This window comes from Mustelus asterias, chromosome 1, assembly GCF_964213995.1.
Source record: "Mustelus asterias chromosome 1, sMusAst1.hap1.1, whole genome shotgun sequence".
Taxonomy (NCBI): Eukaryota; Metazoa; Chordata; class Chondrichthyes; order Carcharhiniformes; family Triakidae; genus Mustelus; species Mustelus asterias.
Genome location: NC_135801.1, coordinates 130,628,861 through 130,773,039, shown reverse-complemented (window position 1 = coordinate 130,773,039; position 144,179 = coordinate 130,628,861). Strand labels below are relative to the sequence as shown.

The 144,179-nt window shown below is 41.0% G+C and overlaps 1 protein-coding gene and 1 pseudogene across 1 annotated transcript; both read left to right on the top strand.

The window, feature by feature from the left end:
• Positions 1–25,074: 25,074 nt before the first annotated feature.
• On the top strand, positions 25,075–135,997 carry map3k1 (mitogen-activated protein kinase kinase kinase 1, E3 ubiquitin protein ligase). Its single transcript, XM_078218874.1, has 20 exons — positions 25,075–25,773; positions 83,297–83,447; positions 84,581–84,802; positions 89,525–89,725; positions 92,061–92,177; positions 92,982–93,130; positions 97,143–97,264; positions 98,111–98,192; positions 101,057–101,207; positions 101,516–101,809; positions 111,444–111,565; positions 113,218–113,309; positions 114,293–114,491; positions 118,363–119,677; positions 125,834–125,986; positions 128,802–128,964; positions 130,060–130,191; positions 130,537–130,679; positions 131,804–131,935; positions 132,234–135,997. Exons 1-20 carry the CDS (start codon positions 25,421–25,423, stop codon positions 132,378–132,380), a joined length of 4,440 nt encoding a protein of 1,479 aa, XP_078075000.1. The 5' UTR covers positions 25,075–25,420; the 3' UTR covers positions 132,381–135,997.
• On the top strand, positions 63,352–67,711 carry LOC144497537 (NADH dehydrogenase [ubiquinone] 1 alpha subcomplex subunit 5-like; annotated as a pseudogene).
• Positions 135,998–144,179: the final 8,182 nt, after the last annotated feature.

Here is a 144,179-nt window from a genome sequence, read left to right as displayed (position 1 = left end):
AATGCTCTTTCTGTACATAATGCCCCTTTAAATAATGGTTCACTTATTCTTCTTGGAAAAGTCCTGTGATTAGATGGCCTACATTTCTGCAGACAGGGTTCTGCTTCATGTTTTAATAACAGATCCTGACTAGCTTCAGGCAGCAAAAGTGTCCAGCCTTGTTGATGTATGCACACAGATTCAGGAAGCTGATTGAACATAGTTAAGTACACAGTGACTAGAAGCTATTGTGAAACATGGCACATGGTATAATTTCAACCATTTTAAAGGTTTTTTTGGATAAAGTTATTTGAATAAAGATCTACAATCAAAATTCAGATTTTCTTTGTGGTGCATAAGTTGCTTGGTTCTGACATAGGAGTTGAAATTTATAGCGTGCAAATTAGATATGCCAGAATTACATTTGTTTGAAAATCCATGCTAAATTCCAGTATCGCCTGCTGACAGAAGATATATCTGCCCAGTGTCACATTAATGCAAATCACAGGATAATGAGGACAACTGATTTTGTGCCATTTATACCAGGACTGCGTCAGTCTCCAGTACCTTAAGCCAATTAGTTTATCAAAACAGGAAGTGGAGTTTACAGGCTTTAAATGTCTACAAACTTAGTCTGAAACATCAGCTTTGACTGAACTAATTCAAGAAAAAAAATATTTTCTCAGCTCAGCCCTGAAACTACAAAAATAATTAACACGCTGCATTTCAGCAATTCCAGGGAGGGTAATCTCTTGCTTCTAACTGTTTTGGCATGGAGTCCCACCAGGTCTCTGCTCCTCAACCTCAATTCTCCGGCTGTTCACACCTTGCCACCGCTACCAGCGAGAATGGAGAATTTGGCTCTCAACCAAATCTCCGTTCACTGCAGCGGAACCGGAGAATTCCAGCTGCAGGCAAGATTCGAGAATCTGGCCCACATATCTCCTTTTTATCCCTATTACAAAGTGGTTTACAGGTTCGGCTTTTCTCTTTGATAATGGCTGTTACCTTTGTCATCCAGGTACCTGCTTCCTCCAGTGCCCTTTAAGACAGTAGATTTTATATCCTGCTGCTAGACCAAGGGCATCAACGGCCGGAGAATAAGGCCTGAGTCTCCATTCTCCTCTAGTTCCCACTTGAACTCCAGCCCTCCCACTCTCTCCACCTATAATTGCCAACTGCTCTTGCCTCCCCCTATCTTTTAAGATATTTTCTGGCACTTCCAGCCTCCACCCTGCTAACGTCCCTGTTATTTATAACCCATTTTCTACCTAATTAGAACCCCATCCTTATTTTCTGTCTAAATATCAAACTGTTTGACTGAGGAAAGGGAAGAGTATCTCAGATAAGCCAATCCCATTCTCAACCAATGTCCAGACAGGTCATTTTCTGCACCAAACAATCATCAAGTGTAAGAATCATAGTTCAATTTTCCCCTTCCCCAGCAAAGGAGATCAGAGACTAATTATAACACAACTACCACCACTCTGACTGGAATCAGATAACTAAGTATAGCCAATAGATCAAACCTGCAACCTTCATGCCTCTTGTGGTTCAATAAACAAACTGGGGTGAAATATTAATGAAGCAAGCTACCATCTAAATATGCTATTGTATCCAGTAACTGACCTCTTTTGAAATAAGAGATGGATGAAAGGTGAATCATTAGTCTTGCAGTTACAGTACTTGACCCCACCCCCACACACATCACCCCAATATCCTAAACCCAAACCTGGTGCCAGGCCAACTGTAAACATGTGCTTGCCTGTCAATATGAAATTTAATGTCAATGTTTCTCACAAATGGTAAGTTTTGCACAAGCGTGGACAACTCATAAAATAATAGATAAGAAGTTGCGATCATCTATGTGGAAATAGTTAAACAGCAGTAAGCAAAAGTGCTGTTTTATATTCTCTAGGTGAACTTGCTGTTAATGCCAGCCACCAATATAGATTTTGGTTTTTTTTAAGGTTTTGTTATGTTTGCTGACAGTTTAGACCAGGTACACTTAATACACGGAGCCTTATCAAAAGGCTGTACTCCTTTATAGTACAGCTATATCTTGACTGATGTAAAGGAAGCCGACAGCTAGTGATACTACATTTATCAACTTCAACTTGCTTTGCAGGCATTTGATATCTATACCTACCCCCACCCCCCCTCACCCCAACCCAAGCTATCGATAAGGTACCAGATTGGTTTACTGTCTATATATGTTTCATACAAATATTTATAGGCATTTCCACCACATAACAAAATACTTTAGTTATATATTGTAAAACAATATTCCTTATAACCAGGTTCTCCAAGTTATGATGGTAAGTTCACTTAGTTTTAAAAGAAATCTCTTTCTGTAATATAATTCAACCTTTGCTTCATTCAGTGAAGCTGTAATCAGTTCCAGTACTACAAGCTGTTCTGCCAGGCTCTGTACAAGGCAGTGAAAAACACAACTGTCAGAGCTAACAGATGGCCTTCTTGCATCGACTGAAGGACACTGACTGCTGCAATTTATGATGTGCAATATTTTTAGGATCTTAGCAACCTTCTTTGATTTCAGAAACATTAAAATGCTTGTCTTTCTTCTTGTCAAACAAATTGCAAAATATTTGAGTTCCCACCGTGAGAAATCTCCAGACACAAATGCAGGGAGTGAAAATGGCTTTTAATGAAATACAGTCAATAAGCTCAATGTAAAATCAGAACTCCCTCAAGTTCCTCTTGCAAAATCTTTTATCGGTGGCCAAAATGCAATTCCACCATGTTCCTCATATTTCAAAGAGGATAAAGGAGCTTCACCGGGGAATGAGAACCTCTGCATCATGGGTACATGAAATGGATGGACAACATTTTATATTTGTCAGCGAAGCATTCTCAATTGTAAGAGCGACAAAATCCATTCTTTTATTTCCATGCCCTAAATAAATTCCTCTTGACTAACAAAAATGAATTTCACATTTGAGACTCTTTGAGAAGATAATTAGTTAATCGGTTTCAAGCACTAATGTTTGGTTATTTACTTTTCAGATGAAGTCAAATTATCTTCATCTGAACTTTGCCTTCACAGCAACTGTGAACCTACATTTTTGGTGGGATTTTCCGGCACACTTGCCCCAAAACTGGAAAATCCTGCCTGAGGTTAACGGACCTTTCCATGATCCGCCCTCCGCCCGATACAATTCTCGAGGTAGACAGGCAGGGAAAATTCCCCTTTTTGTTACTGCACTACCTTAATTTCTTTCAAGCTAAAGAACTCCAAATACTTATCTTCCATTCCCTGTTCATTTTTTGATACTGTTTTGTAATGTAGACCATTGCTTGCTTGTAATATTAAGTAAAATAATTGCTTGTTTTACAGCTGTGTCACAAAGCATGATAGAATTGAAGTATTTATGCTTCAATTTGATTTCCAGATGTTTGCTGCTGGTACCTTATCGAAAATAATATCAGAATTATTTTCCTTCCCTATTCTCCTGAAGGCACTGATTCCTACTGGGACAACTTTTTATGGGCACCAGCTGCCTGCTGGTACATGGTCCAAGCAATTATTCTTGATATGTGAGCCTGAACAGTGAATGTCCATAAGCTCCTCAGTCATTCGGGGGAGGGACAACTAAACTTGATCCTGTCTTTACTTGGCATCAATACACATGCACTTTCCAGAAGAAGTTGCTGAAGAGCAATACAAAATATGAGCCCTGTATGATTTCTCACCCCGCTCCATTGCCCAAAAATGTTCAAGCCAATTGTGGTGCCACCCCAGTTGATTTCAGCCAATATCTGCACAGCCCAGTGATCATTTGGGTGTTTATAAAAGGCACCACTAAGGAACTAACCTCTGTTTTTAAAATTACAAAGTACACAAGAATGTATTTCTGATGGAAGCACATCTCAAATTTCTGATTGTGCGAATAAATCAGTTAACCTTTATTTGCATAGTACGTTATGCTATTTGAACTCTTCAATCTGTTCCAATTTCGAGATTTATTTCCAGTTATATGATATATTCTAGATTTCAGACAAAATTATTATTTCCTAGGAGATATTTTGGGTCCATTTCAATTGTTGAATGACTGTATAGAGTGCTGGTTGGTTGCTCACTCCTATGTGATTTTGAGGCCACTACCTCATTTAAATAGGGCAGATAAGTGTCCTGGTACAGCTCACTGCATTGGAGCCCAAGACTGGCAAGGCAGCTTGGATCAAGGTCGATTGTGGGCTGGAAGATGGGGTTTGATCACAATTGTGAAGGATGAGCACATGGGAGCAGCAACAGCTCGGATTATTCTCGTAAACCATAGACGAGCATTCCTACTACCCTGAAGTAAAATAAAACACAATTTGACACTTACCATTCGCAAGTTTTTTCAGTTCCACCTCAAATGGCAATTAAGTTCCTATTTATGTCATAGATCCTTGCTTCCCACGTTGAATGGGACCCATCGTCTGAAACAAGCAAGTGCTTTGGTCACCCAGCAGTACCTTCCAAAATGAAACTAACCACACTGACAGTCTTAATGGGGCACTAAGGCTACTGACTCCACACTGGGGCTGTGACCGCCCTCTCGTTGCCAGCTGAAGATGGTCAAAATTGACACTGTTGATCATTAGAAAGGCAATTCAAATACGTGTACACAAATAATTATTGTAGCTGAATGGCAGTTAATTTCTAGGATCATGTAGCTTCTCTGAAAATCTGAGGCATATAGAAAACAAGCCAGTTAATACAGAGACTCTGCTATGTATGGCTTAAGCAAGCTCAAGATAATTATGGTTGAAGAAGTCCATTCCACCCATTTCAATTCATCCTTCCAGAAAAATCCTAAATTCCCCCATTTCGGCACAGTAAATAGTGGCAAACATCATCATAGGTTCCAAATCGAATCAGAGTTCAAAATTACTGTAGGGATGAAGTTAAAGTTAAAGTTTATGTTTTAGTCACAAGTAAGGCTTACATTAACACTGCAATGAAGTTACTGCGAAATTCCCCTAGTTGCCTGTTCAAGTCAATGTATCTAACCAGCACGTTTTTCAGACTGTGGGAGAAAACCGGAGCACGCAGAGGAAACCCACGCAGACACAGGGAGAACGTGCAAACTCCACACAGACAGTGACCCAAGCTGGGAATCGAACCCTGGCGCTGTGAGGCAGCAGTGCTAACCACTGTGCCACCGTGTCATCCGCAAGTCTTAATTTTGACAAAATAGTATAATGTTAACAGAAGATAATAGCAGTGAAACACAGTAAAAGTGCTGATTTTCATGATCTTTTCAGATACCCCAAATATATTTTTAAAGTTGAGCAGTAAGAAGTTATTCTTGACTGATGCATTTAGAAAAATGGGCATAATGTGCATATTCCCTGAAACTGAATTCAAATTATTGTAACAACAAGATTTACTTTTAACCTAGGGTGACTTTGAAGGATCAGCTTCAATTACATAGTGTACGTGAAACACTGGGCAACGAAAATCACACATAAGCCCTTACAGGGTTGATTACAATGATACATACACTTAAAGGGATGCAGCCACTTAACTTGTTTATTGGGGTTACAACGTTAGTGACCTTTACAAAGCAATTCTGCAATTTTTAATGAATAAGTTTATTTGGTAAAAGTGTATGGCAAAAACCAAATGATTGCCACAATAAACAGAGATGCAAGAAACCAAGTCTGTGGCCAAATAATGCGTTGATATAGTATGTTTGGTGGTTTTTGCAGAATTAAGTGCAAGTAAGAAATGTCATCCTGCTCCCCACTCTAGGTTACTTATCCCATGTGACAGCACTGATGGAGGAAGCAGAGGGGAGAAGTTGAGGGTAAAGTTGTAAAGTGTTGCCAATGGCCAGGCTTCCCCCATTGTTTATTTGTTCACGGGATCTGGGCATCGCTGGGTGGGTCAGCATTTATTGCCCATCCCTAATTGCCCTTGAAATGGTGGTGGTAAGTTACTTTCTTTAACCACTGCAATCCCTGTTGTGTACACATGGAACATGCTATCTACAGGGATCTTCTTTATCTCATTTGTTCTCTAACCTCAAAACTATATAACCAGCTCGCAATGGTCATTATCAGGTACTATTACCTGTAGATTTGGGTGAGAAGGTACCAGCAGGTGGATACTGTCTATTACTAATGCAATTTGGTCTGTTTGGCTCTTCTTCCTCCAAATGTATAATCTAAAAACAAAATCCAATTGAAAAAGCTTTTTGTTCTAATATCATGATGTGCCAAAACTGGTCTTCTGGCTAAGTTTAAGTTGACAAATATAAAAAAAGTTTAGAAAAAGTCTCCAAATATTTCTACAAGATTTACTGTAGGATTATTTAATTGCAATCAGGCAAACATCAGCCCTGGTAACCATGATAACCAGCTTACAAGGGGGAATATATGAATAATAAAACAATATACAGCGTAGACACTAGAAATTCAGCAGTGTAACTCTAATTGGTGTCAGTGAAGCCTATTTATATTGAAGTTCACACAAAATTGTAGGAGGTTCTTGAGTCAGTACACATCATATCTAGAAAAGTGGATGGATAAAAATATAGTGCAGCATTTGTACATTTTTCACTTTCCATTGTTTAAACCCATTAATCGAATGTTCCCTATTGTGTTGCTGATATTGTTGAGGTCCCAGAACACAAAATCATATCCTGCAACATCTTAAAGAAAAAAGTGTATTCTTCAGTTACGTGGCCTTTACATGACCTCACACAAGCAGCAGCGAACATCCTATACCCTCTTACCCTCCTAGCTGTTAAAACCAGGTTAGTCTGCGATGCTATTTTTACTGTAACTATAACACAGGTCATACCCTCGCAAGAGGCTAAAATTAGATTAAAGAACAAATTTAAAGGAGACTGTTTGTAGCCTGTTCAGCAAATACAGCTGCATTACCCTATATAGGCAAAATGATTCACCCTGCAGCATTTAGTGCACACTGTGTGACCTGGGATTTTAACAGTGTACTTTTATGTATATTCACCATCTGGGAATATAAACCAAAATATGCAAATACGGGAAAGAGATTAAGTTATATTTAACAAGCAAGCAGAAATGAACAGTTAACAGTACATAATCATTGAATGCACATGATTATCAATGACAGTTAAAAAATATATATATATATAGATAGTTGTATGTTGTTAATAAGTATTGAGTAACATTCTTGCTCGTCACCAATTTCAAAGATGAGCTACCTCAGTGCTTTCTATATTTTTCCAAAACCATTTTATTTATATGTGTTATACTGAACTCAATGAAACATCTGGGCATTAAGCTTATTCATTATAAGACTTTTAGAATTTCTTGTGACTTTGTCTATTGATATCAATATTTTCATTACCAGGGTATAAACTGCACACCCAAATTCCTAGTTGGACATTTATACTTAGCCTTCTTTTATTCACAATAGCAAAATTAAATTACTGAAACAATTTATGTTTTAAGTTAATTCAACACAAGAGAAGAATTTTGGTTTTAAGGAGTTATATCTCTTTAACACTTAAAACACTCTTTCTTGGCATAAGCATTTAATAAGAACTATTTCTTTTGAATTTCATATTTTTTAATCCATGGATTGTGAAAGTATTATCCCAGCTTGGTAGAGACGCTCTCTGTATCTAACAACGTGAGGAAGCTCTATTAATATGCAGTTTAAATGATAAGATCAGTGAAGTACTATTTGTTAATGACTATTGATGTAATTCACCCAATTCATAGTCACGCTCAGTAACTCCACCCAGATAATTCCCTCAATTAGTCATAAGCATCCACTGTATAAAACAAAAACAAAACAGAGGAAAACCAGACGAGGATTAAAGTTTAAGATACTTATGTTTTAAAAGTATTACATGTGTTTAATCTTCTTTGGACTTGATTAAAAGCCTAATGATGAAAAATTGTTTAAATTTGACTAAAAATGAAAAAGACCTTTTACACATTAGGCAACTGTTTCGCAAGTGATTTGTTTAAACGTAAAGAAAGGAAAGAAAGCAAACTTTATATGTTTTACAAGATGTTCATCTTTAAAGTGCTGACATTGCTATTGTTATATAGCATTCAGGGGTACGCTCTGCCATTGTTAGGCACAGTAGCTGATAATTAACTTCAATTCCAATTTACCTGGTCTTCAAACCCTTACTTTCAAGTATCTATCTCTCTTTAAAGACTTGGTGATAGGGTTTCTGTGAGGGTTTTGCAATGTTGCATTGTGACTTCAGTGCAGAAATCCCAGAAAAAGACAGAAATCTCCCTGGGTTTTGGATTGATCTTTTACCCATGTTCGAGTAGGAGATTGAAAGAACCCCTTTAGAAACTCTATTCATTCAAATTACCCTGCGTGTGCAGTCTTTTGGAGCAGTACATTCCACATTCTCATTTCCTGCTCTACTCTGATTTGTTTTTAACTGGCTTAATTCGAATCACATAATCCTACCTGTAAACAATCTTAGTATAATAAACTCTGAATATTGAAAATTAATTGAGAAGTTTGAGTTCTACAATCAAATTAAAAGAAAAAAGTGGCTTTAAAAAAATTGATTAAAGCTTAAGGTTATCCAGACACACAGTTGTAGTACTACGTTTTACTTCAACACATTAAGTAGCTAATTATTATTCAAATGAGCGGTAATACTGAAAGCTGGCTCTCAGGTAATTATGAGGAGCAACACAGAATCATGGAATTATAGAATGGTTACAAGACAGGTTAAGGCCATTCAGTCCATTGTGTTCATGCCAGCTCTCTGCAAAAGTAACTCAGCTTGTCTCACTGCCCCCCACCCACGCCTGCCCCCTCTCCACCATTCCCCCTTTTCCTGTAGCCCTACATTTCTTTCTCCTCAGATAAATATTCAATTCCCTTTTGAAAGCCAAGATTGAAATTTCCTCCACCACTGTCCAGGGCAGTGCATTCCAGTTCCAAATCACCCACTGTGTAAATGTTTCCTTCCTTCATTTCACTTTTGATTCTTTTGTCATTTCACCTTTATATTGGTGTTCTCTGGTACTGGATCCTTCTGCTAATGGAAACAGTTCCTCTCTCTCCTCTCTATCCTGATCCCTCATGACTTTGAATGCCTCTATCAAATCTATCTCAGCCTGCTCTTCTCGAAGGAGAACAGCCCTAGTTTCTCCAATCCATCCATGTATAGAAGTCCCTTATTCATCAAACTATTCTGGTAAATCTTTTCTGTAACCTCTCTCGGCCTTCATATCCATCCATTGCCAGATTTGGACACCATACTTCATGTCAGGGTAGTGCAGAACAGTTTCATTGAAAATTTGGGCAACACATATCAACAGACATGTGTTGATTTGCCAATCCTTCTGTTCTACTAGTAGTTTCAGCTCCAAGTAGGTTTATTATTTAGGCTTTCATAATGCTCTTGAACAGTTCAAAATCAAAGCTGGCCAGATTCTGAATATGAGTAAATATAGCAATTAAACCAACATTTGGATTTGCTTGAAGATCATCTCATAAAGGCCATGAATCATACAGCTACTTTGGGTGGAGAATTAGAAAACACTGTCCCATAAGCCATTCCACTATCATCAAGATTGTCCAACAACTCAGAGGCCCAAGTCTAAACTCTCTGAAGAAGCAAAATATGGGAACATAGGAATTAGGAGCAGAAGTAGGCAAATTCAACCTTTCGAGCCTGCTCCGCCATTCAATCAGATTATGGTTGATCTCTCCCTGGTCTTAAATCCACCCCCCCCCCCCCCCTCCACCCCCACATGTTCCTCTTATCCCTTTCTTTATTAGAAATAGATCCATCTCCTTCTTGAAACCATTCAATGATTCAGACTTTACTGCGCTCTGGGGCAGCAAGTTCCACAAATTAACCACCCCCTGCGAGAAGTAGTTCTGCCTCATCTCAGTTTTAAATCTACTGCCTCTCAACCTCTACCTGTGAACTCTTGTTTGAGATTTCCCCATAGGAAACATTTGATTTACATTTACTTTATCAATTCCTTTAAAAATTTTATATATCTCAGTCAGATCCCCTCTCATCTTTCTAAACTCCAGCAAGTATAAGCCCAAATTGTTTAATCCCTCCACATACGTCAACCCTTTCATCCCTGAAATCAATCTGGTGAACCTCCTCTGAACTGCCTCCATTGCCACCACATCCTTCCGCAAATAAGGAGACCAAAACTGGACACAATACTCCAAATGTGGTCTCACCAAAACCCTATACAGTTGCAACAATATTTCTCTACTTTTATAATCCAGTCCCTTTGCAATAAAAGCCAACATCACATCCCATTTGCCTTTTTTATTACATGCTGCACCTGCAATTTATGAACATAGACACCCAGAAACCTCTGCCCAGACACAGTTTGAATCTGCTTTCCACTTAAGTAATAATTTGCCTTTCTATTTTTTCTGCCAAAATGGATAACCTCACACTTATCCACATTAAATTCCATCTGCCAAATTTTGGCCCATTTTTCTAGCCGATCTATATCTGTCTGTAAAATCTTTATATCCTCTTCACTACCTGCTTTCCCGCCTATTTTAGCATCATCCACAAATTTTGCTATGTTACACTCTGTCCCTGCTTGCAATATAGATTGTAAATAGTTGAGGTCCGAGGTCTGACCCCTGTGACACCCCACTAGTTACATTTCACCAGCCAGAGAAGGACCCATTTATCCCGAACCTCTGTTTTCTGTCAATCAGCCTAAACTTAATCCAATCCAGTACTCTACCCCTAATCCCCTGCGATCTCACCTTTTGGATTAGTCTTTTATGCGGCATATGAACCTCTCAGAACCTCAGCTGTGGTATATGGAAACGTTCACATTTAGATCACACATCTCTCTCCCTAACCCACCATAGTATTTTCTGAGTGTAGCAACACAGAACTCTGAAAGAGAACTATTTGTTTTTATTGCAAAACTCTGTAAAGATTAGCATACTGTAACTATTGTTCTGTATGTCTTACAATGATTGTAAATTAAGTCTCAACATTTAACTGGAAATTCAGTTTCAATGTCACCAAGTTCTTTCTATATGTGTTTTATACTACTCACCAGACAACAGGAGGAGGCATTATATTCTGTGAAGGACAAGGATCAGTATCCTCTGCACCTGTGCTTTGGCAAGGCATACGGGAGCAATTAGGGGAGCGTACAGACAAGAGCCTATTGTAGAAACTGTTGAATGCACTCCTCATTTATATTATCAGTTCTCACATTCAGCCCTTGTTGGAGAAGGGACAGAAAGTTCCAGAGTCAGCTATGCCTATAAGCATCCAGTGTCTCCTCAGAAAGATCTACCAGACATCCTTGGCGAATAGCAAGATTATGAAGCACACTAAGAACTGATAGACTTACTGGGGAATATATTGTTGCATTTCCCCTAAATGATTCTAAGCTTTAAAACACAAGTTGAGCATTTCAAACAGTTTGATGTGCCCAACTATTGACAAGTGAACTGGAATTTAGAAGGATTGGTCATTACTAAGGTTTCAAAGCATAAACAATATCATTTAGTCCCTTTAGTTTGGGTGGATGAAGCTAGTCTAAATTATGACAATAGATTTATCCTCCTCCTGCACCCAACTTCATGTATTTTGACACAAAGGTTTATTTGTCCCAAGCCCAAAGTATGACTGATTGACATCCAATTTGGTATTTCAAGAAATAAGACTGCCCTGAATGGAACATGATAATTGCTCCAGATTTTCCTTTGTGATGAAGCTACGACTGAAAAATTACTGAAAATATGTAGGTCTTTAGGTGGCACCCAGGGTGGGCTGGGCAGGGTTGGGTGGGCGGGGGGTGGTTGGATTTTGATCCTAATCAGAAGATGGGCTACTGGGCATCTAAAATTGCTGAGTTTCCTTACCTACAGGAAAACCGCCAGGATTCCACGCTCATGATTATAATTTGCTGTCTTGAGGGTTATGTTTGAGAGAAAGAAAGGAATACCATGGTAGTGGGGGCCCAATGATTTCTTGCAGAGAAGCACTCCTGATCCTCTTAGCCCATGAACCATAATAAATAAAATCAAATTGCAACTTTCCTAGACCTCTTCTGGCCGCGCTGCTTGCTGTAAAGTTCAGTTAGGTCTGGTACAGTGCATGACTTGTGCAGTGCAGTTTTAAAATTGTTTCAGGATCCTAATTGTATTACATGATCTCAACTTTTAAATATTAATGAGCTCACACCTACCTGATACCAAAATCAGCACTGTTAAAATAGCAGTGACAGACTTCTATTTTAAAAACTAAACCACCAGTGTCCACCAGGTGCCAGTTGGGCACTGCCAGTGTGCCAGGGGCAGTGCCAAGGTGTGGGGCCTGAGTGGGGGTGGGGCCTGAGCAGGGGTTATGAAGCCGGGGCTATGCAGGGGATGCTATGCAGGGGAGGTCATGCAGGGGAGGGCATGCAGAGATAGTGAATGAAGGGGATCAGGAAGAGAGGAATGTTGGGGGGGGGTCATGATGGGGGCATATCAGTGGTCATGATAGGGCGACATGTTTGTGGGAAAGAAAGGTAGTGGGGGCTCAATGTTTCACTTGGGGGGGATATGGAGGGGAACCCATTGGGAGGGCCCCAATACCAACAATCTGTGACAGGGAGGGGGGGGAGATGAAGAAACATGTTGCCGATGAACAAGGGAGGTATCCTGATCCCCAGGGCCAGATGGCATCTATCCTAGACTCCTCAGGGAGGCAAGAGATGAAATTGCTGGGCCTCTAACAGAAATCTTTCTCTCTTCACTGGACACAGGTGAGGTCCCAGAGAATTGGAGGATAGCAAATGTGGTCCCGTTATTTAAGAAGGGTAGCAAGAATAACCCGGGTAATTATAGGCCGGTGAGCTTGACGTCCATGGTAGGGAAATTGTTGAAGATTCTTAGAGATAGGATATATGCGCATTTAGAACTGAATAATCTCATTAGCGATAGACAGCATGGTTTTGTACAAGGGAGGTCATGCCTCACAAATTTGGTTGAGTTTTTTGAGGAGGTGACAAAAACGATTGACGAGGGAAGGGCCGTGGATGTCGTCTATATGGATTTTAGTAAATTGTTTGACAAGGTCCCTCATGGCAGGTTGCTGCAAAAGGTTAAATCTCACGGGTTAAAAGGTGAGCTAGCTAGATAGGTGGAGAACTGGCTTAGCCATAGAAGACAGAGGGTAACAGTGGAGGGGTCTTTTTCCGGTTGGAGGTCTGTGACTAGTGGTATTCCGCAGGGCTCTGTACTGGGACCTCTGCTGTTTGTGATATATATAAATGATTTGGAGGAAGATGTAGCTGGTGTGATCAGTAAGTTTGTGGATGACACAAAGATTGCTGGAGTTGCGGATAGTGATGAACATTGTCAGAGAATACAGCAGGATATAGATAGGCTGGAACATTGGGCGGAGAAATGGCAGATGGAATTTAATCCAGATAAATGTGAAGTGATGCATTTCGGTAGATCTAATGTAAGGGGGAACTATACAATAAATGGCAGAACCATCAGGAGTATAGACACACAGAGGAACCTCGGTGTACAAGTCCACAGATCCTTAAAGGTGGCAGCACAGGTGGAGAGGGTGGTCAAGAAGGCATATGGCATGCTTGCCTTTATTGGATGGGGCATAGAATATAAAAGTTGGCATATGATGTTGCAGCTGTATAGAACGTTGGTTAGGCCACATTTGGAATATTGCATCCAGTTCTGATCGCCACACTACCAGAAGGACGTGGAGGCTTTGGAGAGAGTACAGAAAAGGTTTACCAGGATGTTAGCTATGAGGAGAGATTGGGTAAACTGGGGTTGTTCTCCCTGGAAAGCCGGAGGATGAGGGGCGACCTAATAGATGTGTATAAAATTATGAAGGGCATAGATAGGGTGAATAGTGGGAAGCTTTTTCCCAGGTCGGAGGTGACGAACACAAGGGGTCACGGGTTCAAGGTGAGGGGGGCAAGGTTCAGCACAGATGTCAGGGGGACATATTTTACACAGAGGGTGGTGGGGGCCTGGAATGCACTGCCAAGCAAGGTGACTGAAGCGGACACGCTGGGATCGTTTAAGACTTATCTAGATAGCCACATGAACAGACTGGGAATAAAGGGATACAAACGAATGGTCTAGTTGGGCACATGAGCGGCGCAGGCTTGGAGGGCCGAAGGGCCTGTTCTTGTGCTGTATTGTTCTTTGTTCTTTGTTCTTTGATGTTCGCGGGGGGAAGGAAGGGTATCCAGATTTAAGGAAGGATATACTTGCATTGGGGGCTGTACAACAAGGTTCACTAGTTTGGTCCCCAAGAGGAGAGCATTTATCAATGATGAGAGTTTGAGTATATTTTAAGTATAATGGGTGTATATTCCCTGGAATTTAGAAGAAAAAGAGGTGGCCTTATTTAAATATTCAAGATTATGGAGGTTTGTTTTTATTCTTTCATGGGATGTCAGCATCATTGGCAAGGCCAGCATTTATTGCCCATCCCTAATTGCCCTTGAACTGAGTGGCTTGCTAGGCCATTTTAGAGGGCAGTTAAGGATAAACCACATTGCAGTGGGTTTGGAGTCACATGTAGCAGGTGAATTCAGGTAAGAATGGCAAATTTCCTTCCCTATAGGGCAATAATGGATTAAATGGGTTTTTACAACAATTGAGGATAGTTTCTTCATTACCATTACTGAGACTAGCTTTAAGTTCCAGGTTTATTCTTGAATTTAAATTCCACCAGCTGTCATTGTGCGATTTGAACCCATGTCCCCAGAGCTTTTTAGCGTTGACAAAGGGTCATCTGGACTCGAAACGTCAGCTCTTTTCTCTCCTTACAGATGCTGCCAGATCTGCTGAGATTTTCCAGCATTTTCTCTTTTGGTTCCCCAGAGCATTTGCCTGACCTTCTGGACTATAGTCTAGTGACCTTACTACGACACCACCATCTCCCCTTAAACAGGGTAGACTCATAGGGTTGTGTATGTATTGGGTACATTAGTTAGTTGGATATTTGGTCTCCCAGGGAATTAAGGGATATGGGGAATGGGTGGAAAAGTAGAGTCGAAGTCCGAGATCAGCCACAATCATGGTGAATGCCAGAGTAGGCTTGATGAGCAGTATGTTCTTTTCCTGCTCCTGTTTCTTATGTTCTCAGGTTTGCAGCTCTCTATTCCTTTATCCTAGTCATCAGTATAAATGATGAAAAGCTAAGGTCCCAATAGCAATCCTTGGGCATATAACTTGGCACAAACTACTGATCAGACTAGATTCCCTTTATCCCTACCTCGTAACTAATTGCCGCCTCGTAGATTACCACCAATCTGTAAGGTCCCATTTTTGGTAACTATCTTTTATGTGACTTTCTTAACTATTTTCCATCCATAATCACTCTCCCACAAGATGTTAATCCAAGACTATCGGGTGACAGAAGATACCATTATGCTAATCTACTAATTTGAAGAACAGGGAGTTCTCCAGGAGTGACCTGGACAATATTTATTTCTCAACCAACATGCTAAAAAGCAAATAATCTGGTCGGTAACACATTGTACATTGCACAAATCCCATAAACAACAAAGTGGCTGCAGTGCTTGCTAACTGCAACTTTGAATACACTTCAAAAGTATTCCATACTTGCTCAAAAAATTCAATGAAATTAATCAGACATGGCGTGTCAAAACTCCATGCTGACTCCATTTAATGAACTGGTACTTGTCCAAGTGCTCAGTCATTCTTGGTGATAGTTTAACATGAAACTTATGGACTGCTGGAATTTAACAGTTCTGTAATTACCAGAGTTTTCCCTGCTTTCCTTCATTGGTAGTGAAGTAAATTCCCAATCCAATCTTAATATGATGTGCATGCAAAACTTCTGCATTTGGGAAAAGGACTTGGGCAACATTAGGGGCTTCGTGGTCATTTCCTTGCTAGAATCATAAGGTTCAAAACTCACTCCATGATCACAAAATCTAGGACGACATTCCAGTGCAGTACTGAGGGAGGGAATGATGTACCATTAAGAGGCTAACAACAAGATGTTAAAAGCAAGGCCGTCAAGTGGTAAAATACCCTGGGACATAATTTGAAGCGCAGAGGAATTCTTCCTGGTGGCCTGGCCAATATTTATTCCTGAACCAAAATGACTAAAAAGTTGATTCTCTGGTTAGTATCACATTGTGGGATTATTATTGTGCTTCCTAATGGCAGCAGCAAATACATCCCAAAAGTATTCTATTGGCTGCAAATACGTTGAGAGGAGCCAAGGACGTGAAAGGTTCTATATGAATGCAATTCGTCATTTTCATTAACAAAATCTTACCTTAGCTGACCTAATCATTTGCAACCCTCCCCCCCCCCCCCCCCCCCTCGCCTCCTTGGGCACGCAAACAAGCGCTTGACCTTTGTTAGTTATTCTTGAGCTCCGTACGTGTGTGAAAGCAGTGTGGAGTGATTCATCCATTAACTATTGCCTCCTCCTGTCTGGAGAATGGTGTAGGTTGTACTTAATGCCTCTTCCTGATAAATTTAAAGTGCAGGCACAAATCCAAGTTCTACTAATCTTTAGTGTAATAATAAAGTAACATTAATCTAAGTGAACCCCAACAAGGTGAAAATAAGTTATAAAACTGAACTCCATAATGGGTACTCAGAATCCTCCAGGCTGCAGTGCAAATGAGTGTGTGTGCGAGGTTCTCAACTTTGGCTGGATATGCAGGATTGATCACCCGAGACTGATTCGCTGCAATTTGTAAATGTTATTACTTACTATATAAAATTTGAGCTTCCAGTGCTGTCTCGCGCCCAAGCCAACTTTTGGGTTGTGGGGCCATTTCAACATATAATGAATGGCTGAATAGAAACAAAATTGGGCAGGGCTTTGAATACCTGTCAGAACTGACTGGAGTCGCAGGCACCAGTCGTATATTTCAAAGTACATTACTGTTGTCTTGTCAGTGTTCGGGATCAACTATCCTGGGAGGGTGAGCAACTCTAGAATATTACAATGGCAGAGAACGATTCACCCGTTATAATTCCTTACACGCATTCTCTTTTTAATTCGAAATTGCTACTCAAGATCATCAGAATGAAATTGCAAAAAGCAGAGGGCTTTTTTTTACCCCCTGAACTGCAAGTTATATATTAAAGGTGATTTCCCCTTGCCTTTCATGTACTCCTGACTCAGATTTTTGCAACATATTTGAAAGCAAATTATTGCAGATGCTGGAATCTGAAACAAAAACAGAAAATGCTGGAGTCTGATTTCTGCAGTCATCCGGCTTCCCAATTTACAGCAGCTTCTCCACCGCCGTACTGAAAGAGTGGGGGAACATACAACAAAGCGGGGAGGAACAAACTAGTTAAGTAATCGAGTGTGTGTGCTCATCTCTGGCAGTGCCTGCATGCAGATAGCCCTGAGAAAGGTGCGTCCACTGCTACTGATCAAGCCTTCATGTGTAGGCAACATGGCAAACCGTATTATTTAATGTTTCTTTTGGCGCTTATTATTTGTACATTGAAAAGAAACACTTTGCTTTGTTGTATTGGAGCGACACAGTATCGTATGATTGTTCAATTCAAAGCGATTGGATGAGTGAGGAGGTGAGCGGAGGGTAGAAAACTGTTCAGCAGTTGCGTGAGGTGGAAAATGGGGGGGTGGGATCATTGCAATTTTCTGCAACAGGAAAGTATCTGGAGGCTAAAATTGAGGCAGAAAAAGGTACACCTTTTTACACCAAATATAGGTGCCCAGTTTAAAAGAACAGGAAAAAGTCTCACAACACCAGGTTGAAGTCCAACAGGTTTATTTGGAATCACAAGCTTTCGGAGCACTGCTCCTTCATCAGGTGAGCACTCCAGTCCAAGGCCGGCATGTGGACATCACAGTATAAAAGAATCTTGTGATACAACGCTAACTATCTGCAGATGAGGACAACCAGGATAGTGGGGCATGAGTGAACCGCTCATTTCAGGAATTATTCCCTCTGGTCTCCACCATTCTAACTGCAGTTCTGAAGAGTCATGTTGGAAAATCTCAGCAGGTCTGACAGCATCTGTGGAGAGAGAATAGAGCCAACGTTTCGAGTCTGGTTGACGCTTCATCATATTGGATTCAAAAGATTCTTCTTTCTCTTCCCATAGATGCTGCCAGACCTGCTGAGTATTTCTGGCATTTTCTCTTTTAATTCTAACTGAGCGTGATCCTAGAACTTTTTTCCCTCCCAATTATCTAGAATTAGAAATAAGATTGTTGATGGACAAAATTGTTCTTGTTTATAATTGTTCTTGTTTGTTCCTTGTGCAGGAATCTCAAGGAGTTGGTTTGCAGGTGCAGCAGGTAATTAAGAAGGCAAATGGAATTTTGTCCTTCATCGCTAGAGGGATGGAGTTTAAAAACAGCGAGAATATGTTGCAGCTTTATAAGGTGCTGGTGAGGTCACACCTGGAGTACTGTGTACAGTTTTGGTCTCCTTACTTGAGAAAGGATATACTGGCACTGGAGTGGGTGCAGAGGAGATTCACTAGGTTGATTCCGGAGTTGAGAGGGTTGGCTTATGAGGAGAGACTGAGTAGACTGGGGCTATACTCATTGAAATTCAGAAGAATGAGGGGAGATCTTATAGAAACATCTAAGATTATAAAGGGAATAGATAAGAAAGAAGCAGGGAAGTTGTTTCCACTGGTGGGTGAAACTAGAACTAGGGGGCATAGCCTCAAAATAAGGGGAGGCAGATTTAAGACTGAATTGAGGAGGAACTTCTTCACACAAAAGGTTGTGAATCTGTCCTGTGAAGCAGTTGAGGCTACCTCATTGAATGTTTTTAAGGCAAGGATAAATTTTTAACAGTAAAGGAATTAAGGGTTATGGTGAGTGGGCGGGTAAGTGGAGCTGAGTGCACAAAAAGATCAGCCATGATCTTATTGAATGGCGGAGAGGCCTCGAGGGGCCGGATGGCCTCCTCCTGCTCCTAGTTCTTATGTTCTTATGTTCTTATACCCAACTTTGTATCAGCTGTGGCTGAGTTGGGAGCACCCTCAGCTCCGAACCAGAAGGTCCGGTTTCCATGCAGTTCCACAACTGGGCTTGAGGACAAAAACCAAGGCTGATGCTCCACTGAGGAAGAGCTGCACTGTTGGAGGTGCTTCTTTCAGATGAGATATTAAACCGAGGCCCTATCTATCTACTCAGGTGGATGCAAATGATCCCCTGACACTATTTTGAAGAAGAGCAGGGGAGTTATCCCGGGTCTCCTGGCCAATGTTCATCCCTCAATCAACATCACAAAAGCAGATTGATCAATATCACTTTGCTGTGTTCAAATTGGCTGCTGCATTCCTGACATCACAACAGTGACTAGGCCTCAAATGTCCTATAAAGTAAAGCGCTTTGAGATGTCTGGTGGCCTTGAAATGCGCCATATAAATGTAAGTATTTCAATTTTGCCTTTCTATCCTAGAAGATCTAACTCAAGCAGATACAAAATTCTACCAGCACTGATCCCATTTAACTACTTTGTCCAGTTTCCACATTTGAATATTTGTTGGCTTACTACCAAATTATTTCTGTTGTTGTATATTACTAGAAATATTTCCATTGGCTAGCTAATGCATTTTCAGGGCTCTCACACACAAATGCAAGATGTTAGAACTGTGGTTTTCATTTTTTTGGGGAGGCACCCCTGCAAATATTGATACACTAGCTGCCAGCAATGGGGAAGAAAGAACCAAGCAATTGTTACAGGCTGAGTCTCTGACATTCATTTGACTTAATGAGGCTTCAGAAGAAATGTAGGTTTGGTTCAGTTGGTAGCACTCTGAGTAAGAGAGTTATGGGTTAAATTTCAATCCAGGACCTGAACACACAATTTAGGCTAACAGAGTACTGAGGAAGTGCTGGATTTCAGAAATGGGGACTGGTGTTAAACTGAAGCCTTATCTAGCTATTCCAGTCGTTCAAGTGGAAGCAAAACAAGCTCCATTGCATTCTGCAAAGCAGAGTAGTAGTTCTCTCACTGTTCTGCCAACATTTCACCCACGAACAGCACACCAAAGTGAACTAGTTATTCATCTCACTTGCCGTGTACAAGTTGACTGCTGCACATTAAATGATATAAGTGAGCACATTTCAAAAAGTAATATGTCCTGAGAAACATAATACAGTATTATATAAACATAGGTTTTCCTAAAATAGATTAATCCAATTTTAAATCAGTTTTGTGTTCAGTGGAGAACCAGTGAAGGCTGCTGCACTACAACAGGAAGCAGCAGCAATTCGTGACTCGCACAACACAACAGGGTCTGTCATTTTCAGTGCATTGATCCACGCACACATTGTTAGTTACATTTAGCTTCGCTCCCTCAGTAGCTGCAGCCATAACTGGAGTGGTGGGAGTCATAGGTAGAGGAATTGCTGAAACATTTAAAAAGAAACTTGTAGAATAGACATGGGCATATATGGCTATTAGTAGCAAAGTCTCTTCCAAGGGTTCCCTTAAAAGTAGACAATAACAAAATTCAACTTATACTCTTGTTTTTGACTGGCATCCATAGTCAATACTATGGGGATTACAACTTAAGGCCTTGCATCTATAACTTGCATTTCTTTCCCGAATGTATTGATCCTAGAAACCATCAGAGGGGGTTACCCTCCAATTTATAGACTGCCCCTAAGAATCTGTGGGATGACCTGATCAAATCATCTATAGGACTAATATGAAGATGAAATAGTCAAACTACCGCATTAATGTCACCTTGCTCAGGTGGAATGATTGGTAATTTGGATTAATTGTAACACCAACAACAATAATTGATAAATATATCACATCTTTAATGGAACATCCCTAGGCACTTCACGGGAGCATTATAAAACAAAATTTGACACTGAGCCACATACAGTGATATTAGATCAGGTGACCAAAGGCTTTGTCTAAAAGGAGGAAAGAGAAGCAGAGAGGGGTAGGGAGGGTATTCCAGAGCTTGGGGCCTAGACAACTGGAGGCACAGTCACCATGGTGGAACAATTAAGAATGAACAAGAGGCCAAGATTAGAGGAGTGCTGATATTTCAGTTGATTATGGGGCTGGAGGAGATTACAGAGCAGTGAGGGACAATGTAGGGATTTGAAAACAAGGATGAGAATTTTAAAATCAAATTGTTGTCTGACCGGGAGTCACTGTAGGTCAGCAAGCACAGGGGTGATAGGGAACAGACTTGCTGTGAGTTAAGACATGGGCAGCAGAGTTTTGGATGACTTCAAGTCCACGGAGGGTGGAATGTGTGAGAACAGCTGGGAGTCCATTGGAATAGTCGAGTCTAGAGATAATAAAGACATGAAAGAGAGTTTCAGCAACAGATGAGCTGAGAGATGGGCGAAGTAGGACGATATTACTGAGGTAGAAATAGGCAGTCTTAGTGATGACACGAGTAGGGTGTTGAAAGCTCATCTCAGGACCAAACCTGACTCCAAGGTTGTGAACAGACTGACTTAATCTCAGAGACAATTGCAAGGGAGAGGGATAAAGTTGTTAGCCAAAGAACAGAGTTTAGAGCAAGCACTGAAAACAATGGCTTCAATCTTTCCGATTGAAGAAAATATTTGTTTATCAAATACTAGAGGTCAGATAATTTAGCAAACGTGGAGGAGTCAAAAGAGGTAATGGTGAGGTAGAGCTGGATGTTTTCAGCATACATGTGAAAACTAACTTTCGATGATGTCACTGAGAGGCAGCATGTAGATGATAAATAGAAGGGGACAAGGATAGATCACTGCGAGATTCTAGGGTTAATGGTGCGGGAGTCAGAAGACAACTTATAACTTAAGGGGAAAAGGCAGGAGAATGTGGATGAGAAAAATATCAGCCATGATTGATTGGCAGAGCAGACTCGATGGGCTGAGTCTAATTCTGCTCCTATGTCTTATGGTCTTATAGAAGTGATTAAATTAATAAGAATGGAACCAGCTGTATGACAGTGGAGAGGTGTTGGCAGAGGATACTGTGGTCAGCTGTGTTAGCGGCTGCAGGAAGGTCAAGAAAGATGAGGAGAGAAAGTTTACTGTTGTCAGTCACATAGGAAATCACTAAAAGCTGTTTCAGTACTGTGACAAGGGTAGATATCTAATTGAAAAAACTCAAACATGGAGTTCCAAGAAAAGTGGGAATGGATTTTGGAGGCAAAAACACCTTCAAAAACTTATGAGAGGAAAGCAAGATTGGAGATTGGATAGTATTTTGCAAGGACAATGGGGTCAAGGGTTATTTTTGGAGGAGAGGGGTGACGATAGAGTTTAAAGGCGAGAGGGACAACATGTAAAGCGAGGAACCATTTAAAACATCACCTAAATTGGGGACAAGAGAGGAAATTGCCTGATCAGCACCTTAGTGGGAATAGGATCAAAACAACAGGAATAGGGTCTTATGGACAAGGTGAGCTCAGAGAGGACATAAGGGGAGATAGGAGAGAAACTAGAGAAAGGTCCTGATTATTATAAACTTTGTGGTGATATTCAAGGAAGCATAGCTAGTATCCTGGAATTAACAATGGATATTAAACCGAGATCCCATCTCCTTTGTTGGCTCAGCTACACGTGGCAACCAATATTCCTCTCTCAAACATGACCACCAAACATAGTTTAACTCATTGCTTATAATTTTCTTGCAATATCTGGAATTTTGCTCTGTGCAAATTAATTCATTTTCTAACACAACATAAATCCTTTCAAAATAATTGTGAATTGCTTTGTGATGTTTTTGAAATCCAATAGGTATATAAAAATGTAAGTGTTTCCTTAAATTAAGTTCCTTCCATTATTTTGATGTTTCCTGCTAGATAATAGTGTCACTGCAATGTGTGTGGAAGATTGATGGAAGAGGAAGAATGGTGAGATACATTTCACCTTGTGCAGTTTGCTTAAGTATTTAGTAGTGAACACTAAGCAGTTGTTATGATCGGAAAACAAGTCTCCAAATATATGCTTCTAATGACATTTCTGAAATTAATAAATTAAACGTGGTTAATTTTATTGATGCACAGAAGTTATAACATAGAATCAGGCCGTTTCCCCCAACTATTCCAAATCAATATTTATCCTCCATGCAAGCAAATAGCCCTATTCAGCTTTCCCTACCTGTTCCTACATCCCTTCTCTTACATCTACCTGTCCAGTCTAATCTTAAATGTTGGCATAGTTTTTGCCTCATTCAGTAACCCTGGAAGTGCGTTCTTTTCTGCTCTGTAAAAAGAAGCTTCTCTTGTTCTCTGTTGATCTCTTATATTTAATCATATGCCCCTGCATTTTAAACTTCTCAACAACTGAAAACAGTCTATTTCTGTATACCTGTCCCATCCTTTCCAATTTTAACAAACTTCTATCATATTGCCTTGTAATCTGTGTCATTCGAATGAAAAAGCACACAATTTTTCAAGTTTTCCTTTGCACTTGTATTTCCTCATGCCAAGTTGCATTCTGGTAATATAACTGGTACCTTCCCTTAAGCCCTTGTTGGTTCAATAGTGTGGAACTTAATATTGCGCATAGTACTCTAACTAGGGTCTTAATGTTTCATATTGGGTCGTGATTACCTTGAGGTCTTATATTCAATACCTCTTATGATTTAAAACCTAAAATTCCATTGATTTACTTTACATCTTTTGCAACCCAAGATGCCACTTTTAATGACCAATAAACTTGTGTCCCCAATTCTTCTGATTTTCCACACACCATGCTTAATTCCACTCAGAACATAATCACTGTTATTTCTTAACCCAAATGTATCACCTCACATTCAACTGACATTTAATTCCACCTGTCATTTTTACTCCATCCTCTTATCAGTATCTAATTACAGCTTCTTTTGGTCTACTAAAAAGGTAGCTATACCTCTTATTTTTGTATTGTCTGCAAACTTCAAAATCACTCCCTCTAGGCTTATATCCAAATCATTCATATACACAGTGAACAAAAGTGACTTCACAACTAAATCCTATCCAATAACTACTTCCAATTACTCTGAAAAACTGCCCTTCAACTCTTAGAGTTAATCCTAGAGGAATTTTCACTTACTCTGCCTGGGTGGCAAGGTATCAGAAAGGATGAGTTCCACAACTTTGATTTAATTTGATTTATTATTGTCACGTTTATTAATATACAGTAAAAAGTATTGTTTCTTGCACGCTATACAGACAGGCAGGTCACTAGCAGGTCACTATAGCAATGGAGGTGAATTTTATCTAAACTGACATGGAGGTCTTATGGCTTAATAGGTAGTGCCCTTGTCTGAGTCAGAAGCTCTGGGTTCAAGTCCCACCCTGGGACTTGCTAGCTATGGAAGGAGGTTCATCAGTCTAGTAATCCTTCAAACTATTCCCCAAGGGGGAAATGTATGTGAAGATCAAAACAAATAAAGCGAGCATCAGTGAAGTAGACAGTACAGAAGGACTCCATTATGACTTTCTGATAGAGCTGTCCATTTCGCCTATTACTGACCTTTTCCTATCCCCTTTAATTTTTTTTATCCTTTAGCCCTTTTCGAAAGCTAAAATAAAAAAATATGCTCGAAATATTTTGTATTTGTGTTAACGTCTCAAGTTGATGGCAATTCGTTGGAATTGACAAAAAGTATAGATGTACCATGTTTTACGTAAATTCAGAAGTATGGAAAGGGTGAGAGAAAAAATAAAAGGAGTTTGCTTGAGGCCTTTTAAAAGCTAATATGGATTGTGCTTCCACTATTTTGTTGGGGTAGAATCATATCCAACTAACTTCTGCAAATTTATGACATGACATTTTTAATGGCCACACATCTCACCCCAAAAGTGGCTTTATTAACTCAATAACACTCTCACGCAGGTTTCTTCATTGACAATATGAGTGATTTTATGTTGGAAAGCTCAGCGCAATAGTTAAGGCCAATTCGCCTGAATGAATGAACGAATGAATGAATGAAATGACTGAGCCTTTCCACGGTTGCCCGGCCATCTCGGGGCTGTGAAGGTTGGTTGTTGGAAGGAGAGGAGCTGGGGCGAACGCAAGGAAGGGAAGTTTGTCCATATAAGGAAGGGATGGGGCCGGGCCGACAACACGCAGCAGGCTCGGGCGCTCCTCCTCCTGTTGCTGCACTTTTTGCGAGAGAAAAAGGAAAAGGCAAAGTTTGTGTCAATAAGAGTGAAGCCGGCTCGGTGGGTCAGTCAGGCAGCCAGCGGAGTTAGCACGGCCTCCCGCCCGGAGAGAGAGATGATCTTCACCGCGGCGTTGATGCTGAGCAGAGCCGCGGGCGGTGAGGAGAGGGCGGAGCGGGGCTGAGCTGAGGAGGATGTGAGTTGGGTGAGTGCGGCCCCGGGGCTGGTGCTTATTCACTGAGCGAGTGACCGGCCCGCTGTGAAGAGGAGCTCGGCCCGGCTGTTTGCTGCTGGGAGCGAGGGGGGAAAGGAAGAGGCTGATCATCTTTCCACTACACCGCGGGGCCCCATGAACTGAAACTGGACAAAATGGCGGCGGCGGCAGCAGCGGCGGGGGGGACCGGCAGCCGGGCGGCGTTTACCGGGGACACCGGCACCGGGAGCCGCGGCGGCAGCAGCAGCAGCAAGAGCTCGGAGCCGAGTGAAGAGCCGGGCTCAGCCCAGCGGCAGCTCGCCTTGTACAGGAAGCACCTCCGGAAAGTCAAGAGCGTCGACTTCGACGCCTCGGTGGAGAAGGAGCCGAGTCTGGAGCCCTATCTGCCCGCGGCCGGAGCCGAGCAGCCCGCGCAATGCGGCGGCAGCGGCGGCATTGCCGGGGCAGCGGGCTATGGGTACAGCGGCTCGGCCGGAGCCATCCTCATGGATATAGGCCCCCCCTTCAGGTAAGGAGCTGACATCCTTCACCCCCCTCCCGGGCACAGGGCCGCTGTGTGAGGCAACTCCATTGGTAACGTCGGCCGGGAGGGTTTTAACAGCGGCTAGAAAGTGAGTGAGGTTGGGGGAGAGAGAGCTGGGGCTGGGTGAGGGGGGTCTGGGTCAGGGAGGGGATGTTGGGGTTGCCATGGGTGTTGGGGGAATGGGGAGGGTCAGTGAGGGGATGTTGGGGTGATTTGGGACGGTCGGGGAGGATGTGGGGGAGTTGAGGAGGGACGAGAGTGGGGAGAGGGTTGAAGTTGATGGGGGTGATTGGGGAGGGGGAGGTTCAGACCGACCTCCTCAGTCAATGTAAACAGTGGCTGCTGTGTGGGGCTTTTACATCTAACTCCCCCGTTCAAACGGCCTGATGTGTTTTTTTTGGAGATGTGTCTGCTCTGGTCGGGGCCGCTTCCTGGACAGATTTGAAATGTGTTGTCGGTTGTGGGATCGTCATATGACCCTGTTTGATCTTTTGAAGAACCAACCGTTCCCATGTTTATTTGGGAAAGTTGGCAGAAATTGTATTACTGTGGCTGACTCGAGAAGTTCCTACGGTGTAGGTGCAATGCAGGACTTAGTAACATTGGACTGTAGTGAAGCCTGGGCCATTGCGAATGCTGGAGGGACAAATGGATCGAGAAGTTACTATAAGCTATAGTTTTTTTGAATTTTGATAAAGGGACGATCCCCGATCTCCCCCCCCGGACAAATTTGTCCATGTCTGTCAGTCTCTTCACATTTTACTTTTCGCCTGTGGGCTTAAGCAGCCCAGTAAACTGCTTGTAGCACGTGAACTGAGGCACGCGTTTTAGTTTTAGTTCTGATATTTTGGGGTTTGGACACTAGGCGTCTTCACATTTGTCCCTCCGAGCGCAGAGTGTGCAAAGACATGCCAGACACCTGGAGCCTCTTTAGAATTTGAAATTAGATCCTTTTTTTTAGGTGAAAGCTTTATATGCGAGCGAGGTAATAGGTCTGTATTTCACGTATGAGTTTAAACTCTAATTGCCTAATCCTAATTTCGGTGATGGTTAATGTTAGATCAGTAGCGGGCTGTGCCGTCTTAATTTGTAAAATGTTTCGTTTCAAACTGCAGCTTGCAAACTTCCGTTTTTATATGATTTTTAACTGAGTAAAAAAAGTATCGAGATGCTTCAGAAGCATATCAAAAGTGTGTATGGGTAGAGGATAGGCAATGCTCTTCCCAACAGTGGGTTCCAAAGAGGGGGAGGTGGAGAGATTGAGGGAATTGTAGTACGGTACACAGGGGGTGTCACATTAAATTAAACACAACATTTGGAAATTGAATGTGAAATCTAGCCAACCTCGAGTGCTGCACATGAATTTGTAGAACTGCAGTGTAGTCGGAATAGTGGGTTTTGGTTTTCTAATATCAAAATTGAACATTTACTACTGGCAACTTTCTATCAGCGTCCTATAGTAGCAATTATTATAAAATCTTTTAATAATGCAAGTATAGTGTCTTAACACTTGATTCATGGACTAGTAAATTAGAAAGGAATTTGCTTTGACCGTTTTGTTAGTGTTGGTTTCATAAAACTTTGCCTGTTCCTAGCTTCTGATCGTCACTGCAGTTTTTAAGTTTACGCCTTTTTGTACTCTTGTAATGTATTTTGAATTTTGGTAATGTTCTTGTTTGGATTGGAAAGATGGTGAGAGAGAAAATTCTGGATGTGAATTGAGATGGCCTGTGAATAAATATTGACCATGTGTACTCTTCAGTCTTAAACTTTCTTGCGGCAATTTAAGCAAATAAGCAAGTTTTCCTTGTTAGATATTGTAAATAGGAGGTAGGGGGCAGTATTTTAGAAATTTGGGTTAAATCCTAATAGAAAAAATGATATGGCTGTATGCATATTTTTGATATTCTGGGACCATAATCCTACAGAGCTAGTATGTTTTGACAAATATTAGTCTAATCCAATTTTTTTCTTGAGGACATTAGTTTCATTACAAACAAATGTTGTTTTGAGACGATTTCCAGTTGCTAGACAATGCAAATACATCTATATTTTCTGCCCTCCTTTTCTTTTCTCGATTTGGACTGAGGTATGGCTTCATGACCGGCAGCCGCCCAAGCATCAGGCCTAAGCAGGCATTCTTCATGTGACCTCCAGAGAGAGTATCTATTTGACTGGAGATTCTCATTGACTGATGCTAAGCTGACCAACTGTCTGAGGCCCTCGGGCGTATTCAAAGAAACTGCCAAACTTGGGGTGAAATAACTGGTCCAAAACATTGACAGCCTCTTGTCAGCTGCTTGTCTACAAATCAGAAATAATTTGAATTTTCTGTTGAGCAGTTCATCAACATTGGTTTGCAATTGACATTACTGCCAAATTGATTTTTGGCACATTCATAATTGGCCCCCCAACAGCACTCCCCAAAAGAACACCAGTGAATAGTACAATGAATAACTTCTATGCAAAGTGTCGAAGCTTTTTTTAACATTGTTATGCTACTGATTGTGCCGAAACACTTGTTTCTGGTTAGAATCTAACTGACTTGCAAGGCAAATAGTGTCTACTCTGAATTGACTAGCACCATTACATCACATCACATGTCACCGTCACCATCAATCAAAGGGCTAACATTAATCCATTTCAGTATGCTACTTGACAAACTTCGAAGCTGGTGGTTACCCAGATTTTCTCAGCCAGCCATGTGACTATCAAATTGAGACTGCATGGTTGATCTGCTCAATGGAGGATCAACAAAATGAAAACTGTACAGCATTAATTAATAGTTGAATGTGGTGAAAGTGGAAGCTTCCTCTGTCATTATTGAATTCCAAAATTATTTTAAAGATTTCAGTTGCACCTCAGTAATCTGTACTCAATGGAATATAAACCATGTCTATGGAACCTGTCCCCCTAACCTTTTAAATCTGTTTATCATTATAGTGGAATCTGTGCTGTACCCCTTCCAAATCCATGGTTCAGTGTCCAAAACTGAACATGGCACTCCAAATAAACGCAAAGTACTGCAGATGCTGGAAATCTGAAATAAAAACAGAAAATGCTAGCTAAACGCTGGTCTGGCAGCATCTGTGGAGAGCGAAACAGTTAACTTTTTGAGTCCATATGACCCTTCTACACTTCTGCAGAAGGGTCATATGGACTCAAATAGGCATGATGCACTCTAGCAACTTGCCAACGCTCCTTCAACAGCACCTTCCAAATTTACAATATCTACTTAGAAGGACAAAGACAACAGAAGCAGGTGAGCACTACCACCTGCATGTTCCCCTCCAAGCCATGCACCATCCTGACTTGGAACTATATTGCCATCCTTGAATGTCACTAAATCAAAATCCTGGAACTCCCTACAGCATTATGGGTGTACCTGAAATAGTTCAAGAAGATTATTTGCCACCACCTTCGAGGGTAATTGGGGATGGGCAACAAGCCATGAAATAATTTGAAAGCCGATCCATTCAGATTTGTGAAGCAGAGGTTGCAGGTGTCTTCTGCTTTGCAACTGGCTCAATGCTAGATGTTCAGCTACATTGTCCTTGACTTAATATTGTTGACAGTTATCAAGTATAATCAAGCAGTTCGTATTATACTGTGGTCTGGGTTTTAGCACAAATGTAACTGGTAGGAACTTATGTCACTTACAATCTCATTTAACATAAGAGCAGGAGTAAGCCATTTGTTCCCTTGAGCCTGTTCCACCATTAAATTAGATCATGGCTGATCATCTACGTCCATGCCATTTCCCTTTATCTCCATATTTCTTCTCTTTATTATTTAGAAATTGATCTCAATCTTGAATATACTCAATGGCTGAGCCTCCAAAGCCCATGGCATTAGTTCGAGAGAGAAAAGGAAATTAGTGCTATTTTATTCCTCCTCCATATTAAGAGGTAAAGAAATATTTGGGGGGAAATCTCAATTGCAGTTTGCATTTAAATTATAACTTCTAAAATGTTGAGCTTTTTAGTAGTCTTTGATCTCCTCTAGGGATTTATTGAATATTAATATTTGCAGAGTCAGTTTGACCTCGTGTAGAAGTGACTGGGAGTTGAGTATTGTTGGATATATTTCATTATTGATTTGACCGTATTGAAACCACACACAATTGCTTTTAACACGTCATGTTACCAGTGGGAGATAATTACGCAAATGTGCTGTGCTCTCAATGTAATCATGTGATAGGGTGCATTTTAATAACTTGCTTTTAGCAAGAAAAGTCCAGTTGAAGACTGGACATTTTCATGTTGCTGCTATAACATGTCTGATGTACTTGTAAGCTGCAACTACATGTTTCAAGAAGGAAAACATTCCCAGTTCTTGGAATTTTCAGCAAGAGCTGTTCTCGTCGTGGAATTTCAGAATTTGTAATTCTCTGAACTCTCATCTTTGGCATGGCCTTTTTTTGACTTGACTATTTAATAGAATAAATACCTCATTATTCCTTGAAAACTAGAGGGGAGAAAAACAATTAGTTTGTTGATCTTTCCTGAGTCTTGTATTAGTAATATGGGGGTGGGGGCGATGTGGAGGAAGGTGCTACCCTGAAAGTCCTAGTTTTTATCAAGAGGATTCCGTGTCCTTATTGCTTCCTTATAAATTGAGAAATGATTTCCATAATTTCAGCAAAAGGATATAGACAGTCTAACTGAGTGGGCGAGGGTCTGGCAGATGTTGGTAAATGTGAGGTCATCCATTTTGGTAGGAATAACAGCAAAATGGACTATTGTTTAAATGGTAAAAGATTGCAGCATGTTGCTGTGCAGAGGGACCTGGGTGTCCTTGTGCATGAATCATAAAATGTTGGTTTGCAGGTGCAGCAGGTAATTAAGAAGGCAAATAGAATTTGGTCCTTCATTGCTAGAGGAATGGAGTTTAAAAACAGTGAGGTTATGTTGCAGCTATATAAGGTGCTGGTGAGACCACACCTAGTCTCCTTATTTGAGAAAGGATATACTGGCACTGGAGGGGGTGCAGAGGAGATTCACTGGGTTGATTCCAGAGTTGAGAGGGTTGGCTTATGAGGAGAGACTGAGTAGACTGGGACTCATTGGAATTCAGCAAAATGAGGAGAATTCTTATGGAAACACAAGATTATGAAGGGAATAGATAAGATAGAAGCAGGGAAGCTGTTTCCACTGGCAGGTGAAACTACAACTAGGGGGCATGGCCTCAAAATAAGGGGGAGCAGATTTAGGACTGAGTTGAGGAGAAACTTCTTCACACACGGTTGTGAATCTTGAATTCTCTGCCCAGTGAAGCAGTTGAGGCTACCTTGTTGAATGTTTTTAAGGCAAGGATCTACATTTTTGAACAGTGAAAGAATTCCGGGTTATGGTGAGCGGGCGGGTAAGTGGAGCTGAGTCCACAAAAAGATCAGCCATGATCTTATTGAGTGGCGGAGCAGGCTCCAAGGGCCAGATGGCCTACTCCTGCTCCTAGTTCTTATGTTCTTAGCTATCTGGTTTTCTGAAGCATTATTGCATTTTAACTTTATTTTCCTCCTGCACCTTTCCTGCTTTCCCAAATTTAATTGTTTTTCTCATTTGCCTATTTTCTTGATTTGGTCTTGCTTAGTAGTCTGTCCTGGGACTCCCACCATTTAATAAGTTATCAGCCTGTGCTGATTACATATGATTCTTGGGTTTATTACAAAACTGCAGTTACATGTGAGTCACTTATAGCAGTGGAAAGATGAGGATGCAGGAGGAAAAGGGATACTTGTGTATTGCTCCACAGTTGAGACACATGCAGAGCCAAGTGTGTTTTTTTGTCTCTTGCCAATATATACTAAAAGTTAATTTGTTTTATCGTGTATGCTTGGTATGAGCATACTGACAGTTTAAAAAAATCTTGTTCTTATGACTAACTGCAGCACAAAATTAATTTTGAAATGCTTGATTTCAAATAACACTTAGTTTTTCACACCTGTTAAACCAGTGTGACTTGTGGAGAAAATCATTCAGTACAATCTCTTTATTTAATAGACTGATTGTGTTTTCCCATTTTTGTCTTCTCCCACATTTTTTAAAGTGATTTTTGCTCAGGGATAATTCCACAGGTGCTGATTGCCATTTTATTCAAATAGTATTGCTCAAAATGAGAGGCATATTAGTTTATTCTCCCATGGCATCATACCAATCCAAAGTTGCTTTTAAACATCTGATCTTTATGGCTGAAAGTGTGAGCAAGCATTCACTGGACTTAAATAATATTTGAAGTTGAATATAAGAGGAAATTTGACAGCAGCTTAAGCTTGACAGTACAAAATATCATAAATAAGCACTTCCAAGTTCCAGAACCTTTAGAGCAGGTTTTCACAGCCTCGCTCAACCGAAAACTGTAAAATCCTGCCCGAGGTCAAAGGACCTTCCCATTGCCTGCTCCAATTCCCATGGCGGATGGGATGGTAAAATTCTGGCCTTAATGTTTGAGCCTTGGTTGTTTTCTTGTAATTGGCATAAATGGGTAATGTAGTACCAGCAAGTCAATACCTCCTTAGACCCAGGAAGAAAAAAAGACAATATAAAATCCAATTCAGCAAAACCTTTTTTTTTCAAGAACTATACAGGTCGGTTAAGTACAACAAAAAAATTCTAAACAAATCTTGTAACACCTCGAGATAGATATCTTACAACTTAAGGTGCATCATTCGGAACTAAAAACATGTTGTACAGTTAAGATCAGAGGATTTTGCCTCGATCGCTACATTCTATCCTTCTGCACAATTCGAGTGTCATTTATCCAAAATGCTCAGTCGATTGCATTCTGGATAATTTTTGTTTTCGGATACCACATATAAACTTGCATTGCAATAACTTAATTCTAGGCTAGCTATGGTCTAAAGTAAATAAAATGGCTAGAAAAGTAAGATATATGAATAATAAATACAGGGTCCCTGTAATTTTCTAACGTTTTACCTTGCAATTTTTTCTGGTGAACAGTGCAGACAAATAAATAGACCTCCTGTGCTAAAAGTGCAGCTTTTGGATGTGTTTGGTTTTCAGATCTATGGATGAAGGATACTTGACCTGTACTAATTTATACACTTGTTTCACCGGAACAAGAGGCCTTCAGCCCTTGAATATTAAAACCTATATCCTGTTTTTAACCCTTTGACTGAATTTGGTAAACAAAATTTACCTTGTTACCTTCAAAAGTGTAGGATCATGTACCAACCGACTCAAAAACAGCCTCTTCCCGGCTGCCATCAGACTTTTGAATGGATTTGCCTTGCATTAAGTTGATCTTTCTCTACACCCTAGCTATGACTGCAACACTATATTCTGCACTGTCTCCTTTCCTCCCCTGTGAGGGACAGCTCGGTGGATAGGATATTGGTATGTAGATAGGCTGGAAAATTGGGCGGGGATCCTGGATTCAGGATTCAATCCTGGACCGGGGAGCGGCGCGGGCTTGGAGGGCCGAAGGGCCTGTTCCTGTGCTGTATTGTTCTTTGTTCTTTTTTTTTTTATGTACGGTATGCTTTGTCTCTATAGCGCGCAAGAAACAATACTTTTCACTGTATGCTAATACAAGTGAAAATTAAATCAAATTGTGTAAGTCAGTCCTGTATCTCCAGCAATTATAATAAAGTTTTAATCCAGTTCCTTTAGAAAGGGATCCATGGAATGAAGAAACTGAACTATGGCCAATGTACGAAAACCATTTTATGTTCTGAACACCATATATGGTTTAGTAGTTCTGCTATTGAGCTTAATTCTTCATGATTAGCTTTCTTAGAAGTTCCTCTGGGGTTTTCCTCCATTAAGAATTGTATCTTTCCTCCCATCACTGCACATGACTATAAACCAAAAAAGTAGTAATTTTCAGACCTTTTACATCTGTGTAGTGATGGAAGGGAAGATACCATTTTCGCTAGAGGAAAACCCTGAGGAATTCATCCGATTGAAACTTCTAACAAATCTAATTCTGTGAAGAATTAAATTCAATAGCAGCTTTGCTAAACCATATATGGTGTTCAGTACCTAAAATGTTGTTCTTACATTGACTGTAGTTCTTAATGAATTTCCTTCATTTTTGTGGATCATCTGTTTTTCCTTTCAAGAATGGTAAACTTTTTGTGTAAAATCGGTGCCGTATCTCAATTACAATGAAGGAGAACTTTGTTTACCAAATATGGTCAATAGATTAAAAGTGGGTTATAGAATATAAAATTTATTCCTCCAGCTTTTTGTGAACAGTTGTTTCCGTGAAGCAAATGTATTCCAAAACTAGTACTAAATTTTGTAGAAGGTAGAATGTAGGGACATGGCAGATATACAATTCTTAGTTAATAAATGTGCCGAGAACTTTTAGTTCTATGTTGTACTTAATTGACTAGTGAAGTCTTTGAAAAGAGATCTACTGATCTGAATTGAATTTTATGTTGCCTTTTAACTCCGATTCTAACAGACTGACTTCTGGCTGTTTGCAATAAAGGAACTGGATTTAGTTGCATGAACAACAGGAGTTGGCTTGTGACACACATTAATACAAAGTGGCCTAAAATTTGTGGCGCAAGCATCAGCACAATGGCTGCCTTTGACTTAATTTTGGTGTTTACTTTTTAAAATAGGTTTAACAGCCTGTGTATATTTTGATGTTCCTAGCTCTGGTTGGTCTTCTTGCAAATTTGTTTCCTGCTGTCCACACTTTTTGGAGTCTATTGGTGTGGGCACCAGTGATTTTGGAAATACCCAGTTCAAACAAGCAGGTGTACTTTGTATTCATTTGGGGTCAGAGGCATCCTGCACAATATCCTGCTGACATTCTGAAATGCAGGACATAATTTGTAAAAGGCAGCCATGAAATTTGAATTGGAATCCACGGTGATAGTTGATCTTAAAGAGCCCTAGTAAATAAAAGGACCCTTGCAGATGGGGATGGCCAGACCTTTGGGAGATATTTAATGCTTGTGAGAGGCTCCCAATCCCAGAGGAATGGCAGACTCTGTGGCACCAGAAAGACATCTGAATGCCTGGCTGGTTATAATATTACCAGTAGATGCTTCTGTTACTGTTGTGCTTTTGGGTGGCTCCGTCTGAAAGAAGATATGCTAGGCTGATCAGCTTGGCTTGATAGAATGTATGGTCAAACATGCCTGCAAGCATGACACCGAAGCACAAAGTAATCGCAGTCAAAGTTTTCAACAGATGCACTAGCAGTGGAAACTTCAACACCTGTACCAAAGAGCAACCAGCAAGCAAATAGTCAGCTGTAACTAGCCTCCAAAGATCCCTGTACCACATTACTAAGAACAGATCAAGAGCTAGCCACAACTCAGGCCGTACTCTGGTAAATAGTGATGACATTATAGAAGGGGGCATAGACTATGAGCATGGATCCAATCCTGTGCTTCATGCCATACATTCAGCTCGTGCTGCAAGAAGTTTGGCTAGCCCTGTTGATTTCAAAACAAGGTCTATCACATGAGAGATTCTACACAAAAGCTGTATTATTCTTGTGTCTGAATGACATGTAAAGTTTCAATGGTGTTTCCAAAGCCTGAGATTCACCTCCGATGTTCAGAGTGATGCAGTTGACTTCAACAGGGCTAAAGTGCAGCCTATTAGATAGGTTGCTTTATAAAACTTCTCAGATTTCACTTGGTTGAGTGGGGTTGGTCAGTTAAACATCTGTAGCTGAGCATCAGAACAAACCAGTGCTGAAATTCTGATGCAGAACAGAGCTCTTAACTCTTGACCTGGAATGGTGACAGAAACCTTTCTGAGTATTGTTTGACTCTTCTCAGATATTCCGGTAAATTATATTATTGTAGATGGGAGTTCAGTTTAGTGTGGAATAAAGAATATTAAATGGCTTGGGAAACAAGTGGAAGAGTGACATTAGATTGGGTGGTTTGTACAAACTTGATGGACCGAATGGCATTCTATCATTGTGAACTGTTCCTGAACCACTTTTGTATAAAGCGCAGTACAGTAAGCTTTTGCTGCAAGAAAATATGCTGCCTAGTAGCCATAGGCTAGAACTTTAAGAATGGGGTCTATCTACTGGTTGTTATTTTTTTCAACATTGCCTCTAATTTGGTTCCATCTCTTTGAGATGCTTCGATCAATAGGGTAAATAGGACCCCCTTCCTCCTAAGTGCCTCATGTACTGCCACCTCTACACTAGTAGTGCTGGGATTTTCTGTCATGTTCCTGTGCTTGGGTGAAAGCATTAAGGGAGAACCTTATTTTAACACTCTCTTCAACTATCAATGGACCAAAATGCCTATAGAGCTGTTTCAAAGGCTGTTTTTGATGCCCAATTGCAACATTTCCTCCTCACTTGGCTCCTTCCTTAATTTTAATTTGCATGTATTCTTAATACCAGTGTGTCCTGAACCCATCCACTGTTGCACCTGAAGCTATGCTAATAAATTGTCCTCAGAAAATTGAATGCAAAGGACACCATTTACATTTAAGTCTGTCTGCAGCAGAGTTGTGCAATATGTTGGCCCAAGACTATTTGGAATCCAGTTGTGGCTATTTTAATTGTTAGCAAATAAAAATGTCTAACAGACACCATTTGCGTATAGATCTCAATAATAAAATGATCAGCTGTCCAGCAGTGTGCATGTGTTTCTGATCATTGTGTGCTTTACTTTGAGTCATAGTACTCAAAAACAACTTCTTCGCTGCTGCCATCAGATTTTTGAATGAAACCTCGCATTAAGCTGACCTTTCTCTACACCCTAGCTATGACTATAACATTACATTCTGCACTCTCTCCTTTTCTTCTCTATGTACGGTATGCTTTGTCTGTATAGTGTGCAAGAAACAATACTTTCCACTGTATACATGTGACAATAAATTTAATCATAGACCTTTATTAAGTAAATGCATACAAGTGAAGTACATTTACTTGCACCATTTGAGTGCAGGCAAGACATTTTCTGTTCAGACATGCACTACTGTCGCTATGGCTGGTCAGTAATTTTTTATCGGCAAAACCGATCACTAGCCACTTTTATGGCCAAATTCCACTAACCATTATGCCCAACAGTTATGTTATGAATTCCAGATGTATAATCACCACATAGTTTCTGTCCCTCTTCATATCACAAGTATCTGCTTTGTCCCCCCCCCACCCCCAATTTCCTCAACATTATGGTAGGAAGTCATTGCTTTGGTTGTAATTTTAACTGCACTGAAAAGGTTCTAAAATCCATTAAGGATAGGCTTGAGATTCTACCACAGTCATTTGTAGCATATTTTTGTATCTGGTAAAAGCCAAACAACAATTTATGCATTTGAACTCACTTTTTTAAGGAGGATTAAAAAACAGCTGTCCTATGTTAGAAAATGCTTGACTGTAAACATAATACTGCATTTTTCATCTTTGAATAGAAAGGCAAGATTAAACTGCACATTGCTCAGTCTAGAATGCATGGTTTTGGTCGATGAGGCATAAGATAGATTTTGAAGCACTGAAAGTAGCACAGAGATGAGAAACAAGGCTGAGAGTTATGTGGAAAGAAACTATATATAATGGAGATGGTAAAAAGGCAACCAAAGACAGGAGGTGATTGAATAGTTTAAAATTATGAAAAAGGTTAGGCAGCTGGGAGTTTATAAGAGTTTTTTTTCTAAGGTCATGAAAGGAAATAATATGACACTGTTCAACATGATGGGAGTAGAGCCGCAATGGGAAGATCATGGAGTAGACATGAATATGTTTGGATAGTTTTTATGAGGGAAGAGATATATTTAGGGAGGGCAGGACAAGAATGCAAGGGTAGCTGGAAGATTGAAATCCAAGGTGGAGAGAGGATATCTCTTGAGGTGGGGAGATTCGGTGAGATGATAAAATGGTGAGGATTAAAATAAGGCAGAAGGCATAAAAGACTTGAGGAGGACATATCAAAGAGACCAAGGTGGAACCTTGCCTTTTGTAGCCATGATACACTGGTAGTTTGTTTCTAGCTGATTGATTGTGACAAACATAGGCAGACAAAGGCTTTGATAAAGGGCAAGGCATCTCCACCCCTAAGACAAGCTTTGGTTAAAAACCAGGATGTCAATATAATTGTCCACAGGCCTTGCAATGGGCATGTTCACAAAAAAACTGGCATTATTGGTTAGCAGTGCAGAGGTAATGGTAATTCTTCTGACAGTGGGATGGGAAAGAAGGGTGGGAAGGTTACCACCATGCAGCTGTGCTTGCTGAGAGAGTGGCCTCTTTGAGGTTACTGTTCATAATAGAAGCTTCAAGCTTGGGGTTGTGGGAAGGAAGGCTGATGAGTAATTATGAATTAGTGGCACAATATCTTGGAGGGGAGAAATGAAAAGGAATGACTACGTGACAGGTAGAGTTTTTAGGGAGATGAACATTGCAGTTCAGTCTAATTTTTAAAAAAAATTGATAAGAGCATAGTACAAGGAACAATCTGTACATGGAGTGAATCGGGTACAGTGCTGTATAGGGAACTTGGGGTCATTCTGGATAAATGAGTAAAAATGGGTGAAGTGGTATGCCTCATCATTATCTTGAGCTCATTTGAACTGCATTTAATACATCTAAGTATTAACCATTATGTTTACGCAGACAAGATGCGACTATTATCTGCGGATCTGGTAAAGCTGATAAAAGTATTTGATGTGGTTAGCCTTGCTGAAATGTTCTCTGCTGTTTCTCTCAATGCTGCACAATGGTGTCATTCTTTGGTTTTTATAAAAAAGGTCAGATTTAACATTTTTAACAAAACAAAGAATGCTGTATTGACTATTTAAATTCAACCAATAGAAACTGTCTGAAGTTTCACAGATGGTTTCAGTAGGTTGAACAATGTCTAGTTGTCTGCACTGTAAGTGCAGAAGTTGTTTGTTTGCCAGTAATGTGAATCCTGGGTGGAGTTAAGGTGGTGTGACAGATTTTAAAAGATATAGATCGGTTTGCCCTGCAGGGAAACAGATGGACCTCTTTCTGATACTGTGCTGCATAATTGTAACAAACAGCGCACTTTTTCAAAGGTGAGAGTTATCTACCTAAACAGAATGGATTACTTCCCACCAAAGCGAAATGTCTGTGTGCACACCTTAACTGAATTAAGTGACAATGGATAATTTTGTGAACTACAGGTTTTCTTGGATTATCAAGATATGAATACAGAATTCCCCCATTTGTAGTCTTTATCAGTCATTAAACTACCTTTTGAGCCTCTTTAACGATTGCTTGCGTAGGGCATCTCTGAATCTGAAAGAATCCCACCATTCTGGTATCAGTGAATTAAGTAACCTGGTTTGTGAAGTTTAAGTATATTTATCATATTTGTGCTGATGCAAGGCAATTTGAGTGATTGTGGACCAAAAAAGATTTGTAGCATAACCTGGGAGTTGGCCCCAATCCTGTATGCATCGAAGTTCTACATGGTGTGTGGGGACCTCTCCACAGGCCAAATTGCACTATTTTCTCCAGAAATAGTACATCTGCAATTTTGTTTCAGTGATGGTGGGCTTGTTTAACACTTAGTGTCTGGGGGAGGGGAGTGGTAGCTCTGCACATGTATAATCTCACACTCCAACAGAACTGTGTTAAGTGCTGACTCCACTATCCAAAATTCTTTTGGAAAATGTAACTTTAGTGGATTTGAGGGGAAGTTCAGTTTTGAATGCTGATATGTGAGTAAAGTGTAAGTGGTTAACTAAAATTGACATCCTATCTGTTCCTCTAAAATGCTATTTGGAAGTTTTGTAGCTTTCATGTATTTTAACTGTGAAATTGTATTATTGATTTTGTTTCTAAATGGAACTCATTTTGAAGTTGACAGTGCGCATATAGTGCTTTAGCCCAATTGTATTTTGGCAATTTGTTATATCATTTTTAGGAAAAATTGCTTAAATAAGTTAGTTGTGTGCTTATTTTCTGTGCCTTTTTAACATTCTCAATATTTGGTTTTAGACTAGATCCATGGTTACATTTTGTTTGTGAAATTTTAGTTTGTTGATTTGATGCAGAGTATACAAAATTCCAGTACATAACAAAAGCTGGCTGTCTATAATCTTCCATGGAAGAGATGATTTAAGCCAGTGTTGACTTTTTCATTTGTCATCATCCCTTTCACCTTGGTCATTTTAATTGGCACTGACATATAGAGCATTACTGAGGGAATGATGCTGTTGATCAGATGAACCCAGAACCAAGGTCTTGTCAGTTGCCGAGGATGGACACAAATCCCATGAGATTACTTAAAGAAGAGCTGGGGCTTTCTCCCATTGTTTTGGCCAACATTTATCCATCAACTGATATCGCACACAACAGATTGTGGGCGTTTATTTATTTAATTGCTGTTTGTGGGATCTTGCTATTGCACAAGTTGGCTTTTCTAAAATTAGAGCATAGACTATTGCTAACTTTTTCCTTTTCTTTCATCTTGTAAAATCTGAGGGAGTGTGTCTATAGACAACTTTAAGATATTGAGATACGACTATTAATTTCTGGAAACATTTAAACATTCTTGTGTATGCAACTTGAATGAAGTGCATGTGTTTACTTTGTGAAATCGAGCTGCAGCATCTCATTCTTGGTTTTGATACATGTTGGTGTGAAACATTTCGTGACTTCCAATTGGCATGAGGATCTGCAAGAGCTATTAAACTCTTGTTTTTCACTTAAGTACAGCTTCGACTTTTTCCCACTCCCCGCAAAGAATTAGCAATCTTTGCCTCCAGAGTTGTCGAAACAAGGGAAACACCCAGTGACTTTTTCTGTTTTAATGAAGTTCAGTTTCATCTTTGCTTGGACGACTTTCCCAAACATGTGGCTGACTTACTATTCCTCTGGAACCGTTTACTTTCTTTCATTCCGATATGTCTACGGTTTTAAAATTCAATCTCTGCTATTTCTAAATCTCTCCTGCCCCTTCTGTCTCCAACAAACTCTGCAGCAACTCTGGAATTGATGGCCGAGTGGTAATGTCACTTGACTAGTAACCCAGAGGCCCAGACTAAAGTGCTAGGGATATAAGGTTTGATCCCACCATTGCAACTGGTGGGATTGAATTCGATTAATAAAATTAGTAATGGTGACCATTGTTGTAAAAACCCATCTGCTTCATTAATAAGGAAACCTCCCATCCTTGCCTGGCCCACATGTGACTCCAGACACACAGCAATGTGGTTGATTCTTAACAATCTTCTGCAATGGCCTAGCAAGCCACTTGGTTCAAGGGCAGTTGGGAATGGACAACAAATACTGACCTTGCCAGTGTTGCCCACGTTCAGCTGAAATAAAAATCTCATAGGAATCTCAAAACTGGGGAAAGAATTGAGGTCTTTGTGGCTGTTTTCACTAGTTGGAGTGTCCGATCAGAGCTTTTGTTTCTTTGACAATTTTAACTTGATTTATATTTCTCTTGCCCCATAGCAAATTGAGACCTCTATCCTCCTCTTTTAAATCAGTCTGCTTCACTCATACCAGTGGTCACCCCATCAAGTTTGCCCTCATCACCTCCTGAACTTTCGACCACAGATTTCACTGCCTATAATTCCAGTAACTTTGCATACCGGAACCCCAACTGTAAACTACTCCTTGCCCCACCACTTTTATTGATCTTTTAAAAGCCTCTTGAAAGCTCATGCCTTTGACCAAAAGGTTGGTTGTTTCTTCAGGCTGTCATACTAAAGCTGTTCTGAAGAGGGTGTAGTGGTATTGTCACTGGATTAGCAATCCAGAGACAGTTTGTAATGACCTGGGTTTGAATCCTACAATGGCAGATGGTGAAATTTGAATTGAATAAAATTCTGGATTAAAAGTCTAGTGATGCATAAAAACCATCTGACTCACTAATGTCCCTTTAGGGAAGGAAATCTGCCACCCTTAGCTGGTCTGGTCTATTTGTGACTCCAAATCCACAGCAGTGACCGAGAAAGCCATTCAGTTGTATCAAATTGCTAAAAGGAAGTTAAGGATTGAAGCCGGACAGGCTGGAACTGACAACGGAGATGGAGATGGCACAATGGTAAATAGGCAAGAGGGAATTTCCCTTTGCCCTGGAGTCCTCAACATTGCCCCTGGACTCCATGAAGTCTCATGGCATCAGGTCAAATACGGGCTGGGAACCCTCCTGCATCTTACCCAGGAATCCCCCACCTGCCCCAAGGCTGGCGAGGGCACAGGATGTATTCTGGATTTGGGTGTGGGGGAGGGGGCTTCAATGTTGGGTAGTATACAGGCTATACCCATTTAACATGGGTGGGGGAAGAGGAGGAAAGAGACCTAGACTATTTATTCTTAGTTTAGCTTTAAGGAGGTTGTGCATCCCAAGACTGTACTTCTAAAATTGAAAGCAGGAATTCATAAAATAGTTCAGTAATCTGTTTACTGTCGCTGATTTCCTCTGGGGTATTTGGTCTAAATTTTACATTTACTCCTTTTGGAGTATAAAAGAGTCAAACTGCAAACAAATGTGTTGGATAGGAAATGGAGCATGTTGCATTATTGCAGGGGCTTGTGTTTATTGAAACAAATGAGGACATTGCATATCTGGTTGAATTGATGCATTTCTTTGCCCTGCAGCTGTAGAGGAAGGACAAATGGATAGATTTGTTCTTAAAAACACAGCAGCTTGTTTTTATTCACAACTGGAGCCACTGCTCACTGACAAATTTGTTTTGGCTAATGTTTTGAAAGCATTGCATAGAATTTCAAAGAACCGTTTATTAAAGAGCTGAATTGTAATCTCCGATTAAGCAAATTCAGGGTGTAGTTCTTTATTGGATGATTGCTATTTAACTGCATATTCCTGTGCAGTTTTACATTTCTTATTAGCATGGTAACCGTTTTGTTAACTTAGAACCACATCTCTTTATATCATGAACTGTATCGCCTCTGTTAAAATACATTGCAAATATTAAATGAGGCAGATTAGATGTGAAATTTATTGTAGCATTTGTATGCTATTTGTAAGATGAATGTATGATTTTAGCGATAAATATTTTGGAACAGAAGCATGATTTTAAAGTAACATGTATTCTGTACTTGCAAGTTTTCGATTTTTTTTCTCTAATACTTTTTTCCCATTTATCTTTTCCTTCTGCTTGTGTGTGGTCAAGCTAGCTTGTAACAAACAAATTGCCGATACTTTCAGAAGTACACAAAGAGAAAGATGTGACCTCGACTTCCAATCTAGATTATTTGTTTTGGGTGACTTGAATTAGAAAGTATCCTACAGAAATCACTGACCAGCTGCATGCACTAATTTTGATCAATGATGGCTTGCACAGTATAGGTAAATTTACTTATCATATGATAAAATTAAACTTTGCAGTTTTTCTTTCTCAAAGGTGATGGGGTCCAAGGTGTCACAGTTTGAGAATAAGGGATAAACATTTTAGGACTGAGGCGAGGAGAAATTTCTTCACCCAGAGTGTAGTGAATCTGTGAAATTTATTACCACAAAGTGGTTGAGGCCAAAACATTGTGTGATTTCAAGAGGAATTAGAAATAGTTCCTGTAGCTATAGGGATATGGGCGAGATGGTGGGATCAGCGTCTTGAATTTGATCAGCCATGATCATAATGGCAGAACAGGCTCAAAGGACCATGGGGCACAGATCAGCGAGATAGTCAACATCTGTTCCCAAAGGTAGGGGAGTCTAAAACTAGAGGGCATAGGCTTAAGGTGAGAGGGGAGAGATACCAAAGGGTCCAGAGGGGCAATTTGTTTCACACAGAAGGTGGTGAGTGTCTGGAACAAGCTGCCAGAGGTGGTAGTAGAGGCGGGTACAATTTTGTCTTTTAAAAAGCATTTAGTTATATGGGTAAGATGGTTATAGAGGGATATGGGCCAAATGTGGGCAATTGGGACTAGCTTAGGGGTTTAAAAAAAAAAGGGCGGCATGGACAAGTTGGACCAAAGGGCCTGTTTCCATGCTGTAAACCTCTGACTCTTGTGACCAAATAGCCTCTTCCTGCTTCTATTTTCTATGCATGTTTCTAACCTGCAGTTAACTAGTTCACAAGTAACCGCTTTGTTGAACTTATCAGACTGTCATTTAAACGTATGTTTGTTGTGGCTGCAACCATTTAGCTGATGGAATATTGAAAGTTAATGCAGATGTTAAAGTGAGTGACAGTGATCTTGCTATTAGTAAACATTGCCTTGGCAAGCAGCCTAAATTAGTGCCCTAAATGCTGAGCTCATCAAAGCCCATCAGTGTGTTAACTATTATTGCAGTACTGTCCTTGCTCCATGTTTAAGTGGGAATGAAAGACTGAATTCGTTTTTTTATGACCAAGACGATCATCTCACAACTGTACCTAAGCTGATCTAGATCCTCTTTGGAGGGTGGAAAAGAATGTGTGCAGCCTTTGATTATTTCCCTCAGTAAATTGGAGTCCTGAAATAAATGTATATAACATTCATGAATTCCGTATAGCACACAGCATGCATGCTGATATGTGATTGGCATGCATCTTCTGATCTGATGTTCAGTTTCAGAAAAAGGAAAATTTGGGGATTCTTGCCTCATTTGTAAGGATTTTGTTTAGAATCATCAAATTTGATCTGAGTGGGCATTAAAATATGGAATAATTATTTTTGAGGTTTGTTACAGTCTTTTTTTATTCATTCGTGGGACATGGGCATCACTGGCTGGCCAGCATTTATTGCCCATTCCTAGTTGCCCAAAGGCAGTTGAGAGTCAACCACATTGCTGTGGCTCTGGAGACACATGTAGACAAAACCAGGTAAAGACAGCAGATTTGTGAATCAGATGGATTTTTCTGACAGTCGGCAATGGTTTCGTGGTCATCAGTCACTGATTCTTAATTCCAGATATTTTTTATTGAATTCAAATTCAACCAATTGCTGTGGTGGGATTCAAACCGGGTTCCCAGAACATTCGCTGAGTTTCTGGATTAATAGCCTAGCAATAATGCCACTCGGCCATTGCTTCCCACAGTCTGCATGAATGCCAAGTTTTTTGTGAGGTTTGTGACTAGCAGCGCTCCTCAGCTTTGCTTCTCAGTTTTTGGGATTTTCTTTGATTGTCATTTTTATTTCCTCAATGATCCATTCTTTCAAATTTAAATAAAAACATTTTTCATACCTTCTTCATCCTTCAATTGTGGCAACCGTGGAGTTTACTCACTTAGTGATAATCTGTTATGTTTATTGGTAATTCACTAAGTACGAATAGCATTGAAGGATTGTGGGAGATGTACAAACTAAATTAAATGGGCTTCATTAGGAATTCGTATGATTAATTTATTAAACAAAATAATTAACCTCCCATTTTTCATAACTTTGAAGTTCAATGTGATTTTCAAGTGCTGCTGCCAAGGATGCTATCTACTGTTTTGTGGCAGTTCTTTGATGTAAAAGGACACAAGAAATTTCCCAGTTTGGGTAATTTGGAAATACTTAATCGTAAAGAGTAAAGTCAACTTTGGAATCAATATCTATTATAGTGTGGGGTCTGGGAGAATCTCTAAAAGGCTTTCAAGATGCAAATTAAATTACCTTCATAGAATTTACACCACAGAAACCGGGTATTCAACCCACCTGTTTATACTCCACGAGCTTTTTTTTACTCTAAATGCCTCTTCCCACACTGGCTCTTTATTCCTCTTTCTTCCTCTTGCCACCCCATATATTGCGTTTATGAAGCGACTTTAATAAATATTGGTCAGGACACTGAATACTCATTAGCTCTTCGGAATATTGCTACTTTCAACTTGTTGCTACTATTTTGTAATTTTATGTATGTTTTCCCAGTTTTTCTGCTGTTTTTAGCCCATTTTGTTTCTTTTCTCACGAGGAATGAGCGGTCTTGTTGTTCCTATTACCTAAATAAGCCACCGTACACCAGGTTTAAGTCCTATTTCCAATAAAAATTGGTAAACTTTGACAAAGGGTCATCTGGACTCGAAACGTCAGCTCTTTTCTCTCCTTACAGATGCTGTCAGACCTGCTGAGATTTTCCAGCGTTTTCTCTTTTGGTTTCAGATTCCAGCATCGGCAGTAATTTGCTTTTATTCAGAATTGTTCATACATAGGCCTGTGAAATTCAAATACTTTACTGTGAGAAAGATCATATTGCATTGCTTACAGGTGAAATAATGGGTCCAGTGGACCTTAAGAATGGGGGTTATTGTTTACTAAAAGGCTGTTTCTGAAATATTTCTCTTGTTTATAATGGAATAGACAGTTGCAAGCTCAGCAGTTTTGTGCCTTTTCTCTGAACAATTTACCGAACATCTGTAAAATTGGGCTTACTAAGGTACAGCATTAAGCATAGTTAATTCAGCATGGAAACAGATTTGCAGTACAGTGAACTCTTATTTAAAGGATATGCTGTGCTGGGACAGTACTTTCACTTGGATTGCAGTAAAATGATATAAATTGTACGCATATTTCATATATCTATTCCTATTGTGGAACTGCAATCATAGATTTTGGTTTTCTTATGTTAGGTATGATACCTTGGGTGTTAGTGGCTGCATTACATCTCGCTTTAGTGCCTGTACTTCGTGCGTGCCTGAAGAGGAAACATTTGTGGACAGAAGTGGAAGTTCTCAATACGTATCGACCTCTATTCTACCTCCAGTTTCAGAAAGGGGTTGAGGAACCTTTTTATTCCTTCCCCAATATCTAGTGGCTTTTTACTAGCTTTTCTTGGATGAATTAACAAATATTTCCTTGGAACCTAGCCATCGAGTTTGCTATTTGGAAGATATGAAGGAAAATCATAACTATCCTGCAAAAAAATTGTTTCAATTGGTCTAATAGATTCTTGTAGTTTAAAACTTGTTTTGGGAATTCTCGTAATAACTACAGAATGCTTGGATGGTGGAATAAAGAAAGTGAACCACCTCTAGAACAAACACATCAGATTTTCTGCTTCAGCCATTGTCCAGGTCTGAGCAGCCTGTGTAAAATTGATTTAAAATACAAGAATTCTAACTGGCGAAGTGGAAATGGAGACCTTTGGCCCAGTTGCAGATAAAGTGATTTTTATCTTGGAGCATCTCTTGCTAGAGGTTACAGGAAGATCCGTTTACTGACTTCTAGTACAACTTGTATGAATTGTTTGAGGAAAATTTAAATGTTAATCTGATCCCTGTTGTATAGTTAGTGGTTCACCATTTTGGTACACCAGAGTGATTTGGCCATTACTGGGTAATGCTACTAAAGTTTTAAAAATAACTTCCTTGCAAGTTTTTGCTTCTCTTTAACAAAAAAAACAGTTTAGAGTAGATCTTTCATCTCTGGGTCTGAATCTAGCACAGAATGATTGATTGCAGAATGTGTTTTTTTTTCCAGCCTAAATATAATAGTTCCAAATAAAATAATTTTGCATAGTTTCAACTAACTGTGCAACCACAGTACAAAAGTACACGATTTGGTAGCCACAGGTAGGGTATACCATTTTCAATGTGTGCCCACTATACCTATTTGGTATCAACTGGGAAGAGATTTAATTTCCTATCCTCCAGATACTCTCTCAACTCCTCTCTCCCCCACCCCACCCCACCCCAAAGGTCATACAATTATTGAAGAATATACCACGCAGTGGAAAGGTTCCGGATTGCCCAGAAATGGTTTTCTAACTCTTCTAAATTCTCTGCCACTGTAGTTACTACCACTGTTATGTTGTCCAGGAATTTGCAGAAGGTCTTGGAGACATGGCAAAGAATGAGTATTTTATCGTGTTGGTACGAGATTTCAGCAACGGTGGGTAGAAAAGTGATTTATTTCAGAATAATAAAAATCAGGTTAAATAATATGCTATTAAATATTTGTCTGTTACGATCTCTGGAGTGCTTGCACTCATTTGGAACATTAGTTCACATTTAGATAAAAGATATTAGATTATGCTTGGCTCCAAATCATTTCGTAATGTAGGTGGGAGAAACATAAAAGATGCAAGGTCGAGAAGAGGAACTTTGGATCGTGTGCATATCGTATTTCAAACTCTCCTGCAGACTTCCTTAGTATTCTTATCAGTAATCTTGTGACTAGCTTTTCTTGTCCTTGTATTTAAGTGTTATAGGTAGCTTCATTTGCATTTTGTGCTCTTGGATCTTGTGACTACAACCTAAATTAGGCTATATATTCAAATGGAAAAGTTAATGGATTAAAACAAGATCTGAATAAAAAATCATTTGCTGATGTTTTGCACATGTTTTATCCTGCATCTATTGTTTCTGTCATGATCAGCCTGTTGTCTAGACGAGTTGAAACAGTTTGTTCTGTTTTTTGTTTCTAGCTTGCCAACTGTTTTAATCTTTATGGTATTGCACAACTTGTTATCACCTTTATAGCTCTACTCCACTACAAAATCAGAGAAACATGAGCCTATGTTTACTACTTTTAAGCTCTTGGTGAAACTTGGATTTTAATATTAATGCTTCACTGGTGTGCGGGGTTCTGTACTATTGTCAGTTTTGATACCCCTTATGGGTGTTTGATCTTAAATTGAATTGTGTAAATGAAACCATGTTTTAAACTGACAATTTGTGCGCACATTTATTTTTAGAATATTGCCTACAATATTTTTTCAATATAACTTACAATGAGGGAAATACTTGAACTGTTGAACATTTGAGAATTGAAATATTTTCTTGATCGCCTGGTTTTCAAATACACCCTAAATATTAAATATCTCCAATTTTGCAATTCAAACTTGTGATTAAAATAATAGCTCATAGTTTTATCACCATTTTCAAACTCTAGCCTTATTTTAAAGCCACTATATCAGGAAGTTTTCTAAAATTTGCATTTGTAGGCCTAACTCTATGAATTGCAAATCCTTATTTTCTTAGGAGGCAGACAGATAGGAATGAACATAGAAAGGAGAAGACTTGTTCTGAGAGTAGGTTATATTAAAAGGAAGAAATTTAGCTGAGCCTTCACTGAGATGAGAGCAAGAATTTAAATGGTAGCCTGAAAATTAAGCCCTGATTAAATAGTGTTTGAATGTGCAACTTAATTCTATTAAGAGCTTATAGATTAATTGATTCTTGACCATTCCTTGCAATATTGCTTTTGATGAAATGTAAAGTATCACTTTTTGGTACCTATTGTGAGTTCAACTTGGTCTTTATCAACTTTTCTCTTTCTCAAGTTCCAAAAACACACCTTTTTTGTGTGCCACTTTATGCAACCTACAAGTGCATGATATTGATCTCAATATGCCTGTTCTTGAGAGTTTATAAAGCAACTCCACTTGCAGTAACCAACCAGTGACAACGGGAGTATAACCACTGTCAGATGTGTGACTATATTCCAGAGTTAATGTGCTAACTACACTATTCCAACTTGCTGGATGCTTTGTGTGTATAATTGATGCACTTGTTTTAGATTGTGTTGTCAGGTTTTGCTGGTCCTTTGCAATGCTTTTACGTTCAATTTCAGTTTTTTCTCTATTCATTCAAAGGGTGTGGTGGTCACTGGCTTGGTCAGCATTCATTGCCCATCCCTAATTACCCTTGAAGCTTGTGATGAACTGCCTTCTTTAACTGTTGCAGCCCATATGGTGCACGTACCCACACTGCTGTTAGGTGTTCCTGCATCACGTGAACCATGATGGTTTGAAATTTTAGTTCTTCATTCTATTGATTATTACTGGCCAAGAATAACAAAATTCACATCAGATGTTGGAAATTGCATTTTCTCAAAAAATTCTTATGTACAGGTATAGTAACATTTGTTTCTTGGCACCTTGCCAAAGGTGGTGCTCTGTCTGAATTTAGCTGAATACTTTGCTGATACCTGCTGGCTGTGATGGGGAGTCCTTCCCCAATTGTCTGCCACTACACAGTTGAAGTAAGTTTCACTGAATAGTAATCAAAATAGAATATCTGGGCTCGGATTTTGCTGTGGTAATGACAGTGAAACTCAATTTCTGCTATCAGTACTCTCCTGAAACTGGCAGCAATTTCTTCTGTTGCATGTCGCTGTCAGTGATGCTACGCTTCTTCACAGGATGCGTTGTTGAGACCTCTGGAATGCAATTAACAGAGAATCTTTGTAATGACCAGGACTTCAATACTTGCACTATCAGTTTCACTGTAAAAAGCCTTGGAAAAAGTTACACACTTGAGTGAAATTTAACCGGGTTTTTATGGAATACTAACTTAATTGCAGCTGAACACCCTCACTGACCCTGAAACATTAATCTGGGGAATGCCAGATTTCTCCATAATAAAGTTTGCCTGAGCTCCTTTATTAATCCAGTTGATTACTTCCGTAGCTGAAAATTTTGAAGGAAATTCAGTATTTTAACTTCCTGGTTTGGTGTATGTGTGAATGTTGCTCACCTGCTACAACATGCAAGGAGGTTCCCTTGCCTTGGCACCAGATCTACAACTGCCATTGAGAAAAGAGCAGTTCTCCTACAGAATTTTCTTGATCGTTTGCGGCTAACTCTCCACAAGGCCATTGGCAAGCTGACTTCAAAAATCTAGCCTTCAATTTTGTTTTCTATTGCTGTTTCTGGGATCGCTGATGTATGATGTTGACTGTGGTAGTGCTATAACCACCCCAGCTGAAATCATCTAATGTGGAATGACCATGATCCTGTTGTTCAATACGCTCAGTTATATGCTACCAAACCTTTGTTGGAGTCCCCTTAGTTGCTTATAGGTTGTGTACTGTATGTACTTCATGCAAAAATATACTTTATTCATATCTGGAAGACACATTACAAAACATTTCAAATTCTTCACACGTGCAGTGGTATTCACATTTTGTCCATAGATCAAGATGCACTTGGGCGCTTCAGTTCAATAATAAAATTACAAACATTTCTATATTTTCATGACCGGGAGTACCATTTATTTTCAAACTACATACATGGTCATGTTGCATGGGTGCTTCAATAGATTTGTATTGCATTGGGATTGAGCACACAGTCCAAAGGGTTTTACCCAGTTACCAGCCTCTTGGTGTACATTTGCTGAAAACCCTTACACAGAGGTCTTTCGCCATTAAGCCATGGCGGTGGCTGCTTTGTATATACTGTGTTTTAAAAATGTTCTAATCCACCCTTAAAGTTACAAAGCTGCTCAGAATGGACCAGGCAAATCCAAATCCATTCCTTGCTTCAAAAAATAAATTCAAATTCCAATTCATGGTCCCCACAAGAGACAAATAAGATGCAAGCTGACATGATAAGACATTACACTTCATCTTGTGATGCTTGATCTACTCTAAGCTTAAAGTTATAAAGTCAATGCTCAGAATGGACCAGGCAAACCCGAATCCATTCCTTGCTTGCTGCACAAACCAAATTCGAAGGACGAGAATGTACTATGTTGACATCACAGAAGCCAAATCGTGGATTTGGCTTCTGTGTTGGTGTTGTGACCTTCAAACATCTGTTTGCACAACTAGCACAGCAAAAACTTTCTTGTTGCTAACTAGTTTGAAATCTGATATATTGTGTGAAAAGGACTGCATTTCCCTTTCCCTTAGGAAGGAAGTGGTGGCTACAGGGAGGAAATAAATGAGAATTACTGAGGCTGGATTTGAATCACTTGATTCCTATACCAAATTCATGTGGTACTGTTTTAAAATTGATCTGTCAATGCAAAGGAATTTTTACTTGAAGCATTTGGGAACAGAAAAAGGATGGTGAAAGAAAGATCAGTGCAGAGACCTTTGCTGTTTGTAATATATATAAATGATTTGGAGGAAAATGTAACTGGTTTGATTAGCAAGTTTGCAGACGACACACAGGTTGTTGGATTTGCAGATAGCGATGAGGCCCATCGGAGGATACAGCAGGATATATATCGCTTGTAGACTTGGGTGGAGAGATGGCAGATGGAGTTTAATCTGGACAAATGTGAGGTACTGCATTTTGGAAGGTCTAATACAGATAGGAAATATACAGTAAATGGCAGAACCCTTAGGAGTATTGATAGGCAAAGGGATCTGGGTGTACAGGTACACAGCTCACAAAGTGGCAACGCAGATGGAGAAGGTAGTCAAGAAGGCATACGGCATGCTTACCTTCGTCGGCTGGGGCATTGAGTTTAAAAATTGGCAAGTCATGTTGCCGCTTTATAGAACCTTAGTTAGGCCGCACTTGAAATATAGTGTTCAGTTCTGTCGCCACACTACCAGAAGGATGTGGAGGCTTTGGAGAGGGTACAGAAAAGATTTACCAAGATTTTGCCTGGCATGGAGGGCATTAGCTATGAGGAGAGGTTGGGGAAACGTGGTTTGTTCTCACTGGAACTACGGTTGAGGGGCGACCTGTTAGTCTACAAGATTGAGAGGCGTGGACGGAGTGGATAGTCAGAAGCTTTTTCCCAGGGTGGAAGAGTCAATTAATAGGGGGCACAGGTTTAAGATGCAAGGTTTACAGAGGGTGATGGGTGCCTGGAACTGCCAGGGGTGGTAATGGAAGGTGATACAGTAGTGACTTTTAAGGGGCGTCTTGACAAATACATGAATAGGATGGGAATAGAGGGTATCGTCCCCAGAAGGGTCGGGGTTTTAATTCAGTCGGGCAGCATGGTCGGTGCAGGCTTGGAGGGCCGAAGGGCCTATTCCTGTGTTGTAATTTTCTTTGTTCTTTGAAAACAAATCCTAGTAAGGACCATATGATTTACCTAACAGTCACTAACATTTTTCCTCCATGCTTGTATAGATCAAAGACAAGTTTAATGCTGCAGATCAGGTACATGGATATATGTAGCATTCCTGTACACTACACTGGCATAGACACAGGATAAAGTGAAAAAAGGCAGTTCCTGACTGTTCAAAAACTGACCCAACCCGACCATGACATTTAATGCTCCCCCTGAGCCAGTTTCCATCTTTCTTTGTTTAAATCTAGCATTGTGATTTTCTATATCTTTCTCCCTCTGCTTGTCTATTCACCCTTTTTTAAATGCATCTAAATGTTTGCTGTCAATACACCTGCGGTATTGAGCTTCATATTCTTACCACTCTTCTTGGGGAAAGAAGTTTTGTCTGAATTCCCTATTGCAGTGCTTCCCAAAATATTTTCCAATGCAACCTCATTTTAACACATGAAAATTAACATGAACCATATGCCAACCAAAACAAAGCAGCATTGTAATATTCAGTATATAATTGTGTATTCACACATCACAAATATGAAAATCTGTTTCAATACATGAAAACTTCTTCCATGTGGTTATTAGTCTAGCTCTCCTTTACCGGAATCTCTGAAAACCCTCTTCATTCTGGTCCAGGATGGACTACACGTGCTCCCTGCTGCACATTGGCTCCAATAAAGAAGGTGCCTTTAATCTGGTCCTATCACTGGGAACAGCCCCACCGCAGCCACCCTGTTCAGTTCAAATGTAGAACCAATAGCTTCGCTCTTCAGGGTTTGCAGGCTACATGATATTTACAAAGCCTCCCAACCACCCACTACGTACATTGCTCTCCCTCCTTTAAGCCTCAGGCTGAGAGGGGAGTGGGGCAGGGCAGGATACCCAAGCTTCAGGTACTTGGCACAGTTTTGGAGGAAGGGGAGCTTGTGATCCCATTCACTCTTTCTGCGATGTTGCCCCCAGTGGGGAGCAGTGTTATTAACTAAGGCAGTAATTCTTTTTATTCATAGAATGAAGAGGTTAAGTCTCTTTTGGCAGTTTCAGCTGATGGTGTGAAATGGCTGTGGTGCAACTAGGAAAGGATCTCTCTCTCTTTTAGATGCTCACTGACAATCTATAGCTTACTTTGTAAAATGGAGACTATGAATTAACAATGCCAAGACTGTCATTTCAGCTTTCCATCTGAACAATGCAAAGGCCAAGAAACAAGATGTCCAGTTGCCGCCACCACTTACCCACAACCCAATGCCAAAAATATCTTTTGAATCCCTCTTGCCTGCACAACGAGCTATTGGAAACACTTCCGTTCATTAAATGAGCATTGCTCTGACTTGTTCCACTTGTAGCGCAAGTGATCATCTCTTCCTTGGCCCAACCTCATGTGGAAAACCTGAGACTTAGCCACTCTGAAGATTATGGTTGGTGTTTGCAGTCAACCCAGGGGGTGTACCATGGAGAGGTGGGGAGTATTCCATTAAGGACTACAGGATTTTGGATGTGGTTGTGATTTTTCCTTTGGGTCCTTTGTCAATGGGAAGGCTTCTTTAGCTGTCAGTTGGTCTTTGAGAAATATATTTTCCCTGAGGACTAAGGAGATTCAGTAGCACAGGACGCCACTTAAGATGTTTTGTTCTCAACATTCCAGAAATAATTCTTCAGGTTTCCTGGAGTGGATGTTTAGTATGTTCTATGTGGTGGCTCCTGAGCCAGGTTGAGCAGCATACTCTGGGTAGATTGGGGCGATTGAAGCACTGCATAGTTGACTCTGCTGATCCAGGTGGTACCTGCCAGATTCAGCATAAGATTTATGCTCATCTTGACCCTGGCTCCAGTGCTCTGGAAGTGTTTCCAATAGCTCGTTGTGCAGGCAAGAGGGATTCAAAAGATATTTTTGGCATTGGGTTGTGGGTAAGTGGTGGCGGCAACTGGACATCTTGTTTCTTGGCCTTTGCATTGTTCAGATGGAAAGCTGAAATGACAGTCTTGGCATTGTTAATTCATAGTCTCCATTTTACAAAGTAAGCTATAGATTGTCAGTGAGCATTTTCTCAATTTCCTGAAATTCTTTAGACTGCAAAAACCGGGGCCAAGTCATCAGCATATATGTGAAGAGGCATGATTTTGTGGGATGGAGGTCACTGGTTACACAAGTTGGAGCTGGTGTAAGGCCTGATCCTTGTGGGGGCCAATCAGTGTACACCAGAAACTGGTTGCTGATCATGGAGTTGATTAGTAGTTGGGTTTTCAGAGATGATTTTGAAGAGTTTTAGTAGCATGCCTGTGCACCACACTGTGTATTAGGCACAGGATAAAGTCAACAAAGGCACTTCCTGACTGCAGGCCTTTCTGCGATCCATATTTGGTAAATTGTAGAATATCACATCCACAGTGGTACAGCTTTGCTGCAGGCTTGCAGGAAGTGGTCAGGATAGTAGAAAATTCTTGTGCTGAAGCCACAAATTGCCTTTAACTTTTTCCTGTAATGCAAGTTCTGATCTATTGCAATTGACCACTAATGGTAGTTCATTGTTGCATTATATATTTCTCATCAAACGGTATTGATTTTCACTTGAATGAGTAATTGCATTGTGATTTTTAATTGTTCAGCTGCCAAAGTTGATGCATGCTGGAAATTGCTAACTTGTGTAAAAGAAAATATGCTTTCTCTACTCTGCGTCTACCACACACAATACAAGTGGAGCCCAGTTTGCTGGGTTCTGGGGAAACAGTCTGCATGAAAAGATTTAAGCAGATAGGTGGTGCCACACGATCTCCTACATCAGTATCACGTTAAGCCCTGGGACCTTTGCCAGTTCACTTCCACAACGAAAGGCCCTTTTGTTTCTCACATCAGACCTATTGGCACCAAAGCTTGAGAAAGAGCCTCTGCAGGAATAGGTTAGATTGAACAAACAATCTGTTGTGTAATTGTACTAGTCAAGATTTGTGTCTCTTTCCTATTTTCCTGGAGCCAAGGCATTCTTTCCAAACAACAGGGCCACGTGATCCACTTTTCCAGGTAAGTTTACAAATGAAAGACTGGGGTTGAAATCTGACCTCTTTGCTAGCTTTCCCTACAACCCAGTTTAGGTGTCAAACCTTTACAAACTTTGACTATTTTTTCCAAATTCTGCAGTGGCCTAATCTGCTGCCCTTAAATGTTCCTTAACTTTTTTTGAACTTCCCTTAATGTGAAACCATGAGGAACACGGTGTTGGAACAGTTTTGTGCTGGCCAATGCCAGCTTAGTGACAAACTTCTTCTCTGCTGAAATCTTTGGGTTATGTGGTATCTGTGCTCCCTAGATGGGCATTTGTTTTGAACAAAAGGGTGGAAACCCAAGAACATTAGTGTAAGTAAGGATTCATCATTATATTCTGCGACCAAGTGTGACTCAACATTAACTTGTGCAAACATTTTGGTTTGTTGCTGTACAAACACTGGATGTGGCATTGTGTCTGAATCAATTTGGCAAAAACAGTTGGCTGCTAACTTGGCTGGCGGAGTTTGTCTGCTTATAGTGATGCACTTCAAAAGTAATCTGTTGGTATTGAAAGGTGGAACATGGCATTTCTAAAATGTATTGAGCTTATTTCTGAAGTCTATTTCTGAAGATTCTGTCTTGGTGGGAAAAGTATACACAAGTTGCTGCTCTACCAGAAGTAGCGATTGAAGCCCGTGGGCTTTGCAGATCTGCAGATTGATATGGCGGCAATTGTTGTGTTGCATTGGAAAGGTGCCTGGGAACTCGTGACCTGACTTGCCTTGGCTAACCTCAATCATTAAACTGTTGACAATATTTCAACATTTGTTGGGTGCTCGAAGTCTTGCTGACAGCCAGTGCCACCTCTTTTAGGCCTCATTATTGCCCTTGATTGTATCTCTGCTTGGAGAGAGGATCTTGGGGCTTTAGCCACAGCTGTTTCTTGAGTCATTGTAAACTTTGGCCTTTTTTATCTATCTTTTTTTACCACCACTCCTCCTAGTCTCCATTCCCAACGCTGAGTAATCCCTTGAGGGTCAGCTGGCAAGAAATCCAGCCATTGAGGAAGAAGTCAAGATATTGGCAAAGGAAGAACAAATAATTCCATTTTTAGAAATGGATCATTCCTTTTAATTTTGAGATGTGATTTTGGCTGTTGGCTTTCTCCATTTGTGGCTCCATTGCTTGTGCACATACAAAACTAAATCCATTGATCACAAAAGGACTTGGATATGTTGGTGGAGTTTGTTCTTGCATGTAGTTTGGTATGCCTGTCACAAACTATCCTGTCACAAGCCACCATCCACTGGAGATGCTGAGCTGTTGAAAGTGCACCTAGCTGATCTAGTGTATGCATTTGCGGGGTTCCGAACAGATTTTCATTTTGCAATCCAAATGTGTTGGAGTGTTGCGGGGTCTTAAGACCAACCCAGACATGCACAGTGGCAAACCTGACAGAGACAGGAACAACCATCCTTAACAAGCATGACTATCAACAAAATGTGCGTCATCCTTCATGATCGGTCCAAATTCGTATCCATTGGATCTGCTGCTCAAAATGGCCTTGATTGAAAGTAAGCCTAAAAAATGCTTGTTGGACTTGCGTAAGAGTGAGCTGCTGCGTGATCGACATGACAGTTCATTCTTGCGGCTTGCTACATCCACATGCATATGGACTTTCCAAGGCACAAGTGATATCCCTTTATGCTCTTGCCTATGACTGGTTCTGCACAACATGAATTTGCCAAATGGCTGGGTGAATTGTTACAATCTGTCTTGAGCAGGTTTCCCATGCACACAGTTCACATTTGCAAAGACCATACAGGACTTGCATATCAATAGTAATGCTTGTCCATATGCTCGCTTGACATTGCTAACCTATTCACCAATGTTTCACTGAAGGAAGCCCATAGGTATTTGCACTTCCATACTTTATCTTGACAATCTGGACCCACTACCATTGCACAAATCTGTATTCATCAAACCACACCAAATAGGTGGTTTTGCCATGGGATCCCCTCTAGGCCCAGATCTCTCAACTTTCGGTTCCATAACAAAAGTGTCTGCAGTATTTCCGAGTTGTTTTTAAATCCGCAGCTGCATGTAATAATTTGCTTGCACGTCTTAATGGGCTCTATCCTGTGCTCATCACTGAGCCATCAAATAAACTCCCTTTCCTTGACTTATTAGTTGAAAAATCTGTCAATGGGTTCTCTACCACCATCTACCAAAGCCAACTTCTCTGGTCAATGCACGTGTTGAGATTCTTGATTTGGCCTTATTGGCAACCTTGTACATAGGGCCCAAGCCATTTGCTCGCCATGTCGGCTTAATGCTGAAATAAGGCACATCAAAGGCATTCTGTGAGATAATGACTACACTGAGCAGATAATTTTGTGCTGTACAACAGGCAAACTCATGAACAGACCTAAGCCTGTTTCATCATTGGAGATAGACTGGACACTTTCAATCACCCGGGGGTTGGGGGGGGAGGTGGGGCGGCAAGGTATTTCAAATTTGAGTAACTGGTGAAACTTGCTGTTTCATACTGCTGCTTTGCAGTAGCAACACAAGTGGTATTCATTACGAACAGGATGCTGTCGTCAAGCCAACAATGCATTCTACCTATCACGCAAATGAGGAATGTAATACATAAATTCAGTGTCTGTGATGCTAGGTATGTAGGCCATATGTTCCAAAGACTGGAGGATTGTATCAAACAGCAGTTCCCTTCCACTGTTTGCTACAGGCAAAGTACAGACTAACCCAACCAACCTGTGCTCGCAAAAGTCTCTAATATTAGTTACGATTCTACGATTGGACAACATGCATGCTAGGTCTTGTACTGACAACCATTGGGCTTGCAGTGTCACATTTGCACGTGCTGGAAGCTACATGTGTTAATGCACAAGGCCCTGTTCTTTGCAGATAGAACATGAACATGTTCCCAGTCTCTGCAGTATTTTGTATACAATTAGTGCCTGTTTCAGCTAAGCAACATGAGTGACAACTGTTCAGTGGTTCATTCCTCTGGTAGTGCCTTGATGAATTGGAGTTGAGCTGCCTGGTTTAAGTTAATGCCTGGCAGTTAACTGCACTTGCCAACCAATCAGCATTCACACTCTTATACAGCATAAATTTGTTGATTTTCCTTGCATTGTATTCTTGTGAATATCTTAAGAGTGCAAGACGAAAAGCTTCAACAAAACAAAATGTTCAGCAATACTAAAATGAGATGCATTCAATCAAATATATTTTTTAAAACAGGACTGATAGATGTTTGGTCAAGGCAAGAGTGTTTTGGTCAATAATTCATGTTTCTTGATGTCAGTGGTTGAATGTAATCTCTCTTTGACTTCATATTATTTTGGCTACTCCAAAGGCCAACAACAGCAATTTGTTCCTCTAGCATCTAAACACAACTCTTTCCATTTAGCATCTAGCTGTTTTGAAAACTCTTGGAAGTCTATATATCTTCAACCATGTCTGGCAATTATTCAAATTACATCTTCTGTGTAGAAAAACGTACTTGTGGTACACGCGTGAATATTGGCCTGTAAATTCTTGGCTCCTCCGTGTTGGATTTGGGGGGCCCAAAGATGCGTTGGAGAATCCCTCTCTGAAGTTTCCAGATAAAGGTTTATACCCAATTGTCCAGAAGTGCTAACTTTGTACTGTGCTGAGAGTCACCAACCTGTGGGCCCAACCCCAAGTCTCCTCCAACCCATCCACTTTACCATCTTCCTGGCCTGAACCTATCTACTTTCCAGCAGCCAGTGCAATACAAGAGGCTTTGCCTCAGAGTTCACCTGTGTTGGACTCTGCTAGGGTCTGCGAGGGCTCTTGCTGCAGGCTCCAAGCAGCTCCAGCCAGCAGACATTTCAACCAAGTTTTGCAGAGCATGAGTGCGCTTTAACCGTGTGTAATTCCAGCGGGCCATCACTTGCCAATGCTGGCCCGTTGTGTATTTTTCAAACAAATGTGGAATGCAGCAAATGCTGCGGTGCTAAAGAATGTTTGTCAAGATTTATTTGAAGAGAACTAACCCCTTTACTGGTGCCTTCTGGTTAAAAGCATTGGCAGTCTTTTTCCAGTAGGTTGCAAAGCAACATGTGTTCTCTTTCTCCAACCCTGCCCTTGCCCCTTGTTGGAGGCACGTCAAAATTGGCAGTTGCCACCCTATACCGACTTGATGTTTGGTTGTAGGACTGTCTCAACTAACCACTGTGACTTCAGGAAATTATTAGTAAACGTGGAGAATGTGAGAACGGCAGAAATGTTTCAAAACAAATCACAACTAACTTGCATTATCAGCACAGCAACATGAAACTAATCTGTCACATCAGCCCAAAGTACTTCCGGTTTATCAAAAAAAAACAGTTGAGACGTTGAGCTAATACATCTGTTGGATCAAAAATGCTTTTCTGGTGAAGGCAGTGTCAGTGGACAGTAAGTGTTTTAGCTCTGAATAGTGGTTATTTAATTTGACATTGTTCTATATTAAATATCATAACATAATCGTTCCAGTGAACTGTTGTTGCAAAACAAAATCAGTTGTTTTTGTCCCCAATCATTAATCATTAGACTAGAGATCCTGGAAAATTGCAGAAACAATAAACAAATGTTTTCTGTTCCTCTTGGCCTATAACAGTGCAAGATAAATGAATCCAAGGCTTTTATGTGTTTGATCATTGTTTTTTTTCTTTTTGGCTTTATGTTTTCTAAATAGATTTAGTCCCTTCCCTTTACTAGATGCATGGTTGGTTATACTTGGTTATGGGCGATATTAATCCCTCATTCTAGCAGAACTGGATTTGAGCTCTTATTTTGTCCTTTAAGCAGTCAGACAAAGGCGGTCTGTATAAATTATTTCAAGCTCAATTCAAAGTGACTGTGCCATCTCATGCACTGTTAAAATATGATTTAAATGATTTTTAAGTGAAGCAAATAATTTATTTTGCTATGTTAACTTGGACTTTGTGTATATGTTCACTTTTTGACAATTTGCCATTATTGTGAATAGTTTGTATTAAAATTAGTACTGTAGAGTTGAAAACAGGATTTAGCTTGTTGCTGTCAGCAGACTACTGGAAAATAAATACTGGACGAGTGCCCCTTACAGTGTGCCTGGAAGTCGTGTAAGCAAATAAGTGTAAAGATTCTAGATATTTCTAATGGTGACTAGAATGTGCTTCAGTTACAATTTGTTAACCAACTGCATGTAGTCGTCTTGTTCTGTTTCTTTCTCGACATGAAATCTCCCCATTTTAAGTTTTTTAAAATTTATTTATATTAGCGTTGCATGTAGGCTTACATTAACACTGCAATGAAAGGTGACACAGGCTAGTCTCTGTAGTTGGCAGTCTTGCCAGGCCAGAGCATTTATTTTGCAGGGTTGTTTCCAAAGCCACATCAAAATTAATCAACTCGGACTTTGCTGCCCAAGTAACAATGAATTCACTTGCACTCTGTTATGAATGTGTAACTTGCCTACCAATTTGTGACAAGGGCCCTGTTTGCCCTCAACTTTGTTTCATGAAATTCCTGCATTTGTCCTTAAATTAATCCTTAAATTTCGAATCAAACTGATGAGGGACTTGAATTTAACTTTGATTCCTTTTTTAAAATGCATTCCAGCTTTGCCATGCGACTGTTTTCACTCAACTATTCCAGCCTGTAATTATTCACTCGGTGAACAATTTTGGAGTCTCGTTCCTAAAGGAGTAAATTGTTAGATTTTAAGTTTTAACATTTTTATATTTAATTTTTTTCCTTTGTCTCAGTCCATTCTTCTTTACTTTCGCTACCTGAATTGACTAACTCGCTCTTCTCAGTGTGTTCCATTATCAGCTTGGACTTTCAGTAACTTAGAGAATCTCAGAATTGTTGTCAGCGAAGGACATTCAGCCCATCATGTCTGCACTGGCTCTCCAAATGAGCAATTTACCAAGTGCCATTGCTCTGCCTTCTCCTAGTAATCCTTTCAGAAAGCAGTTTTTGAATGCCTTGATTGAACCTGCCTCTGCCACATTCTCAAGCAATGTATACCAGACCCTCGCCACTATGCATGAAATCCTTTTAAGCCTTGTTGCTTTTGCTGCTTTTTCCATTTACTTTAGATCTGTATCCTCTCATTCTTGATCATTTCATGAGCGAACAGGGACCCAGGTTCTATTTCCCCTTGGGTCGCTATCTGTGTGGCGTTCGCACATTCTCCCCATGTCTGTGTGGGTTTCCTCCCACAGTACGAAAGATGTGCTGGTTAGGCGCATTGACCATGCTAAATTCTCCCTCTGTGTACCTGAACAGGCGCCGGAGTGTGGCGACTGGGGGATTTTCACAGTAACTTCATTGCGGTGTTAATGTAAGCCTACTTGTGACAGTAATAAACTTTAAATGTTTTTCCTTACCTACTTTGCCCAGACCCTTTAAGATTATGAATCCGCAATCAAATCTCTCCTCCGTCATCTCCAAGAACTTGTAGGGCAAAAGAACCTTCACTAAAAGGTGAGGGACGAGTTGTCTAACTGGCCAGGGCACAAATCCCTGCACTAGCAAAATCTGGCGGGTTGTCTTTGAAATGCTTTTCAGTACATTTTCTGCAGTCCGCATTATTACCTTATTTAACTTAGTGCTAGCACTGTTTCAACTGCTAGCAGCGATACCAAAGCAAATGGAACTCGTGGTCACTTTAGCTAGGAATTTTGTGCTGATGTATTTATAATTACAAAAAAATTGTTCAATTTTCAACCTCTTGTCAAGTTTCCTGATTTGGAGCTATATTTCCTTCTCTGTCACTAAAACGCCCTACACCACATGGACTGCAACAGTTCACCACTACTATGTTGAGGGTAATTAGGAATGGGCAATATTGGATGCTCATGTCCCATGAATAAATAAAATAGTATAGGGTGTGAAATCACACTGTAGGGAAGCCTGTATAAGAAGGGCAGATCAGGAAATCCTTTGTGCAAGCTCCCTCTTATTTTACGCTCAATTTGGATGATCAGGCAGCATGCCTGCTTTGAGGAATTCCTCAACCAACTAAAATTGTACTGATGTGTATGTATATATTTTTTAAAAATTGCACTGATGTATTTGTACTATTCTGGCATATGCTGTTTATCTAGGCTGGGTCATCATAATCCCACACAGCACCTGCAACAGTGAGGATGACTCACCCAATTTTACTGAAGTATTTCTGTAAACAATTCTTGTGGGTGTACACATTGACATCTTGAAAGATATCAATGTGCCAAGTATCTAGCAATAGTTTGTGACCATTTTTAGACTTTGAAAGTCCATCCTCGTTCCTGAAGAATTGAACATTCTGCCCAGAGTTATTGTATTTGATCTTTATGTAATTTCTGAATCAGTATCAGAAAAGCCTAAGGACTCACTTTCAGTTTTGGTTTTAGAATGAGGAGCTAGGTGGAAAGCAGTGTTTCTCTCTCTCGCTCGCTCTGGTATTATAAATTCTGCTGGCTAACTGGAAGCAAAGCTGTTTGCCTTCCTGGAGTGAACATTTCTGCTGTGGTGGTTTATTAGATAGTACCTAGAGCTTGCTCGCGCTCTCTCTCTCTACCTGGTATTTTGGGAAGCTGTTCTGACTTCAAGCTCATGGGTGTGTGTCTCAAGTGAACTGCAGCATTTAACCAAAGGACTGAGTTCCCGCATCACGTGAACATTTGTATTTGCTGTGATAAACCTGTGGCATAGGGGAGGTGATGGCCTAGTGGTATTATCATTAGATTATTAATCCAGAAACTCAGCTAATGTTCTGGGGACCTGGGTTCAAATCCCACCACAAATAAAATCTGGAATTAAGAATCTACTGAAGACCATGAAACCATTGTACATTGTCGAAAAAACCCATCTGGTTCACTAATGTCCTTGAGGGAAGGAAATCTGCCGTCTTTACCCAGTCTGGCCTACATGTGACTCCAGAGCCACAGCAATGTGGTTGACTCTCAACTGCCCTTGGGCAACGAGGGATGGGCACTAAACGCTGGCCAGCCAGCAATGCCCTATGTCTCATGAATGAAGAGGGGGGAAAAAAGGGTTTTGTTTATGGAATTTGTTTGGTTGGAACGGTATGTAGCTGTGAAGTTTGTACAATATCATGGTTGTTTTTATTCTTGTTTGTAATTGGTAAAAGTTATTGCTAATTTTCTTTTGATACATGTTAACTGTATTCCGAAGTAAACTTTGATAAAAACACTCTAGTGGGCCATTTGAATCATACCTGAAATGAAGCATCTCATTGTCAGAAATGTGCTGAGTGCTATAAAAAATTAAGGTGTGTTGCATGTTGTAACAAAACAGATTTTTGGATTTCTTTTGTGAATATTTGATGAGTGATATCAAGTGGCTTTGTCCCTTTTGAAATTTTCACTTTCTCTCTCCACACACTACATCAATTGCTCATAGTGATCTCAGATTGAGTTAATCATTTTATGCTACTGTATAGATTTGATTTATTATTGTCACATTAACATAGTGAAAAGTATTGTTTCTTGCGTGCTATACAGACAATGCATACCGTTCATAGATAAGCAAAGGAGAGTGCAGAATGTAGTGTTACAGTCATAGCTAGGGTGTAGAGAAAGATCAACTTAATGCAAGGTAAGTCCATTCAAAAGTCTGACAGCAGCAGGGAAGAAGCTGTTCTTGAGTTGGTTGGTACGTGACCTCAGACTTTTGTATCTTTTTCCCAAAGGAAGCAGGTGAGAGAGAGAATGTCCGGGATGCGTGGGGTCTTTAATGATGCTGGCTGCTTTGTTGAGGCAGCAGGAAGTGTAGACAGTCAGTGGATGGGAGACTGGTTTGCGTGATGGATTGGGCTACATTCACGACCTTTTGTAGTTCCTTGCAGTCTTGGGCAGAGCAGAAGCCATACCAAGCTGTGATACAACCAGAAAGAATGTTTTCTATGTTGCATCTCTAAAAGTTGGTGAGAGTCGTAGCTGACATGCCAAATTTCCTTAGGTTACTAACTCAGGATTGTGTGGGAGTTCTATTCATTTGATTATAGAAATATTTTGCTAACCTACCTCTGACAGCATTTCTCAGTGTTTGCAAGAAGTGCAGCTGAAGCTTTATTTTAGTGGTTAGATAAAGGTTTTTAATTTGTTCGCATTTTAGAAACACATGCCTTGTTCATAATTAAATGTCACTGCTTTCCCTGCAGTGCATTATCAGTGGTAGTACAAGTGATGTGGTATTGTTTAAAAATGCTTCACTTTGACTTTTGCATATATTCTATTGTACAAAATAACTTTATTTGCTTTTAGGGTTTATCTGAGTACAATGTATTCTAACTAGTGGACTTCTCCTGTGGAGAAGTAAATACCTACTAATAAAGTAGTTTGTGATATGTACCGACCGTTCACATTGTAGGGCCTAACGTGTGTTGTCGCACCTTGACTATAGAATAAAAAGAGCTCTTGGTGGGTTGGAATGGAGTTTGATATTGAGATACAAAGAACAATACAACACAGGAACAGGCCCTTCGGCCCTCCAAGCCTGTGCTGCTCCCTGGTCCAAACTAGACCATTCTTTTGTATCCCTCCATTCCCACTCCGTTCATATGGCTATCTAGATAAATCTTAAACGTTCCCAGTGTGTCCGCCTCCACCACATTGCCTGGCAGCGCATTCCAGGCCCCCACCACCCTCTGTGTAAAATATGTCCTTCTGATATCTGTGTTAAACCTCCCCCCCCCATCGCCCCCTTCACCTTGAACCTATGACTCCTCGTGAACGTCACCACCGACCTGGGGAAAAGCTTCCCACCGTTCACCCTATCTATGCCTTTCATAATTTTATACACCTGTATTAAGTCTACCCTCCTCCTCCGTCTTTCCAGGGAGAACAACCCCAGTTTACCCAATCTCTCCTCATAACTAAGCCCCTCCATACCAGGCAACATCCTGGTAAACCTCCTCTGTACTCTCTCCAAAGCCTCCACGTCCTTCTGGTAGTGTGGCGACCAGAACTGGGCGCAGTATTCCAAATGCGGCCGAACCAACGTTCTATACACCTGCAACATCAGACCCCAACTTTTATACTCTATACCCCGTCCTATAAAGGCAAGCATGCCATATGCCTTCTTCACCACCTTCTCCACCTGTGACGTCACCTTCAAGGATCTGTGGACTCGCACACCCAGGTCCCTCTGCGTATCTACACCCTTTATGGTTCTGCCATTTATCGTATAGTTCCCCCCTACATTATTTCTACCAAAATGCATCACTTCGCATTCATCAGGATTGAACTCCATCTGCCATTTCTTTGCCCAAATTTCCAGCCTATCTATATCCTTCTGTAGCTTCTGACAATGTTCCTCACTATCTGCAAGTCCTCACTATCTGCAGGTTACTGTTGCTTCCTCAGCATTCTCTTATCCTAGGCTGCACCATGTAAGCCATAGAATTTATTTTCTGGCAGCTTAAATAACAAATAATGTTAATCCTCCACATTAATCTCTAGTGAACTAGATGAAGGAACATATTCTGTAACTTTTAAGAAGCAATAGTTTACAGAAAGTAGAACACAGAATTGACAACATGGTGTGTGTTCTAAGCACATGTATTGCAAGTGCACACTAAATACTTAAATGTAATGAGGGTCTCTGCCTCCACCACTCTTTCAGGCAGTGAGTTTCAGACTTCTACCATCCTTTGGGTGAAAAGGTTTTTCCTCACTTCCCATCTAAATCTCCTGCCCCTTATCTTAAATCAATGCCCCATGGATCATTGATCCTTCCACCAAAGGGAAAAGTTTCTTCCTGTCTATCCATGCCCCTCATAATTTTATACATTTCAATCATGTCCCCCTCCGTCTCATATCACATATCTTGTATCCTTTGATCCCTTTAGCCCAAAAGGCTATATCTAACTTCTTGAAAATATACAACATTTTGGCATCAACTACCATCTGTGGTAGCGAATTCCATAGGTTCACCATTCCCTGGGTGAAGAAACGTCTCCCCTTAGTCCTAAAAGGTTTACCCTTAATCTTAGACTATTATCCCTGGACACCCCCACCATCAGGAACATCCTTCCTGCATCTATCCTGCCTAAACCTGTTAGAATTTTATAGGTTTTTGAGATTCCCCTCATTCTTCTGAACTCCAGCAAATACAATCCAACTCAATCTCTCCTTGTACGTCAGTCAGATCTAGCAATAGCTTGTCACCATTTTTAGACTTTGAAAGTCCATCCTTGTTCCTGAAGTATTGAACATTCTGCACAGTTATTGTATTTGATCTTTATGTACTGTCAGATAAGAAATTTCTCCTCATCTGTCTTAAATGGGTAACCCCTTATACTCTGAGATTATGCCTTCTGGACTAGATTCTCCTACAAGGGGAAATAAGCTCTCTGCATTACCCTGTAAAGCCCCCTGAGAATCCTATTCTTCTAAACTCCAGTCAGTACAGGCCCAACCTACTGAACCTCTCTTCAGGAGAAAATCCCTCCAAACGCAGGATCAGCTTAGTGAACAATTGGACTGCCTCCAATGCCAATATATCTTTACATAGGGAGCCAATACTGTTCTCTACCTAAACAGGAGAATTATTGGCATTTAACGAATGTGTCTTTGCATTGAAAGGATCATTGCAGGAAAGAATAATCTTAAACACCATATTCTGATCCAGTAAACTTAAATGTTAGTGATGTGAAGGGTAATATTGTGTAAGCAGGAATAAATGGCAGTGTCTCAATATGTAAAGCTACTGAAACTTTATTTCTTTAACATTTATCTTGAAAGATGTTCATGGCTGTAGAACTACAGGTATGTGCCCACTCATTAATAGTCTAATTCTGATTTCAGATTTTTAATACTTTATTTCCGAAGTAACTTTTTTGAGAGCTCTATGAATTAGGAGGATTTGATGAGAACATCATTCAACACATTTGAATAAGTTTTTTTTTAGTTTCACTTATGGCATGTTTCATTCTGTTGGATGTGGTTTGTTTCATTCATTAGTAGAAATTTAGGTTATAAGTTATGGGGAAGGGGAGAGATTTCTACCATGGCCGGATCCTGAAGAAAACGACTGGGTTGGTGGGTCTTGCTGTGGCCCAGAATCTTGACGAGACGTTGAGTACTCCAGAAATCTTGCTGATCTGCAATCCATGCCTCAGGATTCAACCTATAGGAAGTACACTGAGTAGACCATCAATGAATGGTTTAATTTGGTAAAGTCGGAGCGTGATATTCAAAAACTAGAAGACAAAATCAACTGCGGACAGATAGAGGAAGTCATTTCACAGGCTGAGAATGAACTTTCTCTGGCACATAAAATGGCCAAGTGGAAAGCTTGGGAGCCATTAATAGAAGAAGCCCCTCACAATTGATGGAAATGGCCACTTTAAACTTTATGTAAATTACACTGCTTTATTTGGCAAAACATATTGTCCGTTCTGTCAATTATAAGCTGTACTGTTGTCAAAAAATCATGTGGTTAAATTTTGCAGCAATGGGCCATCCCAATTTTAGCAAACACAATTGAACCAGCACTTCACGTGCAAGCAGCTGTTCACGATTGCTTGGAGACATGACCTTGACTGAAATTGACACAGTCTTTCAATCTGGTGATGTAATACAAGGGATTGAGCAGGTTATAAATCAGCCAAGCTCTTTAAATGAAAGCACATTAAATGTGGATAATGGAAGTTAGAAAATGATGGAAACACAACAGATTAGCTGAGGGGTTTAAAAAAAAAGGTAGCATGGACAAGTTGGGCCGAAGGGCCTGTTTCCATGCTGTAAACCTCTGACTCTATGACAGCAGATCAGTCAGTATCCGAAATGGCGTAGGCAGTTACCTAGTTGTTTCAAACTGCTATAACGTCTCAAAGGAATGATACAGAACACACCTCCAACATCCACCTAGGCACAGGAAACAATAGTGGCACACGGAGTCCTGTTGACCCTGAAAAGTCACCCTTGCTAACATCTGGGGACTTGTATCAAAATTGGGAGAGATGTCCAGCAGATTGAGCAACAGCCTGATAATCATAAGACAGAGATGAGGAGACATCTTTTCACCCAAAGAGTGGTGAGCCTGTGGAATTCATTACCACAGGAAGTAGTTGATGCCAAAACATTGAATGTATTAAAGAGGCGGCTAGATATAGCACTTGGGGTGAATGGGATCAAAGTTTATGGGGAGAAAGCAGGATTAGGCTATTGAGTTGGGCAATCAGCCATCATCATAATGAATGGTGGAGCTGGCTCAAAGGGCCACGTGGCCGCCTCCTATCGTCTATGTTTCTATACTTAACGAATCATAACCTACAGATAACATGGTATATCCTGTCCCACCAGCAGACAGACCCACTGGTTGGAATCATACCTAGAATAAAGGAAAGGTGGTTGTTGGAGGTAAATCATCTCCATCTCAGGACATTGCTGGTGTAGTGTTGTAGGCCCAACTGTCTTCAGTTGTTTCATGAATTACCTTCCTTCCATCATAAGGTTGGAAGTGGGGATTTTCATTGACTCTACAATGTTCAGCACCACGTGCAACTACCCAGATACCGAAGCAGTCTATATCCAAATCCAGCTAGACCTGGGCAACATCCAGGCTTGGGCTGACAATGGCAAGGATGTTTCACACCACAAGTGCCAGGCAATGACCATCTCCAACAAGAGACAATCCAACCATTTTCCCACGACACATTTATGGCATTACCATCGCTGAATGCCCCACTATCAACCTGGGAGTTACCACTGACTAAACTGGACCAGCTTCTTGGTGAGTTACTCCCCTCTCTCCTGTCCACCATATGAAGGGGGGAAGTCAGGAATGTGATGGAATACTGTCGTCTTGCCTGGGTGAGTGCAGCCCCAACAACATGGATCTGGTGCTGGGAAATGAGCCAGACCAGGTGCTAGACTTGGAAGTTGGTGTGCATTTTGGTGATAGTGACCACAATTCGGTTACGTTCACCTTAGTGATGGAAAGGGATAGGCATGAACCTCGGGCCAGTGGTTTTAGCTGGGGGAAGGGTAATTATGAGGCTATTAGGAGAGAATTAGGAAACATAGGTTGGACTAGGAGATTACAGGGACTGGGAACGTCCGACATGTGGAGTTTTTTCAAGGAGCAGCTACTGCGAGTCTGTGATAGGTATGTCCCTGTCAGGCAAGGAGGAATTGGTAGGGCTAGGGAACCGTGGTGCACCAAAAAAGTTTCTTTGTTGGTTAAAAAGAAAAAGGAGGCTTATGTTCGGATGAGACGTGAGCACTCGGGTAGTGCACTAGAAAGCTTTAGATTGGCTAAGAGGGAGTTGAAGAGCGAGCTTAGAAGGGCTAAAAGGGGACATGAGAAGACTTTGGCGGATAGGGTTAAAGAGAATCCTAAGGCGTTCTATAGGTATGTCAAGAACAGAAGGTTGGTTAGGGCAAGTTTAGGGCCAGTTATAGATGGCAGAGGGAAGTTATGTGTGGAACCGGAGGAGATTGGTGAAGCATTGAACCAATATTTCTCTTCGGTGTTCACGCAAGGGGACATGAATATAGCTGAGGAGGACACTGGGTTGCAAGGGAGTAGAATAGACAGTATTACAGTTGATAAGGAGGATGTGCAGGATATTCTGGAGGGTCTGAAAATAGATAAATCCCCTGGTCCGGATGGGATTTATCCAAGGATTCTCTGGGAGGCAAGAGAAGTGATTGCAGAGCCTCTGGCTCTGATCTTCAGGTCGTCGTTGGCCTCTGGTATAGTACCAGAAGATTGGAGGTTAGCGAATGTTGTCCCATTGTTTAAGAAGGGGAACAGAGACTTCCCCGGGAATTATAGACCGGTGAGTCTCACTTCTGTTGTCGGCAAGATGTTGGAAAAAATTATAAGGGATAGGATTTATAGTTATTTGGAGAGTAATGAATTGATAGGTGATAGTCAGCATGGTTTTGTGGCAGGTAGGTCGTGCCTTACTAACCTTATTGAGTTTTTTGAGAAAGTGACCAAGGAGGTGGATGGGGGCAAGGCAGTGGACGTGGTATATATGGATTTTAGTAAGGCGTTTGATAAGGTTCACCATGGTAGGCTTCTGCAGAAAATGCAGATGTATGGGATTGGGGGTGATCTAGGAAATTGGATCAGGAATTGGCTAGCGGATAGGAAACAGAGGGTGGTGGTTGATAGTAAATATTCATCATGGAGTGCGGTTACAAGTGGTGTACCTCAGGGATCTGTTTTGGGGCCACTGCTGTTTGTAATATTTATTAATGATCTGGATGAGGGTATAGTTGGGTGGATTAGCAAATTTGCTGATGACACCAAAGTCGGTGGTGTGGTAGACAGTGAGGAAGGGTGTCGTAGTTTGCAGGAAGACTTAGACAGGTTGCAAAGTTGGGCCGAGAGGTGGCGGATGGAGTTTAATGCGGAGAAGTGTGAGGTAATTCACTTTGGTAGGAATAACAGATGTGTTGAGTATAGGGCTAACGGGAGGACTTTGAATAGTGTGGAGGAGCAGAGGGATCTAGGTGTATGTGTGCATAGATCCCTGAAAGTTGGGAATCAAGTAGATAAGGTTGTTAAGAAGGCATATGGTGTCTTGGCGTTTATTGGTAGGGGGATTGAATTTAGGAGTCGTAGCGTTATGTTGCAACTGTACACAACTCTGGTGCGGCCGCACTTGGAGTACTGTGTGCAGTTCTGGTCCCCACATTACAGGAAGGATGTGGAGGCTTTGGAGAGGGTGCAGAGGAGGTTTACCAGGATGTTGCCTGGTATGGAGGGGAGATCCTATGAGGAGAGGCTGAGGGATTTGGGATTGTTTTCGCTGGAAAGGCGGCGGCTAAGAGGGGATCTTATTGAAACATATAAGATGATTAGAGGTTTAGATAGGGTGGATAGTGATAGCCTTTTTCCTCTGATGGAGAAATCCAGCACAAGGGGGCATGGCTTTAAATTGAGGGGGGGTAGTTATAGAACCGATGTCAGGGGTAGGTTCTTTACCCAGAGGGTGGTGAGGGATTGGAATGCCCTGCCAGCATCAGTAGTAAATGCGCCTAGTTTGGGGGCGTTTAAGAGATCCGTAGATAGGTTCATGGACGAAAAGAAATTGGTTTAGGTTGGAGGGTCACAGTTTTTTTTTTTAACTGGTCGGTGCAACATTGTGGGCCGAAGGGCCTGTTCTGCGCTGTAATGTTCTATGTTCTAACACAAAATTGACACCATCCAGGTCAAAACAACCTGCTTGATTGGCAGCCCATCAGTTAGCTTCAGCACTCGCTCCCATCACCACTGATGCATAAGAACATAGGAGCATAAGAAATAGGAGCAGGAGTAGGCCATCTAGCCCCTTGAGCTTGCCCCGCCATTCAATAAGATCATGGCTGATCTGATAGTGGTTTAGTTTCACTTACCCGCCTGCTCCCCATAACCCTTAATTCCTTTATTGATCAGAAATCTATCTACCTGTGACTTAAACATATTTAACGAGGTAGCCTCCACTGCTTCAATGGGCAGAGAATTCCAGAGATTCACTACCCTCTGAGAGAAGAAGTTCCTCCAACTCTGTCCTAAACTGACTCCCCCTTATTTTGAGGCTGTGTCCTCTAGTTCTTGTTTCCTTTCTAAGTGGAAAGAATCTCTCTACCCTGTCTAGCCCCTTCATTATCTTGTATGTCTCTATAAGATCTCCCCTCAGCCTTTGAAACAGTGGCAGCAGTGTACACCATGTACAAATTCTATGCAGTACAGCAACTCGCCAAGACTCCTTCAACAGCACCTTCCAAATATTCAATCTAGAAAGATGCCTGGGGACATCACTACCTGGAAGTTCCCCTCCAAGCCACGTGCTGTCCTGACTTGGAACTATATCACCATTCGTTTACTGGCTAGGTCAAAATCCTGGAACTCCCTTCCTGTCAGCACTGTGGGTGTTTCTACCACATGGCTTGCAGTGATTCAAGCAGGCAGCTCACCACCACCTTCTCGAGGGCAATTGGAGATGGGCGATAAATGTTGGCTAAGCCAGCAATGCCACAAATGAATTTTTTAAAAATGTGCAAGGATATGGCATAATGGATGAACCACAAAAATGCTAGTTCAGAGCTGCAGCATTGGGAACGTTAAGATTTTGGGTCTGGTAGGCTAGGAAATGGAGGGGAGACGCCAAGCAGGTTGATGGAATGTTCTTTATCTTTGTGACAAAGAAATCTAGGCTCCTGTCATTCAGAGATGAGGGTGGAGGTGAGAGGGGTTTAGGAAGACAGTTAGCAACAGAGAAAAGAAGCTGCGGGTTATCTGCGTTTCAGGATGATTCTGGAACTGTAGCCTCCAATTTTGATGCTTCTTTGTGATTCTTTGTTTCTCACCATTGAGTGACTAAATTGTGAAATGCTGTGTTTACATATAATTGATCGAGGATTCCTGCATGATGAGCCTAAAATTAAAATGTTTTAAATACATTTATCTATTGGTATTAAGTACTAGGCTCTAAACAGATGTGAAATACATGAAGATTTATTTTTATAACTGTTTATTTTTTCATTTATTTGCAGTGGGTAAAGAAAACAACTTGTTTCCAAGAAACAATCCAAAAAACTTATTTACTTCAAAGTCACTGGGGGGGAGATCTGCAACTTTATTTCCAAATTATTTCACTGTAGATATGCTTGCCTCTCTTTTTGACCACCCACTCTCCACCTCTCTGCCTCCAGCTTTGCAACAGTGTAACCTCTGCTTTATTGTAAGCGTATCGTGGGAGATTTTCTGAAGTTTTCCTAGTTGGAAAGTTTTGTGGATGCAGTTGGTTTCAATGAACTTTAATAACCAAAGAGCTATTGAATGAGGCAATTAAGTAATTGTTGCTATGTTGTATTGGAAACCATGTACACACTTCTGTATGAATACAAAATGTTATTTTGATAATGGTTAAAAATGTGTGGGTACACAGAGCTTTTGTCACGCTAGGGGATTATAGCTAGGTTCTGACTAGTTTTTTAAAAAACTACATTTTCATTCCAGTTAGCCCGTGAAGCCTAAAGGTGCTGGAGGTTGGTCATTGCCAGGAGAAAATTCTTTGACCTGGTGGGGTAAATATTAAAAATGGCAAGGGAAAATATGGATGTAAAATTTTAAAAATGGAAATAGAGAATGATTATTTGAAAGCTGAACATTTGCCCTGAAGCTCCTTAATCTAATCAATGCTCTGCATCCACCCCATGGCTTATCACTGGTCATGTGCCAGTGTAGGCTGGGAGTGCTTTTTTTCCAAATTCCTTAGCTGCACAAAAGGTCCTGCTTTTTAAGTAACCAGCTGTGCAATTAACTAATGTGCCCTTGTTTACTTATTGCAAATCTAACATTTTAGCTTTCCTGACTTGATGGATAAGATTCTGACTGATTGAATTACATATGAGGTGCATCGCTTTTTTCCAAATTATCAGATGCAGAATTCAGCTAGGGCTGATTTTAAATTGACTCCAGGACAGTTTTCCGGTGATCTGAGATCTTGGGCTTTGAATGTGTTTGAACAAGTACTTGCAAATCCCAGCACAATAGAAATGTGTTTCAGTTTACAAACTGCAGTGAAAATTATTCAAAGGTTTTTCTCCATTTAGAGTGTTAAATTTTGGGCGCCCCCACTATTGAAGAGATTGAGGCCATAAAAATGACTGCGTGGATTCATTAGAATGATAACTGCATGGATTATACAACACAGGCACAAACGCGTACAGTCCAGCTGGTGTTAAACCATTATTTATACATCGTCTGATTCTGCTCCCAATCCAATTCACCACATCCCATCCTGTTACAAAATGGGAGCACCTTTTAGTTCAAGTTTTTGTCAGTATTTTTAACCATGTTGGCCATTTCTCCTCACTTCTGATAAGGGTGGTATCAGAGTAAGAAGTCTCTCAACACCAGGTTAAAGTCCAACAGGTTTATTTGGTAGCAAGTTTTCGGAGCGCTGCCCCTTCATTAGATGAGTGGAAAGTTGGGTTCACAAACGGGGCATGTATAGACATAAACTCAATTACAAGATAATGGTTGGAATGCGAGTCTTAACAGGTAATCAAGTTTTTACAGGTACAGACAATGCGAGTGGAGAGAAGGTTAAGCACAGGCTAAAGAGGTGTGAATTGTCTCAAGCCAGGACAGTTGGTAAGATTTTGCAAGCCCAGGCAAGTCGTGGGGGTTACAGATAGTGTGGCATGAACCCAAGATCCTGGTTGAGGCCATCCTCATGCGTACGGAACTTGGCTATCAGTTTCTGCTCGGTGATTCTGCGTTGTCATGTGTCTTGAAGGCCGCCTTGGAGAATGCTTACCCGAAGATCAGAGGCTGAATGCCCTTGACTGCTGAAGTGTTCCCCAACAGGAAGGGAGCACTCCTGCCTGGTGATCGTCGAGCGGTATCCATTGTCATAGCGTCTCGCCAATGTATCATGCCTCAGGACATCCTTTCCTGCAGCGTATCAGGTAAACAATGATGGCCGAGTCGCAAGAGTGTGTATCTGGTGGATGGTGTTCTCACATGAGATGATGGCAACCGTGTTGATGATCCGGTGTGTCTTGCAGAGGTTGCTGTGGCAGGGCTGTGTGGTGTTGTGGTCACCGTTCTGAAGGCTGGGTAGTTTGCTGCAAACAATGGTCTGTTTGAGGTTGCGCAGTTGTTTGAAAGCAAGTAGTGGGGATGGCCTTGGCGAGATGTTCGTCTTCATCGATGATGTGTTGAAGGCTCTGAAGAAGATGTCGTAGTTTCTCCGCTCTGGGGAAGTACTGGGCGGCGAAGGTACTCTGTCCGCCGTGTCCTGTGTTTGCCTTCTAAGGAAGTCTATGCGGTTTTTCGCTATGACGCGTTGGAACTGTCGATTGATGAGTCAAGTGCCATATCCTGTTCTTATGAGGGTGTCTTACAGCGTCTGTAGGTGTCTGTTGCGATCCTCCTCATCTGAGCAGATCCTGTGTTTTTGGAGGGCTTGTCCATAGGGGATGGCTCCTTTAACGTGTTTAGGATGGAAGCTGGAGAAGTGGAGCATCATGAGGCTATCCTTGGGCTTGTGGTACAGTGAAGTGCTGAGGTGACTGTCCTTGATGGAGATGCATGTGTCCAAAAATGCAACCGATTCCGGAGAGTAGTCCATGGTGAATCTGATGGTGGGATGGAACTTATTGATGTCATCATGTAGTTGTTTCAGTGATTGTTCACCGTGAGTCCAAAGGAAGAAAATGTCATTGATGTATCTAGTGTATAGCATCGGTTGAAGGTCCTGTGCGGTGAAGAAGTCTTGTTTGAACCTGTGCATGAAGATGTTGGCCATTGTGGTGCGAATTTGGTCCCCATGGCTGTTCATGTATCTGGATGCAGAACTGGTTGTTGAAGGTGAAGACATTGTGGTCCAGGGTGAAGCGGATGAGTTGTAGAATTGTTTGGCGATTTGCAGTTGTCAGCATTGAATACTAAGGCTGTTACAGCAATGCTGTTGTCGTGGGGGATGCTAGTATAGAGTGCTGAGACGTCCGTTGTGATGAGACATGTTCCTGGTTCAACTGCTCCATGGGTGCTGAGTTTCTGTAAGAAGTCCGTAGTGTCGCGACAGAAACTGGGGGTTCCTTGTATGATGGGTTTCAGGATGCCCTCGACGTAGCCGGAGAGGTTCTCTCACAGGGTCCCATTGCCTGATATGATGGGACGGCCGGGTGTGTTGGCCTTGTGTATCTTCGGGAGGCAGCAGAGATCTCCAACATGGGGAGTATGTGGGATGAGAGCACAGAGGGTGCTCTGAAAGTCTGGATCAAAGATCTTGATCAGTCTGTTGAGTTGATGGGAGTGTTCTTTGGTTGGACCTGCGGGCAACCGTCTGTAGTGTTCCTCATTGTTCAGTTGTCGGTACACTTCTTTGCAGTAATCCGTTCTGTTCAGTATGACAGTAGCCCCTCCTTTGCTGGTTTGATAATGTTGCGGTTGGTCTTGAGAGTGCGGATGGCGTTGAGTTGTGCTTGGGTGAAGTTTAGGGCTGTCTTGAGTGCGGCTGATGAATCTGGCATTGACGCACCTCCTGACAGCTTGTGCATACATGTCGAGGGCAGTGGCCTTCTGGAGGGGTCCAATTCAACTCTTTCCTCTTCGGTTGCTGCACTGTGGATCTCTGTCAGCTGTTCCAGTTGATTGGCTGTCTCATTGGGTTCGCTGTTGGCTTCTTGGGGGTTTGTGGAAGAACTCCTGGAGCCTCATTCACCTGATGAATTCCTCTGTGTCCGCTGCGAGACTGATGGCGTCCATTTTGGTGGTGGGGCTTGGCTGAGAACTTTGATTTTGTCTGGTTGAAGGGTGTAATCCGACAAGTTGGCAATGGACTTCCTTGCAGTGGTACTGTTTTCTACTGTGGTACCGGAGGTAAGCGTTCAACAAGGTGGCCTTCAAGACACACAACAAAGCAGAATCGCTGAGCAGAAACTGATAGCCAAGTTCCGCACGCATGAGGACGGCCTCAACCAGGATCTTGGGTTCATGTCACACTATCTGTAACCTCCATGATTTGCCCGAAGTTGCAAAATTTTGCTAACTGTCTTGGCTTGAGACAATTCACACCTCCTTTAGCCTGTGCTTAACCCTCTCTCCACTCGCATTGTCTGCACCTGTAAAGACTTGATTACCTTTTTAAGACTCTCATTCCAACCATTGTCTTGTAATTGAGTCTGTGTCTATATATGCCCTGTTTGTGAACCCAACTCTCCACTCACCTGATGAAGGGGCAGCACTCAAAGCTCATGCTACCAAATAAACCTGTTGGACTTTAACCTGGTGTTGAGACTTCTTACTGTGCCTACCCCAGTTCAACGCCGGCATCTTCACATCATGATATTAGAGTTGAGAGAATATAGTTATGATGAAAGATTTGGAAAAATGGGAGCAATGTTCCCTGCAGGAGAAAAGGGAAACCTGGTAGAAGTATTCAAAATTATGAAAAGTTATGAGATGGTTGTTTAATGCTAATAATTATTAGATTATGGTGTGTAGGGATATTGTCACTGGACTAGTGATCCAGAGACACCATCAAAGGCAAAAGTGCAGCATTACCATCAACATCTGGGAATCTCTGGCCCAAGACCATCCAAAGTGGAGGAAAAACACCTGGCAAAGAGCTGAACATCTAGTGTTTTATCACCAAGTGTAACAGTGAAAGATGCACGTGGCAACCTGGGCACCCCACCCACCCTCTCTTCCAACCACGGTCTGCCCCATCTGTGACTGACTGGAGGTCGTGCATTGGTCACCTGAGAACTTGATGTGGAACCAAGTCATCCTCAACTCCATTCTAATGCCTAAGAAGATGATTTTGAACAGATGGAGCAATTCTAGACTGGGCATCTGAGTCGTGAGCAGCAGCAGATTTGTACTCAACCACAATCTGTAACCTCATGGCCCATCATATATCCCCATCTCTATACCATTACCACCAAACCAGGTGGTGATCACTGGTTCAATGAAGAATGCAGGAGGGCATGTCAGGAGCAGCACCAGACATACTTAAAAATGAGGTATCAACTTGGTGATGCATGCTGTTTGGCAGGCAAGTAGTCCCAAGCAGCAAGCAATAGACAGAGCACAGTGATTCCACATCCAATGCATCAGATCCAAGTTCTGTAGTTCTGCAACATCCAGTCATAAATAATGGTAGACAGCTAAACTCACTGGGAAGGAGCCTCTGAAATACCCCCATCCTCAATGATGGGGGAGCACAACACATGGAAAAGTTATAGCTGAAGATTGTTGCAAATACTTCAGCCGTAATGCAAGGTGTTTGACACTATCCAGGACACTGACATCCCATACACATTCACTCCCTTCACCATCAACGTACAGTGGCAGCAATGTTGCACTTCAGGAACTCACCAAGTCTCCTGAGAGAGCACCTTTTGAAACCCAATACCACTATCACCTAGAAGAACAAGGGCAGCCAGATTGTCATCTTCCCTGTTAATGGGTACAAACATTTATATTCCTCCCCAGGCCACTGAAGCATACTGTACAGATTTAGTTTCCTGCCCTCCACCAGGACAGCCATTTCCGATCTATACTAATTCCATTTAAGCTCTTGCTAGTAAGGTATAAGACTAAACGTTAACCATTCACAGCATTGCGCTAGCATTAGAGTTGTGTTAATTTGAATAGCTGTTCCAAGTGCAAAAATAATATGCAAGGAACATGATCAAAAGGCAAATGTTGGAAAATTCTTGACTACAGGAAGCTCAATAACTCCTGAGTGACCTGAAGTGGAGGCGATAAACTGAATCAGCAATGTCCTAATAGCTGCTCAACATAATCCCTATCAGGCTGCATATCCACATCCATCAGTATGCTACAGGTGAACACACATTCTGTCCCCACTTCAACCACTTACCCCTCCACCGTGGTTAGCACTGCTGCCTCACAGCGCCAAGGACCCGGGTTCGATTCCCGGCTTAGGTTGCTGTCTGTGTGGAGTTTGCACGTTCTCCCCATGTCTGCGTGGGTTTCCTCTAGGTGCTCTGGTTTCCTCCCACAGTCTGAAAGGTGTGCTGGTTAGGTGCATTGACCCGAACAGGCGCCTGAGTGTGGTGATTAGGGGAATTTCACAGTAACTTCGTTGCAGTGTTACTGTAAGCCTTACTTGTGACTAATAAATTCACTTTAACTTTTCTTCCCTTGCTGGATGTCTGCTGCCCTTTCCCAAAGCAAGTATTCAAATTGTTGGAAGTTGATGAGATGCAATAGCTGGTGATGGGCATAGTTGGAGAAACGTGTGGCAAAGAGAACAAAAGGTTTCCTGTCCTAAGCAAGTAGCCCAACCCCAATGGGCAGAATTCAATGGTTGCACTCCCTCGCCATTTCTCATCGAATCCACTGCGGTCTGCGCCATCTGGCAGTTGGCGTTCCAAGCCCTCATGGATTTCGAAGACTGAGGTGCAATTACTGTGCTCTTCCTCATGTATGTCTCATCCCCTTAGTTTTCCTCCACTTATCTATCAGTCCCTCCATTTATTCCTCCATCCTCTTCTCTGATCCTGTTCTTCACCATCTTTTTCTTCCCTGTTGTGTCTCCTGCTCCAGAACTATCCCACACATGAGGCTACAGATGCTTCTCGCTTTGCATCAGCTGTACTCGAGTGGCTTTTTTTACTGTCATAGCATGACCACCTCTTTTCCATGGCCGATAACTTCCAGCCCAAAGGGCCCGGCTTACTGGGATTGTGCGCCACACGTGCACCAGGACAATGGGGAAGTCCCAATGCACAGACACGCGCACCGAAAGCATGCCAACTTTAAACCTCCAATTCTGCTTTTCAAAGCTGCCGATATGGAGTAGTAGTCTCTCCCTAACTTTGCTTCCTTGTCCCGATGATGGGTGAATGTTTACACTTATTTATTTTAACTTTTTTTTTCTGCTCCAGCTGCAGCAAGTAGACCTATTCTTTGGGTGGATTGATTTTTTGTAAATGTATTCAAAAGATGTTTAAGATATATGTAATGCACAGAAAGCGAAAGGTTAAAAAAATTTTTTTTTTTTTTACAGCTTTGTCATGACATACTGTTAATTCCAGTAAACAAAGTGGATTTGCAATGTCAGTAATCAGTTTCAGCTAAAGTCCATTTGGATTTTGCTATGTATTTTAAGCAGTGTTTATCCCAAGATCCTTAAAAGCCTCTTAAGATATAGGGTGAAATGAGTTCTGCATTTACAGTGGGAAGTGCAAATGCTTTAAGAAAGTGTATTCCTTAAGATGACATATACAAGTTTCCTGTAAACTGATGTGAATTATAGGTATTGCAGGATCCAGTGCAGATTGAAGAGATGGAGTCACGTACCACCTCTGCTGGTACATCATGCTTTTAGCTTGGCTTCCTGAAATCGCTGAAGCTCTTTTGAGGGTTCAACATAGGCACAGAGATCATGAGAGAAGAGTCAGACTACATGTAAAATGAACAATTAATATGTCCAAACCTTACCCCTCCCCCTCACAATGGTCCCTTATGCCCCCTTCCCTACTTGTTTTCAGAGACAACAGAACTGTTGTTAAAGTTTTTTTTAAAAAATGTTTTATTGATTGTTAGAGAAAAAATATATTATTGCAAGAAATTTGAGAAGATGAGGCAATTAAACAAAATGTGATAGTGCAGCTGCTAAAGTAAAATGTTTAGTTGAACGTTGATATGGTATCAAAATTTTGTATTTATAACATTAACAAAAAATGTTTTCCATTAAACTTTACAAAATCTGACTTGTGCTTCATTGAAACAATTAAACGGAACTTTTAAATATGAAGTTATACAAACGCTTTATTGACCCATCAGAAAACAACAGTTAAATATGAGATAATAAATGAAGTAAACAAGGCAGAAGAATACTCATAAACACATGGTGGTTTAAATTTTCCAAGGTCCAAAATGTGAACTCTCCTTTGCTCAACCTCAGGTAATAAGGTATCCAAATCATGGTCCGAGAAATTATGGCCTCCCTTCTCCCCAATTACATTCAGTTTCTGTATTCTAAATTAAAACATACAGACATTTATAAGCATGTTACACGTAAAGTTATATAATAATGCAAATTTAAATAGCTTTACCGATTTAAAACAAATAATAAAACCTATGTTACATAACACTCATCTTCAATCATAAAAATAAACTTACAAAATATGCTTTAAATGAGCCAATAACAATAGGATTAACTGTTTTAAAGAAATGGCAAAAAAACCCTAAAAGTACAACATATCTTTACAATAGCAGGGAATCCTTTTCATCTCTGTCTTCACTTTAAAACTGCTGTTTCAAAGCGAGACCTCAATGGACGTTCCCAATCTGACCATGTCAAAAGGAGGCGTGACTAGAGTCCTCCTGCTTTAGTTGGGGCCTGCGGCAATTGTATCGCTGATAGGCTGCTACTCCCATCAGAAGCTGGATTACAATTTTTCAACTGCGCAAAAATCAGCTATTTTTGGCAGCCCAAGGTTTCCTGCTGCTGGAGAGTAGGAAGTATGTGCATACAAATTAGGAGCAGGAGTAGGCCACTTTGCTCCTCAATCCTGCTCTGCCATTCTGATTGCAACCTCGCCTCTACATCCCTGCCTACCCCCAATAACCTTTTGCCCCCTTGCTTATCATGAATCTATCTATCTCTGCCTTACAAATATTTAAAGTTTCTGCTGCAGTCATTTGAGGAAGAGTTTCAATGACTCAACCCCTGGAAGAAAAGTACATTCCTCATCTGCCTTAAATAAGTGACCCAGTGACCATGAAATTTGTGTCATATACAAGTGTCTGTCCAAAGAACTACCACAAAATATTGTGATCTTTTTACTACAAGTAGATGAGGAGGCAGGCCCTGAATCTACCTTGGTCAGAAAAGCGATCCAAGTCTTTGCTGTCAGTGTAAGCAAGATTATTGATATGTGATATACTTAAGATCTGGTTTAAGGATTTTGTAAATAGCACTTCAGTGTTTGGCAAGAAATGAAACTGTGCGAATCTTGGCATGGATAAAATTTGTAAACTCACCGTTTTTATTTCAGCAATGTTGCAATACTAAAAATTTGGGTGGTTTATTATTCATTTTTCTGACAAACTTATAAAAAGTTAGCTGGTTTAGTATAACTGGTGGATGACGTGCCCTTCTTGCCTTTACCCTGAGCATAAGATGCTGCAGTAGGTGTGTACGTTCCCAATGAAGATTGGCTTCTGTGTCCCTGAGCTTTTGAGATAAATGAACGATTCTGCTGTTCTGTATCTGATGCATATCTGTGGTTTTTTGTGACTGAAAGGTTCCATGCTCCGTTCAGCATGTTGTATAAATTGTTCAAACACGCCACCAAAGCTAGCTTTACTGTAAGAAATTAAGTGCAGAAGTAAGCCTTTTAGCCTCTGAAGTTTGTTCCGCCATTTGATTAAGTTGTAGCTGATCTGATTGTGACTGGAAGTCTGCTTTCCTATCTGCCCCCATAACTCTTGATTCCCATGCTGATCAGAAATCAAACTCTGCCTTGTTTTGATATATGTTAGCTTATTTGTATGTGCATTTATTTTTATTACATTTTCTGGGGCTTCTAATTTTTTCATGGAATTAGGCAGTGTTGACAATGCTAGCATTTGTTGCCCACCCTTCAGTTGACTTGATCCAAATAGCTTGCTAGACCATTTCAGAATCAACCGCATTGCTGTTGTCCTGGCCTACAGGTAATGACAGCAGATTTCCTTCTCTAAAGGAAATTCATGGGTTTTTACAATAATCAATTTATTAATTAAATTTAAATTCTACCAGCTGCCATGGTGGGATTTGAACTCTCATATCCCCAGTACATTAGTCTAGACCTCTGAATTACTCGTCCAGTGGCTTTACCACCACACTATATCTCCACCCTCCCAAACAAATGGTCAAACGTGTTTACAGCATGACAACATTGGATTGTTGTCTGAACATTCTGTAACTGGTGTTTGGTCTGCGTTCCCTCAATTGGGTGTTGATCTCCCTTCGCGAGGCAACAGAAGTGACTAAGAGGGTACATGTAAGCAAGTATAATTTTGTAGTTTGAAGAATTTGATGCGCAGGTCGTTTTTTGTTTATACGGCAGTTTTTTTTTCTTGGTACTACTTTCCCGTACATATTCAACTGGTTTATTTGCATTTAAAATGGTTATGGAATTAATTTGTACAGCTGCAGTTGAAATTTTGCATTCAGGCACTTTTATTCAAATATTCCAATGATTGTGGCTTCTGGCAACCACAGACTTTAGTCTGTTTGCATTTGAAATGTTTTTCGATCGTAGAACCGTGCAGGCTAGTTTACAGTCCTAATCCTTAGATTTGCTATGATTTGTTATTGTGAAAGTTGGATCACGATACGATAGAAACTGCAGCTATGTGAAGGAAAACAGAACTAATGAAGCAGCATGACTGTCATTTTTAAAAACCGAGAATAGATTTTGTTTATTTTTCCATATCTTTTTTTATTTTTCTTCAGTCGTGACATTGAAAATAAGGAGACCCTCAGGGGGTTACCAAAAATGGATGACCGCCCAGAGGAGCGCATGATCAGGGAAAAGCTCAAGGTGACATGCATGCCAGCCTGGAAACATGAGTGGCTAGAAAGAAGAAACCGGCGAGGACCTGTAGTAAGTATAAGTAGGAATTATATAAAAGTAACACATTTTGGAGCACGGGTTCAGGCAGGATTCATTTCTGAAGTTTGTACCTTTTTCATTCAATGACAAATATATGCTTATGTCTTGTGTTTTATTTACTGTAAAGATGCACTTTCACAGATTTTGTTAATGATTAGAAAAAGGATTTATTAAGAATTGTTCAGCAGCCAATGGCTGCAGCATGTTCCCTACATTTCTCTTGCCTAAGAGGGCTCCACTCCCAAGGTGATTCCCCATAAATCCCAATTGGTTCCCCCAAGGCCAGGTGACCATTAATTTGCTGTGTTGCCCTTAAAGGGAGAGTCACCACCTAGTTTGTGCTTAAAGGTACTAAGTGATAATTTAAAGCTGAATGTACCTCTGCTTTGACAAGACAGTGAGATTTAACTTGGACAGATTTGTGGTCTGGTATCAATGGGGTCAATCCTAGGATTTAGTATCACCGTGAGCTAGTCTGATTTGGCAAAAATAAATGATGCTCATGGAGTTTGCCAGTACTATAGTAGTGTTGGCTTTGATCTGGGATAACTCGGAAGAGTAGGGAAATGAGCTTTGGTCAGACAGAGTTGAACATAAAACCTGGGTCACAATGTTTGGGAGAAAATCCCATGTGTAACAGTAAAACAGCAACTCATTACTGTGATAAGATTGTAAAATGCTGATGATGATACACTTGGGAACCTTATGGAAATATTAAAGTTCCTTTTGTGAAATGAATGGTCAAAATGTCACATTAATTTTGAATATTTGAATGTTGTGCTTATGGAATGTGGATGGCTCTGGCTAGGCCAGATTTTATTCCCCATCTCTAATTGCCCTTAAGTAGGTGGTAGTGAGCTGTGTTCTTGAACAACTGCAGTCCTTGTGGTATATACACCTAAATCTGTACACACCTACTCTGTGAAGAAATTGTGTGACTTGGAAAGACTTGCAGGTAATGTTACCATGTGCCTATTAATCTTGTTTTTTCGAGGTGGTAGAGGTTGTGAGATTGCCTATATATGTTTGATAGAAACAGCAAGATTTAATTAAATTATTTTGAAATCCCAATAGCAATAATTTGAAATGCATTAACAATGATTCCTTCTCCATCTGCCTTGCAGGTTGTGAAACCAATGCCAGTGAAAGCAGATGGGGCTGAGTTAGGCAAGCAAGCATCTGACTGTCAAACTGATGTAAATGCCTCACCACAAATGCAACGAGGAAGACGTAGTCCTTCCCCTGGCAGTTCATCTTCATCGGCCACATCATCTTCGTCTTCGTCAAAAACTACTACAAAGTCTGAATCTCCTGGTGTAAGAAGGAAAAGAGTATCACCAGTTCCTGTAAGTGCAAGAAGTAAGAATTTCTATCCTTTCCAATTACTTTGGAAGAATCTACATTTGTATATTAAATGCTAAAATCAATTGCCACAAATTGATTGAGTTTCCAAAAATAATGGTACATCAGAATTGGTCTTTTCATTTGTCATTTAACACATTGATATCTCTCCAGGGATAGCATGTAGGCCCGATTCCAAACACCTCTAACGCCAAGGACTCAAAACCTCCCAATACAAAGTTTGAGCTCACCTTTTGCTTGCTGAATAGGCCACCTTTTGATCGTTGTTCAAATAATTCATCAATGATGTTTGAAGTTAACTCAGGACTTAATAAAATTATCATCTTTTCTGGACTATGGCATACTAACTCCTTTATCCCAAAGTTTGGTTAAAATGACAGTTAAACTCCTAGTTGGAAGATGGAATATTGTTAGGTTGCAACTCCCCAGCTGTGGTGGAAAATAATAATAGAACAAGAACAAGAACAATACAGCACAGGAACAGGCCCTTCGGCCCACCAAGCCCGTGTCACTCCCTGGTCCAAACTAGACCATTCTTTTGTATCCCTCCATTCCCACTCCGTTCATATGGCTATCTAGATAAATCTTAAACGTTCCCAGTGTGTCCGCCTCCACCACCTTGCCCGGCAGCGTATTCCAGGCCCCCACCAGCCTCTGTGTAAAATATGTCCTCTGATATCTGTGTTAAACCTCCCCCCCTTCACCTTGAACCTATGACCCCTCGTGAACGTCACCACCGACCCGGGGAAAAGCTTCCCACCGTTCACCCTATCTATGCCTTTCATAATTTTATACACCTCTATTAAGTCTCCCCTCATCCTCTGTCTTTCCAGGGAGAACAACCCCAGTTTACCCAATCTCTCCTCATAACTAAGCCCTTCCATACCAGGCAACATCCTGGTAAACCTCCTCTGTACTCTCTCCAAAGCCTCCACGTCCTTCTGGTAGTGTGGCGACCAGAACTGGACGCAGTATTCCAAATGCGGCCGAACCAACGTTCTATACATCTGCAACATCAGACCCCAACTTTTATACTCTATGCCCCGTCCTATAAAGGCAAGCATGCCATATGCCTTCTTCATGCCATATGCCTTCTTCTATAGCCCCTGGCTTATTAATGAAATTTTCCAGAGCTGTTCAATACATTTGATTTGATTTATTATTGTCTCATGTATTAGTATACATTGAAAAATATTGTTTCTTGCGCACTATATAGACAAAGCATACCGTTCATAGATAAGGAAAGGAGAGTGCAGAATGTAGTGTTACAGTCATAGCTAGGGTGTAGAGAAAGATCAACTTAATGAGAGGTAGGTCCATTCAAAAGACTGATGGCAGCAAACAAGAAGCTGTTTTTGAGTCTGTTGGTAAGTGTCCTCAGAGTTGTCTTTTTCCCAGTGGAAGAGAGTATGTCCAGAGTGCATGGAGTCCTTTATTATGCTGGCTGCTTTTCCGAGGCAGTGAGAAGTGTCAATGGATGGGAGGCTGGTTTGAATGATGGACTGGGCTTTGTTCACTTTCTAGTTTATTGCGATCTTGGACAGAGCAGGAGCCATACCAAGCTGTGATACAACCAGAAAGAATGCTCTCTCTGGTGTATCTGTAGAAGTTGGTGAGAGTTATAGCGGACATGCCAAATTTCCTTAGTTTTCTGAGAAAGTAGAGGCATTGGTGGGGCTTTCTTAACTATAGCGTCTGCATGGAGGGACCAGGACAGGTTGATGGTGATCTGGATATTTAAAACTTGAAGCTCTCGACCATTTCTACTTTGTCCCCATTGATGTAGACAAGGGCATGTTCCCCTTTACACTTCCTGAAATTGATGACTATCTCCTTCATTTTGTTGACCATTGAGGGAGAGATTATTGTCGTCGCACCAGTTCACCAGATTCTTCTTCTCTTTCCTTACATGTGCTGGTGTTGTGATTATAATGCTAACACTGCCACCTTGTAAAACTGAAATTATAGTTATAACTGTACAAGTTGTATAGAATATGCAGCCACTTGGCCCAACTGATCTTTGCAGCTGTTTAGGCTCTAAGGGCTGCCTACTGCCCTACTTCCCTTCACTCTCTCTGTGAGCATTCCGCAGAGACCGTTCCCTCCGGGATAACTCAGTCCACTCCTCCACTATACCCAACACCTCTCCTGTCATTCATGGCACCTTCCCATGCAATCGCAGAAGGTGTAACACCTGACCGTTACCTCTTCTATGCTTACTATCCAAAGTCCAAGACATACATTCCAGGTTAAGCAGCGTTTTACTTGCACCTCTTTCAATTTGATGTATTGCATTCACTGCTCCCAATGTGGTCGTCTCTATATTGGAGAGACCAAGCGTAGACTGGGTAATCGCTTTGCTGAGCACCTTCGGTCTGTGCGCAATCAGGACCCTGACTTTCCGGTTGCTTGCCATTTTAACACGACCCTGCTCCCATGCCCACATGTCTGTCCTTGGCCAGCTGCAATGCAAACTGGAGGAACAGCATCTCATCTTCTGGCTGGCACTTTACAGCCTTCCGGTCTCAACATCAAATTCAACAACTTCAGATGATTAGCTCAACCCCTCTGTTTTCACTTTATTTAATTTTTTTACTGTTCTCTACCTTTAATTTCTTTATTGTCTTTCATTTTTCTTCCCTCCCCCGCTCTTCCCCCTTTTCTCCCCCTTTGCTTCCCCTTTTCTAAATTTTAGCTCTCCCCCCAACATCGTCATCTGTCACAGCTTATCCTCTGATTTTAGCTTCTCTGCTGTTTGGTCATTCACACCCTTTATTCTCTCTGTGGAGGCAGCCATTAGCAGCCTTTTCCCCTGGTTTCTGTAGCTATGACTCATCTTTCATTCCCTCACCCTGTCATATAAATATCTCCCACTTTCTATGCCTTTTAGCTTTGACAAAGAGTCATCTGGACTCAACGTCATCGCTTTTCTCTCCTTACAGATGCTGCCAGACCTGCTGAGATTTTCCAGCATTTTCTCTTTTGGTTTCAGATTCCAGCATCTGCAGTAATTTGCTTTTATCTACTGCCCTAATTCATTTAACTCATATCAAAATACTTATCTATTCCTTTCTCCCTCATGCACTTAGCATTGAGGCATTTAAGAAGAAGCTAATTGCCTCAATTATTCCATGTGGTAGCAGCAGCAAGCACCATTCTATAACCAATCGGTTTCGCCTGAATTCCTCCTTGGATTTATTCATGATTATAGATTTTTGACCCCTAGTTTTGGACTCCCTTCATTAGCTTGCCCTTTAGCTTTCTCTCTTCTTGAGAACAGTGCTAACCTGTTCAGTCTTTTCTAATTAGAACCTCTCAGTTCTATCACAATATACAAACACAAGACATTGTGTAACATTGCCTTTAAACTGATAACTGGAAATTTAAGAATCCAGTTTATTCATGTAAGCATATTGCAACTAAAGAATGTATAAGTTGGGATGGTACTCTATATCTCTTCCTGGAATGAAGAGGGTTAATTCAAATGGAGTAAGTTATTTTGAGTAGTTTCCATGGTAAAACCTAATGCATTAAGAATTACCCAGTATGAAGCAATTTTGTGAAGTGGCAGCTATTGGTGGAATACATGCAAAATAATTGAAAATAGCTTAACTAGATGATTCGTGTTGAATGCATTTTAACCAGCACTGGTTTGTCCATTACATAAGCAACGTTTTAGTTTAAATTTCCATGATTTCTGGTCCACTTGGGATTAAAGGATTTCAGACCTCTGCTAATGCTCTTGGGGCAGCCCTATGCATGAATAGCCCAGTGACCACTCTGTCCCCATGTGGTTAAAATCGGGGATCGAAGGGTGGGAAACTGAGACTGGATCTATATTTTTGCCCTATCGCATGCATGGATTTTATACTTAGTTTTCCATTAAGGTCCCGTGGACAAAATTTGAAAATGTGGGCAAGTCTGGAATTGTGACCAACGTTTTAAGCATCATTCACCTTTTTTAAAAAAGACTAGTCACTGATTTGATTTTGGGTCTTATTTTTGCAAATAGGCAGCTATGCTTGCCTATTCAACAATAACTTTGCTTCAGAAGGAATTGGCTATGAAGTGCTTTGAGATGTCCTCTGGATATAAAATGCACTATGTAAAGATGAGTTGCTTTCCTTTGTTAGAGAACTATATTTGTAGAAAATTGATAGAATTCATGCTTATGCTATAAAAGATTGTAGTCATTTGAGTTTAGAACAAGTAATAGAACTCTTTCCAGCATCTGGCCATATTTGCCTGATGTTGGACTACTGAAAGCCAGCTGTCCAAAAATGGTTCACTTCTGGCTCACATCAGTGCCAAATATTTTCAGTGTCTATTTTTAACAACACTCTATTTATAAATAGTGCTGCTGGAAAGTTATCCTCTAACATTAATTTTCATAGATGTAACTGTCATCTTTCACTCCCCATGCCAAAAAAAGTTAAAATTTACTATTAAATTGTGTACTGTCTAGTTGTGGGTAAAGATCTTGTTCTGTCTTCAAGCTCATTAGTTGAATGTGATTCAAGCCGTGTTATATTGGAATGCTAAACATGCTGTGTATAACTGATTTGTTGGGTCTGTGCAGTCAGAGCATTTGCTGTTGTTGAGTTTATGAACGGAAGGGAGTCTATTTTTTAGAAATAAAGTGGAAATCCAATTTAGCTCGGTTGATGAATCTGTGCAAGAAGATTGATAATGTCATTATTTTGTAGTTTCAGAGTGGACGTGTGACTCCTCCAAGGAGAGCTCCTTCACCAGATGGCTTCTCACCTTACAGTCCCGAGGAAACTAACCGCAGAGTCAACAAAGTAATGCGAGCCCGACTGTACTTGCTACAACAAATAGGTCCAAACTCCTTCCTTATTGGAGGAGATGTTCCTGATAACAAGTACAGGGTGTTTATTGGTCCTCAGGTGAGTTGCATGATAATGTCTAATGTTCTATGTTAATACCATCTTGGTTTTCTTTTAAGGGAAGTAATGTGTAAGACAAAACGCAGGATGTTAACTTTGTTAATTTTATTATAGAAACTTTGTAGTTTTGATGTCTTGTGCAAAGATTTTTTTTATCCAGCAAAGATTCTAGCAGATAACTGGATGGCAAAAGCAATACATCATGAATGGTAATTGACAAATGTATCGGCGTACAAAGAGAAAATTGTACTGCAAGGATTCTAGCAAGTGATGCAGTTCTTGTGCACATAGTATGGGCTGTTCTTTTACTGCAAATATCATGTTCATTTTATTTACCTTTTTGAAACATTTTACGGAATTATTTTATCCTATAATTGGACTTCCCTTTCTCCACCCTCAAAGTTTTCCTCTTGGCAGTCTTTAACCTAATGACAGCAAAATGTACGTTTTGTTTGGTCAAATAGGGGAATTTCTATTCGGCCAAGTTTATCTAGCCTAATAAATATGGCTCTTTAAAAATGCTGCTATTTTCTCCTCGCATGCTAATTACGTATGTAATGAGGTAAAACTCAAAATGGTGGATTTGGGGCTGGTGCCTAATATGGTGCCATAGGAAGGATATCACTGCTCTTAAATTGGTTGTTGAGCAGCAAACACACATTATAGACTCAGGTATCCATATGAGTGCAAAGGAAGGTTGTACACACACAAAAGCTGGGCTTCAGTAACAAACCTGTCATTCTAAATTCATGGATATTGTCATTTTGATTCCTAGTGTCTATATTTTTCTTTCCAAATGCTTGCTAACAAAACTGTAGTAGTGAGAGAACAAGAAGTGTATGCAGGCTAATGAGTGGTGAGGATTCATTTGCCTGAATACCCTGCTGTTTCCTGGCATGTTTCAAGTTAAAATGGAGCACAGAATCCCAATTATGTCTCTGCTTCAAGACCTGTGCATTTAATACAGACAAAATACAATCTATCCAGAAGCTGTTGTATTTACATTTATCATATACAGTTAAGTGTTACTGCTAAATAGAGAAACGATGTTTGCACAGTGCTGTCTCCTATTCCATTTCTTTCTCTCAAACTCCTGAAATCCATATAATATTCGGTAACCATTTGCATCATCTACGCCAAAGGGTTTCAACCTTCTTGCTTCTGAAAGTCCCTCTCGTGTTATCAAAGTTCCACAAACTACCCAGTAGCACAAGTATTTTTCTCTGTATAAATATTGGTCTTTGTTAAACCTGTATTTATTTTTGTTTTATTTGTTCCTGGTGTTGGTACCAGATTGAGGGTTGTGTGTGGTATGCAGTGACCTGTTGCACTCGAGCCACCTTGTGCCTCTTAGCGGTGAAGCTCAGTTACTGGTTGATAGTTAAACCAAATAGTTAGAAGCTAAAGTGCAATGTACAAATTAATTAGAGGGACAGATGTACCAAACCCTGCATGGTCTCTGGTTCTTTTTGGCTCACTACTTAACCTTCTTTCAGACCTCCAGTTGAGAACCCCTGATCCATACAAAACTTGTTTTTCAAAATATGTGAAATGCCTCTGGCTCCTGCATTATGATTTCTTGATTTTGCCAAAAAATAAAGAATTCTGAGTCTATACTGTGTGTTAATGCAATGGCCAAGAGTGAATTGAAAACATGATTGCCCTGTTAGAGGATTAGGATTAACCCTCTCTGAGATCATTGCCCTGTTGGTTAAATGTGGAGTTTAAATCAGGCAGCACAGTTTGGTTGTTTTTAATTGAACCAAATGAACAGATGCCTCTGTTTTGAGGAGAACTACCTGTTCAAAAAATTGAAATATGTGGCTCCAATTTCAACCTGACAAAGAATGAAACTTGTAAAACTGAATCATCGTGTTGTCTCGTTTATTAGATGCTCTCTTTCCTGTGATGCGCATCAGTCATGGAATGCCTTTGGTGTATTGGCATCCTTCCTTTCCAGGACCAACCTGACATGACAGAGAGAGGCAGGCAGCCAGAATGACGACCACCCTCTTCCCATGTCCATTGCTGGACCCTATGAATATCCACTACAATCGGGCTCCGGAATCAACCCATAAAATTCTTGCTTACCCCTCCCACTGAGTGTAGGCTGAAGTGCAACTAAACATTTGAAAGCCCTACCTGCTACCCTTGTCCCCAAAACATACAATCTTACAAACATTGTATTATTGTAACAATATAGATAGGTTGCTACTATCACTGGTAACCTTTACTACTGTTTTCAAATATATTCAAAATCTATTTACTGGAAAAATTGTGTTCTGCTATTAGGCAACTTTGATTTATATAAGGTTATAATGACAATCTTTTATAGACCTGCAGTTGTGGACGTGGAACATTCTGCATTCATGTTCTGTTTGTTATGCTACGAGTCTTCCAGTTAGAGCCTTCTGATTCATTGCTGTGGCGAAAGACATTGAAAAACTTTGAGGTAAGACAAATAAGAAAACTGATTACTAACCCTTTGGAGGGGTTGTTGTGAATTTGTAACCTTTAAAATGTGCTTAAATGAAAGAAAAGAACTTGCATTTTTATGGCACTTTCCATGTCCCAAAGTAATTTACATTCAGTGAAGTACCTTCCATTCAGTTTGGTACTTATGAAGGGTAATAACTTGTATTGTAGGGAGCATAGCAACAAACTTGCTATTTCAAGACCTTATTGTGTGTAATGAAGTAAATGATTGGATAATCTGTTTTTAGTAATGATGGTTGAGGGATAAATTTTGACCAGGGCACGGGGAAAACAAAATAGTGTTCTGGGATCTTTTGCATTCACCTGAGAGAGTAGACTAAACTAACTGCATCACTGTCCTCGAGTTGGTTGCACCATAAGCAGAAATAAATGCAAGTGTCAAATAAAAGTAGTTTTTGGACCTAAAGAGAAGTGAATTAGCGATAGGAATGATACTAAAGTGCAGACAATATCCTGGAGAAGAAGATGCATTTTCTCTTGGGTTCATGTTGATTTGGTGGAATGTGCTATGGTGAATAGAGACTTGTGGGGTGGGAGATAAAGGCAAATGATTCTGAGTGGAGGCAGGAGGAATGAGAACAGAAGTAAATGGGCTGGATCTGGTGAAGAGTCCTATTGACTGACTGTGGGTGCAACCTCTGCTCATGATGCAGGGAAGCTTTTTCAGATGCTCTTGCAGAGGAGTTAGAGCAAATGCGGCAGTTGATGGGTTACATGCTTTTGGAAATTAGGAATTAATTTTGATTTTTTTCTTCAAAAGGTGGAGAGTCTCTTTCAGAAATACCATAGCAGACGCAGTTCACGTATCAAAGCTCCATCACGCAACACCATCCAAAAATTTGTTTCCCGCATGTCTAACTCGCACACATCTGCTTCATCCAGTACCTCTACATCCAGTACAGAACATAGGTAGGTATTTTATAATTATTAGCCATGCTTAAAAAGAGAACTGTGAATTGGTGAAGTGGCAGACAGATCCAGGAAACTCGAAACGAATTAGTCTTTCAGAAAGAAAGAAGTTGCATTTATAGCATCTTTCACAATCTCAGGATATTCCAAAGCAGTTTAGTCAATTAAGTACTCTTGAATGAACAATTTTTATGGTAATGTAGGAATCATGGCAGGGTTTATTTAGTGGCAAATAGAGTTGCACACATTACTTTGTATTGGCACCTGTATCCTTCAGTGAATCTGTGATGTGGTAGAAGGTTAATTACTGGGAGGGGTGGGGGGTATTTGACACAGGCAAGTATCATCTGATTAATGTGAGATACTGAATAAATTTGGGAGGTACAATGGATAGATTTTGCCAGAATTGAAGCCAATGCTGGTTGCTCTTTGGATGTTGGATTGCATGAAAAGTGGAACAAGATTCCAGAGCACCTCATCTTGCCATTAGTTGATTTTCAAATAAAAACAGAAACACTCAATCCCTGAGAAACACTCCAAATATGCCCCATCATCTGAGGAGAAAGAGAATGAAGTTTAGCTCATGAAATCTAATCCCTGTGCACATGCTATGCCTCTTCAGTCTCTTTGTCTTTGCTTCCATCATCCCTATTCTTAATCAATCTGATGGAGGCTTTTAAAACTCTGAAGAGCTTTGGTTTGGTAAGAATTTGGGAGAAGTTTCTTTACTCCAGAATTGTGGGCATATCATAGAAATCATAGAAACCCTACAGTGCAGAAGGAGGCCATTCGGCCCATCGAGTCTGCACCGACCACAATCCCACCCAGGCCCTACCCCCACATATTTACCTGCCAATCCCTCTAATCTACGCATCCCAGTACTCTAAGGGGCAATTTTTAACCTGGCCAATCAACCTAACCCGCACATCTTTGGACTGTGGGAGGAAACCGGAGCACCCGGAGGAAACCCACGCAGACACGAGGAGAATGTACAAACTCCACACAGACAGTGACCCGAGCCAGGAATCGAACCCGGGACCCTGGAGCTGTGAAGCAGCAGTGCTAACCACTGTGCTACCGTGAAATATGTTGTTGTATGAGGAATTGAGACAAGTAGCATGGATGCAATTAAGGGGAAGCTAGATAAGTACATGAGGGAGTAAGGATAAAAATATACCAGGGTAAGAGGCAACACATTTTGGAGGATAAATACTAGCATAGATCTGTTGGACTGATTTGCTTGTGTCTATGCTGCAAATTTTACTTGTGATCTGATCACAAGGGAACCTTTGGGTGGGGAGGAGGAGAGACCAACCTCTTTTAACCAGATTCTCATTTAGCCTGTCCCCTGAACTTGTCTGTTGATTTTGTTCCTGGAAGACCATGTCTTGAAGATCATGGTTTTTGGCATCTATAAAATCTACATTATTAATGAGGCATTTGTTTCAGTAGGTTAGAAGTTTCCTTCGACTGATGTCTTGAATGGGGGCAGCTACCTTGAGGAAAGGTTGGACAGGCTGGGCTTATATCCATTGGAGTTTAGAAGGTTGGAAGGTGATCTTATTGAGGGGAGACAGGGTGGATGCTGAAAGGATGTTTCCCCTTGTGGGAGCGACTGGAAATATAAAACACAGTTTAAAAAAATAAAAGGTCTCCAGTTTAAGACCAAAATGAGAAGAAACATTTTCTGAGTGTTAAAAATCTTTGGAACTCACTTCCCAGAGAGAAGTGAAGACAGGGCATTTTAAACATTTTTACAGCAGAAGTAAGTAGATTCTTGACAAACAAGGGAGTTGAAGGTTATCGGGTAGGTGGGAAAGTGGGGTTGAGGCCACAGAGATCACCCATTGAGTGGTGGAGCAGGCTCAAGGGGCTGAACGGTCTACTCCTGCTCCTAATTTGTATGTTCCTATATAACATGTAAGTTGGATGAATATAAAGGGAGGAAAGACAAATTGGGAAGGTGCATGGGCTTTTGTGTGGAAGAGAATTTGATCATCATAGGAATGAAAAATAACCTGAGTGAAAATTTTATGAACGGGGATGAGGCATGAGGGGAAGAAAATTAACTATGCATGTCTGCTGCCGACCCTAGATCGAGGAGGAGTTGAATATCTGGATCAAAGTGATATCTTAAGAGGAAATTGGTTTGTATTTATTGAAGAGGTGTCTTGTCTCGAGGAAAACTGACTTTGTTGATTGGAAATTCTGTAGATGTGATGGATTTCAGCAAAGCTTTTGACTGTGTGTCATATAAGCGATTAGTCCAAAGTTCAGTGATAAAATAGGTATTGATTAAACTATAGGAAACAAGTGGTTGTGGATATATCTGTATTTCAGTTCACCAGTAGTGTGACACATATCAGTGCCATTGATGATGTTGTAATGCAGATAAATAATTTGTAGCTGAGATTGACAAACTTGGGACAGTTTTGTTCCATGCTGCCAAATTTATCATAGAATCCCTACAGTACAGAAGAAGGCCATCCGGCCATCAAGCCTGCACCAACAATAATCCCACCCAGACCCTATCCCCCCTAACCCATTTACCTTGCTAATCACCCTGACAAGGGGAAATTTAACATGGCCAATCAACCTAACCTGCACATCTTTGCAGTATGGGAGGAAACCTACGCAGACATGGGGAGAGCGTGCAAGCTCCACACAAAGTCAACTGAAGCTGGAATTGAACCCGGGTCTCTGGCACGGTGAGGCAGCAATGCTTTAAGGAGGGAAAATTGCACATTGGGGAACCAGCGTACTAAATGTAAAGGGATCTAGATGGGTTGGGAGAGTGAGCTGGCAATTGGCGAATAGCGTTAAATGTGGGGAAAAACAATGTAATGATTTGAGTGATTGAGGGATATTAGTATTTGTGACTGGTTGGCTGCACTCTTCGGGTCCTTGTTCCTAATGTGGCAATTTTGTAATGGTAAAACATTTTGGGAGAAACATGGATTAGTCAGCAAAAAAACTGAGCCATAATAAAACTGCCAAAAGTCTTGAAAATCAAAGCAAAGTACAGAAGTCAAACATTTTGTGGTAATAAGATACTTTTATTTCTCGCTCTCCTCCCTACACATCAGCTCAATACTGATCATATTTTATTTTAGAAAAAAGAGTAAAGAACTGTAACGTTCATTGGCACCTGTGGAAGGTGATAGGGACCTCGCGCTCTGTTGTGCAATATTGTATCTCAACTCCACTCCAGTCCTATCTCCTTATACATTGGTGTCCAAAAATCTTAACTATCTCCATTCAAGATTGAGTCAGATTGAGCATTAGTTACCTCTCGGGTTGAGAATCCCAAGACTTTCAGTGAAGAAATCTCGCCACATCCCAGTCCTAAATGACTGATTCTCTTGTCCTGAGATTGACCTCAGTTTGACTTACCAGCCAAAGGGGACAGTCTCTCTCTGCATCTATCCTGTGGAACCAAAAATTGTTTCAACAATGTGCCCCCTCATTCTTCAAAACTTCAGAGAATATTTGTCTATTCTACTCTCCTCTTGTAGGTCAATCCTTTCATCCCAGGAATCAACACTTCCTCAAAGTCAATAAAAAAAACTCCTTTGGGAAGGGCCCAATTTGGACAACTTGCAGTAATGACTCAAGTCAAAGATATTTCATGCAAATTAATAGTATTTGATTAGATTGCTGGTGTAATTTTTGTTTTTGCATAACCAGTGTTCAACTCATGAGCTACGTATGGCCATCAAGTCCTGACAACGAAGCTCTTGAAGCCAAACCAACTCCTTTCCGTACTTATTAACATGTTTGCATTTGATGGTATCCTTGATTGCTTCATTATTGAATAACTCCTAAAATGGAATTCCAAGATCTTAATATGTGCAGATTGAGAACTGTGCCTGTTAATGGAACATTGTTTTAGACTTTTTATATTTGCCCCATGAGATTCTGTGCTATGCATCTAAATTACCCACATGGAAACTCTTGCGACATTTCTGAACTGCACAAAGTTATAAACACAAAATTGCTTTTGTTTTTCTAGCTTGAAAGATGAAGAAGAACAAATGTGTCCTATTTGTCTACTGGATATGCTTGACGAGGAAAGCTTGACTGTGTGTGAAGAAGGCTGTCGGAATAAACTTCACCATCACTGCATGTCAATCTGTAAGTTTGTTCACTTTTACGTTGATTGTAATCACAAGATGTAATGTTTCATGTTCTTTTTGTCCAATGCTGAACTACTTTGGTTTACTAGTAAATAAGTAACACAGTCATTTGTTTTTTGAACTGGTACTATTTTATCTGTGGAGCAATGGTTGGTAAGGTTATCTGGAACTTTTTATTTCACTTGCTCGATATGCTCAATTTTTCGTTGTGTAAAATAAATTCAAATCTCCATACATTTGAAATAAACTTGATTACTTCCTTTATTTTTGTCATTAGTTGCTTGTTTTTAGTCTACATCTTTTGGTCTTTGACCTGCCACCGGTCTAAAGATAGTAACTGATTTAGAAGATCCTTGCACATTGCAAACTGTTTATTGACAAACAGTTTAAAATTCTATTCAGCTGAAATCTAAGCTCCTGAAGTGAAAATCATGCAAGAATCATCTAAACCAGTTTTTGTTTGTGTGGGATCTGTGCTTATCCCAAGTATGACGCATGATGATCATGGCCACTTCCCAAATAGCAACTGGATTAGTAAAGACCAGGCTTGCCAATCTACGTACCTGGAGCAAAGTCGAGCAGAGATCCAAGTAACTGTGTTGCTTTCATAGTTTAACAGTCTCTGTACGGATCTACAAATTTCATGTGCTTGCTATATACCTCATTATGTTGTTTGCATCAGGAGTCATCACCTAGATATCACCTGAGCAGTGCCTTAAAAATTGATACGGTGGTGGTCCAGAAATTAAAGACAAAATAAAATGAGTTTGTTGCAACTTAAAATGAAGCTTGATGTTTCAGTTATTTTCAGTAATGTATTTAGTCATGTTGGACTTTATTCCAGGGGCTGAGGAATGCAGAAGAAACCGAGAGACACTCATCTGTCCTCTTTGTAGAGCCAAATGGAAGTCCCGTGAACTGCACAGGTAAGAAAACTAACCAACGCCCTCCTCCACCTACCTCCCCCAGACCATGATCCCACCACTGAAAATCATGCCATTGTTTCTAGGACTGTCACTGACCTCATCTCTTGTGGAGATCTTCCCTCCACAGCTTCCAACCTCATAGTTTCCTAACCCTGATCACCCGCTTCTACCTTCTTCCCAAAATCCACAAACAGGACTGTCCTGGTAGGCCCATCGTGTCAGCCTGTTTCTGCCTCACTGAACTCATTTCTTCCTAATCTTGACTCCATCCTCTCTCCTCTTGTCCAGTCCCTTCCCACCCACATCCACGATTCTTCTGATTCCCCATGTCATATCAACAACTTCCAGTTCCCTGGCCCAAACTTCCGCCTCTTTACCATGGATGTCCCAGCCCTCTATACCTCCATTCCCCACCACGGTGGCTCTTCGCTTCTTCCTTGAATAGAGGCTGAACAATTCCCATCCAGCACCACTCTCCTCCGTCTGGCTGAACTTATTTTCTCACTGAACAATTTCACTCTTAACTTGTCTCACTTCCTCCTAATGAAAGATATGGCACTGGGTACTTGCATGGGTCCTAGTTATGCCTGTCTCTTTATTGGGTATGTGGAACATGTTTTGTTCCAGTCTTACTCCGGCCCCCTCCCACAACTTTTATCTGTAGTCGGTGACTATTTCGGTGCCACTTCATGCTCTTGCCTGAACCTGGAAAAAATTATCAATATCACTTCCAATTTTCACCCCTCTTATGGTCCATCTCCAACTCTTCCCTTCCTTGAACTCTGTCTCCGTTTCTGGCAGTAAAATATCCACTAATATCCATTAAAAGCCCACTGACTCCCATAGCTACCTTGACTACGGCTCTTCACAGTCCATACTCTATAAGGGCTCCATCCCATTCTCTCAGTTCCATCGCCTCCATAGCATCTATTCAATGATTCCACTTTTCAAAATGGGGCTGCTGATATGTTTTCCTTAATTGTAATTTTCCACCCACTGTAGTTGACAGGGCTCTCAACTGTGTCCAACCCATCTCCTGTGCAACTGCTCTCTCAGCAACCCCCCACCCTCCTAGAACCGGGATAGGGTCCCCCTTTGTCCTCACTTTTCACTTCATCAGCCTCCAAAGCCAAAGGATCATGCACCGCCATTTCCACCAATTCCCACCATAATGTCACCACCAAACACATCTTCCTCTCACTCCCCCCTGTCAACATTCCACAGGGACTGTTCCCTCCAGGATATCCTGGTCCACTCCTCCATCACACCCAAAATTACACCCCTGCCCACGGGCTCCTTTCCATGCAATTATAGAAGGTGCAACACCTGCCCCATACCTCCTCCCTGCTCACCATCTGAAGTCCTAAACACTAGTTTCAGGTAAAGCAACACTTCATGTGCACCTCCTTTAATCTGATCTATTGCATTTGCTGCTCCCCAATGTGGTCTACTCTACAGCGGAGAGACCAGACGCAGATTAGGTGACTGCTTTGCAGAGCACCTTTGGTCCGTCTGCAAGCAGGACCCAGAACATCAGTCGCTTGCTATTTCAACGCCATCCTGCCCTCATGTCACATGTCCGCCCTTGGCCTGTTGCAATGATCCAGTGAAGCCCAACGCAAACTGGAGAAATAGCACCTCATCTTACTACAGCCTTCCGGGCGTTCAACTTGAGAGCATGAACGCTGTCCTCCACCTTCACTCCATTTCCATTAATTTCATTTTATCTTATTTATATTATTTTCATTCATCGATTCATTTTTAAAAACCTTGCTTCCCATCTTTTTTCCCCAAACTGCAGTCTCCCCTCCCTCCACTCGACAAGGGCCATCTGTTCCATGTTTCAGGTTGTCTTTTGACACTCTGCTGACCTTTGCTCTTAATGACCTGCTATCAGCACCCTTCTTAGCCATGATCAACACCATTTGCATTCTCTTTGACAAGGATGCCATAGACAAAAAGTCAATCCATTTTCTTCAGCTCTGACGAAGGGTCATATTCTGAACATTGGCTCTATTCTCTCTCCACAGATGCTGTTCAGACCTGTTGAGATTTTCCAATATTTTCTCTTTTTTGTTATGTAAGGAAACTACTGTTGACTATGAAATATTGCATTTCAAACTTTTAGCCTTCAATTCCCGGTGTTGCATTTTAGATTTTGTAAATTTGAAAAGATTACTTCAAGTCAGAAAACTCCATATGTGGTGTCCCTGGTGGCCAAGAATGCTCCATATTCCCATACAGCATCGATTGAAGATACCCTCTTGTTCTGTACTGGAATTTACCAACGCTGTTTGTGGTAGCCAGTAAAATTTAAAACATAAGCTCTGTGCCTGAATGAGTACATCATCAGGGTATCTAAAAGGTATCCCTATCAGCACAGCACGCCATCCCAATATTTAATGTTATTGATACAGTTCAACTGTGTGATACCTATTCATCACAGGATTTTGCATGAATGTAGATACATTGAAGATGCTTGCCATTCACTGTACAAAATCTAGAACCATGATTTTTAACTAGTCCATTATATGTGACCAAGTGTGGACAAAAACCATTTTTATGCTTTTGAATTGATTATCTAGTTCAACAATTGACATGTCTCAATATGCACGTGTACCTCCTCACAATGTGTTCACTGTGGCAAATTTGAATTAAGGTTTTTTAACTAACATACGATTCTGGCCAAATTTAGGTAGACTAATTTCCTTGATTTCAACAAGATCAGCTGTAAAATCAAAGCTTGTGTGCTTCGAAAACCATGCCTTCAAAATAATAATTTCATGGGAATCTGATTAACATTCGTTCATTCGGTGCTTTCTTTGAATTTCACAATGCCATTTTGTACTTTTGCCTTATAAAAGCCATGAGTCTCAAAGCTCAGTACAAATCCAGAGTCAGCCACTAGAGGTCGATCCACAGAGGCGACAGCAGGAGAGTGACTTCAACCTGCGTCATTATGGAGTTCAACAAATCCCCCAAGCTTACAAAGAGTTGGCAGAACCCTGGATTCAGGTGAAGAGATTTTATAATTATGTTTTACATGAGAACAGATGTTGCATATTAGGAATTATTTTCCTTTAACTGGAAATACACAGTTATTCCTATTATGAATGTTGCAAAACTTTACACCAGTATCAGTTAATAAAATTCTTCAAAGTGGTGGCATGTTTACATTGTAAAGCCAAAAGTGATGCCCTTTTCAAACTGACAATTTTCAGCAAACAAATTCTACATTAAAATGTTTTTGGTCAAATTTAGGAAGTGGTTTATAACTGCATGCTCCATCTGTGGCTGTGACACTGTCCACTTTTCTTCTTTAGGTATTTGGAATGGAACTGGTTAGTTGTCTCTTTTCTCGGAACTGGAATGTACGCGAGATGGCATTAAGGCGACTTTCACACGATGTTAGTGGTGCCTTGCTGTTGGCAAATGGCGAAATCCGTACTGGAAGTTCCTCCTGTAGTAATGGAAGCGACACTGGATCCAGTAGTCTGACAGGAGCCAATGGGTCATCTCAGACTGATATCTCAGGAGATGTGGTGGTGGAGTCATGTTGCAGTGTACTCTCTATGGTCTGTGCTGACCCAGTCTACAAAGTGTATGTCGCTGCTTTGGTAAGTCACCAATTTAATATTTAGAATGCAAAACAACAATTGATTATACAAAATGTTCAATGTATCTAATGCTGGGCAACAATTCCAAATCACTCAACCCAACCCCAGTTAGATTACAAAATCCAGATTGTTCAAATAAATCTAAATCTATGTGGATTTTAAGATAAATCTCAAGTGGCAGATGCAATTCAGTTCCGTTAAAATTGCATTCGGCTTACTGTCTTTGTGACCGGTTCTATGTTATGAGTTTATGACCTGCACAGGATTTATTATTCCAAATGTAATTGATTAATGGTAGTGATTTTATTAATTATGCCTGACTGCTAGAAAGGGTATTTAGTGACTTGAATAATTACTTCACATCAACTTCACAACAACAGATCTCATGTTTCTATGATATTTGTCTAGTCTCCTAGTGTCTTTCTGTTCAATTTTGCCTATTCTAAAATTTATTCTTCACAGTTGTCCACTTCAATTGTTTTTCTGTATATTTAGTGGTGTCATGTGGATGTGACTTGGATCAGTTAGCTTAAAATGAGATGTTTTGTTCATAGTTAAATGACTGCTATATTTGATTTATGGCATCAGTGATTGCACATAACAGCACATTTATTTGTTTATCATCTAGGCAGCACTATGGTGTTTTCCTTGAAATTTGCATGTGCCAGCCACCTTTGGGCTAATGTAATTGTCAAGTTTGGGTTGGCTACTATGTTGAAATAGTTCTATGCCACTGAATTTCTGACTTGAGACTTAGACCATAAGAAATAGAAACAGGAGCCCCCTCGAGCCTGCTCATGGCTGATCCAACATTCCTACATCCACTTTCCTGCCCTTTCCATGTAACCCTTGATTCCCTGTTAATCAAAAATTTATCACAGCTTTAAATATATACTATGACTCTGCCCCCATAGTTCTCTGTCAAGGAGTTCCAAGGACATTCAACCCTCCAAGAAGAAATTCCTCCGCATCTCAGTCTTAAATTGGCACCCCTTTATTCTGAGACCATTCCCTCGGGTCTTAGACTCTCCCATGAGGGGAAATATCCTCTCCGCATTTACCCTGTTTAATCTTTCCTTATAAGATAATCCTTCCATACCATCATCTTAGTGCACCTTCTCTAAACTGCTTTCAATGAAATAATATCTTGCCTTAAATAAGGGGACCAAAACTGCTCACGATATTCACCAGTACCTTGTACAGTTGCAGCAAGACTTCTCTACTCTTGTACTCCAGCCCCCTTGAAATAAGAGCCAGCATTCCATTGGCCTTCACCTGTGTGGTTTTCTTGTGCTTTGTGCACAGTATTCCCAAGTCCCTTTGTGTTGCAGCTTTCTGCAGCTTTTCTCCATTTAGATAATGCTCTTCTTTTGCTCTCCCTTCCAAAATAAACAACTTAATAATTTCCTATATTGTACTCCCACTTGCCAACATTTTGCCCACTTAGCCTATCAGTATCTCTTTGTAAACTGTTTGTATCCCCCACGCAACTTGCCTTTCTACCTATTTTTGTCATCTGCAAATATGGCTACTGTATGTTTGCTTCCTTCCTCCAAATCATTAATATATATTGTAAACAGTTGCAGTCCCAACACTGAATTTTGTGGAGCCCCACTGATTACAGGTTGCCAACCTGAAAGAAAGCCCCTTACCCTACCCTCTGTTTCCTGCCCATTAACCAATTCTCTATCCACGCCAACACCATGGGCTCTTATGACTTGACCTTTTTTGTGATTTACCTTGCTCAATGCCTTCAGGAAGATCAAATACAACACATCTATTGGTTCTCCTCTGTCCATTCTCATTGAGACTTCATGAAAAACTCTTTTCATAAGGCTATGCTGATTCTGCTTGATTAGATTAGGGGAAAATTCCAACATGTTCAAAACTAAGCACAACAGATCTCTCATTTTGCATGGGACATAGGCTGGAGTGTTTTGCTTGTAATGTTTATTGAATGAAGGTATGTTTAAGCTGGGAATGAAACACTTTGTTTTTTAGGGATCTTAAGTGTTTTAATTGTCCTCTCAACGTGGATGAAACTGATGTGATACAAAAACAATACTCCTTCACTCTGCTCCTGTAGTGTGTCTCAGTACCAAATTCAGAAGGGCAACTTCTTTGGAATGTAGATTTTCAAAAGGAATTTGATTAGATACCGTATAGGAGGTTTGTTAGTAAAATAAGGTTCCTGGCATTACAGGATATTTGACAACAGCAGTAAGCATTTGAAATGAGTCGTGGTTAATGGGTGCTTTCCAGCGTATATAAGCAGTTGTGCCCTTCGGCCAGTATTTGGTGCCATTGTGTGGGTGTTCTTGCAGACACTGAAAAGTGTTCTAATCAACTTCAGGAGGACATAGACAAATTGTAAATCAGGCATGAGTGAAATTTAATACAGAAAAATGAGGGGTGAAAGATTTTAGAAAGAAGAACGGGAATATGCACAAGATGGGCAGACGCAGAGGGTTGGTTTCAAGACCTTTTGAGAGGTTGAGTTGGTAAAGCTATCTTTAAGGAAAAATGACCTGTCCTAGTTTTATAAATGGATGGAGTACAAAAGCAGATAGAAATACCTATGTCTATAGGGATCATTGGTTAAGCCACAGTTAGAATAATTGTGTCCAGTTTTGGATCATTTATTGTTAGGGTCATGTCAAGAGTTCAGATTCAAAGAACAAAGAAAATTACAGCACAGGAACAGGCCCTTCGGCTCTCCAAGCCTGCACCGACCATAATGCCCGACTTAACTAAAACCCCCTACTCTTCTGGGGACCATATTCCTCTATTCCCATCCTATTCATGTACTTGTCAAGACGCCCCTTAAAAGTCACTACCATATCTGCTTCCACTACCTCCCCTGGCAACGAGTTCCAGGCACCCACCACCCTCTGTGTAAAAAGAAATCTGCCTCGTACATCTCCTTTAAACCTTGCCCCTCGCACCTTAAACCTATGCCCCCTAGTAATTGACTCTTCCACCCTGGGAAAAAGCTTTTGTCTATCCACTCTGTCCATGCCTCTCATAATCTTGTAGACTTCTATCAGGTCTCCCCTCTCGAACCTCCGTCACTCAAGTGAGAACAAACCAAGTTTCTCCAACCTCTCCTCATAGCTAATGCCCTCCATACCAGGCAACATCCTGTTAAATCTTTTCTGTACCCTCTCCAAAGCCTCCACGTCCTTCTGGTAGCGTGGCGACCAGTCTGGAGACAATACACATCTTTTTAGCCTGTCTTGATGCTCTCTCCACTCACGTTGTTTTGTTTCTTAAAGACTTGATTAGTTGTAAGCATTCGCATTCCAACCATTATTCATGTAAATTGAGTCTGTGTCTTTATAAGCTCTGTTTGTGAACAGAATTCCCACTCACCTGAAGAAGGGGCTTAGAGCTCCGAAAGCTTGTGTGGCTTTTGCTACCAAATAAACCTGTTGGACTTTAACCTGGTGTTGTTAAACTTCTTACTGTTAAGGATCCCAGTGCAAAGAAGAGCATGGAATTCCCCTGGTATCCTAACTAATGTTGTTACCACAGCCAATGGAGTGCTTGATAGTGAAGTCATGCTTTAGTAACATTTTAGAAGTTAATTGAAGTTGGTTTTGACAGGAGGCTTTTGTTTTACCCACAGTAAAATGTGATGTATGATACTTGGAGGTGTTCATTGTGCATGATTTATTAGATTCAGTGCAGGCTTATTAATGGTTATAGGTAAATAGCCTTTTGTTTTATGATTTTTATAATAGGTTTGTGAATGATGGGGCTCATTTTAACATAAGCATTTATGACTTCCAGCAATGCAAATGGGTGAAATTTGAAACCCCAATCATTCCTCTTCAGTATTATCAACACTGTCCTTTAGAATTCATAACCTCTTTACTGAGGCTGACATTTACTTGTGGCATTTTGTTTAGAGAAGTTGGCATGCATGGACATAGAAAAGCATTGTGCATTTAGGTTTGCTAGCATGTGACTTGTAAAAAGGGTCTTCTGTTGCACATTTATATTATGTTGCCGTAGTTTTTTAAAGCAAAGCATCCAGGCCTATAAATAACTGGTAAAAATAATGGCCCAAATTTTACAGTTGTAATGACGGTGGAACTGTTTGCTGTTATTACTTGTGAAACTGACAGCAACTTCAGGTCTCCACACATGCACAATTAAGCATGAAAATTTGGAAGATTTTTGTCTTTCAGATTAAATATTAAACAAAGGCTTGTCTTTCCTAGAGTGCATGGAATAGATCCTCCGCTGCTGTTGAAATGCTTGCAGCTGGAAAGCAATTTAGAAATCACTGGTTTGTTTTGCACTTCCACTTTTTATGCTTCAGTTCTCCACTCTGAAAAGCTAATTTTATGGAGTATCTTAATTTCTCCATTCCATGAATCCATAGATAATTAAAATACTATTTTAACGTTTGCTATTTCAACTTCTACCTTTAATCCCATGTGTATGTCCAGTATTTATTGCACTCTTTCTGTAAAATTATAAAAACAAGTGATAAAACTGTCTTAATTCCTGGTTTGCTGTTTGGGAAATTTCTTCAATTGGACTATTCAGCCTGCTTAATGGCATCACTGCTGAATTCCAAAAACAAATTAGGATTGTGATCTCATTAGATTTGTGTACAGTTTTCTTTGAGATGTATTGTCATTTTGCTGCTGACTTCAAAATCTGGTCCATGGTAGAGAGGTGAGAAATGATTGGGTTTCAAATTTTATCCATTTGCTAATTTATGATTATACGCCGATCACATCTTGAGAACATTTTTTAAACAAAGAAAACACCTAGCTATTCTTCCCTGCGCACTGGCAAATTCATGAGCATCAGACCATATACATATCATAATGTAAAATGCACCACTATTAATGAACTGACCAAGCAGATGTATCTCCTGTTTTAATGCTATGCTGCAGTAATGGAGAATCGCCCAAGGATCAATACTTATGAATACTGCTTATGTAGGCATACTGTTGAAGAACTAAATGTGAGGTTGACCATTTTGGCAGGATGAATAAAAATGAAACATATTAGCTAAATGGTGAGAGATTGCAGAACTCTGAGATGCAGAGGGATCTGGATGTCCTACAGCATGAATCACAAAACGTTAGTATGCAGGTACAGCAAGTAATTTGAAAGTTAATAGAATGTTATTGTTTATTGCAAGGGGAATTGCATATAAAAGTTAGGAAGGCAAGTTTTATAGGGCAGTGGTGAGGCTGAATCTGGCATACTGTGTTACAGTATAGGCTTCATTTAAGGAAAAATGTAAATGCATTGGCATCAGTTCAGAAAAGATTTACTGAACTAATACCCGGACTGGGTGAGTTGTTTTGAGGAAAGACTGGACAGCCAAGCTTATATCTGCTGGAGTTTAAAAGAGCAAGAGGTGACTTGATTGAAACATACAAGATCCTGAGGGGAATTGACTGGATGAATGTGCAAAGGATGTTTCCTGTTGGCAAACATAGATTTAGGAGTCACTGTTTAAAAATAAGGTCAACTGTTTAAGACTAGATGAGGAAAAGCGTTTTGAGAGTTGAGAGACTGGAATTTTCTTCCCTAAAAGGTGGATGAAGCAGAGTCTTTGCATTTCTTTAAGGCAATAGATAGATTCTTGATGAGTAAGGGATGAAAGGTTATTGGGGTAGACAGGAATGTGAAGTTGAAGTTAAAATTAGATCAGCCATGATCTTGTTAAATAGTGGAGCAGGTTTGAGGAGCCGAGTGGCCTACTTCTATTCTGAGACTGCATTCCATAAGATTCACAAAGCTGCACTCCCCCTCTACTAGCGCACTTCCAACTCTTCTGCAGACCGCTGGCTTCGCTAAGATGGTACTGCTTTTGGATTTTTTTGAATCCCAGTCTCCCAGCTGGACCTCCAGGGCTTCTGAACTCTTTAAACCCCCCCCTCCCCACAAGCATAAAAACTATGACCTTTCGCCAGCTTCTCTGCTCCCAAGAACTTCTCCTGAATCCTAACTATGCCAAATGTCTCCCAGGCTTCTGAGAGCTGCAAACCATATGAGGTCCAAACTGTAGCTAACTTCTCCCAGCAAAAGCACATATGAATTGAAATCCGTAAACCTTGATAAGCTCCACCCATTTCCATGACAATTGACAATCTATTTTTGGCATAACAAGCAAGGTGGGTAAGGGGAAACCAGTGGTAATGTTTGTATTCGAAGAAGGTATTTGCAAAAATCATGTAATAGGTTGTTGTACAAGGTTAGAGCTCATCAGATATTAGGAGTAATCTATTACCATGGATTGAAGATTAATTATGTGACCTCGTGAGAAGGGATGAAATGACTTTCCTCCTCTATCATCTGATCATAGCAGTTATTTTTGTGAATTTATAAGAATGTAGGTATTAATTTAATGTTTGTGCTTAATCATTTACGTGCTGGTTGCAAAGAAACCAATCTGACAGGCTTTCATGAATTTAAAATACATTGTATATTTTAGAAAGTAAACCCATGTCCTGCTTTTTGCCCCACGCACACATGTACAGAATAGCAGGTTTTACAGCAGCAGGTAACTTATTAGCTAAATGCTAAAAGACAAAAAATGGGGGATTTGCTGTTAGGAGTTCTTCACTGCTATCTGTTACTGCAGCAGAATTTTTCCATGTTGGTTTTTTTAAACTACAATTTCTGGTGATGGTCTCTCTCTCTCTGCCGGATTTTGAACTGTTAAAGTAGATGGGGTCTTGAACTTGGGAGGGAGAAATTAGCCAGTGAAATTCAAGGTTGCTATCACACTTGCCCTCATATCACATTACTGACATTCAGCAGGCAAATAGAATAAAAGCAAAATACAGGAAATCTTGGAAATATGAAATAAAAGCTAAGTGCTGGAAAAACCCAGCAGGTCTGGCAACACCTGCGGAGAAAAGCCATTAACATTTCGAGTCCAATATGACTGTTCAGAACTGGCTGCAAAGCTCAACTTAGACCAGCTAAGTGATGCTGAGGCTGTTTCTAGTGGCAAGGGATCTAGAACTAAGGATCGTAGTCTCAGGATAAAGGATTGGCCGTTTAGAACTGAAGCGGATAAATTTCTTCAGACTTGTGCATTTTTGGCATCCTCTGCCTCAGGATTTAGGGTTTCCAGCCTTTGAGTCCTCAGTAGGGAAGTGTATCACAGTGATTATGCTACTGTAATGCAGAAGCTTCAACTAATGATCTGGGGACCAGTTCAAAACCCACAATAGACGCTGAGGGATTTAAATTCTGCTAATTAATTTTTTTTTTTAACTAATCTTTAATGGTAACTCTGGAACTACTGGATATCAGTTCGGGAAGAAATCTAACGTGGCTTGAGACACATAACAATATGGTTAACTGCATCTGAGATGGCAACATATACCAAACTGGTGCGATGAAGTTGAAGAATGAAACCAGATGGATTATTCTCCATAGACCCAAGCCTGGTCAACAGTATAAAGTCCTCCTTGCTAATAGAATTTGTGCCAAAGTTGGGAGTGGCCCTTGGACTAATCGAGCAAGGTCACACTTAACAAAATCAAACCTTTCAACCAATCTTCCGAACTCACCGCTGGGTATGTCCTGCTCTACTGGCAGGACTTGCCCATCAGAGATGGTGCACAGTGGTATACAGTCAAAAAGGCCTTCAGGACACTCAATCCTATAAAGTCTCATGGTGCAAGTCAAACAAAGGCAAGAGACTTTCTTGATTACCAGCCACTGCCCTCCCTTGGTGATGAATTAGTACTGCTCTGTATTGAACAGCACTTGGAAGAAGTGTTGCAGGAAAGAGTGCAGAATGTTCTCTCAGTGGGATATTTCACTGCCCATCGCCAAAAGTAGCTTGGTAGCACCATTACTGACTGAGCTGACATCCTGAAGGACTTATCTCCCAGATTGCTTACCTCGTCCTCAATCTGCCTAATGTAGATGTGTTTGACTGTGATTACTAGTAGGAGTGACCGCTGCAGTGAGAACATGGACATAGTATGTGAATTCCATAAATTAGAGTTGACCTCCAGGCAGCATTTGCTAGAGTGAGGCATCAAGGTCCTAGAGTAAAACTGCAGTCAATGAATTGGATAAAACTCTCAAAGCTGGAATCTGTGCAAAGGAAGTTGACGAATGTTGTTGGAGGCCATTAATTTCAGTCCCGGGACGTAGTTGCAAATTTTAGACCCAACCATCTTCAGGTGCTTCCTTGATGACTTTCTCATCTCTTGATATGTTTGCTCATGATTGCGGTGTTGAGCTCTTCGCATCACCTCAGATAAGGAAGCAATCCATGCCTGCATGCAACAAGGCCAAGCCACCAATCTGGTTTTGAGTAAGTGACGATGTTTATACCAGGTGAGAATCATCTCTCTCTCTCTCTCTCTCTCTCTCTCTCTCTCTCTCTCTCGAGAGAGAGAGAGAGAGAGAGAGAGAGAGAGAGAGCGAGCCTAACACTTGGCATTCAACAGGATCATCATCAAATTTGGAAGAGTCATATTGAACTCAACATCAGCTCTGTTTCTCTCCATAAATGCTGCCAGACCTGAGTTTCTCCAGTACTTTGTTTTTATTCCAAATTTCCAGCACCTAGTATTTTGATTTTATTCCATCATCACATCCCTACATCAACAACCTGGTGGTCACCATTGACAAGAAACTTAATTGTACCAGTCACCATGCAACAATTACAAAAGCAGATCAGAGACTGGTTATTAAGCGATTATCTCTTGAGTCTCCCAAATCTTTTCACCCTATACGTGGCACAAATCAAATACTCTTTGGCCTGGATAGGAGAGATATTTTCAGTTAAGTTTATGGTTTCAAAGCTAATTTACTGATGGACACCAGGGTAGTGCTTAAATGTTGAGGCTTACAATTTGGCTGTCTTAAGGCGAGGAAAAGGTGTGGAATGTTGACATGAGTTGGAAGTCTGGTGCTTTTAGGCTGTTTGATATCGATGAGGCAAAGATGTGTTTATGCACCAAAAGATAGTTCATTCTGAGTCCCATCACTGCTTTTTTGCATTAAAATATTGATTTGCATTTAGTTCGAAAAAATTCATTGACCGTGTTGCACTGTTTCTACATGTTCTTTTTAAATGAGTTATAAACCAATAGGTTTATTGGACAACAAAATATAAATAACTAAATAAAACAACTATTTTAGAGGGGCGGCACGGTAGCACAGTGGTTAGCACTGCTGCTTCATAGCTCCAGGGACCTGGGTTCGATTCCCGGCTTGGGTCACTGTCTGTGTGGAGTTTGCACATCCTCCTCGTGTCTGCGTGGGTTTCCTCTGGGTGCTCCGGTTTCCTCCCACAGTCCAAAGATGTGCGGGTTAGGTTGATTGGCCATGCTAAAAATTGCCCTTAGTGTCCTGAGATGTGTAGGTTAGAGGGATTAGTGGGCAAATATGTAGGGATATGGGGGTAGGGCCTGGGTGGGATTGTGGTCGGTGCAGACTCAATGGGCCGAATGGCCTCTTTCTGTACTGTAGGGTTTCTATGATTATCTCACTTTTTTTGATTTGCACAGTGGCACGATAACAAATCCTGTCAAAACTATTTAGAAAGATATCTCCATAAAACAGGTTCTTGGTGTTTGCTCATTCTTGTATTATATTGTAAAATTAAATTTATTTATTGTCTTGGTAGAAAACCTTACGAGCCATGTTGGTCTACATACCTTGTCATGCAGTAGCAGAAAGGTCGCGACTTCAACGACTTCTCAGGCCTGTGGTAGAAACTATATTGGTCAAATGTGCAGATGCTAACAGGTAACTGAATAAACGATAAAGGCAGTTTTAAAGTTTAGAAATGTATAACAGTATCTCATTCACTAAATACAGATGTGTATTTTATATTTAATTTTGAATTGCAGATTAAAAGTTTTAAAATAGTGATGGAGTAGTTACAGAAACATATTGTGATGATAAGCTCCAAGAAGTAAGAGCTGATTACAACTCTTTGATCATGTGGCTACCCACTTATTGGGTCAGTGCAATGACTATGTTCAGTTTGGAGAACTTTGCTGTATTTGACTGATGAGCATAAGTAATCCCTGGACAGGGATATCTCATCTAGCTTAATAACTGCAATGAACCAATTTACTTCATAGTACTTGGCATTCCAGTGAGGCAAATTGAGCTTTGGCTTCATTGGACTTGGAAAGTTCTTGAAAAGCTTTCTGGTTATTGTCTGCAAAGTATAAAATGGTGTAGGATAATGTGTTAAAAAGTAGTTTTAAACATTTTATGAACATTTGCAGGCACATTATTAAATGCGCCAATTCCTCCCGTATGTTTATTTTTTAATTTAAAAGTTTTTGGTTATCAATATTTTACCTGAAGTTTTTGTCCATTCGGTTAGTCAAATTGTTTGACCATTTGTTATAGTGCAATATATTGTGACTAAGGGTAAATTGATGCCCTTGATCTTTGCATGTTCTCTACAGCGGTTCCACAGCTTTTTAGAATCATGCAGTGCAAAAGGCCATTCAGCTTATGCTTGTACTCTCTGTTTGAGAGAGCAGTCTAATTAAACCCACTTGCTCTCCTGCTCTTTTCCCCATAGCCTTGCAGTTTTTTCCTTATCTAAATCATTTTGGAAGTTACGATGCTGCTTCCACTGTCGCAGTCGATGAACCCCAGATCACTGTAAATATCTGCATTTACAAAGAGAAAGCTTCTGATCTCCCCCTCTAATGGTTTTTCCAATTATAATAATTATATTAAGATAATTATATGTTTTCTGATTGCTAACATGCAATTCTTTTTACCTACTTCAATCCAAATTGCAGTTCAGCTACTTCACACTTCATTTTCTTTTTCTTCCTTACAAATATCATTTTGAAGCTTTGCAGCTTTGTTGGCAATCAGCTAGTAAGTAATGGCAGCTTTACAGCCCTAACTGGAATAACACAAGTAAAATGTGATTTTTCGAAAGGTATCCAGATTTTCTGCAATTGAATTTATGACCCATTTAATGGAATCTAGTTATTTTATCACAAGTTTCTTTGCTTGAATCTTGATGTAATCTTCTAGTATTTGCCATAGTTATCATTTTTTAAAAATCTAATCCTGCAATAAATTGTTTTCTGAACTAAAATATTCTGATGCCATATTTTAAAATTGTGGCTTTATCCTTCTAACTTGTGCTAATTTGACGAGCAATAGTCAATTTTGGCTTGTAGCAATAACAGCTGTTGTATCAAAACCATTTGCACATCTAGAAACTGCAAAGTTAATTTTTGGGTGTATTCAGTTGGCCTCTGTTTAAAAATGTTGATTACATCTTACCTTGTATGTACATTTTGTTCTAATATGGACTGTACAAGTATTAGGAAATAAAAGTGTGATCATTTTTAAGTTAGTAAAAGAATAACATGCACACAGCCACATTATCACTTTTTTTTGCACTTTACTTTCAGTCGTACCAGTCAACTTTCTGTTTCTACACTGTTGGAATTGTGTAAAGGCCAGTCAGGAGAGCTTGCTGTGAGCAGAGAAATTCTTAAATCAGGCAAGAAACAGTTGGTATTACAATTTATTTGTGTATTTAGTGCTGTATCTTGTGTAAGTTGCTCTTTAGAAAAACTGTGATATTTGAACTGTCTTTCATGGCTGATAGAAACAAAGCTATTAATCTCTTTAGTTTCATAGGAGACAGCATGAATTGAACATTAAGTAATGTTGGGAATAACAGCACATCTTTCTGAAATTGTGAATGGATTTTCAAAGATGTGGCTGTGCAACTGTTGAAGTCACTCAGGCAGTTCACTTGAAAGTTGGCAATAGTTATCGGGCTGTATATAATGGATATGGTTCTTTAAAGTTTGTTTATTAGTGTCACAAGTAGGCTTACATCAACACTGCAATGAAGTTACTGTGAAAATCCCCTAGTTGCCACACTCTGGCAGCCGTTTGGGTACATTGAGGGAGAATTTAGCATGGCTAATGCACCTAACCGGCATGTATGACCTTGGTTGAAGCTTAGTCTGTCTAGCCTGTAGGAATTGGTAGAAATGCTGCAAATTAGCCTCGTCATCCCAAAGGAGGTGGTGATATTAGCAGTATTTTGCTTTAATTTTAGCAGAAATCTACAATTCTCCTCCCCTAAAGGTGGTGGATACTGGGGGTCAATTGAAAATTTTGACTGATTTATTTTTATTAGGTGGAATATGGATTTAAAGCGGTAACTAGAGCTGAAGGTATAGATCAGCTGTACTATTGAATGATGAAACGAGCTCAAATGGTTGAGTAGCCTACTGCTGTCCCTAAGCAGGAAATCCAATGGAAGCAAGAGAGTGAAAGCTGGCATATTTTAATTTGCAACTCCTATAATCTGAGCATTGCTGTATGGTGTTTTCTCCATGGCTATTAACTCTCTCTGGTGACTGTAACATCCTTGTAACCTATACTTGCTAGATGTCGAAAAACAGATGCTCATTAGGACGGCATTTCAAAGACAGGATGGCTAACACTATTGTTTTCTCCTCCTTATAGTGTCCATCGGGGTTGGAGGTGTTGACTATGTCTTAAACTGTATTCTGGGCACCTCAACAGAATCCACTAATTGGCAGGCTTTGCTTGGTCGTCTGTGTCTCATTGACAGACTTTTACTGGAATTTCCAGCTGAGTTCTATCCTCACATTGTTTCTGGCAGTGAGGGTCCAGTTGCTCAAACAGAACTTGTGCTAGAAAGGTAACCAATTTCATTTGTATTACCTTCACAAATTGATAGATAGGAATGTATCTTTATATATTTTACACCTGAGGCGATGGGTTTTAAATATTTTGAGTTGACGTTCACCACTGCATATAGATTTTGCCGAAGTAAATGACATGGGCTAATTGAAGTACAGTATTTTTTTCGGTGTTCTTTTATTTTTAAAATGTATGTCATTTTGAGTTTATCATTAGGGAGCTAATTTCCTCCATTATTATGTATGACCATTGTGGATTTATGTGCAGCTGCCCACATTGATAAATATTTGGTGTGAGTTTTTAAGTCGTGAACCAGTTGCAAAACCTCAGGTGTTCCTGTGTGCCAAAAGTTAGTTCGCAGTCAAAAAATTCAACAGGCCCACGTGTTGCAAAGGAGGAGGCATGGCTGCTTCTGGTCTATTGACACTTGTATTTAATGAGGGACTTGAGCAAGGAGCTGTGATCTAGTGCCTTCACAAGGCCAGCTTCTGGCAGATGAGCTGCTCTGCAAAGCAAATTTATTTTACAAATGCACATTGGCTGTCATGAATAAACTTTTTAATGTTAGTTTTGTAGGATCCTGTTTTTGGCCCAATGAGTATAGCTTAAATTTATTTTCTCTGCATCTGTTCATTTATTAATGTAAACATAACCAGTCTGTCAAAGTTACAAAAAAGTTGTGGTTCACACAAAATGCAAGTGGTTGCCATAGAAAGGCATTACATTTGTCAATAGAACAAAGAATTAATAGAAGTTCTTTTATGATGCGTGTTAAAAGGAGTTTGAATCTTTGTGAATCATACCAACAATGATGTGCTGTAGTGCAATAAAATGTTTTTGAGCCAGTCGCACAGCATTTAGTATGGGTAATATTGGTTGAAATAGTCATAATCCATAATTTGCCTTTGAAGTGCATAATTCAGAAGCAGGGGTCCTGTACAAAGGATAGAGGTTGCAAGCATTATATATGAGAATCCTGTCTATGGTCATTATAGAGCTGCAGTTGTGGACACTAGCTGCTTTTTAAGAATCCAATTTTACTGTACAAGTTATATTTATAGTAACATCTTTTAATCTAGAAAAATGAGTGAGCTTTACAAAGGTTTAAGGATAAAAATGTGGAGTTGAACAAGAGACCAAGTGGGGAAGGTGTTCAAAAGATGTGAATTTTAAAGAAGAGGGGAGCCTAGAGAAGCATAAGGAATTTGAGAAAATTCCAAAGTCGAGGTGGATGTCAGTGGTGGGACTTGAGGGTGGGTGACTGGAAATTCTTAAAACCAAATGAGAAACCCAAGACTTCAGGGAGAGTTGCAACACTGGAAAAGACTGGAGGGACGAGGCCATAGAGGGATCCAAACTTGAAGTTTAAATTGAGGCAACAGGGGACTGGAAGCCAATGTAGGTTAGTGAGGAGCAGGATTGATGCGGGTTAGGATTTTTGTAGCAGTGTTTTTGATGAGTTGGCATTGTGGAGAATTGGAGACCAGTCAGCAGAACAATAGAATTGTCTAATATAAAAGTGACATCAATTGGGGTTTCAGCAGCATATGGGCTGAGATAGGGTCCAGGCAGGTGATACTGAGGGATAAAGTTTGTGATATTTAGTCAGAAACTCAGCTTGGGGTTAGATAGACACCAAGTTTGCTAGCAGTGAACAGGATGGTGTGATGATTTTGGTATTCCCATTATTTGGCTCCATAAAATTATGACGCAACCAGGACTCAATGTTAGATGACCAGCTTGGATGCAGAAAGGAGAGGCCTGTCATTGGCATACATGTGGAAGCTGAATCCATATCTGGATGATGTCACTAGGGACATGATGTAATGGGGAAAAGGATGGAATTATGGATGGATTGTTGGGTTGATGTAACTAAACTGGACCAACCATATAAATACTGTGGCTTCTGCAGCAAGTAACTTGGCTCCTGGCTCCGCTAAACCTGTCGACCATCACAAGGCTTGAGTCAAGAATGTGGTGGGATACTTTTCACTTGCTTGGATGAGTGCAGCTGCAACAACACTCGAGAAGTTTGACACCAATGCACTCTGCTTGATTGACACCCTATCCACCACCTTCAAATTCACTCCCTCCACCAATGTGCACTGGTGCACAGTGGCAGCAGTGTATAGCATCTATATGATGCACTTCAGCAATTCACCAAGGTTTCTCTACCCCTGGATGGACAAGGGCAGCAGACACATGGGAGCACCAGCAAATTTTCCTCCAAGCCTACATCCTGTGAAAGAATTAAAAATAAAAGCCACACACCCATCCTGCCTTGGAACTATATTGCTGTTCCTTCACTGTCGCTGGATCAAAATCCTGTAACTCCCTCCCTATCTACATCACATGGACTGCAACAGTTCAAGAAAGTAGTTCACCACCATCTTCTCATGGTCAGTTAGGGATCTGGCAATGGATGGCTAAACTAATTGTGTGCCAGATAAACATTTGCCCCTTTCTGGGCACGGTCCCACATGGGAGACTGGTCAAGAAGACTTGGTGGGAGGAGGCAGAGGGTGATGGTCAAAGGTTGTTTTTGTGACTAGATGCCCGTGTTCAGTTGTGTACCACAGGATTTGGTGTTGGGTCCCTTGCTTTTTGTAGCATAAATTAATGATTAGGTGTGAATGTAGGAGTTATAATCAATAAGGTCACAGATGACACAACATTTGTGGTGTGGGTAAATAGTGAGGAGAAAAGCCTTGGATTACAGGATGACATAGCTGGGCAGAACAGTGGCAAATGGAATTTAACCCTGAAAAGTGAGGTGATTTTGGGAGGACTAATGAGGCAAGAGAATACGCAATGAATGGTAGGACACTAGGAAGTAGAGGGGGGCCTTGAGGTTCATGTCCATAGATCCCTGAAGGCAGCAGGGCAGGTAGATAAGGTGGATAAGAAGGCATATGGGATTATCTTTGTTAGCTGAGGCAGAGAATATAGCAGAGAGGTTATGATGGAGCTGTATAAAACACTTGTTAGGCCACAGCTAGAGTATTGTGTGCAGTTCTGGTTGCTACACTATAGGAAAGGTGATAGCACTTGAGAGGGTGCAGAGGAGATCCACCAGGATGTTGCCTGGGTTGGAGCGTTTCAGCTATGACGAGGCTGGTAAGGCTGGGAAAGCTTATGGTATTTGCTACCAAATAAACCTGTTGGACTTTAACCTGGTGTTGTGAGACTTCTTACAAGGCTGGGAATGGCAGAGAAGGTTGGGGTGGAGGTGGGGAGACCTGATTGAACTGTACAAAATTATTGGGGACATAGAGTAGATGGGAAGAAACGTTTTCCCCTTAATAGAAGGGGTCAATAACCAGGGGGCATAGATTTAGAGGGGATTTGATGAAAATGTTTTTCACCCAGAGGGTGGTGGGAATCTGAAACTATCTGCCAGAATGGTACAGGTGGGAAACCTCCCCAGCTTTTAAGAAGCAATTAGATGAACACTTGAAATGGCACAGCATGCAAGGGTATGGATTAAGTGCTTGAGCATGGGATTAGAATAGGTAGGTGCTTGATGGCTGACTTAGACATGATGGTGCAAAGAGCCTCTTTGTCCTGTGAATCCAATGACTCTAAATTGTGTTTGTAAGGCCCAAAAATGCCTCAAATAATTTGTGATTGCTTTGTACTAACCATTGTAAACCATTAGCACATAGAATTGTAGTCCTTGAATGGATTTAGTCTGAGACCTGAGAACAATCAAATTTAAATAGACTTAAGTTAAACGTTGAGCCTTCACGGCCTTTATCATTGTTCACAATTCCTAACATATAGGAAAAAGGTTTCTTTAACCATTTACAATGCATGCCATTTGAACATTAAAGCTTTTGTTTCTTATGATTTTCTGGTTTGCTTTCTAGGTACAAGAAGCTACTGTCACTTTTGAACTTTGCACTGCAGTCTATTGACAATTCCCATTCAATGGTTGGGAAAATGTCCCGGAGAGTCTTTCTCAGTGCTGCCCGGATGGTTGCAAGAGTGCCTCATGTTTTTGTGAAACTTATACACATGCTGAGTGTAACCAGCTCAACCCATTATACTCGTATGCGGCGGCGCTTGATGGCTATAGCGGAGGAAATGGACATTCTTGAAGCCATTCAATTAGGTATAGAGGATGAAGAAACCATGGAAGGAAGACATGATGGTTTTGTAGAGCCCTCAGCACCACAGAACTCGCCATATACCACAGAAAGCAACTCTCCAGTGAACACGGTGCAGTTATCTGGAAGAGCAATGAAAAGTATGTTGAGTCCTGATCGTGATTCTAAATCTGGTGTTAACCCAGATGAAATGGGAGAGATCCTAGGAAATATATTGTCTGCAAGATTACCATTGACAACAGTGCCCTGTGAACAACCAAAGACAGTCATTCAAGCACGTCCTAGGCCACTGAGTCAATGTGTCAGTTCATCTTCATCAATGACGTCTTTAAATCATTCCCAACCTTCCTTCCCATCTTTACCTTCCCCATCATCATCATCAAATCCTTTAGCTGGACAAACAGCTATTGATGGCTCCAAACTAAGACCTCAGGGTTTTGTTCCTAGCAAATTTGCATTGTCTTCCCCAAAAGCACAGCGAAAGTTTTCTCTTCAGATTCAAAACAGCTGTGTTAAGGATATCAGTGGAGGTAGAGAGACTGAAAAGCTATCTCCAGTTTTTACCCAGGCACGGCCTCCTGCATCCAGTCAAATCCACAGACCAAAAGCATCACGGCCATGCCAGAATGAAGCAGGGAAATCTCCAGGTGATTTAAGCAGAAGCTGTATGATGCTTGATCTGAAAGATCTCGATCTTAGTGACCATTGCGGTAGCCATCCAATTATTCCTAGTGATGAAACTGTGTTCACTCCAGTGGACGATACCTTTCGCCTGGATACTTCAGCAGAACTGAACTCTAGTATGGAAGATCTGCTTGAAGCATCAATGCCTATGTGCGATAGTACTGTTACGTTTAAATCTGAAGTTGCTGTGCTTTCTCCGGAGAGGACAGAGTCTGATTGTACCTACAATGATGATGTTGACCAGAATCAGAAATGTAAAGAAAAGATGGAAGCAGAGGAGGAGGAGGCATTAGCCGTTGTCTTAGCTATGTCGGCATCGCAGGATGCGCTGCCAGCTATTCCTCAACTGCAGGTCCAGAATGGAGAGGATGTCATTCTCATTCAGTTAGATGTAAGTGTTATTTCCTCCAAACATATCCTTAATTCCTGCCCCCTTTCATCCCACTGGGAATTTCATACATTTTTAATATATCTTTGCAAAGTGAAATGATGGTTGGCATCTGCCATTAAAATCTCGTCAGAACATGTTTTTTCCTTGATCTAATAGGCCAATTATGCAAACTCAATTCTTCTACCCAGAATATTTGGAAAAATGTACAAAATCATAAAAAGAGGTCTTTTTGAATGTTTGGTCCATGCTGACCCTCAGCACAAGGAACTCACTGAAATCCTTTTCCCTGTAACCCTTGAATTTTTTTTGAATTCAGATATTTGGTTAGTTCCCTTTTGAAGGCCTTGAATCTGTCTCCTCTACTTTCAGTGAGTCAAATTTCCCTAATCTCATCTTGCCCAAATAGATACTAGAGGGTTGTTATGTCAACTGAGAAATGTTTTGTCCACTTGTGGGATCCCTAGTTTTAATGTACAAAATATGGGAGGTGCCTTTACAGAGAAAAGCTGAAGTTACGTAAAATTGAATCTCAACAAGTGAATGCTTTGGGAAATAATACATTAATATAGTGCCTGTGGTTATTATATTATTGGGTTCAAGGTGTTTATAAATGATTGGTAGTCTCAGCTTGGTATTGCCACAGCCCATAAATAAAGTGCAGCATATGAACCATCCTAAAAAATGAACATGGTCAGAATAATAACTCCCAAGATTAGTGTACTGCTGTTGTTAATACAACAATACTGTTGCTTAATAATACTGTGGCCTTTTGGAGCCAACAACTGACGCTGTATAAATTTAATTTTGACAATGACTACCTTTTTTTTGTTTCCTTGAACAATTTCATGTTATGTATATGAAAATGAAATTGTGTAAATATTTACTATGTGTGATCTGTACGTGTCATTCTAAACCGCATTTGAGATCATTATAGCATCAGTCGGTTGCCAAATTTTCTAGTGCTGAATTAAAAGAAATGAAACCGAACTTTGTCAAATACATACTAAATCTTAGTTAACTAGGGAAATGAAGTAGGTTTATTATTGTCTAAACACATGGGCGTGACATGCTGACCACACCTTTTGAAAGTGACCATTTTATGAATGAATGCAGATGAGGTATCTCGAAGCATTCAGCTTAAGATTGGTACCTCGCACTTTTTCTAAATTTAAGATTCCTCAAAGGCTAGTCCTAGTCTTTCTCTAAAGGTATTTGTTCCCCTAGTTTCCCCTTCTTCACATCTACATTCACTGCTATGTTGAATTGGACTCGCCTTTCCAATGGCATGATGATCTTGCCTCCATAACCAACTCTTCCTCACTTCTGGATTGCCATTAACATTGTGTATTTGAAAAATGTTGTTAGCCCTTTCAAACTTGCATCATCTCCAAACACATTTTCTTGCTGGCAAATCTTCAAATTTCCACAAACAATAGTCCTTTAATGATCAATCATGCTAACATTGACATTTTTAAGCATTTCTGAAAAAACTATGTGAACCAGGCAATCCTTCTCTCAGTTACGTCAGGGCAGGATTCCACTCATGAGTGGTTTTATTTTCATATGTAAAACGATGCAGTGCACGTGGCCCCATCCTTCCTGTTCCACCATCAGTCCATTTAAAAAATGTTTGTGGTAAGAGATCAAAATTACATTTTCATACTTGGGAGAAAAATACAGAGAGTGGGGATAAAGGGGTCTTTTTCAGGATGGCAGCTGGTGACTAGTGGTGTGCCTTGGGTCAGTGCTGGGATCACAACTTTTCACAATATACATTAACGATTTGGAGGAAGGAACTGAAGGCACTGTTGCTAAGTTTGCAGATGATACAAAGGTATGTAGAGGGACAAGTAATATTGAGGAAGCGGGTGGGCTGCAGAAGGACTTGGACAGGTTAGGAGAGTGGGCAAAGAAGTGGCAGATGGAATATAATGTGGAAAAGTGTGGGGTTATGCACTTGGAAGGAGGAATGGAGGCATAGACTATTTTCTAAATGGGAAAATGCTCAGGAAATCAAACGCAAAGGGACGTGGGAGTCCTTGTTCTAGATTCTCAAGATTAACGAGCAGGTTCAGTCGGCAGTTAGGAAGGCAAATGTAATGTTAGCATTCATGTCGAGAGGGCTAGAATACAAGAGCAGGGATGTACTTCTGAGGCTGTATAAGGTTCTGTTCAGACTCTGTTTGGAGTATAGTGAGCAGTTTTGGGCCTCATATCTAAGAAAGAGTGTGGTGGCCTTGGAAAAGGTCCAGAGGAGGTTCACAAGAATGATCTCTGGAATGAAGAGCTTGTCATATGAGGAATGGTTGAGGACTCTGGGTTTGTACTCATTAGAGTTTCGAAGGATGAGGGGGGAATCTTATTGAAACTTGCAGGATACTGCGAGGCCTGGATAGAGTGGACGTGGAGAGGATGTTTCCACTAGTAGGAAAAACTAGAACCAGAGGGCACAACCTCCGACTAAAGGGACGATCCTTTAAAACAGAGATGAGGAGGTATTTCTTCAGCCAGAGATTGGTGAATCTGTGGAACTCTTTGCCACAGAAGGCTGTGGAGGCCAAGTCATTGAGCATCTTTAAGACAGAGATAGATAGGTTTGTGATTTTAAGGGAATTAGGGGATCTGGGGAAAAGGCAGGAGAATGGGGATGGGAAAAATATCAGCCATGATTGAATGGCGGAGTAGACTCGATGGGCTGAGTGGCCTAATTCTGCTGCTATGTCTTATGGTCTTAGATCGTGCCCCCCTCCCCCCAATTTTGGACATATTCCGATAAGATTTGCAAAAGGAATTACCAAAATGGATGAAACTTCAAGGTTGCGTCCACAGAGGGAATTTCTAGCTGACATTTCAAGAGAATTTCCTCTGCTTTTGAATAGTTGATTTCTCATGGCATTGTAACTGCTAAACCAGAGAATGTGGTCATGTCCTTTTATTTGCCTCCTGTTCTCTTGCTATTGATTCCTTTTGCCTGTCTCTTTCTCATCTCCCCCCCCCCCCCCCCTCTACCTCTGTTTTTCTTCTCCCCATCTCACCAACACCTCCCAAATATTGTTGCAAGTTATATTTGAGCCGAGGGCTACAAAACTATGTGGATCTCTCACTGTCTTCTACCCCTTCTTCTTTCCATCTCCCTTATTGATTCACTTGACCTTTGTATCTTTCCCTTTCCTTGTCCACCTTCACTCATTACTGAGGGTTGATACCAAGAGTTAGAAGCCCACCATTTGTTTCTTAAAAGCACATCTTTTGTGTGTCTCCTTGCCTTCCTCTTCCTCCATTATTTCCCTGAGGCTTCATTTACTTTTCAGATTTAATTTTCATTTACATAAATCAAGTTGGATAGGGGAGCCACCTTTCCCTCTTTGTATCTCTTTCTATCCCTCCTTTTTCCTTGACTTGGACTTTCAGAAATTGTTATCTCTTGCCTCCATGTCATCAATATGAACCTCAATACCAGGTTGTGCAGTCTTGAACATAACTGCTCGAGTCATCCATTACCCGGTCGGGCTGGAGCACCACTTTTAAACTAGTTCTCCTCTGCCATGGTCACTCACCGCTGCAGGATCATTCTGGAGAGCAAAGATAACCCCCTCCTCATCCCAGCTGCTTTACTTCTGTCTTCTTGAAACTCTCTCTCTGGTCCCTTCACACTTGTTTCTAACAAGGTGCTTATTAATAAGCGAGCTGCTTATTAACTTCTTTGTCATTAAGCTTGGAATCATCTGCTTCCTTCCATAGTTGCTCCAAACCTGCATCTCTAGCTTCTCTCCTTCATGCTTCTTTTCATGCCTTTTCCATGAGACTTTACAGTCTGCTCTATTGACATCCTGACACCCCATTCCTCTTAAATTGCTGCCCTTCCAATTTACCTTTCTTGCCCCATGTCGGTTGATGTGTCACCTTCCATTTTGAAATCAGTCTTCAACCCAACCTCCACCCCTTCCCACCAGCAGGCTACTGCCCGAGCTTAAACCTTTTAATTTCTAAATTAATTGATTGAGTTGTTGCCTTCCAAATCTGTGCACTATTTTTCTTGCAACTCCGTTTGAATCTCTCCAATCAGGTTTCTGCCTGAGGTTTAAGGTCTGTAATTCCGATGCCTGTCTCCTATACTTAGAATTTACTGCATTCGATAAACATTAAAGTTATGACAGGTTTGTGATCACAACACATTTTTTTTATTCTGCCCACATAATCATATGGCCTCTCTTGATATTATGGATATTTTGCCTCAGTAAAGCATTTGAGATTTTTCCAAAATTATTTGAATAAAAGCTACTGGGCAGAAATTGGTGGGAATTAAGGAAGAAAATCTAGCAGTACAACTGACTAGTACTGATGTACAAGATGGTTGCATAATCATAGTTCAGCTGAGAGTAATGGTTCTGGGCAGAAATATCGGGGGCGATCATCCCAAAAGTGCTGAATTGGTGGGAAAACTGTTCTAGATCACGACTGTTTTTTCAGTCCAGCTTCTCATCCAAATCTCCCCACTCTGTGCAATGCAGAGGTCACAAGCGCGAATCTCATTTAAAAACCCAGGGGGGCAGAGCCTAGTCGCGCTGGAGTTTGACAGTTCTGGAACTCTGTGCATGCGCAGTGCTCCCGATCTCTCAGTCTCCCCATTTGCTGGCCAGCCCGGGACCCCCCGCAGTGCTGCTCCTCCAGTCCCCACCACTCCCCCAACAGCCAGATCATGCCCCCACGACCATTCCTCCCAGGCCAGCCCACATCCCAGCAGTGGCGATTTCTCTTCCCCCCCCCCCCCCCCCCCCCAGCCCCGAACACTGGTCTCCCAGCCCAGACCGATCCCCATGCAGAGGGGCAGCAGGACGCCCCACCCTCTTGGCACTGCCTGATGTCTGGTGGGCAGTGCCAAGGTGCCCATGGGCATGGGCACTTTGCCCCTTGGGCAGTGCCTGGGGTCACAGGCTGGCATTGCCAGGGTGCCCATGCCCAGGGGCACTACCCCCACCGCCCAACCCCCTGGGGGGTCCCGATTGCTCCCACCTTCAATCCGGGGGGTCTCCTGCTAGTTCCCCGAATGTGGGGAGCTAGTCTAAACTCCGCCGGAATGAAGTACTCCTGGCGGGGTGGGAGATTCTATCGGACCTGGCAAGTTTCGTGCCGGGCCTGATGATGGCATGTAAAGCATATTTAAACTACATTAAAAAAGATTCAAACGACTTACCTCTCTTCCTGCCGGTTTCCAGCACGGTCTCGACTGCTACTGTTCTCCAGCTCTGGGAGATGCGCATGCATTCCCGGTGCATGCGCAAATCCTGGAAAAAGGCCAACGACGTGATTCTCCCAACCAGTTCCACAGAAAAATTGCAGGTTGCAATGGGCGAATCGGGCCCATCATTCCCGAGCCCAAATGTTTGGCAGGGGGTGAGGTCTATATGTGAAAAATTAATGACACCACTAAAAGACACACAAGTTTACTAAAGTTTAAGTTTGATCATGTTATTGTGAATTTATTTGTTTTAACTGTTACTTTGGGTAGCACAGTGGTTAGCACTGCTGCGTTGCAGAACCAGGGACCTGGGTTCGATTCCAGCCTTGGGTGACTGGAGTTTGCACATAGTTGCATTCTTCCCGTTTCTGCATGGGTTTCCTCCAACAGTCCAAAGATGTACAGGTTAGATGGGGTTGGTCATGGTAAATGCACAGGGTTAAAGGGATAGGGTGGTGGGAGGGCCTGGGTAAGATGCTCTTTTGGAGAGTCGGTGCAGATTTGATGGACCAAATGGCTTCCTTCTGCACTGTAGAGATTCTATAGATTAGGTACTTAAAATATCATTTACTGCAGTAAGGGGAAGATGGCTCATGTGTGATACATTTAATGTGAAAATTCCTATCACAGGTTTATCTGCAGGAGTAACAAGCACTTAACATATCAGTAGGGCACTGTGTTTCCACAAAACCATAGCACTCTAAATATTACTTAGCCGTACTATTGAACTGTTTTCAGTCATCAAAAATGTGACTTGTAAATGTTCAAACCTTCTAAATAGAACATGTCAAACAATGCACCTGCCTACCATGATTGTCAAGGCAACTGCATACGTCATGATGTTTCTGAAATGTATTAAATTTAAATTGTAAATTGAATAGCTATTTAATATTTATTCGCAATGATTTAACTTTCAGACACCAGAAACCCTACCTGGACATACCAAAGCAAAGCTGGCTTACAGAGAAGGCGTAGAATGGTTCAAAGGTCAACAGATAGGCCTTGGGGCCTTTTCTTCATGTTACCAAGCACAAGATGTGGGAACAGGGACATTAATGGCTGTGAAACAGGTAATTTTCGAATATTCTATGGATTTACTCCAATATTTTTTCTGGTGGGAAGATGTGACATTTCAATTTCGTCCTGCAAAATGTTCTAAGTGAGCTCATTTTGTCAGTTAAATGAAAACATGCAAGATGTTCTATTTTTACTAGTTGCATTTGAAAACTTTTAGGATTTATTTTTGCTCAATGGCATTTTTATCTCCAAGATTAATTTACATCACAGTTTACTATTCTCGAGATGCATATCCCCTTCAGGCATCCTGACGCTAATCTTTTTGTGAAATTGTAGATCCCCTTTATCTTTGCTGGTGGTGTTAGGAAATACAGTACTTTATAAGAATAGGAGTATTTCTGCTATGTCAGTGATAACATCAGGACTCTTCTTAACCTGCCCCCCGGCCCTGCTTTCCTGACCCCTCTCTTGCCCGAGGTTTTTAAAAGCGGGGTTAAAATGATCCCACCGCTGAGCATCAAGACATCATTTTGCAGATTGTCACTGAGCTTTGGCAATTGTCTCCTCCATGGACACCAACCTGGTAATTCTTCAGCCACACAGCTCTCCTCTTCTCGAGAGCCACAAACACAACTACTCTAACAGACCTATTATTTTGTCTGCTGGAATTGACTGTGTCTGACCTCGACAATTGTTTTTCCTCTTGTCAGGTCTCTTTCTGCCTGCATCACCAACTCTTCCATGTACTCTGCCACTTCTAACCATTTTCTGTCTTGTCTAATTCTTGTCTTTTCAATATGGACACCCAGTTCCTCCATAACACAACCCCACACCAGACGTGCTTGAGGACCTTCCAGCTTTTTGTAAAGCGGAGGCCCAACTGGTCACCATGTATCACCTTCCTTTGCCACCAGGTTGAACTTGTTTCCACATTAAACAACTTCTTCATTGATTCCATCACTTTCTCTAGCTAAAAGGTATTGCCATGGGAACACCCTACATCTTTTGGGATAAGTGGAACATTTTTTGTTCCGGCCCTACCCTGGTTCCCTTTCTCACTTTCAAGTGCACTGCTGACTGTAGCAGTGTCATTACCACCTCTCAGTCCAAATTAGAAAATTGAATTAACTTTGCTTCCAATTTCTATTCTTGCCTTGCCTCATTGCCATTTCTGCAGATAGGCTATTGACTAATATCCACGATATGTCCACACATTCCCACATCTAGTTTGATTACACTTCCTCCCACCCTGCTTACTGTAAGGATTTGTCCATTTTCCCATATCTAACAATGCCATCTTCCACACCGTCCTTCTTAAGTTTTCTTTTTTCCTAACCTAATATTCCAGTCTACTGGTTGATCAGGCCCTTGTAAATCTCCCTCTTCCGTTTCAACCCCCTCCAGCATGATGCCACCACCAAACACATCTTCCCTTCCCCTCTCCTTTCAGCATTTGGAAGGGATTGTGTCCCATCCGTTCCTCCTGGCCCCTGCAGCCCCCACAACGCTGTAAGTAATCCTGTTCTTCCAATGGCATCTTTCTGTGCAAATGTGAGAAATGCAGCACCTTCCTTGGGGTCCAAGGCCCCAAACATTTCTTCCAGGTGAAATGGCAATTTATTTGTTCTTTCAATTTAATACAGCACGTGATGCAGTGTTCTTTACATATGGAGATGAAGTACAAGTTGAAAGATTGCTTTATGGAAAGTCTCCACATGCGTGACCTCAAATTTTCAACCGCCTATCTCTTAATTTTCTGACTTGTTCCCACTCTGACCTCATTACCCTTGGCCTCCTGCACTTCAATAAAGCTCAACATATGTTTGAGGAACAGCATCTCATCTTTCTCACGGGTACTTTGCAATTTTCTGGATTCAATAGAGAATTCAACAATTTCATATCATAGCCATTGTTCCTATTTTCCTGGAGAACAGCTATTGGTGGTAATTGCTTATTTGTCTTTCCATTACTGTCCTTTCTGCTTTGCATCATCGTTCTTCTGTCATTTAAACACCCCTGCCTTCTACTGTGCTGCAGACATTCCCTTTTGTTCCTTCCTCTCCCTTTCCCTGCCTCTAGAAACATTTCTAATCTTTTCCAGTTCTGATAAAAGATTATCGAACTAAAACATTAACTCTTTTTCTCTCCATTGATGCTGTCTGACCTGTTGAGTGTTTCCAGCAGTTTAACTTCCCGCATCCACAATGTCTTGCTTTTTTTTTGTTTTTTTTTCTATTTGTGAAGTGGCCACTTCCTGAGCTAAAATGAGGATTGTCTGGATGTCTTTTGCAATCATTGATGTGGAGCAATATTCATATTTTTATTAAATATAGTTTTGCTGGGTCTGACGAGTGAGCCAGTCGAAAGATCTTGGTCCTCCCCAGATCAATTTGTGTACTTTTTGTATCTTTCTATGTGGAGGAATGGTAGATAACTTACCACTGTATATTTTCCTGTGCTCTTGAATGAACTTCAGTTTTTATTTAGCTCACATGTCTTCAACCCTTATTTCTCTTCCTGACACATTGCTTGGAGCAATTTGCTTTAGTGCTTTTAGTTTAGTGCTTATTCAGTATTATTTGCAGTCTTCATGCTGGATTTTACAAATAAAAGATGCAACCACAATCAGTCTTCTATAATGCATTGTGGAGAAAATAATCTGGCGTGAATTTTCAAGTTTTCCTTAGTTTGACCTCTTTCACTGGATGATAGCAATTCAAATGTGTGTAGTTGAACTTGCATTCATATAGTGCTTTTCATGTCGCAGCCATTACGGTACTCTGAGTTGTAGCCAGTTATAATGTAGAATAAGCAATTTAATTTTGTCAAATCGGGATTCTTAATTTATATTTCCAACTTGGCAAACAGGTGACTTACGTCAGGAACACAACTACTGAACAAGAAGAAGTGGTACAAACCCTAAGAGAGGAAATCCGGATGATGGGCCGCCTTAACCATCCTAATATAATTCGGATGTTAGGTGCCACCTGTGAGAAGAGTAACTACAATCTGTTTGTTGAATGGATGGCAGGTGAGAACACTTCATAGAATCATTGAATCCCTACAGTGCAGAAGGTGGCTATTTGGCCCATCGAGTCTGCACCGACCACAATCCCACTCAGACCCGATCCCCATAACCTCATGCGTTTACCCTGCTAATCCCCCCTGACACTAGGGGGCAATTTAGCATGGCCAATCAACCTAACCCGCACATCTTTGGACTGTGGGAGGAAACCGGAGCACCCAGAGGAAACTCACGCAGACACGGGGAGAACATGCAGACTCCATACAGACAGTGACCCAAGGCCAGAATTGAACCCGGGCCCCCGGCGCTGTGAGGCAGAGGTGCTAACCACTGTGCCACCATGCCGCTTTCTTCTTTAAAATAATCAGTATTGTGTGTAATATGAAGTTGATGAGATTCTGGCTGATGCTTTTGGAAAATTGTCATGTCCCTCCAATTAGAAAAAAGCAGAAGCATAGACAGCAAAACGTATATTTGAGTATACCATGCCTGATCTGTTTGCAGTTTATAGTTGAGATCTCCCAAGTGCTCAGTAAGTCCACAGTGCATTGCAGAACTGAGCCATATGTACCAATCCATGTTATGTTTGCTGATCCCTACTGTAGTGTTGGAAGGGAGCAAGACATCCATCCAGTTACTGCTGTTTGGGGAGTAAACTTTATAAGAAGAATAATCAGAGATGACATGTAGAAATGTTTTTATGCACTGCTTGAAAAAGTGGTGGATTATAGATTCAATAACTTTCAAAACTGAATTGGGTAAATATTTGAAAAAGCAATGCTGTGCTATATGGAACGAGTAGGGAAGTGGGGACTAAATGGCTGCTACAGAAATATTGTGCTGAATGGCCTCCTTTTCTGAGTCCATCTATGCTTCTCTAACCTTGGGTTGACTGTTTACAGTGGTTCATTACAAGTATTTTTACATAATGTCTGGAACTTTGTTAATGGTAAGAAGTTCCTGATTCTGTGGCTCTTGGTTGAACATTGTGAATGCTTTTACACTTGGAACATGGACGACTGTTAAATGTTGTATAACATTTTTGATTTTACAATTAAATGAAATGAATGTTTCAGAATCTTAATAGCATTTTATTTTTAGGTGGATCAGTTTCCCATTTGCTGAACAAGTATGGTGCTTTCAAGGAACAAGTTATTATTAATTACAATGAGCAGCTGCTGCGTGGCCTGGCTTATCTCCATGAGAACCAAATTATCCACCGGGATATCAAAGGTAAGAATGCCTTGATCAGTAGCCAAGTACGAAGGATTCAAAAGACAAATGGATGAAATGAGAGCAGGCCCTGCTGTGAGCAACCATGCTTTGTGGTGCTGTCACAGTAGAGCAGGAGCATGATCTTTCTTTGACCTTTTGACTTGGAAGCCTTTAACTGAGTATAAACCATATCCAATAACATGCTTACTACTTAAAGAGTACATGCCTCCCTGCAGTTGCCAAGGAACTGAGTCACTTTGGAATGTCTATGTGGCATTTAAGAATATTTGGGATTGTAACTAGGGAAAGATATTTGCTTCCTTTACTGATTACTGTACTAACATGCAGTATTTGGTTTCTTAGGTGCCAATCTGCTAATTGACAGTACAGGACAGCGTTTAAGAATAGCAGACTTTGGAGCTGCAGCCAGGTTGGCATCCAAAGGCACTGGTGCAGGCGAATTTCAAGGACAGCTGTTGGGAACTATTGCATTCATGGCACCTGAGGTAAAATGAGCTGTAAATTTTATTATACTTTGTATTCTCCAGTCATTGGCATTCTAACCTATCACACTAGATATTATGGATTTATCTTGATGTCCTTGCATAAAGGAAACTTTAAATGCAATGGTAGCCTGCATTGACTTGAGAATAAATGCAAGAAAAATTGTAGGTTGAAAAAGTGTTCAATATTTTTCTCTCTCTCACCCATTTTTACAGATCGATTCAATATTGCAGAAACTTTTGTGTATTTTGAACTTTGGAAACTTGTGGGATATGTCCTTATTTGGAGAGTAAACTGTATTTTCTTTGACTTCTATCTTTCTCCCCCTTTTCTATGTTCTGAATATCTTTCTAGCACATACCACTTATCCCCTGGACAAATTGTGACTGATGGCCAAATCAACTGGTGTATCTTTTGAGAAAACCAGATTATGTAATAGCGATGCAGAGCAACAGTGATTCCCCCTCATTTTTATTCATTCCTTCCCTGGCCCCCTTCCTGCATTCTGAGAATCTATTCAGCATCTATTGTTTCCATATCTTGATCACAGTGAGAGAAACAAAACAAAGCTTTAAATAATCCAAACATTGTTCAAATAGGAAAGATTAAACAATTTTTAATTTGTCTCTTATAAAATGGCTAACTTTCATATCCTAGTGCTTTGCCTCTGTTCTGATTATTGGAGCATTTGAATATGATACATTGGTTCTTAAGTGGCAGCTTGAGATTCCGGCTAACCAATGGAAAAATAACATTTTTAAAGCAAGTTTTTAACAATTTCTGGAGGACAGTAATGCCTCAAAAGTGATTGGAGTAAGCTTTTGGGAGTTTAATGTTAAACACATTCCACTATGTTATTGATCCTGTCCTAGGCCCCACATCCACATGTCCAACACCCACTCCTCCCCCACACAATACACTGACAGCGGTAGAATTTGTTTCAACTGCCTTATTGTACAGAAAATGGTTGATTTTGGGTATAAAGGATTCTTTCTTTGTCTTAGCTGCAAATGTATATCTTCAGTTGTAATTAATGTTTTGCTCGTGGTGTAAGTTTTTATTCTGCTTTCCTCCGAAGTTAATCATGTTCCATATTGATCCCAGTCCTTTTTGTTTTCTCTTTTAGGTGTTACGAGGCCAGCAATATGGCAGAAGCTGTGATGTGTGGAGTGTTGGCTGTGTTGTTATAGAGATGGCCTGTGCTAAACCTCCTTGGAATGCGGAGAAGCACTCTAACCACCTTGCTCTAATATTTAAGGTAGGTAAATTTATAGGAAGTTACCCAAGTTAACTACTGAAAAATTGTATGCTTTACAAAATGTACATTTATAGCAATAGTGTGTTAACTTTTTAAACTATTACAATCTTACAATAGATGCAAACTTGTATCAATTTTGACAATGTGTTCAGTATTGTTAAATTTGCAAGTATAACGTATTAACACATTTGCACAAGGTGTTAAGGAAACTGCTGATGGTTGTTGCAGCTCAAATTGATTGCCGCAATGCATACTAGTCATTATTTATAGATATTGTATTTATTTCAAAATTCAATAGATTGCCAGTGCAACAAGTGCCCCAACAATTCCAAACCATTTATCCCCTGCTTTACGTGATGTGGCTCTCCGATGCTTGGAACTTCAGCCCCAGGATAGACCCCCATCACGGGAGCTTCTGAAACATCCAGTCTTCCGAACATGGTAATGGATACAATTGCAAATAAAAGCTGTGCAAGACGAAACTACTGAAACAAAGAAAATGCCGGAGTGTTGTCCTGCAATGCACTGTAGATCTGTAAGAATGGGTGAACTGGCCTCGTGTTTGAAATAAAAGCGGCAAAGGCCAAAAGGAGCTTGTGTCTCAGTAAACAACTGTCTCACACAGGTGTATGGATCTGTACCTTTTAAAAGTAGTACGCAAATGTTTTGTTCTTGCTTATAAAAGTTGTGCCTTCTTATTGATCAGAAATATACTTGGATCTGCCAGTTGAAAGCTGTGGGGCAGTTGGGAAGAACATTCTTCTGTCAGAGCACTTTTTCAGCAAATACTAGCAGCTAGGGGGCTCCTTTCAGTTTTTGCGTATTTTTAAATGGCCACTGGTTACGGTCTGTATGTTTCAGAAGTAAAACTATGGATATATTAAAATCGCCAGATTTTCCCTCTTATTTACAAAATGATTCTAAAGAAGGGTTTATTCTGGGTTTAATACGGAGATGTTTTGGGGTTGAGTTTCCGCTTTGGACGCAGTTGACCGTCTCGACAAGATTTGCGCTAGTTTTCCAAAGTTTCCACTCAAAACTAATTTACATATTGCCAAATCTTCCCTGCGCAATCGGGCAACATTCATGGAAAATTATTTTCTTGAATGGAAAAGTATTCCTTGATTTGAGTGGTAACCTGATGCAGTTTTGTTAATACAGCTGAAAATGGGTTTAGAATTTTTGACCATCTTTGAGTAACTTGATATTCAATCGCTACAAAATACTGAATAAACTAGACAAACATTTTGCTAGTTCCATTTGGTGTACAGTAGTCAGTTTCTTAATAAATTCTTTTCATATTTAAGACTATTAAAAGATGCCTTAGTACCCTTGCACCAAAAGAGAGTTTAATTTGAAGGGCATCCGTGAAGGCCCTCAAGTGGGCACACAGCAGAAACCTGCCATGGTGATTAGTTCAGTCCACAGGTATGGCCAGTTTTGTGAGCCAGGCTTCCAGCATGATTCATAAACTAGCACAAAGGACATGGAAGCTCTATTTTCATTTATAATTCCATGGATCTTTTGTACTGGTTTGGCTGATGTTTGGACAAATTGCTCTGAGAAAACCCAACACAACCAGGCGGAAGCTCCACCCTTCAATACGTTCAACGGTCCACTTGTGTACTTGATTACAAGGCTTTCGTTATGGAAAACAGTGAAGTTAGAATATCATCTAAATTGATTGGACAATTTACTACAAAGGTGCCTGCTGTATTTTTGTCCAGTTTTAATGAACGGGTTATTTTACTAACTGTTGTAATTGAAAGGAATTCTGTGGTATTCACTTATGGCTTAAATTGTTTTAATATTCAGGGAAGGGTTAATTGTGAAACCTATTTTCAAAATATGTATTTGTAAAACTGTTTTGCCATAATTCAGCTGATTTTAAGTTACAAAGTTACTGAATTTTTTTACAGTTTTTTTGAGTATGTGTACTATTTCTTGTAAGATGCTGAACAGATTACCTTTACAATTCCAGTGTCATACCATCACTGTGCCCGTTACAGAACCTTTAGTGTAGTGCCTGCTGTTTAAACCTGTTATTCGGTTCCAGTTGATTAATGTTAAGCAAGAGCCATGTCAGACAGAACCTGCTGTGGTTTCATTTGGGCTACTGCTTTTGAAACCTTCTATTCAACTTTAAAACATGTTTTAATCAGTTGAATTTCACTTTTTGTTTGCTAATGTAAAATCCTGGAATCTTTGCAAGGAAGTCTTACTGTTTCTAGTCTACTTTTAACAAAAACAAATAGAACAGCAAGCATGTTGTATTCAAAGCTTAGTTTGCAGTTTTCCCTCAGCAAAAGGAAACAGCTCACTGTTACCATATTTCTTAGGATACAATTTGAACTGTTAAATTACAATTCTTTTGACTATTTTAGTCCAATTGGGTCTCTTTTCTGAATAATGATTTTGAAGTCAGCCTTCAGTCGCCAATTCGGATAGATGTAACTTACTGCAGTATCCAGAGAAACCATTGTTGAATTACAAGCATGTTTTAAAACTGCATGTAGTACTTCGGTGTTTCCAACATCTTTCCCTTAAAGGATAAGGGGGATGTAAGTTTGAATTAGACATCACTTTGAAGGCATATCCTGAAATGTGGACTTTAGGTAAACCCTCCTGCTGCTTTATGGTATTCAAGTGTTATGTCTTCACATGAAGAGATAAGCAAAGAAAGAGCAAATAAATATTGCTGTATGTGAAATATAATGTATTGAAAAGAAATGAAAAAATAAATAATTTGCATCGACTAATGTATGTTTTTAAGCAGCAAGACAAATTTTGATTGACCTGTTCATATGCCCAGTCTAGATTTCAGTTACCTATGCTTGTGTAGTACTGAAGGAAAACAGCATTTTGCTTTGACTCTTTATTTAGTTGATTTGTAAGTGTTTTGTGACTTGGTTAGCTGTAAAAGCCTGCATCCTTTAGACATTTAAGTTTGGGAATTTTAACTCTTCCAGCAATAAGTCTGACTGTCTTTACAGATTTTTAATATTTGTTGTTTCCATTTTGACTGTGGCAAGTCTAGTAAATTAAAATATTCATGTCAAATTGATGTACATGAAATAAGGGGTTTCAGTCCCCATGTTCATTCAGTTTTTTTAAAAAACTGTTATAATGTGAAACCCTCAAAGTATAGATGTTAATTTTTTTTAAGAATGTTTTAATATTGTATCACATTCCTCATTGGTTTAAAAAGGTGCTGTTATTGCTTGAAGAGTTAAAGGTGTACAGAAATGTTTGTAGCGTACTTCATAGCAGTGACTCCTTAATTTATTGACAACCTGGAATCACGTTTTGTGGTCCTTTCAAGTCAATAAGTTTTTGTTTGAAGAAGTGTTTTATTTTCTTTGAGCTTTAAATGATGCACTCTTGCCATTTATACTGGAAATGTTTTTGTCAAATTTTCACCGTTTCTGACAAAAGCATTAAACTGATGAACCTCGGCTAATCAGTATTACTTTGTAGATCTCAGCATCTGGCTTGTTTAATAAGTTGATGTTTTTTATTATCGAGATGCATTTTATTTGGGATTGTTTGCATTTCCCTCGGCTTGCTGGTAAATGTGATGTATTTTGTGTAATTTTCTTTTTTATTTTATGCATACGTGATGTAATATTCTTTTTCTTTGGATCAGAGCTGGACTGAAATGTAATATGTAATTATTTGTGCTGTTCCTATTATGTTATTTGGTACTTCTTAAATTGTAAATAACGTCTACTGCTGTTTTATTCCAATTTCTACTACCTCAGGTGTCCTATAGTTTTCCTCTACCAAAGTACACTTTCACAATGAAACTATATTTGCTATGTGACTGTAATTTCTAAAACTTCCAGGGCTTAAGGGCTAACTTCTATTAGCACCTTACTGTGCAAGCAAATTTTTAAAAAAATCTCTGGGGTTGGAAGATTGGTTAAATGTATCCTTTGTAATTTTAAATATATCAAATATTTTAATTATTGAAATTTTTACCCCGTTTTGAAACATTTTATAGCATAATTTGGACCTATTTCGGTGTTTTTGTCTTTCTAGTAAATAAAAGGGTTTTTTTTGAACAACTTGTGGTTCTGTTTTTTTTTGTTGCCCACATTGATGCTGAATGTTCAACAAATGGAAAATAACATCCAGAATCAATGGGTTAAATAATGAAGTTGCACACTGTCAAGTGTTTTTGTTTGCGTATCTTCACACTTGTTTCCCGATTCCTGGCTGCTTATGACCCCCATTGAACCATGAACTCCCTTCATGGCCAACAAATCCTGGTGTGAGACTTGAACCCAGAACTACTGGCCAAAGGTAGGGATACTACCACTGTGCCACAAGACCACCTATGATGAATGTATGAATCAACTAGCAATGCTTGAAAGTTTAATTTAATTAACTGCTAATGTGGACATGTTCTTAAGGGGCTATGCTTCTTTCTGTTTTGATACACTTTTGTAATATGCCAGGAACAAATGACTTCTCAAAAGTTATCACTTCCATAAAAATAAAATATATATGTGCACAAAGCAATTACCCCTTACTACGGATTAAAATTTGCAGCCACTCCTTAATCTTCAACTTGTTACATTCATTTATGGAATGTGTGTGTTGCTGACTAGGCCAGCATTTATTGCCCGTGCCTAGTTACCCTTGACCAATTCTTGAACTGCTGCAGTGCCTGTGATGTACATACACCCACAGTGCTGTTAGGGAAGGACTTCCAGGATTTTGATCCAGCAACAATGAAGGGATAGCAATATATTTCCAAATCAGGATGGCGAGTGACTTAGAGGAAACAGGTGGTGATGCACCCAGCTGTCCTTGACTTTCCAGATGGTCGTGGTCATGGATTTGGAAGATGCTGCCAAAGGAGCCTTGGTGAGTTCCTGCAGTGCATTTTGTAGACAGTACACAGTACACAATGCTGCCACTATTGTCGGTAGTGGAGGGATTGAATGTTTGCGGAAGGGGTAGCAATCAAGCACATTGTTTTGTCCTGGATGGTGTCGAGCTTCTTGAATGTTGTTAAATTTGAACTCATCCAGGCAAATGGAGAGTATTCCATCACATACCTGATTTGTGCCTTGTAGATAGTGGACTGCCTTGGATTCCTAGCCTCTGATCGGCTCTAGCCATGTATATATGTATATGGAATCAATGGTAATCCCCAGAATGTTGATAGTGGGGAATTCAGCAATTGTAATACCATTGAATGTCAAGTGGCGATAGATTCTCCCTTATAGGAGATGGTCATTGCCTGTGGTGTGAGTTACTTGCCACTTGTCAGCCCAAGCCTGGATATTGTCCAGGTCTTGCTGTATTTGGACATGAACCATTTTGGTATCTGAGGAGTTGTGAATGGTGCTTGAGCATTGTGCTGTCATAGCAAATATCCCCACTTCTGACCTTATGATGCAAGGAAGGTCATTGAAGCAGCTGAAGGTGGTTGGGCCTCGGACACTACCCTGAGGAACTCTGATGTGATGTCTTGGAGCTGAGATAATTGACCTCTAACTATCATGACCATCTTCCTTTGGCTAGGTATGACTCCAACCAATGGAAGCCCCCCCCCCCATTTCCTATTGACTCCAATTTTGCTAGGGTTCCTCGATGACACACTCCGTTCAAACATGGGGAAAACAGCTGAATGACTACGACTGTAATGAGGTTAGGAGCGGAGTGACCCTGGCGGAATCCAAACTTGGCGTTCTTGAGCTGGTTATTGCTGAGTAAATGTTGCTTGATAATGCTGTTGATCACTTTCGGAGTGTCGTTCCTTCTTCAGGTGAGTGAGGAGTTGTGTTCACAAACAGGGCATACATAGACACAAACTCAATTTACAAGATAATGGTTGGAATGCGAGTCTCTACAGGTAATCAAGTCTTTACAGGTACAGATAATGTGAGTGGAGAGAGGGTTAAGCATAGGTTAAAGAGGTGTGAATTATCTCCAGCCAGGACAGTTAGTGAGATTTTGCAAGCCCAGGCAAGTCATGGGGGTTACAAATAGTGTGACATGAACCCAAGATCCCGGTTGAGGCCGTCCTCATATTCGGAACGTGGCTATCAGTTTTTGCTTGGCAATTCTGCATTGTCATGTGTCGTGAAGGCCGCCTTGGAGAATGCTTACCCGAAAATCAGAGGCTGAATGCCTGTGACTGCTGAAGTGTTCCCCAACAGGAAGAGAACACTCCTGGTGATTGTTGAGAGGTGTTCATTCGTTGTCGTAGCATCTGCATGGTCTCGCCAGTGTACCATGCCTTGGGACATCCTTTCCTGCAGCGTATCAGGTAGACAATGTTGGCCGAGTTGCAAGAGTATGTACAGTGTGTACCTGGTGGACGGTGTTCTCACGTGAGATGATGGCATCCGTGTCGATGATCTGGCATGTCTTGCAGAGGTTGCTGTGGCAGGGTTGTGTGGTGTCGTGGTCACTGTTCCCCTGAAGGCTGGGTAGTTTGCTGCAGACAATGGTCTGTTTGAGGTTGTGCGGTTGTTTGAAGGCAAGAAGTGGGGGTGAAGGGATGGCCTTGGCGAGATGTTCATCTTCATCGATGACATGTTGAAGGCTCCGGAGAAGTACTGGACAATGAAGGGTACTCTGTCCGCTGTGTCCTGTGTTTGTCTTCTGAGGAGGTCGATCGATGAGTCGAGCGCCATATCCTGTTCTTGAGAGGGCGTCTTTCAGCGTCTGTTGGTTTAGGTGTCTGTTGCGATGATCCTCCTCTGAGCAGATCACGTGTATACGGAGAGCTTGTCTGTAGGGGATGGCTTCTTTAACGTGTTTAGGGTAAGCTTGCAAAATCTCACGAACTGTCCTGGCTGGAGACGATTCACACTTCTTTAGCCTGTGCTTAACGCTCTCTCCACTCACATTGTCTGTACCTGTAAAGACTTGATTACGTGTAAAGACTCGCATTCCGACCATTATCTTGTAAATTGAGTCTGTGTCTATGTATGCCCTGTTTGTGAACACAACTCTTCAATCACCTGAAGAAAGAACGGCACTCCGAAAGCTTGTGCTACCAAATAAACCTGTTGGACTTTAACCTGGTTTTGTGAGACGACGTACAATATTAATCAATGCAGCAGACTGGCCAGGCATGATCAGTCCCTGAACATAAGTGGGTTTTTAACACAATCCACCAATTTCCAGTTCTTCTGATGTTTGTCCATCTAAAGGAAGTCAGGGACATAGTGATGTTACTGGAGAGGCCCAGTGAACTTGAGTTTAAATCCCACCCAATTAATTACCCTGGAATTAAAAGCAAGTCTCATAATGGTGACTGGGAAGTATTGTAAAAGGCCAAAATAAAAGCAAAAATGCTGGAGATCTGAAATAAAAACAGGAAGTTCTGCAAAAACTCAGCAGGTCTGGCAGCATCTGTGGAGAGAGGAACAGAGTTAACACTTCAGGTCCATTATGAGAGCTGTCAATCTGCTGGACTGTTCTGGAGAGGTTATATTAGATCTGAAATGTGGGGTGGAATTATCCTGTCCTCCTGAGGTTCTGTGACAGGACCAGAAAGTCACTGTTTATCCTGTCACTGTTACGCACAATTGTGTCCTCCCCATCTCATTAGCTACGCATGCATGTGGCTTGTGTCGTGTCCTGTGGCGGGTTGGGCAGGAAGTTGGCTGCCCTGCCATCATGTCCGGGATATGCTTTCATTAACGATGCCATGACCTGGGAAGAAGAATAAGCAGGGGAAGGCAACAGGCTCCTCGTTTCAGTGATGTATCCCTTGAACATCACCTTGAGGATGTCCTCTTCCCCAGGGATGGCCACAGGAGGCCCACCTGATTGACCACGGTGGCCTGGCAGGTTGTTGCTCGGATGGGATCATTCATACATTACCTGCACTGCAGCGCAGTCCTCCACTGAACAGTGTGGTCCAGTGAGGGACTGCAGAGCAGGTAATGGATGAATGATCCCATTCACATCGCAATGGTAAGTGAACCTTCTGTCCCAACTCATCAACACTCATAGTGTTTCTGTCATGGGCATCACTGGTAAGGCCAACATTTCTGTTGCTCATCCCTACATGCCCGCGAAGGTGGTGGGCTGCTGCTTTATGGAACCTCTGCAGTCCATGTAGTGAGGCAACTGAAGGGTTTTCACACAGCCACGGTGAAGGCACAGCCATCGGGTGCAAATGAGGGCAACCTGCAGGTACTGCTGCTCCCATGCGTCTGCTGCTCTTGTTCTTCTCGCTAGTAGAGCTCGCGGGGGTGGAAGGCGCTGTTGAAGGAGTCTTGGTGACTTGCTGCAATACATTTTACAGACATTTTACATACTGCTGCCACTTTGCATCGGTGATGGAGAAAGTGAATGTTTGCGGTGGTGGTTGGGGTGCCAATCAAACGGGCTGTTTTCTCCTAGAGCTTCCTGAGTGTTCAAGCTGCCCTCATCCAGGCAAGTGGAGAGTATTCCATCACACTCCTGGCTTGTGCCTCGCTCATGGTTGCCAAGTTTTGGGGAGTCACAAGGTCAGTTAGCAGCCAGAGTCATAGAGGTTTACAGCATGGAAACAGGCCCTTCAGCCCAAGTTGTCCATGCTGCCCCTTTTTTTTAAACCCCTAAGCTAGTCCCAATTGCCTATGTTTGGCCCATATCCCTCTGTACCCATCTTACCCATGTAATTGTGTAAACACTTTTTAAAAGACAAAATGGTACCCACCTCTACTGCTACCTCTAGCAGCTTGTTCCAGACACTCTCAACCCTCTGTGTGAAAAAATTACCCCTCTGGACCCTTTTGATCTCTCCCCACTCTAGTTTTAGACTTCCCTACCTTTGGGAAAAGCTGTTGACTATCTAGCTGATCTATGCCCCTCATTATTTTATAGACCTCTATAAGATCACCCCTAAGCCTCCAATGCTCCAGAGAAAAAAGTCCCAATCTAGGCGCTATGAACCTGTACCCCTCGATCTCTTTTTTGTTAACTCTTCCCAACACCCTACCATTGAACCAGGGCAGGACTTGCTCAGTTAATCTACCAAAATGCATCACCTCGCATTTATCTAAATTAAACTTCATCTGCCACTCATCAGCCCACTGGCCCAATTAATCAAGATCCCGTTGCAATCCTAGATAACCACCTTCATTGTTCACTATGCCACTAATCTTGGTGTCATCTGCAAACTTAATATCCATGCCTACTAAATTCTCATCCAAATCATTAATATAAATTACAAACACCAGTGGACCCAGCACCAATCCCTGAGGCACACGCTGGTAACAGCCTCCAGTTTGAACAACAACCCTCTACAACCACCCTCTGTCTTCTGCCATCAAGCCAATTTTGGATCCATTTAGCTACCTCACCCTAGATCCCGTGAGATTTAACCTTATGCAACAACCTACTTGTCAAAGGCCTTGCTAAAAGTCCATGTAGACAACATCAACTGCACTACCCTCATCTACCTTCTTCATTACCCCTTCAAAAAAAATGCAAATCAAATTTGTGAGACATGATTTTCCACTCACAAAGCCATGCTGACTGTCCCTAATCAGTCCTTGCATCTCTAAATGTCTGTAGATCCTGTCTCTCCAAATACCTTCCAACAACTTACCCACTACAGATGTGAGGCTCACCGGCCTGTAGTTCCCAGCTTTTCCCCGCTGCCCTTCTTAAACAAAGGCACAATATTTGCCACTTTCCAATCTTCAGGCACCTCACCTGTGACTATTGATGATTCAAATATCTCTGCTAGGGGATCTGCAATTTCCTCCCTACCCTCCCACAATGGCCTGGGATACATTTCGTCAGGATCTAGGGATTTATCCACCTTGAAGCGCTTTAAGACTTCTAGCACCACCACCTCTGTTATATGTGTACACCTCAAGACATCACTATTTATTTCCCCAAGTTCCCTAACATCCATGCTTTTCTGAACAGTGGATACTGATGAGAAATATTCATTTAGCCACAGAATTAGCAGCCTGCAACCTGCTCTTACATCATACATACAGCCAATCCATCGAGATGTCCTTATGCAGGAAAAGGAGACCCACAACAGGAGGGAGAGAGAGAAACTGCTAGGGGGGCATTTGAACAACAGGCTGCTGAGCTGGCAGGGGAGGACCATGACTGTGCCGGTGGCAAGGTCGGCATTTGAACAGCAGGCTGCTGAGCTGGCAGGGGAGGACCATGACTGCCGGTGGCAAGGTCGGCATTTGAACAGCAGGCTGCTGAGCTGGCAGGGGAGGACCATGACTGTGCCAGTAGCAAGGTCAGCCTCTCCCAAGCATCTAGCGAGGAAGCATACGTAATCCAGACAACCGTAGAAAATCAAGGTGATTGCAGTGTTTGAGCAAGCCTAGGCAATTACTCATTCCTCTCTCCCTTCTAGGTGCCAGCAGGAATAGGGTAAGGCCAGCCATTGAACCTGCAGTAAGCCTCAGCCCCCAGGACACCATGGAGGAGCTGTGAAATCTGTGTAATAGCTGTACCTGTAGAGCTGTCACCACATTCACCTGCACCTTTCACCAGCCAAGAGACACACCTCGGTGGGTCAGATGTCTCGGTTAGACTCAGGCTCACACTTAGGTGGTCACTCTACACACACCTGGCCACAGCCGGCAGAGGTAGTGACAGCCAAGGTCACTGGCAGTCGGAGGATTACTGGAGAAAAGACCCCTGCTAAGTCAGAGTCAGACAATGAGCCTTTGCAAGTGGCCAATGAAAAGATGCTGAACTATCACAGAGACAAAGAACAAAGAACAATACAGCACAGGAACAGGCCCTTCAGCCCTCCAAGCCCGCGCTGCTCCCCGGTCCAGGATTGAATCCAGGATCCCCGCCCAATTTTCCAGCCTATCTACATCCTAATATCCTATCCACCGAACTGTCCCTCACAGCTACGATGCTTTGTTCATCACAACCTATTAACTCACCCCCACCCCCCCATTCCAGACCATGTGATCTCCAGGGAGAGGAGAAAACCCAGAGTGAAAACCCCAGGGCCAATATGGGGAAAGAAAAATCTGGGAAATTCCTCTCCGACCACCTGTGGCGATCGAAACGAGTCCAGGAGATCACACTGGCCCTGATCAGAAAATGCTTCCCAACCCTATTCATTTCCACTTCTGCTTTACGAACACCATCTGAATTCCCTGCCCCCGAGGGGCGGAGGAGAACATTAGACAAAGGTGTCAGAGGCCATCAACAGGATGGCATGAGAGATGGTGGAGTCCCCCCACGTGCTCTGCAATGTTGTGGCTCTGATATATGAGCACATGTCTCCACAGAGAGGATACCGGATACCAGGGAGACCCAGTTCCTGCCAGATATGCACTTGGACCTGCACTCTGTCACTAGTCATTGGTAAGCTTGGTAATGGACACACGAGAAGGGGATGTGACACTTTGACCTCCCTCCAGCTGCCCCTTTTCCTCAAGGAGTCAGGGACACAAAGGGAGGAGGAACGTTAGGCTGACACTCCAGGGGCATCCAACCAGGACACTCAAGAGTATCCAGGTGTTCCCAATCCCAATTCCCTTTGTGACTCTTTGGGAGAGGAAGATCCCAACCTAATTTTTTTCTTGCCACCATATCTTCTGCCCCCATCTATCACATATTCCACTGATGGCGGGAGGTGAAAGTTCCACCCATTAAGACTTTCTCCACGGATGCTGAGTTTTTCAAACACTTTCTGTTTTCATATCGTCAAAACCCATTTAGTTCGCTAATTTCCTTTAGGGAAGGAAATCTGCCATCCTTGCCTGGTCTGGCCTATCTGTGACTGGAGCCCCACAGCAACGTGGTTGACTCATAAATGCTCTCTGAAATGTTGCAAGCCATTCCAGTTGTCTCAAACTGCATAGACAGGTCAAAAAGGAATGGAACCAATGGACTATCTGGTATTGGCCTAAGCATCATAAATGACACAGCTCACCCATCCATAGAAATCAAAGAAACCCTACAGTGCAGAAGGAGGCCATTCGGCCCATCGAGTCTGCACCAACCACAATCCCACCCAGGCCCTACCCCCACATAATCCACGCATCTCAGGAGCAATTTTTTTTTAACCTGGCCAATCTACCTAACCCACACATCTTTGGACTGTGGGAGGAAACCGGAGCACACCCATGCAGACACGAGGAGAATGTGCAAACTCCACACAGACAGTGACCCAAGCTGGGAATTGAACCCAGGTCTCTGGAGCTGTGAAGCAGCAGTGCTAACCACTGTGCTACCGTGCCGCCCAGGGCGGTGTGTCAAAATTGAAAGAGTATCAGCCTGATAT

Coding starts and splice junctions, on each gene's coding strand:
- map3k1 (XM_078218874.1), top strand. CDS start 25,421: ATGGCGGCGGCGGCAGCAGCGGCGGGGGGGACCGGCAGCCGGGCGGCG. Junction 84,803..89,524: donor AAAGAGTATCACCAGTTCCT/GTAAGTGCAAGA, acceptor ATTATTTTGTAG/TTTCAGAGTGGACGTGTGAC. Junction 101,208..101,515: donor TGGCAGAACCCTGGATTCAG/GTGAAGAGATTT, acceptor TTTCTTCTTTAG/GTATTTGGAATGGAACTGGT.